The sequence below is a fragment of the Anopheles funestus genome, chromosome 2RL (genome assembly GCF_943734845.2).
Source record: "Anopheles funestus chromosome 2RL, idAnoFuneDA-416_04, whole genome shotgun sequence".
Lineage (NCBI taxonomy): Eukaryota > Metazoa > Arthropoda > Insecta > Diptera > Culicidae > Anopheles > Anopheles funestus.
In genome coordinates, this window is record NC_064598.1 from 7,125,279 (window position 1) to 7,269,457 (window position 144,179).

Sequence of the window (144,179 nt, forward strand, 5' to 3'; positions counted from 1 at the left end):
CCTTCATTCCTTCCTCCCGACCGCGTCCACCATTTTGTCTGATCCATGTCTCCTTTGCTGCTTTATCGACGGAACCATAATGATGCGTGTTATTGCGACGAGTCATCAAATTAATTTTATTGATCGAATACACCAATTCACCTGCCGGTCGCTTTTCAGGCTGGTCGGTAAAGTGCTTAGAAAAGGCCAAACCAGCAGCAGGTGATAAGAAAATGCGAACGGTTTGGGCATCGTGTGCACGGTCCGGTTTTAGCGTTTGGGCTTTTGGCAGAGAGCTCAAAATAGCTATCAGCTTCAGTTGGCTTCGATGAGGATCTTTTCCTACAAACGTCTGGAACGGAAAGCAAATCTTGATGTAAAGCAAAAAAGAAAAACAAAAAGAATGCCCGTACCGGCCGTACCCATCCATCAGTGTCAATCATTTGCCCGGGAAATTGTCGGGCCAGCGACAGTGAGATTTTCCTCAACGATTCGATCGAACGCAACAACACAACGCAGCTGAGCCACCGGTCACCAGCACGTGAACGGTTAGCCATTGCCTTATCATTGCCAATCACCACCCCGCACCATTAGCACCCCATCGGTTCGTCTTCTGCCTAGGCCAGTAGTCGCTGGTGTTGCAGAAAGAAAATTCCTTCGGGACCGGTACGCAGTAGCTGATTAATCGTAATGGATTTTGCATTGTGTACCGGTGTGTACGCAGAAACTGTTACTTTCGATGGCTAATGAAAATCTCTGTATGAATGGTACACCGGGAAGGAATAATCCGGTCGCTAATACTGATAGAGCATAATGGGGACTCATTGAGCAAAATATTCCCACCATGAGTTTGGATTATGTGTGAAGCTATTTTTACCTTCACAGTGCATGTGTGACGGTAATTAAGCTGGTCGGCTATTAATTCATAGAACGCGAAACAAAAGCTTCGAAAGATATAAAGATGTGAATCAACAGACTTTTATGAAAATTTTATTATCTCGCCAAGTATTAAAATATTTTGAGGTAAACTTCGAATTCAAAAGCTACGATATTAGTATGAGATTATTTATTTTTTAAACTAGGTAAAATAGTTGTAATATAAAAATTTGGCATCATTTAGCTTTCAGTTTAAGTTTGATTCGTAGAGACTTTCAACTCAACTTTCAGGTTTCAATATAGATTAAATATGTCCTTCCACATTGTTTGCCTTAATTTTCCTATGGACGTTATGCCGCAAAGTATGCAATCGTTGAAATATTTTGCTTAATATTAATATTTTTCAACTCAACTTTCAGGTTTCAATAGAGATAAAATATGTCCTTCCACATTGTTTGCCTTAATTTTCCTATGGACGTTACGCCGCAAAGTATGCAATCGCTAAAATATTTTGCTTAATATTAATATTTTTAATTAGGGGCGAGTATCAATTCCCATAAAGACCTGTATGATTTATTTTTAATATCATATATTTGAAACATTTTTTTTTCTTTGCTGTTACTGAAATTCATCAAAGAAATATTTGGATTTTTTTCCAAACGTGACAATTATTTGACATCCCTGACGAAGAGCGTCATCTAGTGACGAGTAGCACAAGCAAACTTCAGGAGACGCAACGCTCACGACATCGAACAGGAGGCGAACCTGATGTCACATCATCCTGCAACGAGAGCGGCACGGAAACACGATTGCCGACAGCATTTTTTTAATTCAAAATTATTTAGAAATTATGATTTTAGTTGACAAACTAAAAAAAGGATATCTTATAAAAGGATATGACAACCCTGGAAAAAAGAAATGGAAAGAGAGATAAAACATTCCATTGAAAGAATATGTTTTAAAATGTTGCAATTTTCATTCAAATCTGCAGTACTTAATAGAAGAACACAATTAAGATAAACCTGATTTATGACGTAATGAGGCACTTGTTGATTCTGATGTTTCTTATCCTTGGCAACATCCCCATCGTAACGCATACATCCCTTCCCCTTTTTGGATGCAACATCACACCAGTGTGAGTTCCAGCGTGTCCTTCTTCACAGCAGCAAGGTTTCAAGTTAGAACAACAACAAAAAAGGAACTTGTGCGAGAGCATGACTCAATCAACAAGAATTCGGAGAAGATCTTACAGGCAACAAACGGTATATGCGTACGAGTAACGTCTATTCACGCGAGACGATAATGCTTCTCCGGAGATGAACGAAATCATGAGATCAACTGCCGAGAAGAGCACGCACAATCTGCCTCTCGATGGTTCGGCTTTCACAGGACTCTTGGCAAAGTACCGCAGCTTCATCGGTGGAGTGCGTAGAAATTTGCAACACACAATCCGAACAGCACACGGGTTCACACTCTCGGCACTTGTCCGTCCAGCGTTGAGAGTTCGTTGCAGCTGGCTGCAAAACCAGTGGCAGAGGACGGCTCTGCCGAAAAAACAAAAAAAAAAGTTAGTGCTTCGATCCGCTCGGCAAATGCTCACGCTGGTCGCATCGTACGGTTCAGTACGATACAGGCCGAAAGCGAACGAGGACGTCCCCCCCGGGTGGTGAAGTATCGCGAGCTGTCAGTGCTGTAAACCGATCTGTGTGGAAAAGGTTTCGCCCGTACGGTCGAAGGGTGTTGCTCGATCTCGGGCGTTAGATGTGGTTCGTTTTTTTGTTGTTGTTGTTGGGTTAGCGGGTTGGGAATTCGACGATGTATCGATTGTTGTAGTCGATTCCGGTAATTGAGGATATCGTGCGAGTGAAAGTGGGCCCCAGTGATCATTGGGGCGTGCTTCGTCTAGTGTGACGAAAGGCGCACGGGTACGCCCCGTTTCGTGGTGGTGAATGGGAACCAACGCGAAAGGACCAGCCTGAATTATCTCGGTTCGACCACGTGGTTCCGCATCGGTACGTTGCCATTACTGTCGGGGTCTAGGCAAACGAGTGCTAACGAACCACTTGGATGGTGACCGTGTGCGTGTCTTGGGTGTTGTGTAAAGCCTTAGTGTCTCGTAAGCGTATCCTGCGAAAGCCTCCTTCAAACCCAACCCAACGACGGGGTGTTGTGTGTAACTGTGGTGCGGTGAAAGTCCATACAGACGAACAGGCATTGCTGTGTCTGTTTTCGGGGGGGATTGGGTGTTTGGTGAAGTACCGATGAAGAAAATGATTATACCGATGATGCCACTGATGGCGCAGACGATAGCACCGATGAATGCTGACGATGCAGTTTTGTGCATAATTTAAGTGAGTCCTATCGTTCTCTCTCTCGCTCGCTCTCTTCACCGGTGTAAGTGCATCTTTACACCACGTGACCCTGATCCTCACACCCGTTGCGGGCGTCTTGAGCGCCTTCCGCTTGACATCCACTTACTTCCTCGGCAGTCATCGGTGTCACCCATCACCCGACGGTCTCTACTCCTTTGCAGGCATGACTGGATAGGGGGGAACCGGGTATACGCAATCGTGATCGGTCGGTGAGTAGAAGCAAAATTTATGGCCGATTCGTGCCTCGGCTCGTTGCTGATGGATTAGTTTCATTGTGTGCTTCACCGCTAGCGTCGGATCGACACGACAACGGCGAGGTTTGCGGGTATACGCTTGATGCAGCATTCAATGAACGCAGTAGAACGGTAAAAGCTGCATTTGCTTCGTTGAACTTCAACCCCTCCTCAGGTGGTGAGTTGTGAAACATACCGCCCACCCGTTTGGCTTCACAACCACTCTTCTGGACGTGTTCTCGGTGGTGATGATGAGCTACTTTAAAGTGTGCTAAAGATTAAGTTAGCGAAGCGAAAAAAGAAAACAACATTCCGTACGTAGTAGTTTAAGTGGTTGACATCGTTTTCAGCACATTGTCAAGTGGTTCGTTCAATCGTGCAAACTTTCTACTCGTACTCGGAACCCACTTACCGCTTGTCGTACCTTCCGTCCAAATGTACATTCCCTGCCTTCCTAGCATTCAGTGGTAAACGACGAGCTTTCCCGTCACTCCATACTCCATAAACACGAAGAAGAAGAGAAAAAAAAACAACATTCCAAAAAAGGGTAAGTAATCCCATCTGGACGATACCATTTGATAATGTTTGTGTGACAAGAATATACTACTGATTACTATTTAAAAAAAAATCCCCCGTGAAAACTTCTTATGATCCTCCACGAACAAGAGGGCTCATTTCGTAATTTAATTCCTTCCCTCGTCCTCGTACTCGGTTTCGCATAAAGAAGTAAAACAAAATCATGGCGTCACTACACTACTAAGAGATGGACCCAATCCAGTACTGAGTGGTGAGTGAATAGCTCTCTCGGTCGGTTGGGTCACGTACGTTGTTGTGATTGTTTATTCTACTCCAGATGGTCGACAGAAGTGAAATTGAACTTTCGGTTGCATTATGCATAATGCTACAAAACCGTTCCTCACCCACCCAATCACCACCACAAACGGCTGATGGCCGTTGACGAGTAAAGTTTTGCGGACCGTTTTGTGTTAGTGTTGTATCAAATACAATGTTACGAAACGCTTCTTTTCCACAGCTCTCAACTTGTGTGCTGATGACCGGGAGGTGATTGTTGACTGTTAAGCAAATGGTTGTTTGGAAAAATAAAAGGGGAAAACTTTTTCTAACTTTCTTCCACATTATGGGTCATGGGACTCATGATGAAAGGAGAGGTTATTTAGAATGAAATTTTAAGCTAATTTTTTCCTTATTTTTTACTCCTTTCTTGCTCATCAAGAGTGGTATTAACAACTCATAAAATTAGAAAAAAAACCTATAAGATACATAACGTCAAATGATTAAGTTGTGGAAAAGCCGCATCATTCTTAATGGTAAACATTCGGTTAAAAATTGCCTTAAAATACTGTCGGCTGTCTGTACGAGACGAGACCCAACTCAATTTCTGGACTGATTTCTATCGAAAGGTGCCAATCAAATGGCGTAACTTAATAGAATCTTTATCTGCGTCCGTTTGGTGGAAAACCACTTGTCTATGCGGACGCTGTCGGTGGGAAAATGGTTCAAAAACGGTTCGGAATGAAACCCCTTTTCTAGCGTGATTTATCGATAACAGATGCTACGGAATTACCTCGTTTACGGTTTACGTTCGAGTGGAGGTCGAAATCGAAAGAAATAGCCGTAGGTTGTTACGGTGATTTGTTTAATTTAAAAACAAAAAAAACTCTCTTGTTTTACAAAGTTGAAATGATATTTTATAAAACTTATTTTACATTTACAATCGATAAATCGACAACCAAAGAAATATTTTAATCCACCATCCTTACGGTGAAAATATAAATAAACATAAGTGTGCCCATGCTTAGCGCAACGAATGTATTCTGCTTATTGCGGAGTAAATAGTAGAAATGGTGAGTTTATTTTGCAACACAATTTATCCACTCGCTTTACCTTTATCATACCGTGCGCATCTAGGGCACACTTTAAAAAGCAAACGCTCTGTTTACCAACTCACGGCCCACCTGAGAAACACACCAGCCAACGCTACCACCGGAAGCAAACAGTGGAGCCAACTTGAACCACTCGACCCATCTCCAACGGCAGAAGCCTCCAGGGAAACCTCCAGCACACTAAGCACTGCTTGGGGATTTTCCTTCCACTTTTTCTCTTTCCACAACTTCTGTTCTCGGCTGGTCTTCTTTTCCCTGGTTTTGCACGATACGGCACGATCTAGATCGTTCCGAGTCGCCCGGACAAACATGGCCGTGTCGAAATTCTCTTCACGTTCCAGCATTTTTTCTCCCCCGTCACTCTGTATTCCTTCCCTTCGTTCCATCCCTTTTGCTTTATCATCATCCCAGCCCATCGCAACGGTTGGCTCATCTTTTATCTTTATTATCGACATCCTGCGGAAAGACTTTCGGGGCTTGACTTCCTGCGTGTTTCGAACCACTTCGGGGCAGCTGGTGCTACTACTGCTGCTGCTGCTGCTGGTAAAGAATTTGTCCCCAATTCGTTCCATTCCCAGGGAGCACATAGCGCACGGGATGGTTCGCGGTGACCGTTTCACATTCCTACCGGTTTGTACTTCGATTTGGTGTGAAATTTTTACGCCACTCGCTTTTTCGGAGAACTGATTAGGTACAAATCACGGACGGGAGTGAAACCAAACAGCATAAAACAGAAGCCGACCGTTTCGTCTCGCTTCCATGCAAACGGTCGCAAACATATCGAAAAGATTCCAGATTATCGACATGGCGAATCAGTTCGTGGAAAGAATTTAGCAGACGAACGAGAAATGTTTCGTCCACTTTAATATGGCTTATGATTTTGTGATTTATTTGTCGGGTCAAGTCGGGATGGAGCAATGTTTGGCGCTTTGTGCGCCATTCCGGGGTTGGCTTATCGTGAACAATGGCTGTACTTTTTTTTCATTTCTCTCACGTATCGCAGACTCAAAGTCACCTAAGCCGTAGCCAACCAGTTAACCAGCTAGTCGGATTGCGCGACAACAAACCCACACAACGATCAGTTTGAAGCTGAGAAGAGAGCTATCCAAAAGCCGTCGGGAGACACTCACTTTCGCCCGGTTAACGTTCCACCGCAAGGATCATGTGGACGATGGGAAAGGTTTCCCTAATCGTCTTTCACTGGCCCACCCCACCCACGGTGGGGTCTCCACCACAGACGGATAGATTTAATCCGAAGCGGTTGGTTTTTGTTTGGTAGAAACACCATCAACCTCACATCATCCGAAGGCCCGGGTGATGTTGTTGTTTGTCCGGAAAGGGTTTTTTTTCGCTGCTTTGTTCCCACTCTGTAGTCCCATTAAACTTTTTATGTCATCCCCAAAAAACCCGAAGCCAACCTCAGGACAGCGACCGACGTTAACTCGGAGGACACTTTCCGGCTCTTTACGCTGATGGGGTCTGAAATAAAAATCAAATTACTACCGTTTCGCGTTTCGTCCACCATCTCCAGCGATGGCTGGAGTTTTCCTTCTACCCTCCTTTTTTTTGTTGCTTTCGTTGTGTTTGAATGGTGCTAAAGGTTGGGAAGCTTTGGTTAAAGTCCGGAAGGTGCGCCGGGACGGATGTGTTGCCACAGGTCCGAAACGAGCGAAACGGCCTTTCGCATGAGTAGAAAAGGGAGCTTTGGTCGTAGAAATAGAAAATTATGATCGTCCTTGGCGTATGTCCCGTGCCCATGTTTCCCCTTTCCCGCGTCCTATCGGAAGCTTCTGTACCGGGGTACGAACCACCCAAAAACCGGAGGGAGAGGACAGTTTGTTTTGTGTCCATTTTTTTGTGCATGTGGTTTGGTTGTTCCACGAATTTCCATCCCCATCGACAGCTGTCCTTCTGTACACGGCTGCAATAAAGCGGTCGATGTTGTTTTTCGATTTAAGTAAAGTGCCACCCCCATCGAAAGGGCGTCCGTGCTGGCGGGGCTGTTGAGAATATTTATATTTTAATACTTTAACTTTAACACGTCGTTAGGCGGGAGATATGAACGGGTCAGCTTGCGTTGCGATTTAGTGCTGTATCCTGCGAAGCACTTTAGCTGAAGTTCATTATCGAGTGGACGATTATGTTGCTGGTGGTGTTGAATATTAATTATTATCAAATCGTTTCAAATAGGAAAAGTTTTCTTTTTAATAGAAGAGTTTTCGGACAAACAAAATTAAAATAAGAGAATCATCAGTTACATCAATTTAGCGACCCTTTTTTAAGCTAAAGAAAAATATTTTTTATTTAAAATTTTGTCTTGAAAAAAAAAAACAGTTTTGGTCAGTTTTTGACAATTTTATGCGAATGCTAGATGCGACGAATGAAATTTATTATTTCTATATTTCGTCATTGAGTTATGTAAAGTAACAAAATGAACGTTAAATATTTTATAAAGTTCTTTTAAAAACAAATAGGAAGTTATTTAATAATATACATAAATCATTCGCTTCATTAAGCTCATTGCAATAATTTCCATCTTTTATCTGTTCCTTATTTAATGAACTACTATTTTCCTCGCCGATTATACTTCCAAGAAGGTCAACCGGTGCATGGAAACGTTGTTCCAACTTTCCGCACGTATCAACAAGCGCAACAAACCGATACTGGCTTTTAACATGCAGCAAGCGCTCGTTGCTTTTATTAGTTGCGGATCCCATGGCTTGACTGTGTACCTCCAGTGGACGACCATCCGTGAATAATTAATGAACGATTTAATGTATCGAACACGGAAGCGATAATAAATTGAACATCATAAATCTCAACCTTTCACCAACCAGCTCCACCCCAACACGCTTCACGCAGAGGTTGTATTCGCGTACCTACATCGCTTCGAGCATTTGCGTCGTTCTCCGTTTGGAAAAGGTGCAACTGACGATGCTCCATTTTGAATGCTACGAAAGTAAATGTGTGCTTTTTCTTCTCGTCTACTAAAAAATGCAACTTTTCTCACGCGGGTTTATGCGAGATTAAAGCAAGCGAACAAACACAACAAATAACCAACCACCTTGAAACCCGATCCATTACCGTTTTTGTTCACCAATGTTCCCAAAACTTGGACCAGCTGACTTCTTCACGACCGATTCGGAAAACCCTACACCGGAAGGGATGGCCAAGAAAAAGGTACAAGAAAGGCGGCCGTAAAATGATGCTTTTTCATCTGACGATGAAAGCAAATGAATACCTTTTCACACTTTTGCAACGTTCGATTTATGATGACGCAGCTCCAGTTAGATAACGCGTTGTACGAAAGGTCTACCCAAGTGTTTCGACGGGCGAACGAATTTTTTCTCCCCATTTGCCTAGGCCGTTGTAGTAAAATCTGTTTTTCCACCAACGACTTGGGAAAGGAGTGTTTTAGGGGTTGGGTCTTATTATTTTCGGTAGCAGATTCGCCGAATCCGGCCAAAGGTACCCGACGAACCCCTTTTAGCGGAAAGTTCACACCATCACAGGCCCGATTTCCAGCCGGATTCACTCTTTAAGTGAGCGCGGCAAAAAAAAAACCGGGTTCGCGGTACGGATTCGACCTTCTGGCGGGGGTTGCACTTTTCCGGGGGGTGAAATTAATCTCGCACCCCGGTCTCGCACCGTAATCATATTTCATTAACTTTTGCCTCAAAATTTGCCAAATTTTACGACCTACGAGACTCGGAGGCCGGCGAACCGTCGCCAGTCATCGTTAGCAGCGCAACCGGACCATGACAAATGTGTTCGAGGTTCAGAAGGTTTCCTTTTGTCCCATTCGTTTCATTTTTCAGTCGCACTCAATCCGGTTCGTTGGCTTTCGAAACCATGGCAAAAACCGCAAATTTATCACATTCGCACATAATGGCAGTTTTGCTCTAATTTTAACCACCACCAAATGCAACCTGGTCAACGGGTTAAACAAGAAAAAAAAAACACTTCCACCAATATGCACAGATCGTTTTGGGTGTGTGGTGTGCGAATAGAACCGTGTGACACATCGATCAAAATATTGAAAATGGTTTAGTCATTGCATTTCGGGCAAGTTGCAGCCACAAATTCATGGTGAACAGACCACAACTACCCGTCGGTTGACCGGGCGATGAAGTTATTTAATTTGGCAATAATTTATTTTACACGCTCCCGGGACCCGGAAGTTCGATGCGATTGCCGGAAATGAGACTTAATTATCATGCTAATGTGCAGCATACTACTTTTACGCGGTACGATTTGATAGGATTAGGCACGAGAACAATCGGAAGGGCGAAAGCTGATTAATGGACTGCATAAAGTGAATCAAAGACCGTTCGTTCGTTTCGGTAGGATTATTGAGCTTTCATTAATCCTTTGTGTAGATGAGAAAAGTTTAAAACAGCATTGAAGCGATTTAGGTATTATTTGATCATGGAGGAAGTTTTATAAAAGCGTTCCACTACGCTCTATTGAATACAATAAAAATGGCGGATTAATGACTATGATGATTGTGAGCCGACAAGCGATCGGTTTTGTTAAGTTTAAGTTGGTGGTGGTTGAGCTAAAGTTTGCAAAAAAGTATCTAAAGTTAACAAATTAAAGGAAACAAAATTTCTCCAGACAAGAAAGCGGAAATTATTCCAACAGCGTCTAAGTTTTAAATAAATTTATAAAAAATCCACCTTATTTAACAAACCCTAGTTTAATAATTTTTACCTTTGAATATTTTTTTTAAATTAATGTTTTTGTATGACTCTGAAAATAAGTCATGCAAGCTACTGATGTGGATCCCACTAGTACGATTCTATGAAGTTATATTTTTTTCTTTTATTTACTTTTACATGTCAATTATAGTCATGGTAAATGAATCGCTCTGATTGATAAAAATATATCGAAACAAAACCTTAACGCACAATAAACATCAATCAAAAACAAACGAGCAAAAGAAGTAAAATAAATATAACTGAATTGAAATGATGCGTAGGTATCATTTTACACAAAGAGCATTTTGATTTCTATTCATTCTATTAATGAATAAAAAACAATTAAAGTAATTGCAAAAAATGTTAACACATTCTAATCAATAACAGCCGTATAGTTCACAGTGATGGAGAAAAAAAATCAACAAACACGAAGAGAAAAGATGGGAATACTTAAATACGGTATGAAAATCATGGAGAAAATATGAAAACATATTTATTAAACATTCTTTTCCATTCAATTACACCGTTTCTTTGCACACGTAAACAGCTTCCTTGGCAACAGAGCACAACAGAAAATGAAGCTAATTTGTAGCAGCAATGCGGCGAACTCATCTCACGTCACACATTTACCATCCGTTTCCGTCTCTCCCCGCAACCAGACAGCCGTTTTTCCGGCATTCAATTTATCAGCTTTTGTTAAATGTTGTTGAAACTATTCTTTTCAGCTTCTTTACACACGCCTAACGCGCCTTTGCAACAGCACCACAGTGCCGTTAAATGAACTAAGTAATTTGGCGACACCGTTGCCGTTGTCTTCACACGCACACACACACACGGGCACAAATCGTTCGCTTGAAACGCGGGTTGGCATAACTCCAGCCATGGCTCGAGTTCAACCGCCATCGAGCAGAGCCCGAGCCCGCCGGTGAAGCGCAAAACATTGCAAATATCTTAATTTGTCTCAAACGACAGCAGCTGCAGACACCAAAGCGAGGCAAAGTTTGATGCCGGCGCTCGCGTACCCGAAAATTTGTTCCGAAAAACCACTCGCATTAACGAGACCCAACGTCAGTGCGCCCTATCGCAGGTCCCAAAACGGGTTGTGTGTCGAGCCGGTTTCATGCTGCCGGAAAGTGTCTTACATTCTTAAGCCGTATTTGGTGGGCTTGTATCTTATGGTACCGGCAGTTTTGCAAAACCGGCATTTCAATGGAATGGAATGGAAGGTTTTAGAACGGGACGCAAGGTACGGAAGGGAGTTTTCATATGCGCATGGAGACGCCTGGTGGATGGTAGAAAAAATGTCGAACAGATACTCCTGTGGCTGCAAACGCCCCTGAAACAAGGTTGCTGTGGATCGTTAACTACATGTTGAAGTTGCCGAATGTAAAGGCAACACCATTCGTTCAAAGTTCTATTTTCAGTTGACACTCGAAAGCACTTTAATAATGGGGCATTTTTGTTGAAAATAAATTCATACACACCGCATCTTACCTCAGCGCTGAGTTTAGAGCATCGGCTGGAAGTTTCGCAAACGCGTGAAACACAACAGAGCGGAAAGCCATTCGTTAAAGAGCTGGCACTGTTATTGTGGGTGAATTTTATTATTCAAATTATGACATTAAAACCACCCAAACAAAAGCGAACCGAGGTCTCCGGTTTTGGGTGCGGCTGCATGCGCGAGGGTGTGTGCAAAACCAAACTGTTATACAGTCGCGAAATGAAAGCACAAGGAACGATGGGAACCATTCCCATCGGCTAACCGTCACACATTAACATTGCTCGTGGCTCTCCATACACGGGGCAGCATAATCGTTCGTTACATAATGTCGTTAGTGCCATCGTTATTGCGTTATGACACGCCCCTGGTAGAGGGTCCGCTCAGTCCGCTATCTTGACACAGCCGAACGTGCCACGTCAGAGATTCTGTCCCCAGAAACCGAACGAACTCATTGCCGGAGCCGCAAGACGAGTGGGCAAGAAATCGTTCTATTGTGAGGGTAGGTTTTTGTTTGCATCTTAACGAGCTGTGTAGGAAGATATTTGTGGGATTGTAGGCTTATAAAATGAACACCCGAAACCATGGCCGTGGGAAGATGCGGGACGAACAATCGGGCATTAATTTCTTATTGAATTAAGGTTTACCATTCAACACAATTGAATATTTGCGCAAGCTTTCGCGGAAATTGTAGAGGTAAAGCGTTTATCAGGGAGGTAAATCGTTTACAGCAGATCAGAGTGGATAAGTTAAAGTTTCAAGAATGCTTAGAAAACCATAAGGGGTAGATTCTAAACATTGTTCCAGTAAATTGTTTTACTAAACAAAGGGTTTAAAAATTTACTTGTAATCCTTTGAGAAGGAAAATCTGAGAATTGATTTCCAAATGCATTACGCCAGAATGTATGCAATGTTCTTTAAAATTTATCTCTTTTTGGTACTTATAAAAAATGATATATAAAAATTACACAATACTGCATGCTCTCGCAGGTGTTACTCGTTAAATAGAAGTGATAAGCGTTTATCTTTAAACTTCTTCACTTTATGAACGTTTTGAAGACACTCACACTTAAAGTTAACTTCACGTCTTTCTCTGTAGGTTTCTGGTATACTTCAGTATACCTCACCATACACAGCGGGCTTGCTCTTACACGCTCAAAATGTTTAATCTCCTGCCAGCGTTGCGGTTTATGAGCTTCCGTTGACCTATTTCTTATCCCTTCTGCAATGACAATTTCCGCCTGTTTCCTTCTCCCAATAGCGCTAGGTAAATACTAAAACCTAACATCTATTGCTACGTTCCCGACCTAGCCGAAGGTAAAACTACCAACATCGTAGTTACAGCGTCCACATCGACTATACCACGACACAAGTACAATCGATGCAAGAAGATGGTAACTGTTTATCTTTGCGAATTGCAGCGAATTGTCTCTTTCGTATCGCTTAGCGAAACCAGTTCGACCACCAGTTGCCGAAATGGTTGTGTTTCTTACGCATGAAAAACGCTTGTACCGAGGGGAAAACACCCAACCACTGTAGGAAACAGAAGAAAAAAAACTCCGCAAAATATTGTCTTCTCGAGCGCGGTTGATGTTGATTTTGCTTCGATTGCTCGATCGTTCACAGGAGCTGTGCTGTGTACACTTTTTGTCGCGCACCGTACGGATGGAGTGTGCGTTGCGGTGTGCATACATTTTGGCGCTTCTGGCTTTCGCCGTATACAAGGCGCTGGTTTCGTTTTGCTTACAACCGAATTTTCAATCTCGTGCGGTGTTTTCGAACCTTTTCCCTGGGTGCGTCCCGGATTGTGCCCGAGTTTCGCGTTTCTATGGATGTTTATTTACGGAGCGACGTCCGGGGCTCGATACCCAAAACCAGGACATTCACCGGGGCATCGAGCCATTGAGCGTGGCTATTTGTTTCTAGCGTCTTCCATCCCATGCCCGGGGGGCATGCTTTTCGGCACACGGAAGCTGATAATTTGTGTGTTCCGTGGCGTTTTTCCACGAAAATGCTTCCATTACCTTCTTCTTGTGCGTTGCGTTTTATTTTATCCAACGTACAAACGGTATTTTCTTCTTTTATTTTCGCGCGAGTGTATGAGTCCGTTTACAACTTTGCTCCCCATCCTGTCCTTGGACGGAAAACAATAAACAAAAGGGAAAAGTAAAGCAACAGTGCGTTCCCCGAAAAGCTTCCAAACGTTCGTCTCTGCGATTAGATCTTTCTGTAAAGAAAAAAAAAATCCACGAAATGTAGAATCAAATTGTACCGTTCGGGTTCAAGTTCCGGCCCGCGCCGTGGTGGTGGTTGTGTTTTCGGTTGTATTCGGTGATGTGGAAATCGTATTATGTGGATGATGAAATTGAAATATGTTTGCTGTAAACCCACAAACATCCACGCAAAACCCCCACGAGTTCCTTCCACCTTCCAAGCGAAGGTTGGAAGGTACCACACAGACATACGCACACATGCTCCGACGAGGCTCGAATTCGGTTGTGGCAAAGCAATTTTCCGTCACGCGGGCTAAGATGATTTATAAACTGTGTTTGTGTGTCTGCATTTACGCACGAGGAAGAAACGGTGGCGAGTGGTGATGGTATGGTCGGTGGTGAAGCGAGGGTTGTGAACCCCAAACGGAGGAAAGGCACGGGAGCAGAAGTTGGATGTGTGAACATTAGCGCTGTGTGACAACGTTTTATCCTTTGCCTAAGAAAATATCCTTCTGAAGGGTCTTGTTTGGGCAAGGAATTTGTGGCAGTGTTAAGGGTTTTCGGTTGTATCGAGCGGTGGGAGAGGGCTTCTTGTCTTCATGCGAGTGTGTTCATGTTTGTGGCTCGTGTCTCGGAAAGCACACAGTTTGGATGAAGGATCTGTTACAACAGCACGATGGGTTGGGCATGCGAAATACCATTCCATTTTTAGTAACAATCTCTCATCCCATTCCCAGCGAGCGATGGATCGTAAGGGAGCAGGCATATTGTTTAATTGCAAAGCAGCACGCCAGTAAGCTGACACAACCAGGCTCACATACCAGCCAATTCCATTGCTGTGTCTTGATTAGTTGGTTATAAAATAAGGTACAGATTTGTTGAGTATCAACTCAAGGCCGTAAGGTGTAGAAAAGCACGCAGTGATTGCCGTATAAACGACATAAGCTTTGATTAATTAATCAAGATCATTTTTTTTGTTTGCATACCTATTTAACTAGTTATTGGACTGAAATTGAAGTGAAAACAAAAATTTCAAACTTTTCTTCAGGTTCTAGAAAACATACAAAACCACTTTTCAAACTATTTTTATTGTTCTTGGATCAAGTAAGACATGCTAGGCTGTATAAAAGAGTTACGTGAAATGCGGGACTCGTTAACTTAATTAGCCTTAAAGTATGCAATTCGTTTTACTTTACACATTTTATTACAGTAATTTAAATGAACCATTATCTAAAAAGAAAAATTATTATTATCTTGGAATTCACTTCTTGATAACATTATTTTAAAAAATCTCGTAATGTATCGAACTGTTTATTTGAGCGATACAAAGAACATCCAACAACTGACATAGTTCTTTCAAATAGAGTCATGTTCACTACACCGAAAGACAAATGACTCTTTTTGCCGGGCAGCCCTACCGACGGCAACAGATTAGAATCTATTGAAGTTTAGCTAACGCACGATAAACAATATCAGCCTATACTAACGACATCAATCTACACGTTCGGGCTAGTTCCACTGTCAGCTTTGGATCCGCTTACACGCTCTTACTGTCATCATGATGCACACAACCTGTGCTGTCAAAATAAACCAACATTTCAATCCATGCTCTCAAAAACACTAGGCGCCAATCTACCGAATGTTCTACGACCGTATCATGTCGACAAGGTACGTCCACAACCGCACAACCGTTGAATGTGATATCTTGAGTTCCGGTAGCACGCTTTTTTGATGCATTCAAACAGGGCTTGGTAGGATTTTTCGGTCGCTTTGCAGTCTCTCGTTACTGGACGTTCTCTAAGGACCAAAAGGAAACCTTGGTCACACATACGCGCACACACACAGAGGCACATGGGTAGTGATGGGTGACTATGTCTTGTGATTCTTTGATATCCTGTGTCTCGTAACGCCCAGCTCATCACTCTGTAAGTGAGCACAGAGTTCCAGTGGCTCGTTCTTTCTCCAAGGCATTTTTGTCTCCCTTACCCTGCCAGCAAATGCAACGAATGTAGCTGCAGCATATGATGGCATTTGCATTCCACCGGATCCAGTGCAGTACAAACACGATGGCACGATGCACGCTCGCCTAATGGGTCCCTCGGGAAGAGTATCCTTTTTCATGCGCTTTTCCGTCCACAATCTTCCCGTCCACACCGTTACCATCCTTATTCCATCGCACCAACATGGGACCGGGTCGTAGCAAATTCTCCTCAATTAATGTCTACCCGCGGCCGACCTTTGCCACCAGCCCGGGGCCCATCCGCTATGACCCCGTTTCTGACACCAAGATTCACCATCGGGAGAGAAAGCATTTGCATACATGCCAGAACCGTTAGCTTTCCATTTGTTATGTTCCGCACACCAACGCCATCCCACGAACGCTCGCCATCCCGAATGGGACGTGCAGCGAATGCACCGGGCGTGCTCGCCTATCGACTCCAGGGGCGAAAGCGAACGAGAGAGAAAGAAATGTCCCATTAGGGTCTCCAAATTTCGTCCCGGAACTGCAATCGTTTCATTCGAACCGGGCCCTCCCCCTGGTGGGAGGTTAGGAGTAAGACGAGAAATAGTCTATTGCTTCATTATTTACTCACGCTTGGCACGCATACGAGTTGGTGCATCCCGGGGCGTACGATACCAAAAAGTGGGCCTCCTTTATTCACCTCCCGTACTGATCACATTGTTGGGAGTCATTCTGTTTTTTTTTCGCAATCTCTCTGGATTCACTCCACGATACGCTCGTTTTCACACACTGCTCTAAGAATCATTGATGATTGCAATTTGTTTTTTCTTCCCGTTTTTTCCCATTTGGCTTCCTTTGCTTCAACTATTGTTGCACCGTTAGCATCCTGTTGGAGGGAAGTCGAAATCGACACTGCGGAAAGTGAGAGAAATAAAACCGATTGAAAGGACGGCAATGCTGGCAAGCGTGCATACATGCAGGCGCTGATCCCGGGGTGGGTGATATTGCGAAATCCATGCGTCGTTTGTCGAGCAAGTGTCGCCCACTTAAGACCACCGCCACCACCACTGTCTGACTGCAGCGCGTGCAGTCCGATGCGCACCGATGCATTAGATTGCATGTTGCGAATCGGTGAGCGAACGGGATTGCATCGTACGGAAGGCAGACGAACGTTTGTTAAGTAGATTGCAATTGAAAAGTGATATGTTCCCGGGGCACGGCAAGGCATGAAGCAAAGCGCATTGGGTGGAATTTTATCTTGCCAAGCGCTTGTTTTCGGATGCTTATCACGGGGTGACGATTATCGTGACCTGCTTTTCGTCTTCTTGCGTAACAAAGTGGGAAATATAGTTTTGCCACACCAACCATCTTTGCCGTATTAGCGACTGCGCTAAACAATCCCATCGCATTACTAACGGCCATAAGCGGATCAGTGTGTGGGTGAGTAGCAGAAGAAGAAAAAAAAAACCTTCATTCCCTTCCAAACTGACAATCTGGGATTGCTTTTCATCCCGAAAAGCGTACCAAAATTAATCGATTTATTGTCAAACACTCTCATTCAACGGTTGCTGATGGGACTTTTAGCGGAAATCTGTCATTCAGGATGGGTTCCAGTTCCTCCGTTTGTGTGGCTGTGTGTGTATGTGTGTTTTATTTTTATCACAATACATATATGTGTGTGCATGTGTGCGTATGTGTGTTGTCAATGATCGTCATGGGAAACATTTTTCAATTCCCAACGCGTGTCGTATTTCGCTTCCGGGCCAAGAAGGCCATTCGCTTGACATTTTGACCACATTTTAGGACATACACAGACAAAGTGCAAAGCTCAAGCTGTAAAAGTTTCCCATTTCGTGCTTTCTCTTCACATACACAAACCCACACACACACAGTCGTTTACGGACTACAAACGCCACCCAGCCAGAAGCAAAAACCACTAAAACGGATCAAATGCGATAATGTATTTTTTAGATTTTCTTGAGGGGGGGGTGAATGTTATGCAGCGTTACGATTCGATTCTATGATGTGGCTTAGTTCGTTTCGGCGTTTCTCCTTACGTGTTGCGTACGGTGCGTACAACCACACACTATGCCACGGAACCTTCCACCGACGGGGTATAGTTGTTTGTGTTTGTGTGTGAAAAGGTGGAAAATGTGGAAAATGAAGAAAATAAAACGGCCATCCCTTGATGCGGGAGATGTGACCTCGGGCGCACATTCTTGTGAGAATGAAATGGTGTCTTAACAGCAGCGAATGGTTTTTAACGCCATCATCATCTCATGGTCATGGTTCATCGCCTTCGGTCACATTTACAAGCGGGCGGTAGAAAATTCTGCACAGGTTCCGATTAGATCGTGGTCTAGCAATGTTCATCCCTGTGCTAAGATGGCGCATTTTGTGTTTTATTTTCATTTTTTGTAATGAAATGAAGTAATGTATTAAGGGGAAAACATATTTTTTTCAAAACGGATTTATAATTTTTAGCGCCTAAATATATGCAATATTTTGCAATTTTTACCTTTTAGTATTGATAATTTAAAAAGGAGCGAGTTGCTTTGTATAAAACAGAATTTTTAGTATTAATGAAAAATTGAGTAAATAAAAAACTGTAAATAAAATAATCATTCACATAGATCACAGCCTCTGCCTGATTTCTGGATTAGCGCGGCGAAAGAAAGGAAAAAAAAGCCAAGTTCGCACCATCGTACCACAATCTCTTAGTGAAAACGGCTGCCATCACGATGGCGCCCTGGGTGAAGAGGTCTCGCGCAAACAACCGGAATCAATTGGATTAAGTGTTTTATGGGTTAATCGATTTTAAAATAGAAACTTGTCCGAACAGCCCACAGCAGGACCGAAGTTCGTCTTCTGGCGCCCGATGTGGCAAGATGGATGCCGGAATTGCAATTTGGAGCATCTTCAGCCACCGTTTGTGCCCTATGTGTGTGTGTGTGTGTATGTGTGATAGATGTGGCATTGATTGATTTCCTCACACCCTTTTAACTCCCTCACCATCCTTTGCCTCTTACCAAGCGCAATCAACAATATATCGGACGCGTTTATGCCATTTCCCAATCCCACAGATGATGGCACTTGGACGAGAATGTTTAAACCCTATTCGTTCCCTCCTTTTCACACACACACACGCGCCTTCACTGTTGTGTATTGTGCCGTGCCTGTTCATCTGTAGGACGGCCATTTGCAAACCAGCCTCTTTCGTACGGATAATTGGATGGATTTCTCCTTTCCGGAAAATGATTCAATAAATTGTATGATGATTGAAATGATTGTCGCTGCAATTTTCATCACATCAACCGTCATGAACGAGTGGTCGCAACAACCCAAAAAAAAAATCTCACCCTTTATTATATCGACAGGGGACATGAGACAGACGACAGTGCGAGACAGAAGGCAAGAATTGAATTACAGTTCCCGTGATGTCGGGATGCACTTTCGGTCCGATTTTACCTACCTTTCGATGGGTTTTATTGGATTTTATTCACATTTCATTCTGATGTTGATGAGAATGAATGCTGCTTTTGCCAGTACCGGGCGAGTATGTACATTATTCCATGATAAATGTTCGCCTGGAGGATTATTTATGTGTGTTCGAATGTGCGGTGCACCATTATGTGCAGCTGCCATAATGATGGTTCTTAAGTCCTTTAAACAATATCGTTTGAAACGTGAATCACCTGCTGTAATTAATAATTTTTAAATTTTGAATAACAACTTACTTAAGTCTTAAGCAAAAAAGCTTCCATTAATGGCAGAACGGTATGCTAAGATAAATTATATTGCTCTCTAGAACCGTCACTAGAGGCGCCGCACATAATCGTCAGATTATTTGACGCTACCTTCATCGATTAAAAAAACCTGTTCTAAAAAGTATTCATGTCCTAAAAAAAAAAAATCTTTCTCCTCACATGCATGGCTACCGTTTCGGGCTATCATTTTCATCAGCACCGAAAGCACCCTGCAAATCTGCCAAACAACCGTTTATTTAAAAAGCAATCCGAATGAATGCAAACAGCACCACTGTTTGACGATGCTTGGTTATTTTTTCCTTCCCCTACTCAGGCACAACCGCACGAAGATGTATCACATTCCTGGCTAGCTCGGGCCCCAGTGACAATCCTTTTCCTTTGCTGGAAAATCATTCTCTCCTCTCCAATGCTAGCCCTCACACACCCTCATTGCCCGCTGTCCAAACGGAACCGAATCCGTAAGAAAAACATGATTCGTAAGCTTACCGCAGGGGGTACGGTTGGGGTGAGCCCAGCGTGGGAGAAAGAACTCCCGGGCCGGGAGGTAAGAGGGATTAAGCAACACAAGCACCCGAACCAAAGCAAATGCCTGGAAACACAACCCTTAGTTGGTTTTCATGGGCGTAAAATTCATTGGTGACGAAATGAAACGAACCATTTGAGCCCGAAGCTCTCTTCCCCTTTCGAACTCCGCCTCCCCCAAACTGGCCACCCAACAACACGCCCGTGAATGGTGTAAGGTCGAAAAAGGAATGGATCTTCTCGCCAGCTGCCCCATCCGAACCTACCCGATAAATAAAAAGGGCAAGGAAAATGTGTTCCGGTCAAACAGTCAAAGGCCAAAGTAGACCCGGCTCAAGATTGGGGTTTTGTTTGAACGATTGAATCCTGGCAAGTCCTGGTGGACATATCCTGCTTCTGGTGTTGGGTTTGGATTGGTTTGGTTTCGATGTTGGTTTTTCCTGTTGCCCCCACACAACCCCCCTCACTCGTATTGCCTTTTGTATGTGGGTGTGTGCGAGCGGTTGCCTTTCCATTGCAGCAGCGTGTCATCATCTGACCAGCAGCTTGTTCTCTTTTTACTTTACCGCAAGGATATTCAGATGCGTAACACGGATAGCATATCGACATTAATATGAGCTTACCCTTCGTGGAGCTTGGGTGATGCAGAGTAGCGTAAAAACAATTTGTCCTGCTGGTTTTGGTCTAAACCCACCCGACGGAGCGTATGTTGATGTGGTGTTATGTTCGATTATGAGGAGCTGCGAATGGAAATGAACTGATTGTAAGCAGGGGGAACAGATTAAACTGTACGTAGGAAATATTAAAAATTATACTTCATAGGAACAAGAATGAAAAACAAAGCGCAGTTGAAAACATTGATGATGAGAAGATCATAATAATAAGAAAATAAAATTATTCCAAAGTAGTTTCACGTTTTCTCTTCATTAAATGTTATCAAAAGATTGAAAAATTTCAACTTTTAATACCACTTAAGTAAACTTAACCTAACTATTTTTTTAACCCTCCATTATTAAACAAGGGAGGCCTTAATGCTCAGCATTACTGCCAAATTTTCAAAAAAAAAAAAAATGTTTGTAGGCCAAACTATTCGAAAGCTTTTATCAAAGATTTCAGGTCTCTTTTATCTAATTTTATTTTAAAACTTTTTTGGCATTCTGACCCTCGCTGCTAAGATACCGAAATAGTCTCGCAAAGAAAAGCTTGTCATAATTTCTCTTGGATGCATTTTTACACAATGCAGAATGCACAATGCCGGTTCAGCAAGGATAATCCTTTACCTTCCATTATGGAAGCTATATTTTAATTCGCATTTTCCATACACATTCGCACAACTGCTCCAAAAATCGGTGGATCGATGCCAATTCTGATCGCATCACTTTGCTCACTGCTGTGCCCTCTGTTCCTTTATGCGATTTGCATGAATACATCCATTACGACCCATTATAGTGTGCCCGGTTTTACGAACCATTCCACCAAATATGGCGCATCAATGAACACGAAATCGAAAATCGATCCTAGCCGATTGTCGTTCAGGCGGAGGCAAAATAAAAAGAAGAACCAGCTTGATGCTCCCAACCCAACGATTCCTTACATCCTTTCCCCACCATTCCAGGGGATAAGCGGCCAAGAAAATCGCTCTCAGCTCTATTGCCGTGCTGCCGCAAACATACAGAACCGAACAATGAATAACTGCGTCTAGCTTTGACATCTAATGCATAACAGCATTATTTGAATCAGTGTGCGAAAAATTTGAATAATTTATGGCATACATTAGCTTATCCGTTACACTTGCGTGTCATATCGTGGCGTTTGTGGTGTGCAGGGCGAGACGAAGCAGGTGGACGCATTCGGTAAGAAGACTAACGCCTTCTGCACAATATTTTGTACAAAAGGACGTCGAAGGATTTTGGCTCTTGGAGTCCGTATGAGCAACGTAACGAGGCCATTATTTCTCTGAAAAAGCACTTTTCTCACTGCGCCTATAACGGTCTTGCTGCACATAGAAACGTGGAAGGTATAGGGCAGTGAAAAGAAGCAACGAAAATGAAGGGAAAAACGCTTCCTAGCTCGTGAGGAATGTTTCGGGTTGGAATTTGAGTCAACCATTGCCAAACCGATCCAGCTGTCATCTGTCCTTTCTCGTTCGTTCTCTCTCTCTCTCTCTCTTTCGCTCTATCTCTTCCAGTACGGCAACTTTATATCTAGTCGTGGTCGTAGCAATGTGCTCCGTGTTCACCAAAAGGGGAACACAACAGGGAAATTGTTGCGGTGCTGCGTCACCGAATACTGCAGACTGGCAGAGGATCGATGAGACGGTGGTCTACCAAAAAAGTAGCAAAAAAAAGTGACCAGAACCTCAGATTTCAAACACGAAGTACTTTACCCCGTAGCGTACGGCGCTGTAAAGCCTTGGCCAACCTCAACATAAAGGGTGTTAGTGCGTGGCTTTGTGTGAGATTCGTGTGTTTCGGTTGACTTTTCTTCTCTTTTCTCACTATCGCAGCTAACCGGTCCATACAATCACCATCAAGCACGCCGATTTTGGGCGAAGTTCTATCGAGGGGTAGGATTTTGCAAAGAGGATTTCACCAGTAGCAAGGCCACGTACTGCTCATAAAACGCCTACTTCCATGGCAATGGCCCCTGGATGTGACAACAAACGGTCCACGCTATGTCATATGCACACCCACTCACACACACAAACACACACACATTAGACCAACCGATATCAGTTGCCTTGCACACTCGGCACTTGTACTGACACAGCAGCTACGAACGGATTACAGTAAAAACGGACGAAAATCGAGTATCTGTCCCGGGAAGCTTCTATCCGGGCACTTGGTTTCGCGGAAAAGAAAATCCTTCCATTTGGAATGCAATCACGAAATCCGTCCCCCTGCCCCGCACTGACAGTAGCCAGCGTTGAGTGTTGACGTTTTTCCCACATTTACGAGAAGGACCGTCCAATCCAATTCACCATGTTCACCGATTTTTCATTGCTTTGTCCCCGAACTACTGTCCCTGCTGGTGCTGCTGCTGTGCGTGATGTATTTATTCTCCATTTATGACAATCGATCGATGATCTCTGCAATGAGCATACGAGCCGATGTAGCCGGTGTTACGAGGGAGGCCATAACATCGAGACGGATCAACGGATCCTTTTTTTTTTGTGCGACATTTATTTTCCGTCATCAGTAGCCTCCTGTCCTCGCTCCGCCAAAATACTCCCCTTCGCCTAAGGCTCCATCCAAAATCCAATGGATCGGGCCCGGGCTGTAATCATGGAACACTAGGTGCACCTGCTTCCTGTTCTGCTGCCAGGATCCCTCCCGTTTTGTTACCTTTTCCAATTTCGTACGGCTCAGATTTCACCCGAACAAAAGGGACGCCCAAATCCATAATCATAACAATAGTCATCAGCATCAGCTTCTCGCCCATCATCGGTTCTCGCCATCTTGGCAGTGCTCGACTCTCGTCCAGTGATCGAAACTGAAGGATAAAAGTACTTTAATGGAATCGTAACGGCTCATTTCGACATCGGCCCCAAAACGGTGGGTACAGGTGGTTGGTTGTGTCCCACGCACACACACACACACACACACACCCACTCTTGTACACAGCTGAAGGCAAAGTGCCTTACTAACCGGCTAGCTAAACGCACACGCCAATGCCCTGAGTGGGGCGATGAAATTCTTACGACAGTCGTGCGTGACACGGCACGGTAATGAACGCATTCAATGGGCCACACTTGTGTCGATGCCGCTCATTTGCCGGGATTGATTTCATTTGCCTCAATTTGTAACCCACTGTTATACGTTAAGCGGTTGCTCTGAATCTATTACAGAAATTAATTTCCTCCGTTCGGAAATGAACGTGAATGATACCTTTCCCGTTTGTATAGGAACGAATTTAGTTTCGTAGAATTTTCTGACGACTGGGAAAATAACTTGTGTTTTGAAGAAATCATGAGAAGCAATCGGATAGCAGTGATAATGCTTTTACAACTTAGGATTCATTTTGGTTGTTTTTTTATTATTTTGAGACACAATGTAGCTGTTGTGAGTACATTAATATAATAACATAAAAGCTTATCAATTTTGACTCACAAAAAGCTTATTAATCGAAAATGATTATGAATAGCATACATTCAGGCGCAAAACACTGAATACAAACAATGTATAAACATCAAATGTAAGCAACATTTTTGGGTTTTTTGAGAGGATGTTTTGAGAGTTGCAAATTGAATATTTTTTTAACTAATAAAAAAACATTTTTCGAATGTCGCATGTCGAAAACCACAGTTACAACAATATGTGAACTAGGAAACGAATATGAGGTGCTTTTGTAAATAACAATATTTAAGCACCATCCGTCCGATTTATATTTAAACAATTTCTGATTTTATGCAAATTGGTAGTTTAGTTAAAAAGAGTAAATATTTCTATATGTAAACGATACGAAAATGTGTTTCTGTTGAAATACTTATGAGAATGTGTTTTCCTTTAATTTAATGATTGAAGCCTAACCACTCTTATCTGTAATCTCTTAACGAGACTGTTAAGAGTACACAACAAAAGCAAGATTAAACTCATTTTAATGATTCTAATATTAATTCTTACTTTCGCTTTGCACCTTATCGCGTGAATCAAAGCAAATCTCGAGCTGTTGCTGATGAAGGACATTTCTCGTTACAGGAAACAACCGAGGACTACTTAATCACTCAACCGAACCAAGCCTGGCAACGACAAATTACAATCGGTAAGTGTGGGAGCCGCCGTTACGCTGTGTGTGTGTACATATTATGTTTCTTTTAACCTTCCTCGTCTTCATGTTCGAAACACACTTCACGACAAGATGATTTTGCATTTGACGCATTCGCTTGTAATATGTTACACAAATTATCTCCAAAAACATGAAAGGCGTCCCACGTATGTGCCGTTCTTGAGGGAAGAGCAGCGAAAAGCGGGTCGCATTTGATTGGCACACTTCATCAACCAACCTTTCGCTGGTTCTCGAGAATGCCTGCCTATTTGGTGCTGATTCTAACGCGATGGAAAGCGCTCCTTCGCAATGCTGCTCGAATGGAAATGACAACATAATGGCACTCTAAATTGGCTCTTTCACGCATCGCAAGAAAAACGGGAACCCGAAGTGATGATGTCGGGCGCTAGGAAAAGTGTCGCTGGTGACAATTTTCATACCCGGAGACAGCCAATATCGATGGTGCGTGTGTATGGGTGGGAGAAGGGTTTGTTCCGGCTGTACTGTATTCCGCTTAGGAAGAAAGAGTAAATTGATTGATAAATGAATCTAATGGATGCTGTACGTCACCGGCGCTGGTGTCTTGTCGTCTGTCTTACAGTTTCACCGGCACGTACTTTGAATATGCAAATATGAAGGACTCTGGTTCGTGCTATAAGAAAGTAGTTCCTTTCCTGCCTTTCTATTTGTAAAGCGTAAAGCGTTCCAGAGCAAAATAGATGGAACTCGGTGTTTTCCCTCCCATAGGGAGAGTCTGATTTTTTTCGCTTCCCGCAGCATAAAAAGCTATAAATCACTCCGACAAAAAGGAACACAGGAGTCGACTTTTTTCCACCCCAAACGGTCAACCACACCAGTAACAGATAAGGAAACGGGGTAAAAGTTTCCACCTCAAAACTCTGCGCCCGGGAAAAGCCTATTCGATCGAATTGATCATACCGATATGTGGCTGCTTGGAAACTGTAACGCACCAAGCATGCAAGTAACGGGCTAAAAAAAGTATCCCATTCTTTCGCCCTCCATTTCTCTCTCTCTTTTCCCTCCACCCTTTCTGACCCATTTCGCTACTGTGCATTGTTTTTGTTTGTTTGGGTCGGGTTTGTTTTCCACGCCTGCTGGCAGTGCCATATACAAACCGAAAATTTTCTTTTATACCACTTTGCGTTTTTACTACTGTCTGCGTGCGTATGCGTGTATATGCCTGTTTCCAGTGGGAATTGATGAAGAAGCCCACAGCGAAGTGATTTATCTGGTGCCAAATGGCGCATGTTTTGTCCACTTTACCACCGATAAAACAACAAAACACATAATACAAAACAAAAAAGAACCATTTTCCAGTTTTATTTTCCTCGTTTTCTTCATACGAAAAAACGGTACAACAAAAAAACAAATATAATTTCGTCTCACTCAATCATTCGTTTATCCTGTGTTGGGCATCCAATCCATCGGAGCGAGTGAGATGATTCGGAAAGGCTATTGCCACAAGCCAATTAAGGATTGCTGACTTTACATACGGGTACCGGAGAGTCGGAAAATCCCGGTCTGTGAAAATATTTTTCCAATGCAAACCGTCCGAATGACTGGCGGCGTGTCATAGCAGTGGATTGATGTAGTGCAATTTTACTTTTCAGCGTTACTTGTTTGTACAGTGTGTTGTTATTCGAACAGCGAAGTGTTTTCGACCATTTAAAAGTGGCAATGGGAGTAAACAAATGGGCTGAAGTTTTATTTGCTACACAGGCACTGCTTTTCCAACGAATTGTTGCTTAAAGCTGTAAAGAATTTAAGCATTTATTTCGCCAAAATTTAGACAATGAAAATGGTAGAAAATATGTGTAAAATGGAACAACATATGAGTACTGAACTACTTAGTACATCATTCTAAGAAGGATTTAAATTCATATTTGGTATTCAATCGAATTATTAGTTTCACTAAAAGCTTTGCTGTATAAACTATTCTTCCGGCTTTTCTGACGGACGCATCAGACGCTGAGACGGACGTCTCAGTTTGAGCCTGCCAAGCGTCCTTTGTCCATGTGGATGGCCTTTACAAGTTCCAAGTCAAATTCAACATCAGCTTAAACACAATTGAAAATTTGCTCCCATTTTGCTGGTTCCACTTCGCAGCTTTTCATTTTGTTACACCCTTACTTTTTGTTTTCATATCACGTTGTTTAATAATGCCTTTCTTCCTAGGTTTAACATTCCTAACATTCCACCATTTCCAACTAATCCATTGCGAACCATTTATTTGAAATGCGTCACCTGTAGCAAGCTTCCCGCTTCGGTACATTCCAGACCAAACAAAATCCTCCATGCACGCCCGTTAACATGTCAATCACACAGTGTGACACAAATCGAACATCAGCTAAACACCCTCCCCAACGATACGTTACGTCGAATGGATTGGACATGCTGTTATGCTCATTAATTTCCCATGCTGGTAGCGCACGCGATCCGCTTGTCAAATGGTTTCATTCCACAGCCGCAGCAGAAACCCTATTCAATAAAATGGCGAGCAAAGAAAAAAAAAGCGAAAAGAAAACTCCCGCATTCCAAAACAAGATGTCCTATGGGACCAAATGGGGGCGAGGGGATGAATCAGCTTCGGTATTTTGGTTTTGTTTTACCAGGGCGGAAAGTGGACGAGAAGATGGTCAAAACTTTTTCAATTATCACCATTAGAACCTACCAGCGGGAGTACGACACGAGCGGTACATTGCGAGAAAAAGCCACCCTTCGCGTTGCGCGTGCCATTTGCACAAACGCACAAAACAAACGCATCCCCGAGTCAAGGGGTTGGTGTTGTATTTTTTTCGCTTTCGTTTGCGTGTCGGCAACTGCCCGGTTCAATGATGGACTTTTTCCTTCTTTCTCAAACACCACGTTTCGCTAATTGAGTGCCACGTAGCGGGAGAGATGCTGGAAAGGCAAATGGCGTTACGGTGGTTTGGCACGTGGAGAAAACAATATTTTGACAAGTTTCATTGCGGTAAAATCATGACCTCGCAAATTGGGTTGTAGGATGGTAGGCCACTGGTTTTTGTGGGATGAAAAAATGAAGAATGAACAAGAGTGAGGGCCCATTTTTTCCCCTCATATTTGCTGCAACCCAGCGCGACTTCCGTCCGATAATGGGAGAGGTGAGAAAAATCGGGTTACCCTTCGAGGGCAAAACTTTCGCCGAACTAACTTTTGACAATGATTGGTGGATTTTTCTATCAGCTTTCGCGCCTGACCGAGGCTGAGCTGTGTTAAACAAATCAGCATGATGTAGATTTATATCAGCGTGTCGAAAAGTGCGTTCTGTTTTCGAGATGGTGAATAATTTTGTAGCGAATATCCTGCAGCCGAACAAACGTAATAACATACCCACATTACAAGATGGCGTCCGGAAATGTGTCCACCAGATAGAGCACCCTTTTTGACCTTCGCTGCTGGAAGTTTTGATAAGATTGTTTTCGGTCGGAAACAGAGAAAGAACGTGCATGGAATACATTTTTACTTGGGCGGAAGCTTGCAAAAGGTTTGTTCTAGTCTTGCAAAAGGGGGAAAATTTATGATTTCCAATTTGCCACAAACCGCCCTTCTTGCTGTGCAACAAAACGCAACACAACAACAAAACAACCGTCAAGTGTACGGTGACGAAAAAAGTTGTTTCAACATTGCGACTTTGCAGAAGAAATTCTTAATTAGCTAGCGTTAGACAAAGCGAAACGAGTAGCAAAACAAAAAACATAGTCGGGAAAGAGTCTTTTGTGCGGTACGCTCAGTGTCAGCGCCGATGCGCTAGGCGAGCTTACAAAAGTTACGTACCACAACAACCGGGAGCATAAATTGAAGTAATTATGAAGGTTTTTGTATATAGCGCTTGAGAATCCAGCGTGCAACATCCAGACGGATGTCTTTATTAGCATTTTAGTACAACCCCGACCGGTTGTGATGCACGTCAGGAAGTTGAGTTTTGTGTGTTTGCATCAAAAGCAAGCGACCGGAGTTGTGCAGCTGCATTTGCATTGAAATGCACCTTGAGGGAAAAGTTTTCCAACGCTACTCAACTCCACATCTCAGGTGAAGATAATGACGGTTGAAGTTGATGATGTGTTCCACAGTGGGTGTTGAGTATACTTGAACTTTATATGAGGTAATACATGATAGCGTGAGCTTAGAGTTTTAAGCATATGAATGTCGATGGTTTCTTACAAACCGCTTCATTACTGGCTGAGAAGTAATGGTAATGTCCCATTAACAAATTTGAAAAATATTTTTAATTAACGACTTTCACTGGGTGTTTGCGGCAAAAATTTGACAGTTTTGCAAGGGAAGAGAAAATCTGCTTTGTAAATATTAAGTTTAATTGAAAAATTACAACTGTAATTCATGCCTGATTGTTTTTACTGTATAAAGGGAGCATTAGGAAGCTCTCAAAATATACATAGTTATACTCTTCCACGAGTTAAAAGTGAACCACTAAGCAATTCTTTCTAATAAATTGTGTAAGAATGAACAAAGGACCACAATTTTAAATTAATATTAGTGTGTAACTCTATTTAAAGAAAAAATATCGAGTAAAGGGAAAAAACAATTTAAATTTTTCTCAAAGACCTTGTAGCTTGGCAGCTGTATTCAATGTTCTAATATTTCGGTAACTTTTCAAGTTAATAATATTTTTCTGACAGCTAAAGAATAACTAAACGTAGACCGTCTCTCATTGCAATCTATGACTCTTATAAATATCGAAAGAATACCGGAGGATTTGCAAGTTCCTGGGCTTATATTTCATCCTTCGACTACATCCAGCGTACAAGAAATGATATTATGCTTTTCGGTATCAGGATTACACGCTACCCTCAATACCACGACTAATAATCGTAAAGAAGTCAACACTAATTCAAATACCAATTTACCCTTACAAACACAAAACATAAACTTCTTGCTCTATGTTTGCCCCGCACCGTGCTATCCTTTTGTGTAGTCCCTAATTAACTGTAGGCTTTAGTTTTTATCCGAAAGCAAAGATGCTTTTATTCGAGCGTATTTTTCTCCCTTTCCCACAAACAACAATACGCTGTACGATGCTGTCGGTAGAATATTGACTTGTTCGCTGTCCTACTGCTCGTCGTTTATTTTATTGCAATCCTGTTCTGTTACACCTCGCTCACCCTCACTGTAAAAGCTTCTCCTCGCAAAAACATGCTCCAACCATAAAGGGTTTCACCAAATTCATTGCTTTGTTTGCTGTTTGGTGCACTAATTCCATTTTCATTACACCATTACCCCGCGAACGGTACGTGCTTCGAGAGGATCACGAGAGGTCATAATTTATTGGTTATAAGTAGTTCTTTATGCGTGCGCTTGGTGAAACTTTTTCCACCCCGCAATGGATCCAACCCGGTGCCATATGATTATCGTCACCAGGCACCGGGCGTCTCCATTAGTCGCGATTCTGTAAGCCAAAGCTCGTGAAATGGATGCGGGTGCGAAAGAGCAGGCAGTATAGGGTTCGCTGGCGAAATGGTTTCATTTCCACCTGTGTGGTCAGTTTGGCTGTATGGTTAGCACGGTTCGGTCGTAATGTCGTAAGGGTCGATGAGTGTACCGTTGTCTGGTACGCTGATCAGCGCGAACAGCAAAGGCAAACTTTTGCTCACCGATGAGGGTGAAACTTTCTCGTGCTCATCGGACATGGTGTCTGATCGGAGTGGGTGCCAGATTGTGCCACGGGTCGGGTGGCAGGGTCCGGAGGGTGACGAGAAATGCTGAAAGGGAAACGATCTGTGGGAGAAGAAATTATGTTAATCCTATTGGATAAATTACGACGCTTTATTCGCTGTTATGTGATTATACGATGGGCGAAAAATCCGGCCAGAGATAACCTACCCTAGGGAGGATGCGTGAGAAAGCGAAAGAGCGAATGAAAAAAGCTGTTTGTGAGTGAATCTCCATGTCTGTGGGAGATAGCGATACACGAGTAAATGAACGTGGACATCGACACATACATGAACTATGGGGATGAATGAGAAATATTATTTCTTGTATAGAAAACATATTCTTTTTAAAATACATTTTGCTTCAAATTTGACGATTAAAGGTGGAAATTAATAAAAAAGTTATTTTACTTCCTTTTTAGATAACAAAATATTTTCCCAGCTATATAAATGTCTGTTCAATTACAAAAAAAAAACTTAAGCTTATTAATTAGAGATAAAATTGTTACATTCTTTTCACTAACTGTCCAAACTGATATTGGTAAACATTAGAACGGCCATTTTGCACGGTTTGCCGTTATCCGTTTAATTTTCTCTAAATGAAGCATTTAAAAGTGCAAATTTACGATCATTTATTTCCCACTGTGCATCAACCCCATATAAGCATCAATATACATGAACAAAAGCGTAGGCTAACGAAAAAAAAACATCCAGAAAATGCGAATAAAGAATAAAAATAAGACTAAAAACCTTCCCTGTTCTCTTCACACATACCATGGTGGCTTTTTGGTGGATATTGTTGTTTTGCACAATCTCCCCAACCTCATACAATCCCCCCGAGGCCAACTGATTCGATGAGGTTTTGTTTTGCTGTTTGTATGTTTTTATATGTTTTTTTTCTCCTGTGTCTGGCCCTGCTCAGCTTTGGCCCCGGGAATTAATCGGATTTTCTTCGGCAGCTTTGCACCGCCGATACATCTTTGTCCTGGTGGTCTTGGTCTGGAAGGGATGGTTTCGGCGTTGATTTCATTTCCTGGCCTAGCTTTTGCGGGTCATCTCTTCCGCCGATGGGCTGTTTCGGATGGGTAGTCAGATGTGGCGTTGATCTTCTTTTTTGTTTTATTTCTTCCCTTCTTCTTTTTGCTCGAGAGCATTATCCTCCGGGTGGGCATTGTTTATTACGGGCCCGCTTACGGCTGGCTGGACACACATCCACATTTCAGGGTTTGAGGATGGTATCCTTGTTTGGTATTTTTATTTTAATTTCTTCTGCTTTCCTCTAATGCGCTCGTTCGTGGTCAGACGATCGGCTGACCGGCGAATGGCTTAATCCTGGGGTTGGATTATGGGGGAAAATCCAAGGCACCAGCGTGTTCCGTTCGGTTGTAATCAAAAATAAAAGCCACCAAAAACTTGAGCCTGGAATGAAACGGAAGCGATGAAAACAGCCAAACAGCTACACAATCACAGACACACCCGTTGACGTGGTACGGAGATGGAGAAATTAGATTTTCCATTCGGGGTGAACCGGTTCCCATCTCGTAACGGGGCACCAATCTTTCGGACGCAATCGGACTTCGGTCGTAACTTGTGCGGTCCGGCGTGCCGAGCAGAACCGCAATGTTTGGTCGAAGCTTAAGATCTTAAACCGTAGCCCCTATTTTTCTGAGACGGCTTTAAGCTACACCAAAACCAACCTACAGCAGCATGACAAGAAGGCTTGGCAATACAATCGCGCACACGACTGTTAACATAGCGTCTGCTTCGTTTTTTTCTTTCACCCAACCCTCTTTCGGACACTTAAACTCGGCAACAATACACACGTTGCGTAGCGTGTTGCAAAGTTTTACCGACGGTGGAAAACTTCATTAGGAAGGGAATTAGATTGTGATCACACTCGCGCATCCAAGGATTGTGTTAATGTGCCAACGCTATGGCCGGAAACGATGTACTAGCGATTGGAAAAGATTACAGCACATCCACGGGATGGGTCCGGAGCACGAATCATGAGTTGCATTACGCTTGCCGACGAGCAAGAGAAAATGGAGTTAATTATCTGGAAGTTAGTGTCGCTGATGATGCGTCGTGATGTAAACGGAAATGTGATTATGATTTTGAACGTGCCAATGAAGGAATGGATTGTTGCGGGAAGTAATCAAAACAGTAGATTGGATATAGTTTTTCCTTGTACTTGCTTCATTAAGAAAAAGTTATCATTTGTTTTGCAATTAGCAAATGATAATGAAATAATTTCATCACAATAAACAAAAAACACAATGGATCAGTTTGCATTCTATTTCCTTTCAATTCTCTTTTCATTTAAATATTCACTTTACAATTGACGATTGGGCCCGCAATGGCCGAACTTAATTCTCATTTGAACTCTTCCAAATTCTTCATTAATTCGACCTAAAGTTCCTGAAGGCATTTAAATGTACAATGCAGAAAATATACAAGTATTATAAGCAGAATATTATAAGCAGCAAATCAAACTTAAGTGATTAGCTATCATAATCTGTTGCATATTTAGAATTCTGTCCTCGCCGCAGAAGCAAAAGTCCTGCAGTTCCTAGACATCAACTCACTTTCTTTATTTTGTTTTTATTGCTACAAATTTTATCACACCTTTATGTAAGGCGTTCAATTAACCAAACAAAAAAAACGTGTCAACATTTGAAGCGTAATAAATCTGAAACAAGCCAAGATTAAATCTGTTTTTTAAACCAGCTACACAGCTTTTTTGCCTTCTCCATCAACGTGCTAAATCATATTTATCTATCGCTTAATAAAATGCTCCCTTCCACACCGGCGCATAGAATCGCAAGACCGAAAGGACCAAGAGCATGATCTACCGCCACCATTCAGCCAGCCGGCAGTGTCATTAGTCATGTATTCATAAGTTATGTGAGCCCACTTCACTTATCCGTAGCCATCTGTCTATCGTACCGAGATCGGGTGCTTGTGTGCCTGTGCCATTCGGTGAACGAATGCAGTTTCGCACCACACTGACGATGCGCACCATCTGCTTCAACTGTATGAATGTCTCATTAGGCAATCAGAGGCATATTTTAATCTTGTCCCTACTCCCGCTGTATCCAGCCTCCCTCACCAATGAGAGATGAAGCGTCTTTTTTCCTACCTCACAACATGAAAATTTCTAGAAAAAACACAGCATTGTACGTTCTTGCCAGATTGCCTATTTCCAAGCACAGTGTGCCAAACAATTCCACGCAGATTGAAGTGTTACAACTTTTATGACTCCCTCGCCCTCTCGGTACTTTTGATTTTGTTCCACTTTTTTCCACATATTAATTTTCCCTTTCCTTTGCGTTTAAAAGTATGTTTTATACCTCATCACTTAGTGAAAGATTTGTCACCAAGACGTGACGCTGCGAACCGGTCCGAACCACTCGCATCACCTCCGTTTTGCCTTTCTGCACCGATTTTCGATCAGAGTTTTAATTGAAAAAGTTTTTTACACTTCCTGCCATTGCGCTGCAAATTCTTGCCAATCCCGGTACCACACCTATGCGTGTACGTGTGAATTGAGTACGAACGGTGTGGTACGGGGGTGGTTTTTACCCTTTCACTCCCTTTTCGGTTTTTGGGGTGGTCGGTTTTTGTACGGTTGGTTTGTCATCGGATGGTTTGGTGTTTGTGAGCTTTCCTTCTTCGGAGTGGAGTTGAAAACATTTAAAAAAAAAAACAGCAAAACCCACCAAGCGCTCCCAATCCATTTCAATCGCCTGCGGTTACGTTTCTTCACGCCCACCCGCCCTTTGCCGTAAAAGGGCTCCCGTGGTGCAGTATACCAATGCCAGGAAGCAGAAAGCACACAGCCATTTTAATCTTGCACATACACATATCTATCCGGGTTTAATGTAGCGGAATAGAAACACAAACCGCCGGTGTTTTCTGTATGTGCTCGATGCAGTAAACTTCTTCCGCTTCCATGACTGTGTGCGAAGTAAGCGGGACAAATCGGTGGTCCATTTCCTTCCGGGCTCGATCCAGTCCGGTTCGTCCAGGGGTTGTGGTTTTTGCGTTGAACATTGCTGAATGTGTGGTTGGGTAGAATTTGTACACCGGCCTCACCGGCTGTTGCCACCGTTGAAAGGTGAAGAAGTGCAACATCGAATCGGTACAAAACTTTCCCAAAAGCGGACATTGGCGATTTGGTGTGCCACCAATGAAGAGGAAAAGGTGAAGATAATTCACCTTCGTGTGGTTGTGTATGGAGCAACTGGCACACTACAGGTGTAATTTCAATTTCACTTCAAAGTGAAAAGAATGCACCGCAGTCTGATGTGAGTCTTGATGGCAATATTTCCGGGAAATGGAATGAAAACAGCCAAACCACGAAACAAACTTTTCTCCAGATAAGATACATTGGCTGTGTGTAGACTATGTGTTTTCGGCCTGCAAACAAGTTAACCTACTTCTACCGCTGACTTCCCAAAGCCGTTCTGTTGTGAGTGAAATTTAATTTCATTAATACCCGACCCGAAAGAACGAACGGTCCGATTGGACATCCTTTGTAATTACCACAAATGTGCCTGATGGAGGCACTTCGTTGAATGCCGTATCGCCAGGATCGTGAAACCGGGAAATTCGGACCATTAGAGGAAAATGATTCATACCTGATACCGATGAATGTGTTCGCTGCACATACTCGTGATGGGATTTTCGCATAGAATTTTCCCCGAAAATAAAACAAACGTCCTGCGGCTTTCTGTACAAATTGTTGAGAGAGTTTATTTGACCTCACCTCACCAATCCTTGTGACTGGTATGCGTAAGAATCGTACGACAGATTCAAACATTCAGGTCAATCAATGCCCGTTTCACGCTGCTCTATTTCGGCGGCTAGTGTTTTTATTTCTCACTTCTATTTCGCTTTCTACCCTGCTGATGGAAGTTTGGGGTTCAACCAACCGAACACAACGTACGAGAGGTTCAATCAATCACTGACAGCGACCAGCACTGGGAAACCGTTTCCTCGTACACGGGCGGCGAACAAATGGCCATCGTCAGTTCGGGGTACACACCCGTGTACCCGTGTTTAAATCCAAGTGGCCCATCAAAAGAAACCCATCAAATTCATTTGCCAACTTGCTGGGGTGGGGTTTGCTTGTGTGTGATTGAACTCTTTTACCCTGTGTTGTACCAAACTTTCGGCGCAACTTTTAGGAAAAGCAGAACGTTTTTTTCTTCTCTGATTCGCAAAAAGCACATGTAAGTCCGTTGGCTGTATCCCGAAACGTCATGTTCAGAAGTGGTGGGCAATCGGTTGAATGTTCAGGGCTCGAGCCAAGCATCATCACCATACGCGCACGATGAGAATCCGGTCCCTGTATGTGCTGCAATGGTTGAACTTTTGCTTTCACCCTTGTCGGCCCGGTGGCACTGATGAACGGGGTCAACCAGTTCAAAGGGTGGTTGCAAAGGGGGCGAATGCGAACTCTAGTTCAAATGGGTGGAAAAATGCTACCTCCTCGTTTCCTCCTCACAAATGCCATCTCCAACGCATATGATTCTTTCCAGGGCCAGTGATATGTGTTCGGAAAAATTATTAAATGTATCTTCCGCATCGCTGAACCCACAACGGTAAATGTGTAGGTAAAGGTAGAAAGCAATGTATGGAATGAAATGTAAGTTGGCAGAAGTAGTCTGGCCGATGTAGGGCAGTGTAAGGGGCATGAGTGTTTGATTTACATTTTGAGCATGCTGGAAGTGAATGATGATTGGGTTGAAACGACCGAAACCACTGTAAACGCTTGTGTGCTGTTGTGTTTTTAAGGAAATAAATCCATGTTAAGATCATGAAATTGGAAACCTTTTTTTTTTGGTTTTACTTTTCAAGTGGTCGAATGCATTGTCAGAAATACACACTAAGTGAAACTCTTTTTGAACTTTTCTGAGTCCCACTTTTCGACCTTCTTTGGTATTTTCCTACCTTCAATATATCGCTGAGCGTATTTGAAAGCTGAAAGAAGCTCCTGAATTTATGCAATTAGCTTTACAAATTTAAATTTAAATTTTAATTAACTTCAAAACTAAACGACTGTATATCATTCAACAAAAAGCATGCCTCCAGCAAGTAAGATGAAAATAAAAATTACAATATGTTATCACGCGTGCGGACTTAATTAAAGGTTTAAATCAACCTTTTAAAGCTGACTTTCCACCCCGAAACCGGAGCGCGAAAGACAATGAATCCATCTCATACAAAACGGAGCGGAATCACATCTGCCACTGTTTCTAAAACCACCGGTCGGTTATTTTGAAGTGGGTTGAAATACACCGGAAACAAGCAGGAAAGGGTTTTTGTGCAAACTTCACCCAAAAACCGGTCATGTCCATGGTCCCCTCCCCCAATTCGTTTTGCCTCTGCCAACATGCGAACGGTACGGTAAAATGAGGCTTAAGAAAACTTTTTCCCCTTAAACGAGCGCATGCAGTTAAAACGGAAACTTGAACGGTGCGGCGAAAACTTGGCATTTTTGTAGTCACCCAGGCAAAGTCGCAGTTCTGTAGCGTAATTTAACTGTGCCTCGAACCCAACGCAGTGCTCCGCTAACAACGACGAGCAACAGCAAAATATGAAAACTACTACACCGGAACCCCATGCTGCCCGCAACGAACCTCCATCGGGCGAAAAGTTGCTTCCCATCGACTTACAATTTGTTATTTCTTTAACCAAATAGACTTCACCTGCCAAACGGGAGGGAAAAGTTTCTCCTTCTTTTGCCCATTGCTCAAAACTGATGCAATGGTATTACGAAATAAAGCGAAGAACAAAAAAAAATAACCACACCGAAGGAGGAAATTGTAAGAAAAGCAAAACACAAACGGGAGGAAATTTGTTCTGTGCCGAAATTTTCATCCCAAAACACAAGAAACAAGCACACTGTTCCGGGCAGCCCTTTTTTCCTTGGTGGGAACGCTTACATGGTTCAGGGGTACTTTTTTGTGCTGTGCTTCATTTTATTGAAATGACTAAAACTTTGCCTCATTTGTTGCAGTTGAACGAAGAGGTTCTTTAAAGTTTTCGCCAAGAAGTCGGAGGCAAAACAAAACACTTGTAAATATATTTCTCCATTACCAATAACAAAAGTGCGCAATGAAAGGGAAAGAATTGCACCCGTTCATGGTTTCAGTCTTTGGTTTCGCTTTATCTTTTGCTTCATGCTTCACTGGAACGTGGCATCCTTGATTGGCTTCGGCGATGGTATGGAGTTATTCACACCGGCCATTTTCCTTTCAACCGCATTGCTGCTCATCATCACATCACACACACACACCCACACACAAATGAAGGCGAAAAACTTTGCCCCTTCAAGCGCCGGTCTTAAGAACCCATCCGGTGGAATGGTGGAAAAAATTAACAAGGAAATTATCTTCATTGCACTTTATTTAGCCGTAAATGGAAACGAATTAATAATGCTTTTAGCTCATCCGGTGCAGTGTTGGTGATGCTTTTGAAGTGAAGAACTTTAGCGCGCTGGACTGTACCGAACAGACGCACCGGGCTAATTTCATTTCGTTTTGTACCGTGAGTGCGAATAAGAAAACGGGGTGCGCTGCTTGGTAGCTTCATAAGTGCTTTGTTGCATTAGAGCTTATTCAAGAAATAAGCAAAAGTTCGTTTTGTACGATTATGATTGCTAATAGTTAGCGCCGAGTAAATGATGAGCTGAAGCATAAACGAAAAGTAACCGTTTGCCATGAATTGTTTGTTCACTATTGCATTTATGTATATATAAAGCCTTAACATATACACGCAACATATAACACGCAATATATAAAACCTTTATACGTCATTGTAGAAAAATATATGGCAACACCGTAAGCTGATACTTCAAGAATTTTAAAACACATTTCTTTCCGTAATCAATGCAATCTGCAATACAAAATGTACATATTTTTCATCCGTAATGTAAGCCCATTGCTAAGCTCTGGAACGCTGACGGCTCCTAACACCTGAAAAATGCTATAAAAATTCCTATACAAAGTTTTCAGTTAATAATATCTAATATTGAGTGTATGAAAATTATAAATACTCCAGTGATGAATTTCTCTTTACATTGTTTTTAAATTAGGATTCTATGACTCTACCTTTTCCACTTAAATATCCAGTGAGTGAACCACTCTCGAAGGAATCTAGAATCAATCTCTCGTTTTATTGGTACTCAGCACAAACGGAATTAAATTACTTCGATGCAATTGTCCAGTCCAGCAGCCAAAACTAACTCAGTTAAACTAAAAGCCTCAAACCTTTCAGAAAAAGAATCTGGAAAATGCAATTCCTCCAATGACTGATAGAATGATTGTATATTTGCGATATAACTATTAGCTTGGATAAATCGAATATTTTACATCCCATCAGCTGGACGGATTCTAGCTCATTACCTCCAACAACTTTGTAGTATCTAACTGTATTCTAGTAATCCTTGTCGTACGGCTACTGTAGGAAAATGAATGTTCCGAAATTGTTGGTAGTTTATAGTCTTCAAGTTATCTGTCTGATCTATGAAAACTAAAGTCAAATATAATTACAACTTCTGTTATATATTTTTAATTCTCTTGATTTCAAAACATCTCTTCCCCTTAAAGATCCAGAAAAAAGCTCATTCAATAATCATGGTCCAACAGTTTAAACTTTAAAGGATACTATTTTCATAAGATGTGTTTGCATTTTTTGAAGTCTCCTCACCCAACCATATGATACTGGATGCTGAATGCTGGTGCTGAAGGCAAAGCATATCATGACGAGTAATGATATCTTGCAAAGCCCATTTCTTACCATCGTAAACAGCTTTATGTTCAAATGTACCTACGGTGGCAAGTGTAAAAAACTTCTTCATTCCAGCATTCCATCAAGTCAAGGTTGAGTCGGAAATACCGGAAAAATTCCCATTCTAAGGGCACCATTCCAAACCTTCACCTGTATAACGACACCCAGGGATCAGATTTCTCATCGTCCATGGGATTTTCGGCTCCCATAATCTTTGCACGCCAGCCATGGAACGAGTAGGTTGAATGTTCGTGTCATTAAGCGCTTCGTCAAAGCTTGAGCCGGTACCCAGGATGATATCCAGGTGACGATAGCACCAGCATCCTTGATACAGCGCACCCGAAAGGACATCATCATCATCATCTGCTGCTGCTGCTACTACTGCTACAAAGATCCCTGCCGCCGAGATCTGCCCCCAAATCAGAAGGCACAAACTGGTCGAAACAGAGCGTCTTAATGAAATGCCGGCAGAGAAATCTCACCACCCTTGGTCCTTTGGTTTACCGACGCCTTCAGCGTCGTCGCGCTGGATGGGATCTAAGGCACGGGCGCGGCACAGAGGGAGGAACTTGAAAAAGAACTTTCGTACCGACTGCTCAGCAGATTTGCGGTGGCAGGATGGCTTCCGGGTCGGGGATGAACGTTGTTTTGCGGATGTTTACTTATTCGTACGACATTTGCCAAACTTCCACAGAACTCGTCCTTGTTGCCGAAACCCGTCGTCAAGGTGCGGTACCAAGGTACCTTCATATCTTATGCTAGTTATCGGACGGTCTTAAAATATACAGCCCGCTCAGAAGGCTAAGCCTTTCGCTTTTAATCTTCGTCATTTTGTCGTCCGTCTGTATGGTATGGTGTCTTGTGATGGTATCTCTTTCTTTCCTGTAGCCATTCGTCCATTGCAATGATTTTACCGTGACCGTACACTTTCCCACGGTGGTAAATTCCACCGACACAGGAGGAATGACGTTAGTTAACTAATTTTCCGGTTTTAGTTGCACGTTTCTTTTCACTTCGCAAACGTTTCTTCCTCGCTATCCTATCGCTATTCCGGTTGGACGGAAACATCGACAACAAAAAAAACGGAACCGTTTGAAGTGAATGATATAGAACCGGCAAAGAACGTCTCCAACCGAATGGTAAAAGCATGGAAAAGCCAGTGCGATCCCCCTCTGGGAGGGTTACAAAATAAAGAAAACGGAAAACTTTTTCATGTCATTTGAAACTACGGGCTGGCATTACGTACGACGCCAGGTAGAGCTTTCGGTGTCGTTGACGGAGACATCATTGTCGACAGTTTCACGCGATCCTTCCGGTGACTCCGGAAGATGCGAATCGCGTCCATCAAACAACGGGTGTGAAACAAGCCAAAGTTGATGTTTATGTCGTGGTTTAAATAATTAAGCAATGTCTGTTGATGGTATCGTAATTTGATAACTACATTCGAGGGTAAACCTAAACAGGTAGCGCGCGCTGTAAACGAGAGCGAGCTTTTACACTTGCGCACCTGCTGGCATTAGCTCGAACGCCAGGCCCATGTTCGGAGGTCTTGCAATTTATCTCCCTACCAAAAACCCACCACCCGTATCCATCGTGTAGGAAGGGAGCGTAATTTAATTTCATTCACTTTAGCATAGCGACGAAGCTTTTAACGGGGTGGGTTAGCGAAGGTGACGAAAACGAAAACAACGCCAACCAGTGCAAAGTGCTACACGACGATACGTTGTTACCCAACATCTGCACCGGTGAAGTTAATTACCATGTAAAGGCATCGCCCGGTAACTGTACTCGGTTCGTCTTCTATGGGCGTTTCACATCTTTACGGGCGCTGGTGGCAAGTTTTCTTTGGTAAACTTTCACTCAAAACGGGGATTGTATCACACATGCAGCCGCGAGTATTTAATCTTACCTGCTATTCCTCTCATAATTCAATTAATGTTCAAACAACGATATTAGCTTTACGTGCACGGAGGTTTTCTATTTGTGGCAGAGTTCAGTTCTTCTTTCAGTTCTTTCATTGCTGGGTAATACGACCAGGAAGTTTGGTTTGCGTGAAATTCAATGAGACTTTAATTGTCTGTGTAATGTATGCTGTCATTAGTAGTTAGGCAAGTATGTGGAGATTGTTTCAGATACGAAAATTGGTTATTTCCGATGCTTAATGATTGTTGTTTTCACGATATAGATACAAATTTCTTGTTCATTTGAGTGACAAACAAAATTAAAACTTTCTATAGAATCTAGAACTATGCTTATACCTAATTCTTGCTTGGTGCTGTTTGTATGATACGCCTAAATGTATGCAATGTGTCTCACTTTTAATGATCCTTCCAGGAAAATTTGTTTAAGCCCTGTCGCAACTCCAAAAAGGAACGATCGACATCACTTTTCTCTTGGAATTCATCTTTAGGTTTTTACATGCCACACCATGTAAAATTGCTTCGCTCATTTTTGTCATGTAAGCACTTAAGCACCAATCACTGTGGCGTGTACTTAATCATTCGCCTTCAATGAAAAATGAAATTTTCATAGAAAAAAAATTGTCTGATTAGTAATATTTATTACTAGTCATAAACTCCTATTCTTTTTGTCTATACAGACGATTGTGTGTTTGTTGGTTGGAATAAAGCACTCAATTTATTCAGCAGCAACCAAAACGGAACACATCGAGCTGTCAGTTGCGTGTTCACTCCGATCGAATTCAAACGATCCATAATTAAGTTTCGAAGCTTCAATTTCCGGTTGCTGCCAGAATGGTAGAGGCAGCACCACCTCAGCTTTCATCCTGCCGAACAGGATCAACTTTCCAACCAGCCATTCCAATCCAAAACCCATCAAATGATGTGCGATGTGGTTTAGCTTTGCCTTCCGGTTTGTGAGATTAGAAGCAGCCGGATATCTCGACGGGTCCCAAAATTTAACGTAAACTTTCCGAACGAATGTCGATCGAACGTGCACGCCGTGGTACGTGGTTTTTTGGTTCATGAAAAATTTAAAACCTCTTCACCGTTTGCTAAACACTCCTGGGATCACTAACGCTCACGCTATCGCACAACTATTTGCATTCGGTGGTGGGAAGGCGTTGATGGTTTGGGAAATTAGTTTACTTTTAATGTGCACCGGTTTTAGAGCTAATCAAAGTGCTATTCCCGCGAGAATGTGGTGGGTGAAAAATGGCCTGCTCCATTATGCAAAGCATCCATGTTCCCTTGATAATGTACTCAAGTGACGGCCAAAGATACATCGTACCTTACGTGTTTAGAAGTGGATAGATGACAAAAACTATGTTAACTGATCATGTGCAAAGATGCTTTTTGATGTGGCTAATAGAAACATGTACAGATTACTCATTTTTCATCAAGCATTAGCACATTAAAATTGTATGGAATTTTGCTCTGAATGTATGATCTGACATCGCGTGTAAACGTTTTAATTTTACGAATTTTTTATTATATTTTATTGAAATAAAATATTTTATTGATTTTAGTAACGATGGCTACCTTTCATGTTTTAATTACATGTGTTATTTCAATGAATAAACTTGATCATTCGCTGAACAAATCGGTTTAACGTATTGTAGAGGTTAATACCGTTACATATCAATCAATCAATCAAACATTCCAAAGCATAACTAGCAAATTTTTTTAAAACTATTTTCATAATTAATTTCATACAACTGAACTGGCCTCGTCACATGATATCTATTTACGTCACAGACATCTATTTTTGCTGGTTAAATCAATGTCAATTCATAGAAGCTTTTCAATAAATAATTTTTTTCTACTTTTTTAAAACATTTCCTTCAAACAAACTACAATTCATTGAACATAATTTAAAACCGATTGTCACAATGGCAATTATTTAAATTAAACTTCCCGATGCTGTTACAATGTGACGTAATACTGTCATTTTTCACTCCAAACAATCTATAACTGCGATGGTTATAGTTCGGCAAAAGTATGCTGCATCATCTTCAGCTGGTGATTGTGATGTGATTTCACATCATTCCACAACAAATTTCCTCTACCGTGCCACCCCACTGGTACCGCAGGGCCGACAAACTTTTCTTTTATTCCACCACCAAAGTTGAATCATTTGTTTGTCATTCTCCAGAGTTTGGGCGAAATATCTCCCCTGACTGTCATGGTGGGGAGAAATGTTCCCCCCACTGAAATGACGATGACGACAAAACCTTAAAGATGACGATAATGATCCCGGACGGTGCACCAAGGGAGGTTGGTGGCATCCCGACCACCGAACGACAAAGGTGCCAACTGTGGCCGCAGGGTCTGTTGACGCGTTCACGGGCCAACTTGTGGGTTGCTTACCACCGAAATGTAATCATAACGACCATCATTAGGAGGCCGAACAGCCGATACCGAGGCGGGAGTTGGCCAGTCTGGCGATAGGAATTGAAACCGTGAAACGAAAGCCGCCCCAGTTCGCGATGGATTGGGAGGAAATTACATCGACAGTAACTTTTAACGAGATGACTTTTTCAACAACTCTCGTTTGACGCTTTAAAGTTGTCCATTGGATTCGCGAGTGTGTGCCATTTCTGTTTTTTTGTGTGTGTTTCCATTTGCTATGTTATTGTGAACGGCCTGTCAGTCTGCGTGTCCTCTTTTTTTGTCGATACCATGTAATGCTTCCGGTTTAAGAGTAATTTTACAGAGATACGAGCTGGTGCAATGTTGGTCGACATGAGTGCGCATTCAACAATTGAAAAAAGTTTCATCATCCTGTTGATATCCAATGGCACGTTTGGTAATTAGGTTTTGTTATACTGAATATATTGGGAATGAATAATACATTTGCCGCTTACATATGGTGGAGAAATCGACAAACAAGTTATTAAACGTTAAAGTTATTCAAAATTGGACATTTCCTTACATGAAATAATGTATCATTGCAGCACAAAACACAAAGCAAACAAAACAAAACATTGATTGATTTTTTCATATTTATAATAAGTGGTCTGGTGTCATTCTGCTGACATGATCCGTCCGATCCAAATCTAGTCTTGTGCACAACAATCACTTTATTGTTCATATTCTACAGCATACACCTGACGGGTCCAATGTCTTTGAGTCCTGGAGATTTTCCACTCGAACGTGACTTAGTTCTGCGTACAGGAGTATAGTCCTGATGGGATTTAATACCCGGTCCTCACTTGTAAAGATCATCACCGCTACCACAGACACCAGACTGTTCGTCGATATGGATAACATAACTAAATCCCTACCATACTCTGTGGTGGTGAACTGCTTTTATCCTTATTTTCATTCTGCACACGGATATTACGCTTTATGCTCAATTACTAATTTAAAATCGATAAGCAAAAAAAAAACGGTGCTGGAAAAAGTAATCGGTTTGCAAAGCGAAACAAACAGCTCGCGTTATTAAAACCAATTAATATAAAATGGAAACATCGAATGCAGACAGCACAAAAAAAGCACAAAGATAAAGAAATCGCAAAACATTATTTCAAATGGATGAATCGAGGGTTAGCGCAACAACTTTTTTTGCTATAGTAGATATTTGCCACAATAACCAATAAAAATTATAAAAAAGGAACAAAAAAATTGGTTGAAACGGATTGCATAAAACCCATTCGAAATAAATGCAAACACAAAAAAGGAGCAGCTTTCGGATGAAAACTAACAGGCACATCAATGGCATTATGAAACAGTTCAACTGCTTTGCAAACAATCTGTTTTTGTATGTGTTTTTCTTCTGCTTTCACACAGCGGCATTTTAAACCAAATGCCTTACGGCCACATCACACAGGAGTCGAATGGGGCATGTTTTGTTGACATACGAATAATTTTGCATTTACGCGTTTCCTCACAGCAATATCTGAGGTTTTCATATTTCGCAATCAGAGGTGTAATATTGTTTGGTTGTAGCTAGGTTGTACGTACCCTTAAACCAATCGGACAAGCTGATCTCGTGCGGTTTCGTGGTCGCGACAAACAAAACCCAACCGCGCGTGCATAATGAGCGTGTTAAAGTGTTAAAATGCGCTCGTAAATACCCACCGGATGGGTGGTTAACGTGGCTACGTGGTGTTTTCATTTTTCCCCCTTCCCGGGAGGAAGTGCATGACAGCTCGGTGTATGAAATGTTTCACGCATCTACTAATTGTTTTGTTTTGATTGCGTGTCTAACGTCGCGAGCACTTCCGGTGCTAGGGGCTAGATGTGTTTGGTGGTAAGATTACGTTTAGCTGTGTGTCGACTATGGGAGAGATGAAGTTGAATTTAGTAAAATTTAATTTAGTCTTGGAATAGTTATTTTGCTCGTTTGTGGCTTTAGTGGTTAGCACGCCAGCGATAAAATAGGAATCTTTACGAATAAATGTTAGTGTTGACACCACGTTATAAGAAACCCAATGTTACAAGAAAAAAGCATCTAAATTCTATGTTCCTTTACTTTACAGCCTTTTAATTCTTTGTTCCTTTACTTCACGTTACTCACCAACACCGTTTAAAGGATTTAAAACACTTGGTTGTCAATAGTTTTGCCTAACTTTAGGCGTTTTCTCGTGTTGAATTCGATTTTTTATTTATGTTCGATACACAGTGCTTCCACTAGAATATATTAAAGTTATCTATCATTGTAGTTATAAAAATGTTTAAAAAAGCATAAAAATTTAACCCACTCTTCTTGCCAAATGCGTTCACTATCCAACGCAAAATCTTTCCCTCGACACGTTTGAAGCGTGCAAACGATCGTGGCAAAATTCGTGTCAAATAGAATAACAATTAATTTCCACCGTGTTGTTTTCCTGCGGCACAGGTGTTGCTTTCCACGCACGGCAATAATATTATGCTCTCACATCTGCACGCACGTATCGCGTATCACATCACAATATCGATAGGATCCAGTTTGCTGCAACCCGTACCACCAGTGGTGGTCGGATAAACCGTTCGCATCCGGTGAATGTGAATGTGAGGAAACATAAAAAAATAAATAAAAATCAAACAACCACCAAAGGCACGCCGGCAACACAACAAAAACATCTGTCATTAGATTCCGTTTGAAGCGCGTAATTGGATTCCGTGCGCTTGCTTCAGTGTACCGGGTGTGGTGCTGATTTGATTAAACCCATCATTAGCTTGCTAATGCATTGTGTCATAAACGTGATATAACGCTTACACCTCGTCGGTACGATTTATCGGAGTGTGAGCATAAGGATCGCAGCAGATTATTTCTCAACAATCACATGTTAACAGAAGGATCAACAAATTAGATGAGTTGGTTTGCTTTTATTTACAGCAAACGAAACTATCGGCCAGTAATCCTGCCAATGGTTTGCAGCTATTTACATCCGTAACAAAAACATTAACGGACAATCGCCTTTTCGTACCGACTGGCAAGGTTCTTCTGACCTTATCTAATTAAATGCATTTCTCAATTTCAATGCACAGCAGTGTAGCAGGGCTTTGGCATCGGTTCAGAAGCATGACAATGTGGAAAACCTTTTCCGGTTACATGACAATGAACTTTCCGGCCGCTGCTGACGCTGTTACTGCTGGTTACCGTTCCTCATCTAGCTCGACAGTTTGTGGTTTTCCAATTTTCGACATCGCAGATAAATCACGTAGCAATTTGAATAAAACAATCATTCCACCGCCCAATGCACCCCCCCACCAGGACAGGGCGGCCCCGTGGTTTCGTTTGTTGCCGTGTTGTTGCACGAACAACTCACCCGATCTCCCGATTGGAAGAAAATGTGTCTCCGGACGGGAGAAAATGGCGACAGTAAGTATGCTTGTTGTGTTGGCACGATGTTTTGTCTTTCTTTGCTGGTATCCGCTTGCTACAGTCAGCATCCCGCACGCTGGCATTCTTGATACCTGTGCTGATGGAGTAGCTCGTAGCACTTTACCAGCCACCAAGCCACCCACCCCGCGTCAACCCATCCAACCCCAAACCCCGTGCGCTAAGTCAAATGGAAAAACATCCCGAGCATGAAGGCAAACGGAAATGTAATCGAAATGAGAAATCACTGCCTCGACCGGGCACAATCTATTGCCAAAGCCGGAAGATGGTACACTAAAAGACTTTCCTTTTCCCTGGCAGCCCGGCTCGTCACCTTCACCGCACGCCGGCACCGACGGAAGGCATCGTTCCGTTGCATGCTTTTTGTTTGGTTCTTGGTTCTTGGAAATTGGGATGCGGAAAATTTTCGGGGTTTGCGTCGGTCGCTTCGGGTTTTGCTTGTTATTTTGTCAGAATCCTTCGGCTAGTGCGGTGAGTTGACTTCGAATTTAAACTGCTCCGTTCCCGGCCAGCATGTGGTACCGATCAATCGATCCAGATGAGGAAAAGCATGGTTGTGATTGTGTTGCTTCTGTGTGTATTTGTCTTTTTTTTTGCTGTCTCCTTTCGTTTTGCTCCTCTTAAGTCTATTCAATAAAACAAGTCACAAGAAATGAACGTCGAAACAAATAAATCACTTCAAACGAAGTTCATGTTCGATGTTGTTACAGAGCGCCACAAAAACCTCCCAAAAACATTCTGACGTCTTTTTACGTTGATGGAAGCTGGTGTGAGCTTTTGGTTAGATTGGTAGCATCGCACGCATGCGTACATGAGAGTCGTGATATGGCTGTCAAGGCTATTGGGACCGAGAGTAGACGATTTAAATGAATGCTACTGTGTTTCCTAATGGTAAAACATGCTGAATTAAAAAGGAAAACTGATCGGATTGATGGGATTTGTGATATGGCGCTGAACAAAGAATGCCTTCAGTAAGATACGATTTAATGATGCCGTGACCAGGATCAAAGCGGTGGTAAACGCTAAAAGGTTTAGGTTCGTTTGTTGATGTTAGCGAAGAATTTAAGCTGTTTGTTCATGAAAACAAATGTTTCTTTCGTAAATTACACCTTTTGTCCGCTTCAACATTAATGTTACAGAAGAGTTCACCTTATATCTTAACCATAATACTGCTTTTTATTCTGCAGCACATCATTTCGATTATATTGTATTTGATTGTTGAAGATCTATTTTTGACTTTACTTCAAATAATATTTTTTGGTATACCCATAAACTTAAACACTGTCTAATGTCTAATCACAAAGGTTTATTTTTAGGTTATAGAGACATAAAGCAATCTATTTTTGATTTCTTCAATTTAGATTTTAGAAGAAAAAATCGATGTCTCTTTAATCTTAAACTTATATCTGGTCAGTTCGCAAGTACCACAACAAAAATCCCAACATCCCTTCTTTGGCAGTCTGAGGTGAAGCGATTTGTATCCGAAGTAGAACATGAAACAAAAACATAACCCACCGTACCAAAGTATATGTTAGTAGAACGTACAATTTTCGCTAATACTGATAGGTAAACAAATTTTCAACTGAAAGGAAAAAAGAACGTCAAAAAAAGCGACTAAAACAACATGCTAAACATACTTTTAGTACAGCCTTCGGGAAACCGGAGAAAAGTGGTACAGCACGATGGTAAAAATGCAAATAAAGGTATCTCCCAGTATGAAAGTACCCGCAAAGGAAGGAAGAAACAACAGAGCAACAACATCTTGCCACGTTTTCGGTACAGCAAAAACATTTTTCATCAAACCCATTCCGGCCCCGAGGTTCATATTCGGGCTAACAACGCCCGGGACGAGTGCTTCGTTGATTGAGATTCTTTACCGAAACTTTCCTGGCAATACCGGTGCCGCCCGGTGCCGTTGGTTTGCTAACTTCCGATCACCTTCCGATCACGGCACGGTTGTATTGCCTTCCCGGTACCATCGGTAGCTGAGCTTTCGCTGCTTTTCGCAAACACTCTGGTGGCTATTTTTTGCGAAGATGATTATTTTCTTTCCTACCTCCGTGCCGTACCCCATTTACCGGGGATTACCATTTACGAAGAAGAGAAGGTTGATTTTTCCCGTGAGGTTAGAAATGTCCCGTAAAAAAAGTGGCCCCAAAACGCTGATCGAATTCTCGGCTACTGTCTCGAAAGCCTTTGCCACGTTGGCCAACGGTTCGTTCGGCCAAGCGGACGCGCCGAAAACGGAATCTTTCGGCCCGTGATCAGCTGTGAGTGTTTGTGTTGCAGGGCATTAATTTCTTCTTTGTTTCACGTTTCGAATCGAACTGTTTCGAACCTGGTACGAAATAGTACGGTAAACAATCGGATGCTACTTTTATTTTGTCCCACAAACGTATCACATTTGCTAGCTGATCGTTTATCTCGATAGAAGCACAAAACAAAACCCGAAACTTGTCTGGCTTTGGCATTGAAAAAATACATATAGATACACCCTCGCCTCTCTCTCTAAAAACACATAATAAAAGAAGGAAAATATTACGATAAAACGAGAAGCTTTCGTGGACAAATAGTTCGCAGGAAGGCGAACCAGTTGCCAGGGATGGGGATTGGGTTTTGAAAATTTCATTTTCGATGAACACAAAATCTTTCTTCCGTTCCTCAGCGTGTGGGAAACGTTTCTCCACTTTTCGGTAGAAAGCTTATCGGACAGTATACTTTCTTCCCAGCTCATCCCACCATTGAGACGCTATCAAAACGGTTAAAAGAGATGGCAAAAAAGGGACAACAAATCCTCTCGCCTTCGTGACAAATCCTTCTGGAACGGTTCATTCTCTTCAGCACCCGGAAGGTACATTTGGCCAGTGGAAAACTCCCACCGGGGGCGGGATGATTTCGATCGTTGTTCGAATTCTTTGTACGGTTGTGTTTGTGTACCGATGAAGGGACACTGCCGGTAAGCAGTCATGGCAGGGAGTTGGTTCGTTTTCGGAACGAAATGAGATGTTTACAGTTGACCGAACGACTCGTACAATTTTATTAGACTTGTGTGGAGTGGATGTTATTCCCTTTTGCTCCTGGTCCTGTTTTCCCATTCCGCGCCTGTCCATTGGATTGCTAATCGGTTTCAGTTCAAGTTCAGGGTACGATTGGCCTAGATAGGGTGGAATGTAAGCTACGATGATGATAGGAAACCGAAGAGCGACAAAGTCGAACAGAGGACAGCTCAAAATTATGTAACAATTTATTTGAATTCTCCGGAGTATTGTTGAATGTTCAAAGTTTGCATGTGTTAAGTCGGGGAACGATGATCAATTTTATTCATATTTAAAGTGTATGGAAAATTAACAATGAAAGCGCTTTACTGCTACACGTAACAACGCTTTTCGTAAGTTGATTTACTATTGGGCCGCAGATTTTTTTTTCTGAACAAATATGAAACATTTTCCATAAAAAATGCGTGATAAAAATATTGTCCTAAATTATATTGTTAGAACAAAAAATCGAAACCATTGCACATCTGCGTAAGTCTTTTAATGCAAACTCTTTGGGACGATTCATGGAGTGAATGTTAACACAATTTAGAATGTTAAGGTCAGTACATGAGCGAACATGCGAGAATTTTCACGACACCAAGAAGCTTTTCCAGTGCCTCCTCGCACTCGCTGCCAGAACCGCAATGGTGTCCTATCCGACAATCCTTCGCACTTTCCGTTACTACACAACACCGGTCGAATTACGAACGATATGCTGCATGTATCTTTTGCACACCAGCACCCTCTTCAGTCACAACGCAACCCCTGGCCAGAACACGGCAACATGCTCTATTCAAAACATGCTTTTCCACGCCCGCACGTCACACGCTTTCCAGCGTCACGCAGCAGTTGGTATCGATGTGCCAGCACGAACACGAACAATGCGATCGAACGAAATTTAATATTCCGCTCCGTTATTAAATGATTGAAATGTTAATGCTATTTGATTTGATATAAGTGATTCAATATTTGAGTTTCGTTCCCTTTTCCACGAACGACCGCTTGTCCTATGACTTTCTTCATTGGGATCGCGGTGCGCGGTGTTGTACTTGACACGCATACCAAGCACCTCGTCCAACATTGGAATGCATTTGGAGTGGGTGAAAAAGAAGAAAAAAATAGAATCGAGAAAAGTCCTTTCACTCTTCTGCTGCGTTCATTCAAACAGTTCACAAAACATCCGGCTCGGTTACCAGAAACGTTTTGCGTCCGTTTCCATTCATCCGCTCAACCATTCCGTGCCCTGTTTGGGAAAGCGAACCGGAACCGATAGTATGCAATCAAATATTTGTGCACGATAACGATCGTTTGCCGGTGTGCAGCGCAGCAGCAGGTTGTGTGCATACGGCGGAAAACATTATCGTACCAAAGATGTACGCTTATTGGAGCGCAAATCCGATTTTTTTCACCCGTCCTGCCGACAATCCTCACGGCGATGGTGCGAGTTGTCCACCATTTACTCCTATTTACTTTTTTCGAGTTTAAAAAACGAATGGGCACGAATATCACAAATCTGGCTACGATTGAATGAACTTGAGTAGAGGGAGTCGAACATTGAGTATGTGTGTAAGGATGTGGAAATGGGAAACCATCGACTGTTACCGTTTTTAATGTACTTCGAGTACGTACGTGCATTTACATTTAATGATTGGTCTGTAATGGAGTATCAGACAAAGGTAATCTGTTCAATAAAGAGCATATTGCGTAGCAGTTTAATTTTTTACACAATCGATCGTTCTCAACGTGAATGGTTTTCCCGTTGCATCTCGATAACAGCTTGTAAATACTACAGTTTCGCAATTTACTTAAGTTTTCGTCTATCTTTTACATATATTTGAAACAAAACATGTACTTTTAAACAATATTTTGTAACAACTTATAAATAAGGGATGATTCAACCTATACATTTTTTTTTATTATTTTTTATGCTTTTTTTATTTAGAGCATTATTTAAATGAAAAGAAGCTTATTTCAACCAAAATTATTAAAATTATTCGCATCAAAATTAATCAATTTATAAAATTTTGCTAAATTTCCCAAAAAAAACCAAGGCTAACCCCTTAGGAAATTTTCGGGTTTTCAGAATTGTTTTATTTTTTTCTTATTTTTTATGCTTTCTTCTATTTAAAGCATTATTTGAGTGAAGAGAAACTTATTCCAACCAATTCGTATCAAAATGAATGAATTTTTAAAATTTTGCTAAATTTCCCAAAAAAATACCAAGGCTAACACCTTAGGAAATTTTCGGGTTTTTTGATTTTTTTTATTTTTTTCTTATTTTTTTGCTTTTTTCTATTTAAAGCATTATTTGAGTGACGAGAAACTTATTCCAACCAATTCGCATCAAAATAAATCAATTTTTAAAATTTTGCTAAATTTCCCAAAAAAACCCAAGGCTAACCCCTTAGGAAATTTTCGAGTTTTCAGAATTGTTTTAGTTTTTTCTTATTTTTTATGCTTTCTTCTATTTAAAGCATTATTTGAGTGACGAGAAACTTATTCCAATAAATTCGTATCAAAATAAATCAATTTTTAAAATTTTGCAAAATTTCCCAAAAAAAAACCAAGGCTAACCCCTTAGGAAACTTGGAACCCCCTTGGGAAAACCCCTTAGCACTTGGAGAAGCGATTTTACGCTGAAAATACCAGTGTAGCGACATTTCGCAATTTTATTTATATGGAGTTTTGCACACAAAATCTGAAACGCGTTCGCAAACTTCTTCTTCTTTTGTGGCCTGCTTATTTATGTAATAGTTTGGCTAGAACAGTCTTAAAGCGACAAACAAAGTGACAATTGCATACCTTCAGGCGCTTTGAAACTACTCACGTCTCAGTGATTGCACAACCCTTCGGAAAGCCAAATCCGGTTATTGTTACACATCGTTCAACAACAGTGATAACGAATTCAAAAGCCTTAGACAAGCAATAAACAAGATCAAATGAAACGTCTTAAGTCAACAATAAGACGTTTAACAACGACATTAATGCATTGGGATGAATCCTGTGCAACTATCCATATCTGGCACCCGATAATTTCTGACTGTTCGCAAATTCTATTCTTCTCTCTCTATGTCCTCTATGTCTCTCTCTCTCTCTCTCTATTCATCTCTTCGAATATCCTTATTCCTTGGGCATCTTTACAAACACATAAATTTTACCAATAGTTTCACATCTGTTCTTCTATACGCTCTCATCTGTAACCACAATAGTCACCCTGAAAGAGGCACAGTTTGAGCAGTGTACAAATCGGCGTGTGGTTGTTAAATCAATCTTCCGCTTCTGTCTGCTTGGCCACTGCCACCGAAGGGGTTTTGGGAAGTGTAGGACAAAAGCCCTTGCCTTTGTATTGCATACCTTACGGGCACTGTCGTTGTTGCAACGTACTGTAAGGGCACGTCTCAGATGAATGTTTCGCATTCTGTGGTATTCGCTCGGAACTCGCAACGCTCCACAGTCGACGCCTGTTTACCGAGGAAGCTGTCTGGTGGATTCTCGTACGAATCGTGACTGTTTCGCATATCCTCCGGGTTCAATTGGCTCTTTGTATGGTTGATTCACCGTAAGGGCACCATCACCACCAGGGCATCATCATCATCATCATCATTATGATTATTATTATTATTCTCGCAACACAAATGCCACATCACATCTACCGGCAGAATGTTTGATACCCGATGATTCCGACTGGCCGGTATTTGTTCAGTGTAGTGTACGCTTGCATTGCAACTCAGTAAACCCCGCTCCTCGTCAAAGTCCAAAAACCGGCCACCAAACTGACGGCCGAATGGTTTTCCCCTTCGAGCAATATCTCCCACACAGCTCGTGGTCGTTTATTGGTGCCAGAGTTGTACAGAGCCAACCTCCAAAACCGGTCTGCCAGTCATGCCGTACTTATCGGGATGTTTATTGCGATGCTCACCGGTGGCACCCACTAGGTTCACTTTGTCCGGAAGCTACACGGAATCCGGAACGCTTGCCACGAACACGAGCACCAACTAGCCTGATCGCAAACCACCGTTGACGATACCGGAAACCGGCAACTTCCCGGGTGCAGTGAAGCATAAAAATGGTAACCAACACTAGCCGAGCAGCACGGATGCACTTTTCTGCGTCAATCTGCATAATCGAACGAAACGATGGTGAAGCAAACGGTAGCTTATGCACGTTACAGTCCCGCTCGGTATGCTCGGCCCGAATGTCGAGTGTGTTTGCGAAAGCAATCGAGAGGATTTCCGGAACCATCGGTCTGGAACTGTACACTCGCAACATACAAGATTTGTACAATGTTTAAATAATGTCTTAAGCAGCATCACTTCGCCGGCTGTTATTGGAGTAGTGCAACGGAACAACGCAAGGTTATCTGTAAATTAATTCATTGATTACAGCAGGGCAGGGCTTCACCAGCTAAGCTCAGACGTGTGCAGTTTTCCGAAAGCTGCTTAAGCCTGTCCGGTGCTGCTGCAGTGCAGCTTTACATCCAGCGAGTGCATAATGTAACCCAACAAAGGGGTTTGCTTCAGCAAATACCTTGGATTTAAAATGGAGCAATGAAGTTATTTTATTCCGTAAGCGGTAGGTTTAGATATTAGCTTGGAAAAAGCTTTTCGCAAATTCGAATGGAAAAATCATGAGGATCAACCTAATCCTACCAGGTACTTGAGATGGCCATCGTGTACTGTGCGTATTTCTGATCCGCTTGTCTAGAATAAGGATAAGGATTGGAAGAATTCTAATCACTACAAGCGAAAAATGGTAAAGGTTTCTGCAAACCGGAATGTAGGAAGATTTTGTTATTAGCATTGTGAGGATCAAACTATGCTCCATTATTGTGAGAAATGGAATTCTCGGTATCCATTAACATGTACTGATGTACTAGGAGAAATACTTGGAAGTGTAGATGAAAGCTGAACAATTTTAACTGCTCTGCAAAACAGATTTACTTTTTGCTTTTGCTTTACCGTTAATGCTAACACAACAGAAGCGTCTTCGTTTACCGATATCGAGCACACATGTCACGAAAGATTTCAAGTGTGCTTCAAGTTCACATCCACCAACTTCAATAGTTTTCCTTCAACACATTATCTGTTTGTCGATCGCGTTATCGGTGGATTGGGGGGGAAAACAAACTTTAAAAGCACACTCACGAAGTTTATAAAAGTTGTTCTGCTACAGCTTTTTTACACTGCCAGATCCGTCGAAACAAACTGTCAAAGATTAGCGAAAAGGACACACGTACACGAGCGCGTCGGTGTGTGGAGAGCCTTTCGTACGATTGGTGGCAAGCAAAAAACAAAACAAAAAGGATACACAAACCATCACATGCAAGCAGAACTTTACGCGCAACGAAGCGTTTCTCGGATTTGCTATAATCTGTCGTGGCGCGCTAGGAAAGCGTCAAAAAAGCGGCACCGTGAAACGGCAAACGTTCTAAGTCAAGATGATTAGGAACGGCAAACCGTTGGACTGTGAACAAAGCAAGACAAAAATAACGAACTTCAGTTGCGCATCATCGCACAAAGCGGGATCGTTTAACTTTAATCTTAAATTGCTTTCCCCGTGCTTCGATACGGGTCACATTGTACTGGCAGCTTTCGACCTTCAGCCACAAAAAGGGGTTTTTGGACAGTTTAGCTTAGAACCAAAGGGGCAAAGTACCTGGTACCGAGCGTGATACGAAGCCGGTTGTCTTTTCGGATGAACCGCAACCGCTTGTTCGGAGTGCTGAAAACGGATTGCGTTTGGGGATAGCGGACGAAACGGTGTTTGTTTCGCGTTTAGCGATGGGTAAGGTATGCACACGTCCCGTCGAAGGTATGTTAATCAAAATGAACAAGAGTGTGAGACACATAAAAGGGTAAGCTATTCTCATCACTCTCACTCCAGGTGGAAGAAATTGTCTTCAAAGTGTTCAAGTGCTCCACTAAAAGGTGTACTATAATGTTGGAATTTATAATAAGATGCTCAGTTCAAAAGATAACTCCATTTTATATTCGTTTCAAGATTAAAGTTGTAATATGGTAAAGTGAATCGAGCATAAATAATTACTATGTTATTTTACTTTTACTTTTTTTAGGTTTATATACCTTTACCTTCAATTTATATTGAAATTTTGTTCTAGTGTTTGTTATCAGTGAATGAAAATTATAACTGAATATTGAACGAAAAAGGACCATTTAAAAATCCTTCCAATACCTTCAAGTTAAAACAATAATACAAAACGTATTGTTGTAGAAGTAAGCCAATTCCTACCCCGTTTCAACAACACTTTAAACAACCCTAAAATCAAGCAACCATGTAAATGGCGTCTGTTTCTGAGAACTTTTTATTTTCTCCCTTTTCCGCTTCGCGTTTACCGGATCCCGGATTAATCCTCCCCTTGCCGAAGCTTTCATAGCGATTCGAAACGGATTGTTTTCAAGGGTTGTTTTTTTCCTCACGCTTACCACGACCCCAAACCACCGAGCATCGACCGTTTGGCGATGAAATTCAAAGCGGAAACGGTGGTGCTAAAACAGATAATACGAGGCAATTTTCCACCATTCATGACAACGGTGAGAAAGCAGTGGAAAAATTGAACGAAAGAAAAAGACTAAACAGAACGTGAAGGGCGAAGCTGAAATAAAGAAAAGCGAAGAAACCAAGCAACAACGGAACATTCTCATGCAATTCGAACGCAAACGCAATGGCACTCTGGAGGCGTAAGTGCCTTCTCTGCCTGCAGCAGCGTCCTCGAAGCATACTTGCGTGAGTGGCCTTAATCATGGCGCAGAAGGACTGCAAACGCTAGCGCATGGAAAGAAAGGGCGCTAGGCAGTGTGAGTGGAAAATAAAAATAAATATATATTACAGAACAAAGGAACCCGCCCCAGACGGATCCGTGCCGCACGATAGGATGGACGACGACGGCGACAGTGGAGATAGGAAACGAGGACGATAAATGAAACTGACACTTAACACCACTCGCGTTGACGATAATTTTCTCGAGCGGTTTCCGTTTCCGTTCGCATTCGTCCACGTCAAGCGTTCTGGCGATGCTCGTCCCCGTTGCACCCGTTGCGCCATCGGTTTTCGTTATTCGTGCAAAAAAGAAATCGCTTTTCTCTTCGGCATCCGTGTGAAATAGACACGATTTTGAATTTTACCCCGAACGACACAGTGGCCTGAGTGGGGTCCAAATTTTATGACTTCACTATTACTCTTTACTTTAAACAAATACATCTAGGTGAAATTAAAAACAAATATTTTTTATACCTTCTGGAGTGTCTGTTCGTTTTAGAAATAAGAAATCTAACTAAAGCTTGCAATTATAACAAATCTATCAGTGGGTTTCTGTTTAGTTTTAAGTATTTAATGTTTATTTTAGACCACTTTTCTACCGCCTTTAACCACCGTGCCGTGAAAGTGCGATCTTTGCAAAGGTTTTTTGTTGAAAGATTGTTTTCTCTTAGCTTCGTATTACTTTTTCTTGCATTGACTCTCTTTTGAACAGCAGTACCGGATGAAGGAATTTGGTTTCTTAAAAGCAGACAACAACAAAAAAAACTGCATGCACTATAAAAGAAAAGTTTCTTCCAAAAAGCCACTGAACCCAAGTTCAGGACACTGAAGAAATGTCTGAGTATTTGGAAAAGTAGTACAAGATAACAACAGCAGCAGCAGCAGCAGTAGCAAAAAAAAATATTCTAAAAACAAATTGGAACATCTTCCACTGACATTGCCGTTTTATTTTCCAAACCTTTTTCTCGTGCTCCGTCTGCTGTTCACAAAAATCTCATCCACACAAAGAAAAGCCGAAGCCCGATGGAGGCGCACGGTAGCAAAGGATTGTTCCGCGGACGGATAACCATAACACCGGTCCGAATGGCCGGCCTGAGTTTGGGGTTGTTGTAGAATATCAACGCAGACATATTTTCGGTCCTTTCAAAACTTTTCCTTTACAAAGCGGCCTTTTTCCCTTTCACTCGATTCATCCCGAGACCGGAGGGATATTTTTTTGTTTTGCACCATTAGGATGGTGAACCACCCGTTCCGGAGATAACCTCCGGAGGAGGGTTTTGGCGGTACTAAAAACACTTCACCTTCAAGTGATTATTTTCCATTTGACCTTTTTTCCTAACGCTTCTTCGCTACTTCAAGCTAGACAGAGAAACAAAAAGAGAGAATGAGAGGGAAAGCCCATCAGAACAAACGATGCTTAGAAGTGCTGGCTGGTGGTTCGGTAGGTGAGGTAACGATGAACGGTTATGGTATCATCTTCATTAATGTTCTCGCCTCGGTTATGACACCGGTTGACCCGATACCCGTCACCCGCTTGTCAACCATGGCACGAACGTCAATCCACCCCCGATCGACTGTGAGACCGTGAATTGAGCTAAAATTGTGAAATTTATTCTTCACCAATCATTGCGAAAATGGGACGGTTAGGGATAACGCAGGAAGCGCTAGAAGACGAACGAAAGAAAAAAAAACACCAAACCTAAAGAAAATACTGCTCCGACCATACTCGCCCACTCAGTCTAAAGCCTGAAGAATAAACACACTTCATCCCACTTTGAGGTGGATGCTCGAGTATCGTTTTGCCGTTTGTCGATTCTCGTGCTACAAAATCGAGCCGACGGCGAAAGATGCACAGCCTAAGGAAGACGTTATCGTTTGCTAAGGGGTTTTCAAATAAGTTCTGATTATTATTTAAAATATTGATATTAGAAGCGAACATCCCCGGGTGGAATGTGGTTTCGAAAGGCTCCCCTTTTTTCATCCACACGAAACTGCCTACACTTTCCCGCCCCCCGGGTGTTTTGTCTCACCCCGAAATGGTGCAAACCTAATTGGGAAATGGAGCGATTTCGAAACGGTTGGTTGGATCGGTTCGACGACTCGGCAAAGGCAAACGAGTGTTTTCTCTTTCCCCCATTCTGCCATCCCTACAGAGCCACGGGATGAACGGGTCGGGAAAAATGACTTTTAAACGGTTAAATTGCCCAAGCTTTAACGCTTTTGCTCGTTGCCAGTGTGTAGGGGCACCGGAACGGGTAGGATTTTAGGAAAAAGCTCAATTTTATGTCGTCTTTCACCCGACCTCTCTCCGCCAACCAAAGGGCGCGGGGGGCCCAACATACAAAACACTCGTGCGAAAAGTGTCTGATAACATTATCCCGGGTAATGAGAGTTGATTGCTGTTTTTCGGGAGGGGTTTTTTTGTTGTTGTCGTTTCGGTTGTTTCGACAAGCAGCTGGAACATGATTGCCAATGTTGTTTCGGTTCGTGCAGCTTCGCAGGGCGTTATGTCGTTATCGCACTCACAGCTTATGTAGGATCATTTTTTTTATTGCCGTAACGCCCCCGCACCATATCGGTGTTTTGGAGAATTGTTTTTCCAGATGTTTTGTTGCTTTCGTACAAATAGGTTAGGGAAATGATTTGGCACAATAAGTGAAAGCAGCAGAGTAATTGTTAGCCGGAACAATGGCACATAAAAGGAACGCGATTTAATTCACCACTTGACGCCCACCACATTTGTTCGAAAAGTGACTCCGATTTAACTTCCACGTGTGGGCATCGTAAATGAATATCAAGCATTTTTCCCAGTGCTATGTAAGCCGAAAATTGAAGTGCACTTTCATGCACGAGGATTGAAGTATAAAGCTATTATGATGTTATTTCTTAAGTATACTTCAAATTGTTTGAACTTTTGTCTAACATTTCTAACATCAATAAAGCTGACTAATTTGTACCACTAGTGAAGTAGCACAATGGCTCCTAACTCACACCGGAACGTGACAATCTTGCTGTTTGGTAGAATCCTCTCATCAAAAAAGCTAATCCAACAGGCTTTAGAAGCTCTTTTCTTGTAATAGTCAAATAGCCATGATGTTTTAGCTTATTTGTGCAACAAAATTTAAATTCATTTCTTTTTTTGTTTTTCTGAAAATCCTAAAAACAAATTTAAAGGCAAAATTGTATTGCTTTTGTTTTAAAACAAGTGCTTAAATTTGTCATGAATTTCTACTAAAAACAAGAGCTAATACTTAACGTTATGAGATTGATTTAAAGATTGTAAATAGATCATTGCATAAAAAGTTTTACATTTCATAAATTTACCGGCAACGAATTAAAACCTTTGTTTCCACATTCATCCCTATCATCGCCGTCGTTTATTTTTTCAAAAAGCTTTCCACCGTTAGTTTACGCCACCATCAGCTGAGAAGTATCTTTTACCCGAAATGAGAATTAAATCTAATGGAATGGATTAGCGCAGTGGGTGAGAACATAAAACCAGCGAGAAAACAGGGAACCGTCCTATCACGCATTGCAGTACCACCTAGCACATGGTACAGCTCACGTAGCTATCATTGAACATTGAAGAAAACAAAGAAAGCCAGACGAGCATTCACCAACACACGTACCAGCACACGTTCGGAGGATTTATGCGTCGTTCAAGTGGAAACAATCTTTCCGTACGCTCTGTACCCCAAAAACCTGACAAAACGCCTTCAGCCGTACAATGTGGCACATGAAAGACAAAATGTTCCCCCGAAAAAAGCAGACGAATTCAAAGAGCTTTATCGTTTGTTTTTGTGTGATTTTTTTCCTGCACAACTTCGCACACTATTTCCAGAAGCGTATCAGAGGAAATGTATGAGACTGTGTGCATTTTGAATGTAGCTTTCTAAGACAATGAGTCAAAATCTCCTCATCAGCTATCCTTGTGCTGGCATGCGTTTCCGTGCGAGAGCCATGCATCGTTAAGCTCCAAGATCGGCAAGGACAAGGTTCCAAGAAAGGAGACGCCCGTACGGTACGAAGCACCATAATGAAACCTTACCAACAGTGAAGGTTGGTGGGAGATAATGAATGGGCTCACGCTGGAATGAAGAGAATTAAAACATTACTCTTCCGGATGCAGTAATCCAAACGGGAGCTGGCTAGCGGATTGGTGCATTCGATCCATTGTCGGTAGCACTCGATTCCATCGCATAAAAAAACCCTCTTACGAGAAACCTTTGCCTTTTCTTTGCCGTTTACTTTCGAGGACGCTACACGTATAGTGTCGTTAGTGTGCTTACCTATCGGGTGCGCTAATGCCTTCTTTTCCCTGTTCCCTTTTCTCATTTCAGACATGTTAATTAACGCCAGCAAATCGGCAGAATCAATTACTTGCTAAGCTCTTGGGATCGCTCGGTACAACGTTAGGAAACGTTTTTGTGTGCTCGAGGGAGGAAAAACACCGATATCAGGTACGCTTAGGGCAAACAGTGTGGTGTTACCATTAGCGGACGGAATTTCCAATATTAGCCCAAGATGTACGATGAACAGCATATCCGTCAATGTGTTTTTGGTAGATAGTTCTTTCGCTTACCGAACGAAATATGTATATTGTTAAAGGAACACTACTAACGTCTCTTCCAAAGAGACGATTTTTCCAAAGAAGGATGTTTTTACTTTTTAAATAACTTACAAAATTATATGCGTTGGTAAATACATGTTTTGCGTCGTTATGAAAAGTAATTGTCAATTAGCCTTGCGTGACGCCTAAATGTATGCAAGTGTTACAATTATGCTTTTTATTAGAAAACAATCGAGGATCAACGTTTAAACTGAAGCCTGTTTGATAAAAATATTTCTCGTTATTATACAGAAACCAGTTTACTATTACATCGAAAAATATTTCTTATGAACACTTACTAAAATTCATCTCAAAGAAGAACACAAAAAAAAACAAAACATTTGAATGGAATCTCTTACATCATAAGATGCCCGATCTGCATTTGACGGTATCGATTACAACTCACGCTCCTTTTATGCCCGGTCCCGAACAAATCACAGCATTACCACAAAAGCAAATCGATCCCGGAAACCAGCCCACCGAGGAGGTCGGGCAATCAATTATGATTGATAAAAATGTCTTGTAAACGTCTCATCTCATTTTGTACCTCACTCTACCACGCCAAAACAAACCATACCCGGTTGGGGAAGGAAAACTGTCTCCTACGGTTCTTGCGATCCTTTTGCAGTGAATCGGTACACCAGCCAAGGGAGGGAAATATTATTGAAATTCAATAAAGCGATCAAAGCGTGACGGTGGTAAAGATGGTAAACGATAAGCTGGGAAAATTGTATATACCCATCCTGTTAGGCGACCCGGTCACGGGTGATCAGAATCGGCCTATGATGCTGCCGGAAAAAATGAACATTATAAAATGCCTTCTTGAGCCTTTATGGTACTTACGGTACCGGGTTGGACGGGGCGCGATCGAAACGAAGTGAGGAACAAACGAACCTTTAACCTCGTTGGACACTGCGCTAGCCTTTTTGCTTGGCCTTCACTCTCGAGTAAACCGCGAACGATGGTGAAGTTGCGTATTTCCAACAACAAGAAGAAAAAAAAACACTTCCTCCAACCGAAATATAATAGAATTACACGCTAGCGGAACGAAGTCATCCAACGGACGGTTCGGAAGCGATAAATTTCGCTACAAAAGTAGTCCGATATCCTTTCTCCAGGGAACGGTACCGCGGCCATCTTGGAACCGAATTGAGGTGAATCAATTGGAAAGTTTTTGATGCAAAAGCGAAACGGCACCCGTCAACAAGAACCATTCTGTCGAGCAATTTCCGGTGTCCTCTGTCAAGCGGTTCGCGCCCCAACCCACAAAGCACCCATTGCGCAACATTATAATCCACACCCGTCCCCGTCGTACGAGCAGGATCGGTTGGTGGGATGATATTTATGGAAAATGGTTATTGAGTCTTACTAACCGGTCGCGAAACAGCTCTTAAAATCTCCTTCGGGCTGCTCTTTGTTTGAAGGCATTCGGTGCCGGGGCGAATCGCAACAAAAGCCTCAGGTGAGCAGCGCAATCATAATCGCGCGAAGGGTTTGGGGCACATTTTTCGGTCGGCAATTATTGTCTATGTTTGGCCAACTTCCAGTTCCGCACCAACCGTAGGTATCGTTCCCGGTGGGGCAACATTTTTAGCACAAATTGTCCTGCGGGACTGCGCGCGACGGTATGCATGGGGCCAAACGAGCGGAGACGCCATGATGCCATAAAAGCACGCTCACACCCGTTGTCTCTTCGATGGTGAGCACGCTGAGCTGGCACCACCAGAAGTACCATAGCACCGGACGAATGGCAATAAAATGAACGACTCACGGCGGCCATTAGTTTATGCGCTTTAGTGAAGCGCACTGACATGGCGCTGCAGTAAAAAAAGGGGGGACGAAAGCGCGCGCGCGCACACGCTTACGCTACCGTGCCGTTTTGTGCCGTGCACAAAGAGCGATGCTGCGAATGGTGGTCGGGTCAAAAGGGGAGCAAATGGCTCATCCTTTGAGGGCACACAAAAGCAAACACGCTGACGGTCCAATCTAGCATTCCGAATGCTTTCTGTTCTACTGCTGGAATGGTCGAAAATGGCTATGGACAATGTGAAAACATAAACCAATGCGGGAAACGGGAATCATGATGATAGTTCAAAGAGTGGATTTATCTGCCGGAAAGATGATAAGAGCTGTAACTGCTAAAACTCATTTTCTAGTAATACATATCCCAAAAATGAAGATTAAATTTTATGGATTTTTTAAGTACGAAAGCTCTTCAACAATATGATACAATATATGAATATAAAGACCCAAAAAGTTACTTAAAACATTAATCTATCTTTGGTCAACTGTCGACGAATTATAAAAATGCGATTACGTTTTGGGATAATAGTATTTAATTTAACTACAAAAACAAAAAATAATCTCATAAATGATCCTTTCTATGAGATCAAAAGCTCAAGCGCTTTGGGCTATTCAGTAATCTTCATATGCTGATTGTTCCATAATCTCATAAGACTCAGTTCTAATTTGTAATTCGTACCAATACATACCAACAGAGAAATTCAATAATATTCTCTATTTACTTACTTACTTATTTATCAGTCGCTAAAACTTTATATTTTTTTCGAAATATTTCACACAAATCCTATTCATATAAACACTTTCTTAGGTATTAAATGAAAGTCAATTAAATTAGGCGAAAAAAATGCTTCTAAAAGTCAAAGACACGTCATCGGGTCATCAGTGAATGACAGGAGACATGAAATTGATGCACCAAAAACCATTTTCAACATCCAAAACTCCCCAACCAGTGTCAAAACGATATGGAAAAATGCATTCACGTACACATGGACGTACACACCAAATGCCCTCCCCGACGGGTTGACAGATATCCTTTTACAGCTCGGGAGTCATCAGGTCATCGTTTATTACGATCAACTTTCCCACGGGGGGGAGAAAAGTGCAAGAAATTACAAATTTTCCTTGCACGACATTCAAGGGGCACGTATTTTGGCACAGTTGAAAGCGCACGCGGCTGGGTCATAAAAAAGCATCGACCAGCAGCAGTTCCCGTGGCACCGTGGCGAGTGGATCGATGCCAAATTGCTTCGTAATTGTGTTTATGAAGTTTTGCTCGCCCATGCCCATGATGGGCAAAAAGGGAACTGTCATAAAAAAATGCAAGGTACAACGGTACCATCGCTGAAAGGAAAGTAATATGGCTTAGTGCCGAACGTAAGTAGTCACATTTATTATGGTGGCATTCGGAGTTGCATTCTGTATGCTGGCTGAATGGTAACCACCACACGTCTTGCCGCTTAATGTATACCACTCCATGCCCTACTTCAGCTCGGAGGGAAAAGTTCGATGAGCATCAACAAAATGTGCAAATATGTGCAAAATAAACTGCATAATAGCTACCACATAAAAGCCATTTTTTATTATTGCTAAATTATGTTTGTTTTGTATGTAATGTGCATACGATCATGGTACCATTACTGCGCTAATGGTCAGAAAACTCATTCATAAATTAAAATTCATTTCGATTCTAAATCATTCCCATTTTACTGTTCTCGGAAGCATTACAGAAACGTAGTTAATTATTTTCTATGAAATGATAATGCTCGTAATAATAGGAACAACAACAAAAAACAAACTCTAATGATATGCTGTGTGGATTGATTTGCAACCATAATTTAATTAGTTTTCCACCTTCCTGCGTGTGATTAATTCATTCGTTTCCCATGAGAGTTCTAGAACTAAGGTTTCCGACACCGCGCCAACGTTGCGCCACCCCCTCGCGGGAGGTTGATCCTTATCAATCAACAATTTCCTTCTCATTTCTCCGACTCTTTCTTGTACTTCCGCTCCCTTCCATTTGCCAATGCTAGCCGTGCGAAACGATTTGATAGCATGGCTTCATCGTGGCAAAACAAAAGCAAACCAAACTGAAGCGAAAAATCGTGAAACAATCGAAGAAAAACCGCATGCAGCAAATCGAACCCATGCTGTCCGGTTTGGTGAACTGACCGGCTGCTGAAAGCAGTAAAAGTCAAGACACCGGGTCAGACGACCGGAAATAAATCAATCCGAACGCAAGTAGCCACACCACTTTGCTACTTCCGGAACGTTGCCCCCCTCGAAAAACGGAAAAAACAAGCTTTCTGGCTGTGTGTTTGTGAGAAATACGGTTCTTCTTGTCCGCACTTTTTTGCTTTTGTGCGGACCAGGAGCAATTTTATGCTCAATCATCGTTTGACTGCTCATCTTGCCAGCGCTTTACTTCTGTAGAATATTCATCACTCTGAAGGCCAATCCAATCCGATGAAGTCTGAAGATGATTTTGCTGGTAACAAGAACAAGCTTTTACACCGGCAAAGGAAGCAGCTAGAAAATGGCCGTCGGAGAATAAAATACGAAAAGCTTTAGTATTATTTCTACCATTATATGGTGAGCTGGGGTATGTGAAAGGGGAAACGGGCCACAGGCTTACAAGCCTTTCTAGCCCGATGCTTTTCTACGCCATCAAACATTCTGCCAGCTCCTGGTAAAGACAGACGTAGCCTTCAATCTCCTATCCGACACAGTTCACGGACGCTTCCGACGCAACCATCAACAACAGACACCCGCGCGCTGGCAAGCAAATCCGGAAGCATACATTCAGGCGTCCGTAGCAATGATAAATAAATGCTCGCAATGATGCGCACAACTTCATCGTGCGGAGAAATCTCATCTCATCAATATGCCGTTTTGCCGCACACACACTTCACAACCTAGGTCTCGCATTCCCAAACAATGGTTGCGTTTGCAAAATTTGTGTTTCCTTTTCGGGCGTTACGTATTTCTTTCCACCCTTCGAACACTGTCCGGTTGATTTACATTCACCGGAAGCGGAAGTGGCCGGAACCGAGGGCCGGTTCGCAGCACGTAATTGGAAGAGAATAAAGTGTAAACGAGCGCCAATATTTCAGCGGACGATCAAATTTCCCAGTGGTCGGTCAAATATTGGTTTGGGGAGAATGGGGATGATGGTGGTGGTGCAAGCGTCATTTAAATTTTATTACAATTTGATCTCCTCCATTGTAATACAATTATTGCCAATCTCGTGTTCTGACCCACGGCTCGTTCCCGAATGGTGGCCTATTCGTTTGCCACATTTTCTTTTGCATGCATTCTCATGAACTTCATTCTTTGTTCCTTGTATCCTGCTCGTTGAACATTTACGTTGAAGAAAAATACACTTTCTTAGGAATTCTTGGCGTTCATCGCAGCTTTATTTAACAGCCGTTGGAAAAAATGTTTACTTTCTACGAAATTATTTCTTTCAATCAAACGTGTTTCTTTGATAAAAATTCCTGCTAAATCATTTCCATTTTCGCTCGAAGCTGCCTCAAGATGTTCGTGCTGGTAACAATCTTAAAAGAAATGTATTAAGTGTTAAATTTCGAAGTTCATTAACACAGTATTTATTTCTTTACATTAAACACTCTATGTAAAGTAAGAAAAGAAAACAAATTTGTACTAATCAAAAAGTTGATCAAAAATTATTCGAAAATTGTCTATTAAATCGCTTAAAACGAAATTATCATTGAAAATATCTACAAAAAAAAATTAAAACTCTAGAATCTTTTATGATGAAGTTCAATCCTCAACGAATTTCTCGAAGCCGCTTCCCAATGCTCTCGAATGAAACCAATAGTGCTTCCCGTTCGTTCGTTACTATCTCGGCGCCACTCTGTCTGGAACCGGAAATTACTTTCATAATAAAGCTGTTCATTGACTTTCCCTTATTTCGGGGGCCGTTCGGTGCAGTACGCTTTCACTATGCCAAACGCGCGAGTCTTTCCTAACCGACAATCCTTATCCTTCGGTTGCTCAATGAGGTTTGTTTCAAGTAGTTTTGTTGCGAGCTACTGGTGTAAGGATTTTTTCGATAAGAAAAGAAACAACTTTTGTTCGTTCATTGTTTTGTCAATTTCGGTTTCTTATCGCTTGTTGCTCAATCGATGAAAAATTGCAAAACATGATCGAAATAGCTGTTTTTCGTCTGTCGTTTTGAAGTCGAAAATCGAAGTCGAGTCGAAATATTTCTGAATGCAAGTTCATGATGAAATCGAGTTTTATTCGTGGATTCAGCAAACCTAAAAGTTTTAACGACACTTTGTGGTGGTAAATTTAATTATTATTATACGTATCAAAACACTTGATTTAATATTGCCTGTCAAGCATTGCCATAAACACATTCATTAGACATATCTGCTTTCACTCACTGATCACCAAAATTCAACGTGTGGAATCGTTCGCCAAGTGGAATTCTTTGAATTGTATTGCAAAACAAACGCTTATTAAATCGTGCCGGGAGTGTCTGCTTTGGCGCAATTTGTTTACGTAGTTAACGTTTCAATAACTGCCGAGTGGCACAGTTTGCTTTCCTCGTATTACAACCGCACTCTCGTATGGTGGGGAAATTTATTTTAATTAGCATTAGCACTTGGAAAACCACATGCCTCGGTGCAATAAGTTTTTCATTTGATTAAACACCGTTTTTTTAACATAATTTTCGTTTGTATATTAGATACAACTTTTCCGGAGCAACGAGCTAACTTCTCCTTCACGATGGTATCTGCGACATATCCAAATCTGACGCTAGTACTCTTGGTGTTGTGTATCGTCACCAGCCCGATTGAGAGTCGATACCGTGAGAAGGATGTTAAGAAGGGAAAATCTTCACCGCCTGTACTGCCACAGATGATAGTTCCCTCGCCGCTAATGAACCTCTGCTCAGGCGATCGAGAGATGAAACTGGTCTGCCACTGCTCACCAGACGATCCGCATGTGAAAGCACAGAAAGCAAACTGTTGGATCTTTAGCAAGGAACTCCCGCGTAAGGACACCAATTGGCTCGCCTTCCAGACACAGTCCACATTGGAGCAGTTAAAGATTACGGTACAGAAGATCGGTAACCTGGCGTACATCCCGTCGGACGTACTGCACACGCTCAAGTACCTAAAGCAGCTAACGATCGAGTACGGTGTGATACCGGACCTGCTGAACTACGCTTTTGGCAATCTGACCGAGCTGCGCAATGTGACGCTGCACAAGAATCAGATCCGCATCGTACATCCGTTCGCGTTTGCCAACCATCCTTTCCTGGAGGAGATCAATCTGGAACGTAATGAGATTCTCGAACTAGACAAGGAAGCGCTTGTACATCTGCCAGCACTGCGGAAGCTTAATCTGGATTTCAACAATCTCTCCATGCTGCACGACGACGTGTTCGTTTATCTGACCAGCCTGGACGAGTTGAAGCTCGAATCGAACCAGATATCTGTGTTGACGCGCGAAATTTTCAAGGGCCTTGGCAATCTAAGAATACTAAAGCTGACGGCCAACAGTTTAACCTTCATCGGTGATACAATCTTCGCGGAGCTGTGGAGTCTACAGGAGCTGGACCTAGATCACAACCAAATCGAGGTAGAGAAAAAGCGCTTTTATTGTCTAACTTCCCATTTTAATTGCATTTTTCTTTGTCTGTCTTTTTATCATTTGATACAACAGAAACTATCTGCCCGTGCTTTCGACGGGTTGAACAACCTGCGGAAGCTTAACCTAGAGAACAACCGGCTGAAGCGGCTCGAACGGGGCATCTTTACTGGCGTACCGGCCGTCCTTAATCTCAACCTAAACTCCAATCAGCTGGAAACGATTACGTACAACAACTTCCTGCCACTAATGGACAACCTAGTCAACAGTACGGCCATTCTTCATCTCAAAGGTACGCTATTAAAACGGGGCAGGAAAGTTTTATATCTTCGCTACGTCGCGTGAGTCAAGCAACGAGCAAAACACGGCACAAAACGGTAGCCGGTTTTGGAGCACACGTGCAAAATCTCAACCCAATTAGTGTCACAATAGGGTTTTTTTTTGTGGTGCGAGTTAACCCTAGCATTCGTTGGTGCCTTCGGGTTTTGATGGTGTGACCTCAAAAAGGATCCTTTTTTTGTTTTACGACCACTTGGGGCGCTTCATCAGCAGCCGGTTAACGTCTCGCTTCCGCTTTTCTGTCATGTCATGGTAGCTTCGTTTGGGAAGAGTTTCCATTCACCTGGAAGGGGAAAATAAAATAAAGTTCGTTGCTAACCTTTAAGTAATGAGTGGTTTGATATCTATGTTCTTCACCAAGCCGACCGGAAGTCCTTGCGCACTGAAAAGTATATGTGATACGTATTATACTTCCCTTTTTTATTGTTCATCGAACCCGAACAAGAGTGGAAGATATTGATCCCGAACAAGAGAAGAACATGTTGAATGAAAATTAATTTCATAAAGCTGTAAAATTGAGCTTCAAACGAAAATATTTAGATGGGTTATCTTATGTAAGAATAAAACCAATCCCGAAGAATTGCTTGAAAATGCTTCGAACAAGAAACCGTTTTCTACGTCGAAAAGCGCCTAAAGCTATGCAACTAGTGATACAAAATATTTTGTACGGAACAAATTGGTTACTAAAAGTTTGGGGGTTGAAAAATTGTCTGCTTGGTATACTTCCAATGAACTATTCAAAACAGTGTACATCAGGAACTATTGCATGGATGGAGATTCTGAGTAATTGGTTGATGGTAAACCGTTAGCTTCAGTTGCTGTAGAGAATTCTACAGCAATTATGCCGAAGTTCAAACAAACGCCTTTATTGCATACCTTGGTGAATGATGAACTTCAGTACCGTACGGTGCGTTTAATTATAATTCGAAAAACTTTTCCAACTACCTGTAGGCAGTTGCAACGGTCGGCTCGACCAGATGCCCATCGAACTCAACTCTCATCGGGCAATTATAATGAGTCCAAGCATCCCACAGTGTGCGTGAGTGTTTGTTTTTTTATTGTCCCCAGTGTACTCCGACTACTTCATAATCCCTTTGATCCGTTGAGCCGGAGAAATTTAATAATATACAGACCTTTCTGTTTGAAATTCATCTTCAGTCGTTCCATTTGCACGTGCGAGTAGTGTGTTGTAAAGAAGAAATGACAGAACTAATGAGGATAAAAAACAGTAATATATTACTCTTCCATCAACCGTCTCTTGACGTGGAGGTGGCGCTGTGAAAGAACTGTGCAGTCCCTACGTTTGTGCTTTGTAAAAGATCAAAGTAAAATGCTTCTCATACACACTTCATTTTCCATTTTGGATCGGTGGTTGACGCGCAGGCGACAAATTTTTCGGACGATGAATACTTGAACGGGACGATGAAATTAACTTTCCGTATAGATTACACGGTACATATCCCTACGCACGCAGCACCGACGCACACAGTTTAATGCATAATTTTAAATTTAATTTAAATTCATCTCATCATTCATATCATTTGCAATGTAAAGCTACCGACGGAAAGGTTTTTGGCGGTACCACCATCGGCGGTAACATGGGAAGCAATAATCAAGCAGTGGATCAAAAACGGAAGGTCCAGCCAAAAGATCACATTGCAATTGTATTTTAATTAACAGAAATAACACTTTTTGGGTGGTCCGTGGTCAACGAAGAAAACAAAAACTCACAGTACTCATCATTCGCTACTTGATTATGGATGAAGAGTTCTTTTTTTCGATTTTTTTTTTGTGGTATTTAGTTCGGTTGGCTGTTTTCCACAAGCACAAGTGGTTCTCTTTTTTAAGCGTTCAGGCTTGTTTTTTTTTCTCCCCCAATTTTCTACCCATTGTGTCATTGCGTTGAGATGGGTTTTTGGGGTAGTGCTTGGGGCATTTGGAAAAGTTTCACCTTACCGTATCATATAACCCCACACGGAGCTGAAGCATTATTTAACAGCCAAGTCTATGTTTTATGCTGTTAGATAAAAAAAAAGGGAAGACAAAAAATCACTCCAACATCAATCACAATTACCAACTTTGCCCGGTTGATGGGAGAAAACTGTCACTCGTGTACATGGAAATTCGCCCGGTTCCCTGAAAAATGCCACCCTCCAGCTCCGCCCCCGAATAAAAAAATAAAACCCCATTTTGGACACTCGGCAAGTGACCGCAGACGCACGGAAGGCCACACATTAGCAAACCGAACCACCCTGTGCCATCGGCCAAGGTGCACGGTCTGGACGGAAGGAAACTCACTACCATCAATCATCGTTTTCATTAACCATCGGTGTGTGGGAGTTTTTCTTTGCCCCCGATCACACACCATACCCCACCTGCACCTGGGTGCTTAGTTCTAGCCTGCAAACACAGGTTTTGAGTTCATTTAAATTTTCATTAGCCGTAAAAGCTAAATAAACTTTTGGACCGGCCGGTGTGGCCCGGTGAATCATCATCTCAACGTCAATGGCATGTCGCCCCCCCTCCCACACACACCCTTTCGCGTTGGCCACTTCTTGGGAGCGGTTTGACTGATGCCCGAAATTCCTCCAGGGAATGCACAGAGACAGGGAAGAAAAGAAGCAAAAAGAAAACTTTCGCTAGCAAAACTGATGAAAAGTTATGCGGCACCAAACGATGCTGACTCGTGTCAAGTGTACAGGGACTTACGCTTCCAATCAACCTTTAGAATTGACCATATCTTCGATTATTAAATAGTGCCACGCGGTTGCCATGGGTTGATTGCTTTCCTGTATCGGGTGGATTAAACTTTCCGCGATGAAATTTTGCTTTATGCTGAGCTTTTTCTTTTTCTTTTTCCACTTCACCCATTCCGTGCAGTCAACTTTCAAAATATTGATTTAATAAATGTACGGCTAAGCTCGTTCCGTACGCTCTTGACAGCTGAAATCAATCATGCTTCAATTGCAAACCACGCCGTCATCCGTGGCTATACGCTGGAAAAGAAACTTTACGTGCGATTACGGAAAGCAGTTTCTAACGGGTTTGAGCATTACCAGGCCTTGGCAGCCTCACCTGCAACCAAACCTCCAAACACCTTAAACACGCGGCTAACACAAACTTTCCCGAACGGGTTTTGCACTTTCCGCTGTTCCGGAAGACGAAAACTTCATCATCGATAATGCTGCACAATAACAAATCAGAAACTGAACCGAAACTTGCACCAAACTGCCTTACTATTGATGGATTTCCTTGTGGGACACCTTCGGTGCTGGGTTTGTGGAAGTTTGAGCGCGATTGGTTTCTTCTCGCCACAGCGAAGAAAAGTGGCACGCGAACTAACTCTCTGTTGGCTGGTTGGCAATAAATTCTGCCATTTTCACTCCCATTCATGACGGGCAGCATGAGAACATAACACCAAAAAAAAAAAACATGATGGACGGTATGCAACATGCCAGCACCTTGATTGCCGAAGGTCGGTAACACCGTTTTTACATTACTTGCTCCTTTTTTTTCGTAGTCTAGTGGCTACTTATTGCCCTCGTTGTGGCATACTTTAAACGGTTGGCTTTTACACCTTTTACCTTCCTTCGAACGATCTACCCCTCCCGTACCGGTAAATGTTCGAAAGAAAGCGAAAACCACCCTTCGAAGGGTGAAGTTTGTACAGTTCGCGCCTGGCAGCATGCCCAAAAGTTAACAGACAGTTTCGCCTTCCGTTCGCCTTGCATTTTGGCAGGTCAGAGTTTATGATCGAATTTCGCCAACGTGCCAAACTGTCAAGAATGCAGCAAGGAGTTTGGCGCATCGCCTCGTCGGCACCGCCGGTGGTCGTTGCTGGTGTTGGCTGCCATGGTGTCGATGAAGGCGGCTCTAGTAATGTAAGACGCCATCGTTCGTTTTGATTAAAATTGTGCTTTAAAATGTTTTGATGTGATTAATCTTGACAATGTTCTTTAAATATCATTCAAATGGTTAAGATTCTGTGGAATTATTGAAAGAAAACACTCATAAAACACGTCTTGTAATGGAAAATGTCTAATACAATGCCTAACAGCGTTAAAAGGAGTACAGATTGCATACATTTCAGGCGTTTAAATCGATAAAAGCTCTGTTTAAGTCAATGTCCCATTTCATTCTTCATTTCTTCACAGATAATCGATTTCTATGTGACTGCCGGCTGCTGTGGCTGTTCGATCTACGCAACAACACCAAAAACGAAGATCTCCGGTACACACTGCAGCACGTGGAATGTCTATACGACATCAAAGGAATCTACGGGACGCCATCGCTAACGCACAACCAACTGAAAGAGTTTGGCCGCAGCCAACCCCAGGACACCATCCTGTTCGACGAAGAGTACTACGACGATACGGGCCACCGCAAACCGGGTGTCGTGTTACAGAAAAAGTTCAGCTCAAGTCGATCCGTTCCCGATGGTAGCCAGGACAAGAGCCAACTGCAACCCATCACACTGATGAAACTACGTAAGGACACGATTCTACCCTGCCCGAAGGAACTGGACGAACCGACGGAACTACCACTTTCACGGGAGTCGATCGGACTCGATATGGGTTGGCGTTCGTCGGTGACGGCTACGAGCGAAGGTTCGACTTGCATCCATTCGATGGTACTGCTAGGTATGTGTTGTCTACTCTCCCTTGCCCGGTATGGGCGAAGATGTTAGTTTTGGAAGCATCACACTAACCAACCAGTAATGTCGACAAACTATCTTACTGCAGCAGGTTTAAGCAGCGGAGTGGGTCGTGCGTGTATATGACTCTCGTAGACATTTTGTTTATTCCATAAGATCTCATGTTTCATTGCTCTGCTCGAGCGTTCTATTGTTTCGTATGTTAAGAAAGCAAATGCGACGAATAGTGGCTGCACACAAAAGGGAGAACTGGTGTAAATAATGATGTTAGATCAGAGTAGCAAATCGATGATTTGCGTTAGCTAAATAAAGGTAATTTAGATCGAAAACGAATTTATACGATGCCAAGGATGTTCGGTTGATTGTGTCTCGAGGCTAACAACTGAACGGATGCTACACATGCAGGATGCATGCATGAAAACAATGCCCACATTTAAACATCGATGGCATGCATCGAAGGCCGAGAGGATGGTTAAGCGATGAAGAGGTGAACACCTTGCAAGGTGTTCCATTGCCTTGTACATAGTACCTTTCCCACCCTTCTGTTCAGGCACCATTGCAGCATTCGATACGGAAAATGGTTCCGGTTTCGGGTCCGGTATCGCTCACTTAGTAACAATGTGCACCAAAAACACTTTCACTCACGCAAGTATCGGCTAACTCTTACTGAATGTACATAGTAGCACACGGTATGATATTACGTCTTACAATACAATTTGAGCGACCAGCACAAAAACGATTCCTTTTGTCTCTCGGCACATACTGCTATGGCTTGGCGGTTGGTTCGATCATGACTCCATTGCTTTTTCAAAGCTTTTTTTTCTACAGTAAAACATAGGAATATTATTATTTTATTATTTATTTACAGGACAATTTAAATTTTAAGCTTTTAAAATAAAAAGAGAATTGAACTGTTTTTAGGCTTGTCTAAACAAAAGTTTCAACAAGGAAAGTTAATTTTTACGATATTTTAACAATTTGTTGCTATTTTTTTTTCTTTTACTTTAATAAGATTTTTAATGTGAAAAATGTAACTAAATTTAATACTTAAATATTTAATACTTAGGTTAAATTATCGTTCCTTTCTGGAAAACTGGTGGAAGGAATTCGCTGACGTTTAAAGCTTTATGAACTCCTTTTGATTATTTAATGAAACACAATTACTGTAAACAGCAACATTTCCACCACCTTTCCCGGCCAGTGGGTTTTTACGTTTGTTACGTTTCATTACCACCCAAAGACCTTCACAATGAGCCTGTTTGACACCTCATCAGGCGAACGAGTCGTCAGTTTCACGACCCCGCTTTAACGAGCCCATTACCCGCCAGCAAACATCCGAAGCTCGTTTCCCGTAGCAAAAAAAAAAGAAAATTGACGTTTGTTGCTTCATGTTTGGTAATCTTTGCCAAGAAAGGGAATTTCGAAAGAAGCTAAAAATCATGTCATCAGAATCATAATTTACATGCACCGACGGCTAAAACGGATGAAACATTAGACGACGATTTGTCGCTCGCACTGTTCTGTGGCTTCCTGATACAGCGGAAGCCTAAACATTGCAAGTGGTGAATGTATTTGTCCTTGTTGCCTTCTGTTCATAGAATCATTTCTTCTTCCCACACACGCACACACGTGTCGTGTCGGAAAATGTGTGGCACGAGTCGGCTGGTGCGCATCTATAAAATGCCTACCAAGTGCCTGCCACGAACCGAAACCTTCAAAGCAGCTTGGTGCAAATGAGTGAACCTAAACAACCGCCAAGGGTAACAAACAAACGGGGCTGATGCCAGAAATGCCAAACGGTACACGCACCGTTGACAGTGTGCGCAAGTAAAGTAGGAAGAAAAAGCACAAAACTTTTTTGTGAGAGAAAAAAAACACACACACAAAATGAACAAGAACAAGGGAATGGAGGAAAAAAAATGAAATGTTAATAAAATAACGAAGTACGTAAGCATACATTTACTGCACCGTAAAAAGTGTAAAATGGGCAAACATAAACCATGGTTTGAGCGGGGCGCAAAACGACACGAGCATCGGCGCTATCGATGCCTTTTACCGATGGGAAAAAGGGCTGCTGAAGTTTATTTTTATTTCGTTTATTTTGCAGCTTCTTTTTTGTTTTGTTGCTTGCTATATCTCGCTGCCCGCACACATACAAATTCGCACCAGGGGAAGTTGAAGGTTCCCTGTCGCCCGGTCGTTCCCGTTCCCGGTCGTAACTGTTTGCCTAACTGCAGGCGCTACCAGACGCCAGCCAGTGGAAGTGTTGCCAGCATGAGTTTTTCATTTTCTCGACACGTCTTGAAGTCAGAGTTTTTTTTTTTGCTCGCTTTACACCACATTCGGGGAGCTGAGGCAGGAGCGGGAACAGCAACAAAAAATGCCCCTGTACAATTACGCTGTTCGGTTTCGTCCTTTCGCCCGTTTCGTTTCCACCCAGGCATCTTTGAAGGGTGTGCGTATGAGGTCGACGATGGGTCGTTGGGTGAAACGGAGCACCAAATTAATATTTAATGTACGCGCAGCTCGCTACATGCGACTCGGGAAGCGAAGCATAGGAAATAAAAACCAAACCAAGTTGCGGAATGTTAAAAACCAAACCCAAAATTGAACAAGCTCGTGAAACAGCTAGACACATGCGCAGCGTTTGTCGGAATCCTCACAGGAAATGGGAAGTTGATTTTGCTCGGCATGCTTCCGGGAGCTGTTAGGTGAATCCAATACTACGAGCAGACGGGAAATGAGCACTAAAAACCGAATTGAACATCGTGTCTAAGACGTCCTTTAAGGTGGCCGCGGCCATGGTTCAACTTCGGCAATGAAGTGTTCGTATCCGTGATAACTTCACAAGAAACTCAAACCACACAGATATACTCACACTTCCACGGATGTTACTATGTGTATTTGTGTGTGTGTGTGTTTATGTCTGTGCAAGAACCATCTTCGAGGAGCAGCCAAAGCATCATTGCAGCATAAAACTAGCGCACCCAATTAGTAGTCGAATGTAATCTACGTAATTGAGTGTAATCATGTTACAAAGCTGGCTAGGCAAAAGCAAGGCAAAACTTAATGCAGCAGCAGGGTGGATGCGTTCGTATTTTTTTTTCTCTCTTGTGTGTGTCCTCCCTATTTCCCCACCTCTCTTCCTTTCCGTTTGTTTCCCGGATGGTAGTGCAAAGTTTTCGCCCCAAACCGACTTACGTGCCCGGGGAGGGATTAGAGCAGATACTTCGAAAGTTCCCGTAACGAAGATTTACGAGCTGAGCTACCGCCGGGACGTATGGGCGCACAGTAAAATTATGCACCCGCAGGCCTACAGGACTGCGAGCAGCGCGCCGACAGGGTGATGAATGTGGTTTTAAGAGGATGGTGACGAAAAACGGGCAACCACCCGACAACTCGATTAGAAACGACCGTAGATGTATCGCGTACATCTCGAGCTTCTGCACAAAGGCGAAAGGACACAGCACATGGGGAAAGAAAAAACAAAACTACACAAAACGGCGGGAAGCTGTAAAAACTTGAGCTAAGCAAGTACATGAAATATTAAAAAATATGAAAAACTCAAACCCTTATCACCAGATCCGGATAGAGTAACGATAAGCAAAACAAAACAAAAAAAAAACACACACACACAAAACCCATTATGTGAAAAAAACGTACAAGCAAGATTTTGTCATCTGTAAATACTGTATAAATGTGATTCTAGATGTGCGAACATAGATACTCTATCACTACAAATGAAAACAACTACGCCCAATGAGAAAAAAAAGAAACAGGCAATAAATCACACATGAACATGAAAACAAAGTAACAAAAACACTAGCGTAAATAAATCATGAAACAGGATGCAAAATGAAACATCACGAAATGCTTCAACAGTCTCCATACCCTCCTAAGAAAGGCCCTTACAAAACAAACACTTCAATAACGTTCTTAAAAGAAAACGTGAAGAAAAATTAAATAGAAAACTTAAAGATATAAAGGTGACAACTATTCTCTCGATACAGGAGACTAAGATTGTTCAGAAGTTTCGTTTTGAGTGTAATTGAGTTTTCATTTAGTTTTGTTTGGGAATTCACATTCCCATTTTGAAGAATGTTTGTACTCATCTACACACAACAACATAGAACATACGAAATCGAACGTGGTACACACGAGTGCGAGTGTGCATTATGAGACAGGGTGACAATGAAGGAAAAGGAGATGAGAAAAAAGATTATTTTAAGGCACACAACAACAAACAAACCATAAAGGAAAAATTGAATACAATGGAAAAGAAATGCATCCATGTAACATTTTTTATGCTTCAGTGATGTCCTTAACTCGACTAGGATTAGTAACGTATGGAAAGTAAAAATAAAAAGAACAACAAATCATAATTGACCTTGGAAAACTATCTCTGAGCTTTATTGGTGTTTTTTTGTTCTATGCAGTTGGAAAGATTAAAATGGAATTTGTTATCTCTACAATTACAAAAAGGTAAGCCTTATATCATCCACATAGAATTGCTTGTATTGCACGTATATTAAATAAGTTTTCATCGTAATCATTTTGCTAAATTAAAAGAAACAGTAAAACGCCTGGAAGCATGCAATTTGCATAGAATTAATATTTTATTAATTTTGATTCTTTTCAAAAGGTCGATTAGTCCACGGGTTTTTAATCTCAGGATGAAAAAATAGTTTCATTTACATCATGGTAGTGTATCGTGCACAACGTGAAGCATGCAAAAAGGTAATATGTATTACTTTACCGTACAGATTGCTTCCTAATTGTTTTCAATATCAAAAGACAATTACTTTATTTCGATCAACGAACGATCGATATCTTCATTTCGCTTTCCCAACGAAACTTCCCCGCTTTTACTGTCTGCAAAAGAAAGCACCCAAAATGCAAAAGATCTTATCCCACAAAAGGTGTACCAGTAAGTACGTGTCGTAACTTTGCCGGCCTGCACCGAAAACCAAAACCGGACACAAAAGGGAAGCAATCCCGGCCCCATTGGAAGCGAAGAGATTAAAATTTATAATCCTCCCCAGCCGGTAATTTACTCCTGCCGTCCCGATTACATGGGCCGTGATTCAATCCATGTTCCGGGCCCCCAGTTTGACCTTCTTTCCAGCGCTGTCTATAAGCAGCCAGCATAAGAAAAAAAAACGACAAAATGCGGTTGATCGATGGCACGTCGGGAAAGTCGGAATATTGGACTTTGGAAAACTTTTCCCCACTAAACTTTTGCATCTCGTCGCTCTGCATCGTCTTAAGCAGCATGTTAAGTAAATTAACCTCAAGCGATTGTTGGCAGCGCCCATGGTCGCACGGCACAGGATAAATGCTTTTGTGCCTGCGGGTTGGAGGTGATGAGTTGGGTACATATTACATTATCCTGAGCCGGAGCGATAAATATTGCTGTAGGGATGGGTGCATTTAAATTGTTGTTGCTGCTTCTGCTGCTGCCTTTATGGTTCATTGGTGGGATGTAAAGTATTGAAGTTGGGAGGACTTAATATTACTCACCGGACGACCGGTGGAGTTATAAAGAAGATGAGATTGAAGCACTACTTATTGAATAGGAATAATGCATCAGATTTCACATTTGTATTATTAAATAAAAAGTTAATTCCAAATAGTGGTGAGAACAATGAGAAAAGTTAGAATATAGTTTTAGGAGCCGGGGCTTCTCAATTCTTCTGAATTTCCTAATTTGTGGTACAATATTAATGCACTAGGCTAACTATTCTCGATCGGAAAAACTTTAAATGTTTCAAGAAGATATGAGCAACCCTTTTGTGGACTTGTCTCATTAAAAATACAAGAAAACAAACATGTACATCATTAAAATATGTGTAGCAGTTTTAATTTGTACCATCACACTTCATGCAAACAGTTCTACCGTCATCAAAGTTGAAAGCCGAAAAACTATTTCAAAAACCTACGCTGCATTTCATCAGGTCGAAACATGTAACATGCAACAGCAATTTGTTTTAACCACGCTGGCTTCGGAAACCATCGTTGAGCAATGTTCACTTCACACCAGAAAATGTGAAGCTTTTAATGGTTGTGATTTTGCCCGGAAAAAGTCCCGAATGAGCTGAAATAAAATTAAAATTAAATGTGCTAAAAGTGTAGCGTGTATGTGAGTGTTGCTTAAAAAGGCGAAGGAGAAAAAATACGAGGGAAAAACCCACCCACAAACTATTCACTCGAAACCGAAACTTTCGTACGACAGTAAAATCAAAACCGAAAATATGTGGCACTGGTGTGTGCCAAACAACAACAAAAAAAGTACGACACAAAACAACACACAAAAAATAATGTTCTCCCTCCGGACATAGAAAGGCACCGTTGCACCGGGTTTCGGTTCTTTTGGCTATGGGTTTGTGTATGTGTGTGTGTGAGTGTGTGCTAGTGTTCTGGATTAACATAATTTGCTAAATGGAAAAAGTTTAAAAGCCAATTTAATTTTCAACCATTTAATGTGTGTGTATGTGTGTGAATTTTAAGGATGCAAAACTAACGGTACGGGCAATGTTCTTGTTGTGTGTGTCGTTCTGCATTCGATCTCGCCAGCTTTCCCCCCCTTTCCACCATGCTCCTTGGACAGGGACGGATACCCGAAATGTTTTGCAGAAACTTTGCCACATCGAGCAAAAGACAGAAAACAAAATGAAACGAGCAAATGGAAACGAAAAAACCAAAATCGCACACGCTTCGTTTCATTTTAAACCTGTTCACGAGCAAATTCCATGCGGTACCATCGGTGACGAAGCATCTGATGATGCAGACGATAATGATGATTATGTTGAGCGACGCTAGAGCAATGATAAGAAGTGCACATACGTACATAAACAAACATTACCAACCGCACCAGCCAGCAGGATCTTAGCACATGACCATACAAATACATACAACCCGAAGAGTTGGTGCCGGAATTTCAACGTTAATTCTGCACCAAAAAATGTTGATTTTTTTCCTCTCGTTCATCTACTGGTTTTTGCTTCCTTCGGCGCATCTTTCCTTGTACCGAGGAAACCATTGAAAAGCATCAAAAATGCACCCACTGACCTACTGGGTGAATGGAAGTGTTTTGGATCGTGAAAAAGGAAAATTCGTGCCTGGTTTCAACATCAAAGTAAAATGGTACCCCCGCAAAAGCCACGTGCATCCTTGCACATGCACTCACTCCTTCCGGAACTGCAAACGACGCGAAGCATAATTCATTAACGGGGAACGATGCCTTTGCGCTGCTTCGTGGTGCGAAATCCGTTTGCCTAATTTGGGAGTGGCATTTCGTTAAAATGTTCAAACATTTCTGCAACTGACGTTGAAAGCAGCAACCCCCCACCAAACCTTACGAGGTCACAGAACACTGGACTTTTCATGTACCATTTTGTAAGTTTTTTGAAAATTGTCTTTTGTTTTTGTTTCTTGGAATGGAGATGGCGTACAAGAATTATCCCACAAACATGATCATATTTTCTGCTTTATTTCCTATCAAAAACAGTTAAATTAATGATATAATGGCCATAATGCTCTCGAATTGTAACGAACAATCATACCAACTTTCATTTGCGTCACGAGTATCAATAAATTGATACTCCCGTAATGAAACGTTCTTCCGATTCCGTTGTGGATTAATAGTCATTAATGCAGAAATGCATTATATTGTAATTTACATTCGTTTCATTCCTTTCAGAAATATCTTCATCCACACAGAAAAACAACAACAATCTCAAACCACCGCTCAGGAGCATTGGCCCATATAAATCATTGCCCAGTTTGGAGTGGGTTTTTGGGCGCAGTAATAAATAAAAATAATTTGAATTATTCACTCGCAAATACACAGCCCCCCGTCGTTCTTCTTTCGTTTACCTCAGCTTATTTTTTGGTTGTGTTTGAATATGCTGTAAATGTCAACCCCTTAATACGACCAGTAGATGACCACAACATTGACGAATTGGGCCAGAGATTCTCATCAGAGCGATGGGCTTTAGCAAATCTCCGTTGTTTTTGGGGGGGGGTAGCAGCAGAGTTGGGTGAAGGAAAATTTATTATGACAGAAAATAAATTACTGATATTAATATATGTAGTTTGTAACATTCTACTAACGCAATCATTTTTGAGACAACATGGGAAGGAAATAAATTACATTACACAGAGCAAAAGGTTTGTTGTGTGTGGTAGTTTGGTGGAAGAAAGTGTTTCAATTTGTTTCAATCAATTGATTCCATGAAAGCATAACTTTAGTACATATTACTTGGAAAGCTGTTTTTTAGGTTAAAGTTTTAAACTATAACCATTATGTCATTTTCAAGTGAACTCATCACTTTATACATGAATTTTATTGATTTTTTAAGGTTAATACAATCGAACAAAATGTCCGCAAAGGAAGTCATGCAATAATAAAAAATAAATAATCAGACCAATATAATTTATTGATGCAGTTCAAGTAAGTATGCAGAAGTATAAATAAAATAATCGGTATAAATTATTAATCAACAGTTCCCGCCATAGGTCACCATAGTACAGGGACTCTAGAAGTCAATTTCAAAGCCAGGCTCGTAATTTTCTTCGTCTTCCTCTTCGTTGACATCCTCCACGTCTATTCGGTGATAACCGTGATGCTGATAGTGCGGTTTATGATGGTGATAGTGTTCCTTCCTGTTTCGGATCATAATACGAGACCGCTTCAGGCTGTAGTTTAGCCCGCGGAACTCCTTCCAGAATATACCGGTCAGATCGTGCGAGTACTCCTTACGGTACGCACCGTTCAAGTTGCTACGAAAAGGAAGAAAAGAATAATTATTTCAATGGAACAAAACAGGCTCGTTCAGTGCACTACGCCATCGCCTACCTGTCACCGCACGCCTTATACCACCATCCGCCGTGGTTTTCTTGTGCACAATTTTGCGACGATTTGTCATTGTCGCGATCGTACGTGGAGAACTTCATGCCTTCGGATTCCTGCAGCGAGTTGCCCGCATTGCCGACGTAACCGTGCAGCTTGGCCAGCTTGTAATCGTCCTTTTCGCCCTCGATGCGGAAGTACTTGTACTTGGCGTACGCGAACTTGCCATCAAAGTCCTCCATCAGTATGAGCAGCTCGTAATCCCGACCGGACATCATCGTGAAGATATTTTCCAACCCCAACCAGTATTCGCCGTACCCGTAATATCCGAACCCAAGCTGGTAATGTTTGAACGGACGGAAGAACGTCTCCGAACCATCGAAACGGTTCTGAATCACCGTCCAAGCGTTCTGCCCAAAGTCCAAGCTGCACAGCACGTACATGCTCTTGGTGATGTTGACGTACACCTTGTATACACCCGTCTTTACGATCCGACGGTCCTGACACGAGCTGTACACGACCTCATCGAACTCCTCCAGCGGGGGCGCATCGGTGGACGACTTCACTGGACCCAGTGCCTCCACCAGGTTCTCTTTCGTGATGAGCTGTATCACACCTGCCTTACTTCGGCTGGATGGAAGGGTAGAGAGTAAAACGACAAGATCATAGATTCACTCTCAACAAAGCAGATCACCACGATGTATTCAACGCCGTATCTACCTACCTTAGCAGCAAGGAAATATCATTTGTTTGCTGCTCGAGGAAAGCGATCTGACTCTCGCTGCTGGCCACGAATCCGCCTAACGTAGTTAAGCTCAGGTCGATATTCTTCAGCATGTTCTTAATGTTTCGCAGATCGACCTGAACCTTGAGCAACTTGTCGAACGAGCTAACCACCGTCAGTACTTTCTCACGCAGTTTCTTCATCTTCTGTACGATCACGTCACAGTTGCACTGTTCATTCTCGTCCTGCAACCATCGTCCGTTTGACTCAAATGGATCACCAAACCCGTAAACCATGTTGTGATGATGATGATGATGATGTCCGCTGTGCTTCTTTTTGTGATGATGATGTGACTGATGGTGATGGTGACCGTGACTATGACTATGGCTATGACTATGACTATGACCATGGCTCGTCTTAATTGGTTCACTCTGCACGGTCACTATCAGAGCCATCGTCAGTAGCATAACCGCTCCGACCAGGAATAGCTGTAGTTGCCTCATTTTCGTTCTGTTCCTAAAACACAACTGTCGGCCGAAGCAGCTCACAACCGAACTGATACCTTGCGACTCTTTCCCAGCTAGTCGAATATGGAGAGATAGAGATGCTTTCTACTATTCAGTTTGTGTTTGTAACTGTTCGTTAAAGCCAGCAGAAACCGTTAGATCAAGCTCCTAAACAAGCAACGAAGCTTTCGCGATATGGTTTCGGCTGAATGGAAGAAAAAACGCAACACAACAAAGCACCAACAGGTTTATCCTACTGGCCGACCCAAATCGCGAATTTCGTTGCTTATTTGCTGGCACACCTGCTCATACTTTCTAGCTAGCGGTGAAATGAAATGATTTGCTGATGATAGCAAAAAAGTCCCTAAAAGATTATGTGTAAATGGTGTGAATCTTATGCCTAGACGTGGAACTCAGTTTGATTTCTTCTTCCTTAAACAAATAGGCACTGAGTGAGTAAAAAGTTGTCCTAAAACAAGCGATCATTCGCACAACAAATCGCTCCAATGACTAACCCCAAGCAGGCGGAATCGGATATACACGATCGTAAAAGAAAGAGAAAGTAAGCGAATGCAGATGATTAAACAGTGTCACCAAAAAGGAATCTTACCAAACATTTCAACAGCACTAATGTTCCGAACTGGAAGTCTACATCTACATATCAATGATTAAACTGGTTTCCGCGCATCCAAAATTAGGTTCTGTTCAACCGAAGCAAACAAAACAAAACTCAAAACATCAGCAGCAAATCCACAGCTTGCTAATTCTCTTAGATCTTTGGGATTTTCACATGCCACGAAAACCAGTTCCACCCAGCATCACAGCTGTGGGCAATTTATTATGTTTAGCCCAACCAGCGACATGGGTCGGACTGGCAAGCAGCGGAACAATTTAATCACTCCGAAATGTAGATTGCTGTCGGTAGTTTACATCAATATGCAAATTCACGGATGAGAGAAACAAAAAAAGTCAACACAGCATAAATATGGATGACACACAAAGCGTTCAGCGGTCGATGCACCGACTTTGACGTCAAACAAGGATTTATTACGCGGGCGTTTTGTTGTATTAAAAATGTCTTTGATATTGGTTCATAAAAAAGCAGCTTCTAAGTATAATGCGTATCAATGGTAATAAGAAGCAGCGAGTCTTTGTGATGCTTTCTTTGATATCAGGTAGTTCTTTTCCATCTGCTTCGCCCTTCTGCGGGAAATGGGAACATTTATTTACCTCAACTCTATCTAACAAAATCGAAACAAAACGGGCTTCCTTTGCAACTCCAACGCAATCACATTGACATCAGGCTGATGAAAAGCTTGCGATACTGCAACGGCCGTGAATAGCGTCTCCACAAGAAACAGTAGCGTACAACCAAACCACAAAACATTGCAGGGACGAAGCAAACAAATAAACCTCCTTCACCATATTGCGCCATCGAAAGCGTGTCCGTGATATTTTTTTTTCCTCTCACAGAATACATTTGTCGAATCAGATCTATCTACTTACCGCTCCGGTTGGTACCCTTTGATCAGTAGTTGTCGTTCCTTTATATCTTTTCCTTGTAAAGACCAGAAATAAAATGAAAGGAGAAAATGTCGTCATATTGCTCTCCAGGGTGCTCAATGGCGCTCCATTATAGAATGAGTTACATTCGAAAAATTGATACGTCTTTTAATTTCCGGCCGTGAAAGATGGGCAGGATGTTACTTGTTGCTGCTTTTGCTTCAGTTTGAAGAAATCTCCATTTTCGTAATGGACATTCGGCACTGAATGGATTGAATCAATCGGTTAGAGGAAAACACAATTTAGATATAACTCAACATCGTATAAGAATGTTTTGTGAAAGCATTTTTTTCTTTCATTTTTGATTAATTCCTTGCATGTGTTATTTGTATGTACTATTTGTATTTAGTTTATAATATTTTTAAGAAAACAATCTCTTCTTGTGCCGTACTGTGTTCTTCGTTTATGTCTTATACTGTAACTTTTTTTTTCTTTTTGATGATTTCTCTTTATCTATTGTTTTAGTTCTTCAGCTTTGCTCTTTTCTCACTTTGAGATGCGTACTTCTTATCCTTCTTCTTTCAAACTTCCTTCTTTGAAATTGAGATCTATGCTGAATTTTTGGCGAGGAAAAAGAATATTCGAAATATTGTGGAATTTTACTTCTTACTTCTTACTTCGGCAAAAATAAAGTTTATTTCTTGATAAATATCCACATCAAGATAAAATGTTACTGTGCTTCAAATTATATAGCTACAAATTATAAAAATTACAAATTATATAGTTTATAAAAACCAAAACTTTATTTAACATTAAATTGCTACGACGAATGGTTTCTGTCTAACTTGCAACCATAACTAGGAAAACTTCCAATGATCGGAACATTCAACATTCCACTGCTTGTTGCTTCGTTATAGCCAGAAAATGGGAACAAAACTAGAACAAGTTAGCATATTCAAAATAAAACCACACAGCGACGGAGGTAACTAATTAAACCTGAATATGCCCAAAAATTGGTACCGGCATGAAAAATATGTTCCCGCATCGAGAGTCTCGTTCATCGGGAATGGCACACACCATACATCCTTGAATGCAGCATCCGAAGAATGATAAAGTGAAGGGCTGCAACGAGTGGGAGGTTAGTCACATTCCAGAACGAAATATAGTGCCACTATCTTGCATCTGTTCAAAGCGGCTGCCGGAGAAAAGTCGTTCCAGCTGCAGTGTAGCATGGAAAAGCAGTAGGTCAAAAGTGTCCATTGCTCTGGACGACGTAATTGAATCGCTTGCATCCAGGTTGTACTCCAGCCAACTACTGCAGCAAGGGAAGGAGATGGAGGAGCGTGAGGATTCGGCAAAGGATTCGGTCATGAAGAGTGCATTCAGCAAGCAAGCGTTACCAGCTCGTACAGCCAGGGAGAGATGGAAGAGTGGAATAATTTATCGTGTCATAATAACTGTCGAAAACTGGACTCTTCCTTCATTTTTCCGAAGGCTACCATTGGATGCCTTTTTGGCTTCGTAATGCGGGGGAGTCTTACTCTGGATCTGGATCTGGGCTCCAAAATGCAAGACCTGTGCAGTAGCATGTAACGAATTTGCATGTTCAGCATTCACCGGTTGAGGTTTACGGAAATGGACAGATTTTCCAGCAGCAGTGAGGAACGTGGAGGTGAGATAGATGGCGTGGACCGGTTTTGGTATACGGCCAGTTTTTAAGTAGTGCTGCAACATGTACGACGTTGGCTCTTGGCTAAATGTACCGTCTGGGAAGTGCTGTTTCATGCTGTGGCATTGAAACAGATTCCATTTATTTTTACACGAAAAGCACGGTAATGCGAAATTCAAAAATGTATACACGAGCACGAGGGATAGCTCTGTTTAGTTGAAAGTAATAGAAATATCCCAAACAAGATACAAAATAATGATATTTCTTGCACACCAATGTTTTCAGTAATAACATTAAATTACTTAAAACAAATATTAAATTTATTCTTTATTGAAATGTAACACATTAGAAGCAACTTACACAATTTTGGAGTATCAATAAACAATAAATAAATGTGAAGAAATGGAAAGTCACTCAATGTACAAGAAGATTTACTTCAAAATATTGCAAAATATGCAACCAAACACTTCTCTGTTATTTCAAAACCTTTCACCAGTGGAGTTTATCATTTGCAAGCTCGCCTTGTAACCATATAAGCATGAAATTTCAATCCCATCTTTCAGTTCCAACGATAAAACTTCGATTCCACATATTTCAACACGGTGACCTAATGGTATGAAACATTGTACCTGATTCGTAAGTCAATCTGAAAAATGGTATAAAACACGTTGCATGCTCGCATACGAACGTGCACCTTTCACTCAATGGACCGTGTCCTTAATCGATTCTGCCAGCGAACCTTTTGTTGCAGAAAAGTTTAACCAATTGCATTACTGTGCAGCGTCACGGGTAAAGCTTGGGAAGACAAATCCCCGGCTGGAGAACAGCTCACCGGCTCGAAGGATACACACTTTGTTCGCTTCTGTATGGTTCGAAGAAGGATTGGGGGGAAGGGGGGGGGGGGGGGGGGAGGGGGAAATCGAATCACCCTCGCATACCTTTTGGCCTATTAAACCACATTGCTACAGGAAGCCAAAGATGCTTGGAAATGATTACATAAAGGGATGTAAGTCAACCAGAGCAGAATGTTTCCAGAGATTTTTTTTCTAACTTCCTGCATTCACCATCAGTGGCGACCAATTGTCCGCGGTAGATATTTACCCTTGACGAACAAAGCGCACCGTCGGACTTTGAAACCATTCCGTGGCACTGGTACGGTGCAGACAACGTAAGCAAAATTGTGCTAAAAACGATTCCAACTTCCATTGCTCAGCTGCCACTTTTGCTGGAAAGAATCTACATTCTCTATGTTGCCTCACAGTAAGATATCAATTTTTCTTCTTTTTTTCCTTTCCATTTTCCCACCCAATTCGAAGGACTTCGCTTTGAGCAAAACTTTTCCGACCGTGCTGCAATTTTTCTGGTGCGACCCCATATCTCGATCGTCTTGACGTTGTGGTCGATGACAAAAATGGAATCAACCTCACAACTCCAGCGCACCAAACCAAACCGCTGCTCGTTCGCTCAGTCGCCCAGTCGTCCATCTTGGGAAATAATTTTCTGTCCCCATCCTTATCTGCCCAGCACGATCTCTATGCAAAGCAGCGTGCGATTGCGCTTGCAGTGAAGCGATAAAGACGATGATACTGTTATTAGGGAAGCATTTCCCATGCCCGAAAACGGACACCGTGAAGAATGTAATGGGATAAAATAATGTCCAACGACGTAATCGCCCTAGTCGTTGTCAGCGCCATTTGCCCCGGCCCAGAAGCATTTTCTGGCACACAAACCAGCTGATCGTTGGTAAAACGTGGACCAGTACATGTGAGGCAGAAGTTGGCAGTAAATAATAGTCAGTTTCATTCCCTTTCTTTTTGTTATCTCTTTACTTTCGTGCATTCACATGCAACACGTTGTGTAGACAGTGTAACATGAGTAGCGTGAGGAAAAGCATCGATAAAGGGAAACATAAAATGGAAAACTATCGCACGATGGGTGTTACAGTTCGGTAGGAAATAAATGGTTTTATTGATTTAATTTCTAAAACTTGCTACTGCGGTTAGCAACTTTAGGGCGAAAACTTTCGATCGGTCGTTAAATTTACACAATTGTGTGATTCGTTGTTCAATTGCGAAGTAACTGATCGGTTGCTGATTATCGGAAACGGAAATGGTGTAGATTTGACTACAAATAGTATAACTTTAGGGGTTTTATTTTGTGAAAAACGATATTTGTTTCAAAGTTTGAACTAAACTTGAGTGTTGTACAGAATAATAATGCACCGAATGTGTTATCAACAATTCACTGTAATTCGAGTGCTGGTAGCAATTTAACATTTTACCGAACGAGCTCTGTCGTCTTGCTTTAACCGATAATCCAATAACGATACATCAACACACACTCTCTCTCTCTCTTTTTCTCTTTCTCCATCTCTCGGCTAAATGAACGATAAAGTGGGAAAACGTAATTTATCCAAAACAATAACAACTCCATCACAGCATCGTCCGAACGTTTGCACTGCACAACGTTACTTCTCTCAACAACTTTTCAAACACTGTCAAGATCCTTCCTTAGAATTCGCACCGCAGCTCGGTTATATCTCATTCGGAAGACGGTACGGCTCTCCATTTGGGGGAAATTCCAAAAGAGGGGATTTAAGGACGATTACCGAGACGAGAACGATGGCACGGGATATGCCGGTCAGCAGATGCACCGGATGAGATTATCGGGCTCAACACTTCGCAAGCGACACCGCAGCAACAGGCGCCGGAGGCATCGGGGAATGGGATGAAATCTTTCGGTCGAGTGTAATTGAATATTTGATGCATTAACGCCCAGGTTCGATTGCGATACGGGGTTTGTTTATTGATCGACACTGTTTAGTTTGAATTCGACGGTGCGCTTGGTTTCGCTGCGTTCAGTCTATTTGAACTGGTAACCGTTGAATGATGGCGTCATGGAGACTGTCATCGCGTGTGAAGTAGATAGATCGATTTTACTGAGAATTTGTTCGTTCGGATGCTGTCTGTTTTTAGGATTTTGTTATGATCGTATAAAGTTCTAAGGCTCACTACTTCTAGGAAATCACTATTTCAATATTCATTTCATCTTGGTAAGAGCTAAGATAACTTTCACCTGATAAGTTATTTAATACTCATTTGGTTAAATATGCAATGATGAACTATAGCTTTTGAAAATATTTCAAGAATAACTTATTTATTTATTTTCTTACAGTTTTATGGGGTATGGTAATATTTAAATTCAATTCCACGGATGATTAAGCGTGTATTCCATCCAATAAACCCTGATAATTATTTTTTGGTTTCTTTTTCATTTATTTTATTGCTATAAGTCCCTGAAATATATTCAATGCTACTGTATAATGTCACAACGTTCAACCAAAAAGTTTGCTACTTTGGAGCATATCTTCTCTCGGTAGATGCAACGTTCCAGAACCAGTTGAGCTCCAAAATAAACCCCGCATGACACACTAAAGCATGACGATAACAAACATGCACGCGTTACTTTTGGTATAATCCAGCAAACAAGCTTACCAGGAGTGTGTATGTAAAGAATGCTTAGTGCACGAGAACGAGCGGAATAAACATATCTGCCACAGAGGCAAATCTAAATCCAAACGTTTCCGCAACTTTACGACTCCGAGCAAGCAAACTAATAAAAGCTTGGAATGTTCGAAATTAATCTGAGCAGCATCACGCGGCTCGCTTCCTCGAAATGGGAGGATACCGGATGAGAATGAGAAAAAATGTTTTCGACAAAACTTACAACAGTGGGAAGTAAGCGAAGCTAAGCTACACGTCTAGAGTTCTTTCTAGAAACAGGCGAAAACCAATGTTTGAAAAGGAGATTTTTTGAGGTGTGTGTGTGAGTAGCTTTATATTGTATAGAATATAAATCACCTTTTTGATCATAACCATACTCTCTTATATAATACATTTCCTGCTGCAGAAATGCTCTAGAATGCTCACGTCATCACTCCATCTTTGATAGGCCTGAAACAATTTTACAGGCTGGATCGTCCGGTGTCATTCGAATGACATGACCAGACTACCGGAACCAGGCGAATCTAATTCACTGTACAATAGTGAGTTAATCGTCATTAAAGTGGCTCCTCCATTGTTCTTACACGCATAGTGGCCCAAAAATCTTGTTGAACATCTTGGTTTTTGCCTCGTTAATCTCCATCCCGAGGTTTTCTGCGGCCAGTTTGATCCTCTGGAAAACGTCCCCTGGGAGCCAATGACGTCTTCAGCGGTTTCCAAAATTTGAATTGATTTATAAAAGGTGATCCCCGAAGTTTCTCCCATCTGAGACACTAACATGCACTCAATCTTCAACATCAATAATATTGCCTTAACGCTATGGCTTTCTCCTGTTTAAAAATCTCATCGCAAGTGTATTTTAAAAGCCACACTAAAGTCAACCATTGAATTGTTACTGTATATTATAGCTTCAACATCCGGATCTCCTATCCAAAAGTTGGCTCCTTGGGCTTTTTAACTCCAACTCTCCACCGGAAGCATGATGAGGCCATTAAAACGGAAGCAGGTTGATGTACTAGCTACGGAAGCTTGCCTGAATTCATGGTTAGTGGTGTGCGAATGATCTCATTTTACGGCCAACTGCGGAAAGAGTCGGTATAACTGTAATTAAAATTAATTTTCTTTTCATTTTCGGTACTTCCCATTGCTCCAATTGTTAGTATGTATTTATGGTGCATGAATTTGCAAACTCCCATTCAGTACATTTACAAAAAGGGGTTTTGATTCCTTGTTTCTTTAATTTCTTTCTGTTTACGGTAAAAAGAAAAGCTAATGATTATGTACAAATTGTTTGACATAACAACAAAAAGCAATTATTGTGACATAAAAGCCAATCCATGGTCTTCCGAATGACGTCATATGGTAGCACTCAATTTTCTTTTCCTCCGTGTTTTCCATCCATTGTTTGAAGTCATAAAGGCCCAACATTAAAAGAAAAAACTTCATAAATATGTGTTTTTTTCACAAAACAAACACTCTGCTTATCCCTTCGGAGGACCTTCATCGAATGTTCTTCAAACCTTGTGCTGTAAATGACAAAAGTGTCCCTTTTGTGCCACAAAACACGACGCTCACGATTATCTTCGGATCGTAAAATTAATTATTGCAGCATAAATCAATCATTCATGGTATTACTAATGCCCATCATCGTGCGCCGACGGTGCCGGTTGTCCATTATCATTTTAGTGCTCGGATTCATATTTACACCCGTCTATTCGAACGGTTGCCATTCTATGCTAATGAGCTATTCGTGCCGTTAGCAACTTAAAAGAAATGGTTATGAAAGGATGGAAAAAATATGGTTCCACAAACAACAAAATTGTTGGCCTCTAACGAGACTACCGCATGCACTCCACCGATATCGCTCTATATCGGCCCACAACGATCTACGATCGGTCCGTCAATACGTTGCGCTTCGTTGGGCTAATCAATCTGGGAGGCACCACGTAAAAACCTTCGGCTTGCAGCCGGCTCTAATAAAGTTATTATGTTCCCTAATGAAAATGGGGCTAACTGAATGGAAATCTAGATAGCATCTGCTTTGGGTCGTAGTTTATGTGCTCCATTAGAGTGTGTTTGTTGAAAAGTTACTGCCTAGACACCCGTGCGGCACAGTTGGCACATTACGCGCCAGATCGCTCGGTCAAGATTGGACCGATTGTTGAGTGCTTTGATTGCATTCAGCTCCTCCACTTCAGGCCATGTGGTGATATGCTGGCCTACACGTAAGAAGGACATCGGATTTTCGATTCATAAATCATGCAATGATTACTGATGTCGATCCGGTGGGCGTGAGTGGGGGGGCATATCTATGTACTGGTCACGATGGTTTAAGATTTATGACCGAAGAATTAAATTCGAAGCAGTAATTAATTTAGGAGACGTCTCAGAACGGTGATAGTATTCGCTACAAAATGCATAATTATTTACTTTATGGTTCACTTAGCTACTAAACTGTTATTACTACAAAAGACGACCAAATTTAAATTCTAAAAACGGCCATATGTCTAAAATTTTCAACTTGTGATTATACAACAAAAATGACCCCATGAAGTATGCAAACCGCATGCCATATGCTGTTAAAAATCATTCTTAAAAATATAGATATAGCTAAATCAATAATACTATGTCATCTACTACCAAGTCATATATAATGACATTCGTTTCGAATGGTACAAAGTGCCCAATTATATAAGTAACGCAACGTATTGCATCTCAACATAAACATTAGCTACGATAATATTAAGCACAAACCTTGTTCTATTAATTGGACTTTCATAATTAATAACCCTCAGTAATGGAATACTTCACAAGTAGCACAATAAGCGTTGGGCAAAAGTATTTCATACCAAGCTGGCTCCAAATCACTAGATGAGCTTTCGATTACACAACGCTAAAGTATGCAATACGCGTTCAGTGAGATTTGTTTTACGATCCATACACTCGAAATTTCCATCCTTTATCATGTTAACATCAATATGAGCGATTATTCGACCCGAAAGGTATAGGTGAAAAGATATTTTATTTTTTAGCCCCAACACACACGTGCGAGACGTTCCTACCAGGCGGTGCTTATTATTCATCAGGTGTGCTGTTCGCGTGCACATTCGCAAGCAAAAATCTTTCCACAAATTTCATAAGCCTGTTGTGAAAAGGGTGGGCAGCAAACAAAAATAAAACTCTACAAAGAAATGCGATTAAAATATTATGTTTATTTATATTAGCATAATTCATGCAATATTAACCACAACTTTCGCGGGAAACGCATGAAAAACCAAAATAAAAAAAAGGAAAACTTCCCCACATACGAACATCAAACCACACGCGCGATATGAAAGCACTTTTGAACGAGTTTTGTGTTTATTCAATGTTTTTCTTACCCCTCCTGTTACACATGACAACAACAAAAAATGTCCACCATTTTCTATACCCTTTTACCGTGACTCAATTATGCTAGTACAAGCCACCGTAGGTAGCTTGTTAGGTATGAAAGCTGGCTCATGTGCAGGAACCGCTTTCGCTTACCAGCTTGCCGTGTTGTTCTAGCTCTGTCATGTACGATGAATGGCTGCGACGGGACACAGTGTGGTGAGAAAAATTGAAAGGCAAATAAATGAAAAACCATCCCAAACTCCACCCTTTCACCCGGTACCAGGTACTTATGGCTTAATTCCTTTTACGGAGCGAAACTTGTTATCGTGCAAGATTGTATGGGGCGCGTGTCAAATGAAAGCAATGGTCAGGTTTTGGGGGTGTTCCTATGCAGAGCTGAAGGCTCCTACAGTATTCATCACGTTCATCAGAAACCCTCGCTCATTACCAGGTGTTCATGGATGAAGGGTTTACTTTATGTTTTAGCGACCCTACCACCTATGGTCACAGCTGTTTCCGTACGTGCACCCTCATGGAACGGGCTGGGGGGAAATGTATTGTTTATATTTTCTTTCCGTTTTTGCAAACCGAGCATTAGCCATCTGGTCGGGCAGGACACAAATCATCATCGCTCTAGCTTTTCATCGAGCGGCAGGATTGAGTAAGAGTAAAAGAAGCCTTAGTAGAGATTTTTAATTACATTCCTCGTTTGTACATTTTCTTAAATGCGATTATTTAATTATGAAACTTGTTTGCTAAAGCAGGTTAATGACTTAAGTTGTTACATTCGTTGTTTTTGCTAATCCTCGTTTCTTTATTTATGTACGAAGGTGTTCAAATGAATAAATCTTCACATTAGTAATGGTACTTGTTATATTCCACATCTGGTTTACTTATTATATTCCACAACTTTTTCCTATTACAATATTTAGGTGCATAATTTTAGCCAAAAGCTTACAAAAAGCAAACAAAACAAAAATCCAAAGAAATCAGAAGATCTTATTATATCCTGCAGTCGCCAGCACTTAACGCACAGCATGCCTTCATTATGCGAAGAAAGTGCACAAATTAATTAAAACAGACAAACTCCATTAGCATCCGCCAGGAAAGTTAGGTTGTCTTCGCATCCGCAGATAGTACAGTCCGACCACATAGAACCATCTAGCTGGCGCTCAATCACACAAATTCTGACATGATGATTCCGCTGCCCGGTTGGGTAAGGAATTGTTCCGCTTATGTACAATTTAACAAAAATGTTTACCACCTGCTGCTTGCATAAAGTGGAACAAAAGCGTTGAAAGGTGCACCAACAGAACTGGCGATGCATTATGTTTAGCGAGCGCACCTATGAAGAGCATAGAACAGATGACGTCCAGCGTCTCTTTGCGGTGACCGCAGCAGAACAATAAACAAGCTTGACGTCGTGCAGCACTTTGAAAAGCTTCCATCCTTGCATCATTCTTGTACAACAATGCTGTAAGCTTCCCATTAACGTTATGGTGCTGGAATAGGATGGCAGTGGAATGAGTGAAGTATATTTTTACATGATTGTAAGAGAAAGGCATGATCTAAAACCTTATGGAAATTTACCTTGTGGGACAACAAAATGTGGTGTTGCAATTTTACTAATAGTTATGGTAAAAAAACCGTATTTTAATGTTGACAACGTGACTCTTTCGAAATTGCAGTATTTTTATTAACGCGGTAAAGAAATCGAAGGTTTTCTATGCAGTTTTTGTGAAGGAAAACTCATGTAAGAACTTTTTTGCGCCTTAATTTCTGTAAACCACGCAACAAAATTGTTCATCAATGCTCGTTTCATCAGGGTTCCTTACCTTTTTTCAATTAAATATTCTTACTATCTGCATAAACGTTTAAAATCTTACAGAATCTTTTCGGAAAGATACAATTTCCTTCACTAATAGTCATGACCGCATTATGTTATCACTCCACCTGCCCGCAGTGTAGCTTACGTCAACGGTGACCTGCACTTCACTTTAAGTATTTTCTTCTCAATGCATCTGTCCCACAAACCTTGCATCGGTAGAAATGGAGTCTACTCATACGTATGACAGAAGAAGAAAAAAAACAGAGCGAGAACGGCATGGAACAAATCCCTCAAAAATGGCGGACAAACGGTAACGTCAACACGCTCGCGATGATGAAATATTTATGATGATTGATGGCGTCGTATTTTGTCATGCTTCGGTAGTCTCAAGCCACGCACCATTGTTCCTGCCCATCGTCGTGTTTGTTTGATTTATTCAGTTATTTATTTATTTAGTCACGGTGGCCACGCAATCATGTTTACGCGGTGTATGTGGCTAAAGATGTGCGTTCGTGAAGGTCCAGTTGTGATAAGTGTTTCTTAACCGTCTGCGTGCAAACATTACTCATATGGCTTCGTATTCCTGTATCCTCATATTTTCATTGTGTATGATGGGAAGAAAATGTTACAATTCCATCCTGATAAAGCTTTATTTGTCTTCTTTCTGTCAGCAGATCAACGATGTGGAAAGCACATCAGCTTACAACCACCAGCGCGTGGAACGGAAACTTTACAACATTCAACAACTACAACAATAGTTACATTTGTATGCACATTCAAAATGAGCGTCCATTGCTTCAACCATGATAATATGAAGCAATTAATATTAAATGAAAACTTACCATACACATTCGCAAGCATTAGTGAAACGATGTGTCGCAAAATAAAATTCGATATGCAAATGTGCTTTCATGATTTGCTTGCAACCAAAACTTTTTTCCCGATAAACTACATCCATCATGTCTCGTGCCGTAAAACAAAAAAGTAATGAAATCCCTCCCATCAAAATAATTCCAGCTTATGAGCGGACTAAGGCCCCAAAAAAAACCTATTCTTTTTCAAACTTATTTTTTGCCCCTTGTAAACGCATTCATCCGAACTAGTTTAAATGCAGTTGCAATTCAAATGTTTCCGTTACTACCAAAGCGTACCAACAAGCATCTGCCAGTTCGGTTGGAAGCGTGCATTTTTTGCTGCTCCATCGTCAAACCTGAGGCCCTGGTCGGGAACGATACCGTGTGTTCATGTATGTTTCGATGTTGCTTGGTTTTTTTTCCTCCTCGCTTTTTTACGCTGCCTAACGTAACCAACGTATCCTAACGTTCATTTCCATTTAAGCAAACCCAGCCGGAGCTACAGAGGGCCTTCTCCTGCACGGCCTTGCCGTTCGTTCACATACCGATCGTAAATTAGAATGTATAAATTTTCTATTCCTCGTGTAAAACATTTTCCCGTGTGCACTGTTCAATGCAACGGGCTACAGTGTGCCGGGCGGCTTGTAAGTGGTTGTGAGCTTAATCAGCTGTACATGGGACCTCGGTGTCATGTCAAAAAAGAACCGTTTTTCGTTGAGTTGATGAAGCTTAGATTGAAACTCCATTTTATGGCGCGCACAATTGACTAGATACTTTTACCGTAAAATATTTTGATTAAAGTGCATTTGTAAACGATGTAATAAAGAAATAGTTTCAAACATTTTAAAACTATAAGTTAATGGACTTTTGCCGACGGTTGGAAAATTCAAAATTACATCAAAGCACTTTGCAATATATTGCGCAGCGTTGTTGTTTCATTGCTAGATTCATAAAAATATTTTCAGTTTTTAAACACTTCAGCAAATTAATTATGCATTCTGCACCCTTCAATAGCCCATTGTGTGTTCAACTCACACGTGCAACTTCATGCAATATGTTGGTTTTTCGCCGGTTTCAGTGAACGTAACCTTTTAACCAGTATCCGTTGTTCATGTTTCGATGTGTGTTTCTCATAAAAATGAAATATGGAACGATAGTTTGCGAAAACCGAACAACGTTACCATACCGCTGTAAAGTTGTTCGAAACTGTTGGCCAAAAACCGAACCAGACGGGAACATGCTTTATTGCTGGAGTAACATTCCACTTACTGAAACTCTGGATGGAATTTGGGATGGTGGAAGAATATTTGAAAAATTTGACAACTAGACCTAATTTGGATGAGAAACCGTCGATACACTCGCTTGCATACCCACAGTTCGCCCACGTGAAATGGTGAGCGCGAAGCTTTCAATTATTAGCGGTGGAATGTTAAAATACATTTCATACAAAAGAATGTCAATTTATTGTTGAACGGAATTTAATTACTGACGTGTGAAAGCATCTAAATTGGTTGTGATTTCAACGTGGTTATAAACTAGTTAATAACAAATAACTTACAGAAAAAGTGTAAACATATTAATTGCTATTAAAGTAGCATTCCATCAAGTGCTAATAAAGTAAGTGGTATTGTTTTTTATAATATACACCCCAGAAGAAGATTCAATCGAACGAAAAAGCCAGAATTATTCTACATAAACCACGGTTTTTTATGTGACGTCTAGTGTATAAAACTCATGGTCATGATAAAGCGAAATAAGCATTGCTAACATTCGCCACAAGTTATGCAATTTGCATCACAAAAACAGCTCTCAGGAATTGAGTTTGATTTTAATGAGTAATTTAGCAAATTCCTCAAACATTCCGTAATATTTCGTTTCACTTTTCTTTCGTGCTTAATGGGGCTGCCTTACTTATATTACAATCTATCAACTACTAATATAAAAAATCATTTTTTAATGGTATAATGCTATCAACATTATTTGCTTTAATTTCAATCCCATTCTAACCGACAGATCTAACTGACTGTACAATGTGAGATAAATCCTATCCACCTGACATATATGCAGATTGAGTTTGTAACTGCATCATTGATCAACGTCGAATCATTCTCCCGTTTACTGAGATGACTAACAGTCACTACCATCAGCCGGCATCGCATTCAACTCATTCGTCCGACCAAATCCACTTCCGGGCGCTTCTAATTAGATTGATTTGCATAAAACCTATGCCGCGTCATCTGAACCGTAACCGTAGGACGGATAGCGAAGCAACACCTGACACTATGACGTCTTAGTTGTCGGCAACTGCAGAAACTGCACCGAATGCGGTTGTCTCCAGCATCCACCAGCCCGTTAAAGCCCTCAAATAGCACCAATGCAGCGTACGGCTAAAGTACACATTTCAATTGGCATTCTGGTCGTCACGAAATGCCGGTGGAGTATCTTCGCCGTAAAATAGGATGAGTATAAAGCACTTTATCGCCGTCGCCTCAGGCGCTCAGCGACAGTGCGCATTGACTACCGGCGATGGGCGTATGTGTTGCCGACTTTCTGAACCGATTTGAGATTTAACTTCTCCCAACACAAGGCCGAAACAACGCAACGAGGCATTTCCAAAAAATGGCGAAGGGAGAATGTTTCAAAAACCGAGCGGAGAAAAAAGAACCGTGTGTATGTGTGTAGTGAGTAACAACCAACCGGCCCCATCAGCTTTCTGCCCTTTGACAACTAGGTTTAGCTTTTAAGGATGAGCTAGAAAAGTTTCCACTTCATGGAGAGAACACGCATAGACTAACGACAGTGTACACAACAACACAGAAAAAAACACGTCACGAAACTCTGGCACGATGAGTCGTACTTCGTCCCGTTATGGGTGACACTTGCATCCCAGGGCCGGAGGCGGCAGTTGTATGTTTACTTCAATTCATATCAAATTTATGGCTCACGAACCTTAACACTGTCGCAGTCCCAGCATCACTTCTCTAAGCCCCTGATGCTTGAGGTAGAAAGCGGATCTGCTCTCTCTCTCTCTCTCTCTCTCTCTCCCTTTCCTTGTAAACCTGTCATCCTGAACTCGTATGCATCACGACACTATGGAACAGGAATGCCATAGGTACCCTCTGTAACCTCGTCTAGTCTCGAAAGAGCTTTAGTACCGGAACTGGTTTCACACAGACACACAAAAAATTATCTCAAAAACATACACCATTTGTGGAACGCGTAAAAATCCTTTACGGCATCGCCGGTAAGCTTGAGCAGAAACGAAACCCGGCAGCACCACTATCAGGGCAGCAGAAACATTTGGAGGAGAAAATCCCACCATTTCTCTTCTCGTAGAAAGCAACAACAAAAAAGTGCCCACGGCAGGCTTATTCTAAAGTCTCGTCGACAGTTAGCCCCTGTGCGCGGGTACTGCAGCTGAAAAGGATTATAAAAACTCAAATATTTAGCTCCCTATCGACACTTGTGCAATGCTCACGTGCTGCCCGTTAGTCCTATTGAGCGGTCTAGTGAGGTGTTGGAGCTTAGGCACCGTCACGATGCGTCACCGCCAGTGACACTAATTGTGACGTGACGAAAAAAGTTTCGCTTGGCCAATACGCTGAACAAGGTGGGAATGGTAAAGGACACGATGTTGTACGCTGTTCGTGCTTGAATAAGATAAATTATATGATTGGTAGTTTCAACACTTTTGATGATTGATACACCAGTCTAAGGTGTTTGTGAATAATAGAGTTGAATGCTTTTCGAAATTTCAATTCAGAAACAGTTTAATATGGAGATTGACATTCAAAATTTAAAACAAATTCCTTCAGTGAGTAAATTCTTAAAAATATACATTTATATTTCCCCCGAACTACTTTAGTATGCCCATTGACCGTTGTTCTTTGTGGAACCTTCTTGAAACATAATCCCTAGCGCACATGCGTCAGCAACGGAAGTGTCCTATTACGACGAACGTTACCGTTTTTATTTTTTTTTAACTTCTCCAACGATAAATCCAAAACCCAACCCTATTCAATGGTTACCGGCCGTCTGGAAAGCTCTCGAATGCGTGAGTTCACTCGTGATGGGTACGATGAGTGAGATTTATTTCCCACGAAAACGCACTGCAAAATTTCAACACTTCACCAACCGGCAGTGGACAAACCCATCCATCCGATCGCATCCATCACAAAGCCATGCGCAATGCCGTATTGTCGTATCGTATAAAGGTTTCTTTTTTTTTGTTTTGGTTTGTTGCTGTTGCTGTTGGAAGTTTTCTTGTTTGTTCTTCGCACACCAAAAATCAGAAGCCTAACGATCCTTCTGACCACTCCAAAACCGGTCAAACATGCCAACACTGTGCTACGTGATTCGTCCCGTTTGACGATGATGGGCATATGCAAATCTGGTTCTCTACTGTCAGGGTTGTGGTTCTTACAGTTTGACGGTATAGACCTTCGACAGCTTTATAAACGTTCATGATTGATCTAATTTTATTGCCTCAATTTTTTTTAGGCAACATTTCAAAAATACAGTGTTCAATCAAAAAATTAAATAAAGCATTTGTGGCGCTAGAAAGAATCTATATTCTCCATGAATGCATGTTCAAAATTGTTGTATTTTTAATTAGATTTCCAATAATTTGACGTACAAAAATATCATACAAATTTCAGTTTGTATTTGCAAGACTATTAGTTAAAATGTAAGTTAATTTTTTTCTTCATTTCTTATCTCGGCGCAATATGAGAATCGCATTGCCAGAGAAACGTAACAGAATATAGACTAGAGTTTTTAGCATCCCTAGTTCAGCCCACGGCAAATGGACAATTTATGTGCGATTCATTCGGTTGCTCCATTTTCCTTGTCATGTTTTTTGTTTCACGGCAAAAGATTTTAATAGCCATTATTCTTCATTTTCTCTGAGTGAACTGCTCAATGGAGGCGCACGGTCGCCCACAATAGATGATCTTTTTGCCTCGACGAACTGTTTCGTTTGCTTTTTTTCCATGCTATTTCTTGCTTTCCATCATCTTGCACATCTGTGGGGAAAAGCAGAAAGGTAAAAAAAATCAATTTTACCACTGCTCGAGGACATTCAGCTACTGTGCGGCAGCTTCGTCAGTTACTTCGGGTTGCCTTTTCTTTCGGCAGGTACTCGATGATTGTTAGGTGAGGAGATAAAAAGATAAACTGAACAAAACAAAACAATAAAAAAAACAATACCATACAATACTCGTATTGTAAAAATACATAGCAAACAACAAAAAAACGCATACACCATGTATAGCGCGTGTTTGCTAGAAGCAACAAACTAACACCTCGACTGCACTCCAAAGAAAGTCCCAACCTTTTCCCGGGGTACATAGCAGGAAGGCCGGAGCCCTTTAAACGCCACTGCACAAATTCACTAACCAACACATGGCCATTCATCATCACAGTTTCCTCCTGTTTTGCCTCCAATCATTACCTCTCCCCACGAAGGGAAATTCAACAAATACAAAAAAAAAATCTACCAGGATACACATCACCACCAAAGGGAAGGTGAAACAAAAAAAAAAACATTCTACTCCCTACACCCTTTCACTCACACCGCCCATTTCGCACCTTGCTCCTCTCCTATGCATCCTTTCGGGTTTCCAACCCGTGGAAAGCTACAAGTCTCCCACCAACCGTACTGATCCACGATAGTGAAGTGAAAAAGTGAAAAGCTGCAGCTGTGGCTTTAGGTGAAATATGGAAAATATTTTCAAACCACCCTATACTCCCACCCACCCAACCGCCCACCCAAACCACCCACACACACACATACATTCTCGCTGGACAAATAACGTTCACCCCAGGACGTGAAGGATCCCCGTTGGGAGATTGGGGGATGAAACTCCAAAATATTTCACTACAAAACTTTCAATCCCATACAGATGCGCCCACAAAAGCGCATAAACAAACGAGCGTGCATGTGCCAGGGTGGTATGTGCAGCACAGTTTACACTTACAGCAAGAATGCTAAACATGAGCAGCGAATAATATACACTCAAAGTTTAATAGGCACATTCTAGTCTCGAATGATTGTCTCGCAACATTATGCGTATCTAAACGCTGGCAAAAATGCTATCAAATGAGGCTGCATTTTAAACTGTCTTATTTCAACTTTTATTGCACACACTGTATGACAACAGGGAATTTTTGCAATTTTCAATTCCTCGGTATTTTGATACAAACAACTTGAACGTTGGGTAGAAAAAAAGGTAAACCTTCATTTTATTACCCGCACACACCAACAACCCTACGGCACGTTTACATTCTAGAAACCTTTCAACGCACCGTGCTTGCCTACATTCAGGCGCTTCAAAGCACAGGTTGGTGCACACGGCTGGGGTGCGAGTGTGAGAAGTTTTAGTTCAAGTGAAGCAACCGCAGTGCAACCAACGACTATTCGTTTAAAATAGCATACGATCAGAAGAGGCAACGCATGTGAGTGTGCCTGCTGTGCGCACAGATGAGTAGGGAGGCGAAGCCCTAGGTTGCAAACCAGGCAAAGCCAACCCTTGGCAACAGCACCCGCTCTACGGATCCATCGGCCATATAGCCTCCAAGGGTCGGCTATGGAATTTGCCGTCTATCTTCCACACAACCCTTGACAGGCGCATACCCGTTAGCGTATTTGCCAGTTACCGGGAAATACTCCGGCCCGGCATCCACAAACCCGACCTGGCGATGGGATACGTTTTGAGCGCCATTCGACGCTGACGACCGACCGAAAACCACCAACCAGTCAACCGAAGGACGATGGATAGTCACGGTAAGTGACATTTGTGACAGTGCTGACAAGTGTGACCATTATGACAGCACCGCCACATCATGATGAATGGTGGCCCGGGTGCACACAGGCGCCCGTGATGTGGTGGCAGTGAGAGTGTGGAATTTTAATCCCACACTAACAGGTGGAGCATCGCGTCAGATTCCCTCCGACCCTTCGGATCCATAACGTTCCCGCATCAATAGTGCGAGAGCAGCTTTTGCACATTTTTGTCAAATTAAACCTTGACAAATATTTGTACAGTGCCACATGGACGGGTGTGTTGCATGGTAGGTGAAGTGAGCAGCTGGCATTGCAGCAAGTGTGACTTTTTCTACATCATCATCGTCATACAATCACCTTGAAAAATGCGAATAGTTCGTGGAACGAGTTTGTTGTGAAAAAAGTACTACCTGCATGCCACTGTCGGGTTATGTATAAACAAATTGCAAACTAACTCAACTCCATTTTGTGAAAAAATCGTTTCAAAATAATACTCAAAACTGTTAAAGTTTTTAATAAAATCTAAAACCTTATTTTCAATACTTGCTATTGCTCTTATACGAAAACGCCGCAAAGTATGCAATTTGAATGACACATTAATATTTTTTAATGTCCTCCGTATGTTCAAGACTATTGCAGCAGCCAACAGGAAGTATTCAAATGTATTTCTACTGTTATGCACTTTAATTTACTTTATTGATTCAAGTACCTACTTCTCTGCAAAAATATTGTTTTGCTGCGAACTGTTAATCAAGCAATCTACACCTCACTCATCGCTTTCTCTTGTACTATCTTGTACAAAAGCATCTACAATGTTTTATTAAACTCACAATAACATAGCAGCAAGGTGGGGGGGGGGGGAGGGTGAAAAAAAACATGAACAAATCACAAACCGTTCACCAAAAACCTTACGGCCTCCGTTTTAGTTCAGATCGCTTTCACAAAGGACTCGCTTCATGCTCAATTACCGCCGGCTTGATGGCGGTGAAAATCATGGGGATTAATGGATTAATTCAATAATCTGGCGCCTAGAAGGCGAGGAAAGTTCACAAGAAAACCCTTTCGGCAGCTGTGGCTTCTGCGCTACGCCGAACTGTACGTCTCCGGCCCGGGGTCGAATTGTTTGCTAATTGATTTGTCATCTTGCCTAACGAAAACCACACCTTGCACCGTACCGTGTCTGTGGCCACTAAACACCTTGTGGAAGGCTGTGTAGGCCTCAGGCACTCGGCCATACCTTGCACAAGGCGGGCCGTTTGTGGCGAGGTTTGTGGGAAGGGGCCGTTGTTGCTGCTTGCTGTCGCAGTCGCTTGCTGCACACCAAAGACTAGCCCGGGCTGAAGAAGATCAAAGACACCCTTTTCGGGTTTTGGGGAAAAGGAAAACAAACGCTAGGCAAAGTTATCTAAACTTGATTTCAACCCATTTCGGGTTCAAAGTTTGCGCTACCTTAAACGTGCGCCATGGAACAGAAATGGGAAGGATTTGAGGTTGCTAGGCGCTGCTGGCTGCCGCTACGGTATGTGCGAGCAGGAGTAAAAGTTCTCCTGATACAAAAGCAGACCCGCAAAGGATGAAGCGTTTTGATTCCAGCCAGTTTCACTTTGATATTTTAATAAATGTTGTCGTGCTGCCTAGAGCCAGCGATCGCCTTCCCTTAACAGCGTTGTTTTCACAGTTTTTGCAAAAAAAAAACAGATTTGCACAAAATGGCTACAATTTACTGGAAAATTTGCGGAAAAACCACATGCCGTGTGATTGAATTCAACTTCCTTTCCCAAACTTATTTTAAATTGGAATAAATTGAACGAATATCAAACCATATTTCAATCCATTTAACTCAAAGCGACCAAAATCACTTTCGTTAAATTTTTATCCCTCTTCGGTAAATATAATTATCTTAACTTTCACACAATAAACACACCAAAATAAACTTTCACTGCAACGGAATGTGCCAGATGCAAAAGTCTTAATTTGAAATTTAATAAATCAACAAGCCCAAAATGCATCGCGTTGCATGCGGAGATGGTTTTTTTGCGAGGGGCCAAATCTTGCAATTTAATCTTTTTTTTACCACCCCAACAATACCACAAAGACACCGGCAGCGGTACAAAGAAACACGACGATGAATGACAAAAAGATGATACGAAAGAAGTAAAATTAAATTATCTTCCACTCCCGTTAATGCCAGCTCTAAGCGAAGATAAATAAAAGTGCGATAGGATGCGGTTTCCATCACGGAGATCTTCGTTCCGTGCAGGTTTGGGCTTCCCTAGCAAAGTTTTGTTTCTAGCCAAGATGGTAAGGGGAGGAGAGAGAGATAGAGAGAGAGAGAAGAAAAAAACAACAGCGAAACAGCCCAAGCCTAACGAACCGGCTTCGTTCGGGGTGACAGGCGTGCGGGAAAAGTTTTCCATTTTAAATTTCGCCTCCACTTGAGCTCTCATTTTCCTTGCGATTGGATACGTGTTTCATTATTCGGTTCCATCTTACCATTTTCTGTGCGATTTTTTGTTGCCTTTTTTGTTTCCACTTCTTCCCAACAAGTGAACAAAAGTGCGGGAATGAGCAATGGCAGTATTGGAGGGCACCGATGGAGACGCCTGGTACGTGTTGCTAATAAATTGCAATACACTTCGGATTAGACCTTCATTGTTAAAGTTTTCCTCCGGTAACATGGCCAAACGGCACAACCGACTACAGCGGTAGGACTCCAATCGGTACGGGTGGAACTGTGCGGGTCAGCACGGGAAGCCGTTTTGTGGTTGCAGTTCGTCTGACCACCGACCACCGACCGGGAAGTCAAAGGTAAACCGTGCGCAGGCAAAATTTAAGTTCAACTTTTGAGTTATGCACCAACCAATTCATGAAGCTGGTCATATTTTTACCCGAGAAGCGTGTCCCGGCGTTGGTTCAGCAACTCACGCACCGATTCACTCGCACTTCTTCATTTTTGTTTCCCCATTTCCACACGCGATTGAAACCGAAACCGAGGCCACTTTTCCACTGTACCGCTCGCGTTGCTCGGGCACAAGTTTTGTCGTAGTGTATAAATCTCTCTAATAGGCCATAAATTGCCCAATGCAAGCCAAACACCAGCGCCAGAGACCAATTTCGTCTTGTATCCTTGCCGGTACACAATATTTTTGGGAGGACGGCTCGCGTGAGATCGGAACACGCGAGCTAGTGGTCCCCGGGCGGATGCTCCGGCCAACCTTTCACCAGTGTGTGGCTGGCTGGAGAGCAGTTTATTTATTTCGACCCCCTCCCTCCTTAGGCCCACGCTCCTGTGCAACTGGGACGCCGGGGCCAATTTCGCATTTCGGTGGAAAAGTTGATAATGTTAACTTAATTTTTTCGGTCTGCTTTTGGGAGCAGGGCACTGCCAGGATAGCGTATCGGTCCGAACTGGCTTCGGGAAAGATTAATGGACCAGCTAAATATTGTCCCAAGCGATTAATCGTGTATTTTATTACACATGTGCATGTTTATGTGTGTGTGTGTGCGTCTGTGTTCGCTTTTATTGTGGTGATGGGTACTGAGATTGCGGTTTTGCATTAAATATGTAAATGGCCGATTGGAATGATTTGGTTGTTTTTTATTTAAGGACCATTAAAGCCAATTAAAATTGGCTATCACAGAGCATCACACAAACAATGGTTCAGAATGATGGTGATGATGAATGAAGTTAAAAAAACAGCTTTCATCTCTAATTAGTTTTAAGGTAAAAAGAAACTAAGTGAAAAGAAAATTGTTTCTGCTACCTTAAAGTTGAATAATCCTATCAATTGGCTAGGCTGTTCTACCTGAGTAAAAAAAAAAACAGTTGATTAATTAAAATTTCATACAATTATTTTTAGATTTTTAAAATCAATTTTTTACTTTTTGTATATCAGTATTGTTTTCCTCCTGTTGTTTACTACTAAAAATATAAAAGAGAAAAATTGTACTTCTCCTTATAACTGTGCACTTCACCTATGGATAACTATCGTCTCGGTGGTTGTAAACTCCCCAAGTCGTTCGTAGTAAAAGCCATCATGTTATGAGCATCAGTTGATGCGAAACGCGGGAAAATCCTCTTTCCATTGCCCCATACGTATTCCGGGTAGCGCATCTTCGAGTGGGTATGTGATTTATTACTGCTGATAACATTCCAAGCATATTTCAGTCACACGGTAACTTGGCTGCGATTGGAATTTTCTGATAAGTGTTGAAAAGGCGAACCAACAAAACGAGTGTGTGTGAGAGCGAGATTGACTGTATGTTTTGGTCGGTGGGCCAATGTCGCAGCCAACCTGTATATACACTGGCGACAACATCCTGTGCGCCCGTCGAACCGATGTCTCGGTTTCCACGAAAAACAGACACCATTGGTTAAGAAACAAGCCCTTGTTGATGCTGGTCGCTGCCGGTACACTATTCAACATGCCGACCCAACATCAAAGCGCTACGCAACCTGCACGTTAGCGACGTTCGCTACCTTTTAGTGCGACGGTTCCACCATGTTGGCCGCTAGTAGTGGCGTGCTGGTAGCAGCTCTAGGCGTCTACGCAGACCGAACAACTTCGACCGCCCGTAGTAGCCGCACCGTTTGTGCACTGTGTTCTAGCCTAGCAACCGTCGAATCATTTGTGATGGTGGCCAATGCGATAAGATGAAACGATGCCCCGTTCCCCAGTGCGGTACGGTTTTCCGTCACTTGACACATACCGGTGGGTCAGGCCGGGCCACAGAATCGGTGCGTTACCCTGGCAAAAGGGAAACCTCCCTCTGCTCGAAAACTCTACACCTTCACCTCGGACCTGCGTTGACGCTATCGCGTTCACCGTAAGATCATATTAAAATTAATTTTTCTCAACCCCGACCCCAAATGCACACTAAATAGCCCATGGCTCCGGCGACCCGGGTTCCAATCGGCTGCTTCCCATCACCCTCCCCGCACCCGTTTACCCGCGACAAACGACCCACGTGGGACACGACCAAAAATGCCGACCCCATCCCTACAGCAACCGAGGTACGCTCTAATGTCAAATGGTTCCCTTATCTGCTCGAACGTAAAGTTTGGGAAGATTTATACGATGAAATTATTTCTACGAGCGGGCGCTTTGCTTTGTATCACGGGCCACGAGCGGGCACCATTGTGCGAGGCAGGCAAATGAACTAATGTCCATTTCCGAAACGGAAAGCGATGGCCCTTTTTTGTTAGAATCAGTTTTTCTTTCGGGGGAAGAAGGATCGAGGTGGACGAGAGAAGGGGAAGAGTGTTTCATTCGAAATTTCGATGGCGTGTTACTGTTACTGTTGGCCTTGAATGCTTTCCATTTCGTGTTCGGGCTTGGTAAGCCGTGGAACAATTAAGAGTGACGAAACAATTACAGCTATCGCGTGATTGTTGCGAATGCAAAAGATGGATACTGATATTTCAACGAGCGACCGGTACCATCTTTTTCGACCCCCCGTCCCGGAGGGCACGTACAGGCGATGAATAAAATACTAATTATTTATGAGAAATGCTTTCGGTTTCGGCGAAGCGAATGGTTCTGTATTTTAAATATTCTCTTTTTGCACCGACCGTGATGAGATTCCTGATTGAGCGTTGACAATATTGATTCAAATAATTAATCGGAGATTTGTCAAACTGTACGGATGAGGTATTCATCAAATAATCATCATAAAACGCTCGCCAAATCGCTTTTCTTTTTTTTGTTTTTGTTAGAAGATTAAATAAGCTCACAATTGGTTTGAAATTGTTCTAGCGACATTCATGGATAAGCGCTTTGGATTAAGCCTGAAGGTATGGAATTCTTTTTTAAATTATCTGTCCCTTCTACAGACACTTAGATCTCGTCGGTTCTGAGCTCCTGTTAAAGTCTATTACATTTGGAGATAAGATTCCGTCATCTTATTTATATGTTTGCAACAACTTGACAAACCCTGAATTATTCCATTATTCACTAGTAGACCTGGACCTGTATTCCGGATTCAAAACATAAGATCATTTCCCGGATTTCGATTATGACAAATCCATACCCTTGAGGGATACCAACTAGGACTCTTTATCCATAACTTCCAGGATTTAAGCATGTATCCGGATTGAGCCGATGCAGGATCCAATCCCAATGACCAAGACTAGTGACAACAACAGGAAACACAACGCTACACCAAGAGTTCGTCCCAAGTTTCATATAAAACTTCTTTCTTATGAAACCATTTCCAGTGTAAATAGGAAAACAAGGCAAAAATAATTTTCCTTCTTATTACCTCCACCATTATATAACAAAGAATACCTCAATAAAGTAAACTTTGACCACCTGGTGCTGTGCAAACCTGCAATTATTGTTGTAAGAATTGTAAATGTAAATAAAAAGGGCATTTTAGTGGCTCGAGAAAAAGGCACCTTTTAAACCATCGTCACGCCATGCTACTCGAAACCTCGATGGCTCATAACGATTTGAAACAGCATGCTGAATAACTTTACAAGCAGTACCAGCACCATTTCCTATCGATCACCCGAGCCTTACTCATTGTAAAACGAGTCTCCCATCCGTTCATAGTAGAACAAAAAAAAAGAAATGGAGAGAAATGAACGATCTTGCTAGCACCGCATGGTGCGATACGTTTTATGAACTTGCTGCAAGAAGCACATTGAACGAGAGCTCTCGTTGCTACTGCCTTATTAAACGCTTTCGGAAATCTCACTTTTCACCCATCCGCAGCGCATCGGGCTTTTGCCCCCGGTCACGCATCTGGTGCCATGCGGTGCTTTCGCGAAAAAGCTCAAACAAACCGTTGAATCATCTCGGTCGCACACTTTCCCCTGCCGCATTTTCGCCAACTTCACTAGGAGGTTTCTCGCGCAAATCTTGTTGTAAAATACAAACATACCACCATCGGTTAACGCGTATCCCCACGCATACCCTTCACATGACGGAAAACCCCAAATCAGTAGCCAACCAGACGGCTTCTGATGGAACATTCAAAACTGGAGAATTTATTATTCTTTCTCGCTATGTTGTTATGGCAGGAGGATCGTGGTTTAACGGTTTTTTGTTCCTTGGTTTTTACTCCATCTCTTTTCACATTAAAACCACGGCAGGTTGAATTCTTTTCACTCCCTCTCTCTCTTCTATTGCAGCATGTTGGCTTCACCTGCACTGCTTTGACCGCTTCCCTCACTTCGCTTCCACCCATGCATCTTCCTGTGTAATTTTTCGAAAAAAGTACAAGAAAAAAATTGTTCACTCCGAAACACCGAAACCAGTGCTTTTTAACGCACACGAAACGCGGCCCAAGATGAATGGTATTTTTCTTTCATACTTTGCCCTTGCTCACGCTTTCTAGCGAAAGCACCACTTTCCCCCCATTTCACCCAACACCAACCGCGCGCGCGGGGAGTGAAAATACGTAAAACTTACCGAAGGGCGCCTTATTCTTGATTTACCGGGAACAAGAAAAAATCCATGTTAACAAGACTCCGCCAGCAAGTAAGATGGATGCGTTGTTTGTTTCCTCTTTTTTGTTGCTTGCAGCTTCCCAGTACTCTCTCCGTTGTTTTGCTGTTGTGTGTTTCAACCATTCTCAAACATTCCACCCTCTGACCAACCGCGACGCTCTGACAACGTTAAAGTGCTCCAATGAACTTAGTAGCGGCATTAGCAACCGTACAAGAGAAAAAAAAGAAACATCCAAAGATCAGCCCCATACTGTAAATTTGGTAAAATAACCATGGCAATGGGAGAATACCAACGACCGGTGAAAGAAACGTAAGAGGCCCAAAAGACAAAGCGAAAAAGCTGAAGAAAGCAAAAACCGTCAATTCCCGAGCTTGGCTCGGTAGCTTTAAAAATTCACAACCCAAAAGTCAATAAATTCTAATCAAATAACACACCATCGAGAGCACTTTTGCACTTCTTTCACACTTCACGATCGTCCGGAGCATCGATAAGAAATTATCGCCCCGCAAGCACGGCTATCGTGTTGCGATGGTGAACGAAAAATCCTGAACCGTGCCTAATTTAGCTGCGAAAGCAGTGCCGCGTTCGAGATGCTACGATGTGTAATGGCATTTGATTTCGCCCAAGCAAAAACCAGAAATAAGCAACGAAAAAAAGCACAAATCGCTTCTGGCAAAGCTATTCTTCAAGCGATGAGAGTGTGTCTTTGATAGACAATCTTTTTAATGCGTAATTCGAGCACTGTACATGTGTTTGCTTTTCAGCTTTTGTTTTACGTTTGTCGTTTTAAGGATAGAATTATTTATAAACATTGCCGGTAAGTTTATAAGCGAATCATTAATTGGATTGATACTGAACGATTCCTTTCAAGTAGTAATGTTTATAAAACATTGCTTTTATTCATTATTTTCCTTCCTTTTTTGTTAAACGATAAAACATGTGTTCAGTGACTTATGTGACTTATGTGTAATAATAATGTAATAATTTATTTCAACGCACCACCACAAGGAACGCTTACCAACAAATACCTATTTTATTTTATTGATCTGTTCATAAACACAAATTATTCGGCCCCATCGATTTCAGCAATCGCAGATTAAGTAATCAATACCCCACCTAATCAATATTTGTATTATCTCTAGTGTAATAATTAGCCAATTAGTATCGAAAATATCTTCTTTTTTTAAGATTACCTTAGCCGGCAAACAATACTGTGGGATTTAATTCACTTCTCTGATTTCTCGTTCAGTTCACTGGAAAGTTCAAACTCGAGATTTACATTAGCTTATTCGATTTTCGTCCTTTTCCTCAACCATCTCTGCCTTATAACCATTCAAGATTACATTTGGTGTAAAGTTTTAAACAAATGTTCAGTCTCACAAATAAACAGCTCAACAATTGCTAAATTCAATTGAACGCGAATCATCAACCTTCCATGCAGCCAAGAAGTTTTACAAAACTAACTTTCAGCATCATTTATTGAATGACCCACCAAATCTCTCCTTCTCATTGAACCACACTTCATGTGAAACATCAAAACCCTTGGCCACACTATCCCTCGGCAGCGAACCCACAACGGCGGGCGGTGAAAATTTACCCATCCTGAAACGTAACGAATGAATTACTCATCAAATTTGCAACGTGCCACTATCGTTTTCTCACACCTCGTTCAATAATGAAATCATCGACGAAAGCGTCTCACCGAACGAAGCGGAATATCCCTAAACTATATAAAATTCCATATTGCTTCGAAGAGCTGCCATTGTTTTTTTGTTGTTTTGTTTTGTTTCGCTTTCCCAATGTTTTGGGCTGCGCAACGTAGAAAGTTTTTCATCTCAACCCAATCCGAACGAAAACCCATTTGATGCGCGCCTTGTTTCGATGTGCTGTCCAATTGATTCTTAACTGGGAATGGATTTCATTTCATATTTGGTTTGTTGCAGATACTAGGGTTGGGTGTATCAAAAGTAAAGACGGTTATTTCGTTATTTTGTTTTACGTTTATATTTACTTACATTATTTATATACTATTCTTCTATGTTAAAATATTTCTTATTCTGATTTTACAAATTTTTTAGTTTACTCTTTTGTTAACTAAAACTACTTTTCAATTAAATTACCTTTAAAGCCCTTCCCATCACAACGTTCGACACTATCACAGCGGCATACGACTGAGACATCCCTTTTTCCCACAAACACACTGACACAATCGCCTAATCTATACAGCCCCTAACGCAAAAGAGCAGCTCCAGCAAATGAAGGCATGAATGATTGAATCAATCGGAATGAAAAATTCAACTCCACTGAGGTGTGCATGGCATCGCAGCACAACCATTCGGTTTTGCTGTCTTGAGAAAAACGTTCCCTCCATTACGATTGGCCGTCTGTTACGGGAGCCCCGATAGAAGGGGGTGAAGTTTTGCAAATAACAACAAAAAACAAGAAGCAACCCATCGAGGGAAATACGTTGAAAATATCTCACCAACAAAAAGATCCCCAGATGCAAGCTGATAAAACTCACGGCCTATGTCTGTGTGGCTTGCTTTACTGTTGAATCCATCCTCGTTGGAGTGAATGCAGTGCCGTGTGTGGGCAGTCTTTCTTTTTTTTTGCTAAGTTCCGAGCACGGTTCCACCACAATACGGTAAACTTTTACCGTCCGATAGTGCTACGCCGATAGCAGCATACAAATGGCACTTTTGTAAGCGTTCGAGCCGAGGACATTCTTTGCCGGCTTCGGTTCGATGTAAGCAGAAATAGAGAAAGCAAAGAACAAAAAACGCCTTTCCACTTGTCCTTCCGATTGTGTCCGCGTTCAAGCAACAAAAAAAAGAGGGGTGAAACAGAAGATAAAAAGAGGCTCAGCGACTCAAATTTTCCAACTATCGACATTGTGAGGGAAGACATTCTTCCATTTCGCTTTTCACGAACCAAAAAAGGTGGTTTGAGATTTCTTCCTTCCGAGAGAAGATATAGATCACGGCGCAGAGCACTAAACGTAGTGATGAGTGCATCACTGCAAAGCTAGTGCACTCTTACGGACCGTTTCATAGACGCTTGGGCTAGACGCAATATGAATAGTTTAAATAATTTGCAATTTATGCCACCATCCGTCATTTGCAGGATACGTGGTAAAAAAGGGGCACGTTGGAACGCTTCTTATTGTTTGAGATGTGTATGTGATGTAAATATTAATTCTGATAGTGCAATCTTCCATTTGTCCAGCGACCTTTTTTTTGTAACACGTTATGGTTAAAAATTACTATATTAGTATATCGTGTTATTTTACTTTAGATTAAATTTAAAACGAAATTTCATTAACAATGAATTTTCAGTAATCAAAAGTGACATTTTTAAAACAAGTAAGCAAGTATCATCTGGAAATGACAATTATATTACACAATCCCTAATTCTCTGCCTTATTCCACCAACAAATACATCCATCGCTACACTTTTTATTCGCAAAGAGTGGTAAATTAATCAACATGCTACACCACTTCCCAGACAAAATGGAAGTTTTTTGAGGTACGAAACTTTTCCTGGAAATTTGTCTTTTCACTTCACTTTTTTCATACCGAATGGTGTGAATGGTGGAAAGTTTGCAGTAAAACGTAAATTTGCATATACCTGATTATAATCTACAAGAAATGTTTATTTTTTCTTGTCACTGTTACGTGACTGTTTCTTTGTTTTTTGCAAACACCAAGCGTGTGATGATTTCGTTTTCATCTGCTGTAAAAAAAAAATAATTCGAAATATTATTCTGATACTGAACACTTGATTATCTTTCATCGGAAAAACAGTTTTTTATTCAAAAATTTCACACAATAGAATACTCAAAACGCCATTGCGTTTCGATTTCAATCTGTTTTGCATGTTTCCAAACAAAAGGCACATTTCATAGAGAAAATCTTTGACCGATACATTATGCTTTGTGTAAATATTCTGCCCACATATTACTAATTAAGCATGTCTGAAATGATGTCAGTAGCATTTCAAACGCATCTTTTTTAACAGCATTGCATACATTCAGCCGTTTCAAAACCTACTTGCGATGGTACATTGGAAGAAGAATCAGGAGCGTAAAAACAAAATACATTCCCTTGAAAAGAAATAAAAAAAATCCTTTAAAAGAATTCGAAAAAAACCATAACATTGCTTTAAGACTCAATAAATGTCGTTATTTCACTAATAACTTTATAGGCAAACGACGTAACACACCATTTTGACATGGTTTATGTCTTCACATTAGCATCTATAAAATTATGATTTTATCTACTCGTACTTTCATCTTCCTTCCAGCCTCCTTCAGTACCTCCAGTACCACGATCCTCCACCAATCCAACCCTAGATGTAAGCAAACAAAGCTTGTGAATGAGCTGTTTGATCACTGATACCGCTGCCGCTCATAATGAAGAGACCATTTCTTCCAACGACCTGACGACATCCCCACTATCGGAGCTTTCCAAAATGAAGTTAAAACCATTCCCCCGTATTCGCCGGTTGACCGTACTCGTCCTTCGGCAGTTCGTTCCGTGCACTGCATTATATTACATTTAATTAGCTTCAATTAAATTTTACTATCTCCGGTCCGAGGAGTCAGCTATCGGGGTCTTGCGATGTTTTTGTCCGGAAGCATCGTATTCTTATGCCGTCACAGCTCATTGGAACATTTTCTTTGTGCGCAGCATATTCGATGGCTTTCCACACTTTTCCAAAGGTTAGACCCGGTGTGAGTATGTGGATGAGGGTGGATGTTTGAAGGCGTGTGTGTGTGTGTAACTCCACCCTGTCTGCACAGATCTTCGATGGGTGAACAGTAGGAGTAGGGGAGTCATCTTACAACCGACTGATGCAAGTCACTGCGCATGGATAGGGCGTAAGATGTGCATTAGTTGGGTAAATCCAAATGCATCAGAGACTGTACGGCACAACTTGTGTTCAATTCCAGCTGGATGATTATACAGCTAATTTCCAACTTCTTGTCTCGCTTTTGGAGCGGCGTAAAGTTTCACTTACAACCATATCGCACCACATCCACACTCGAGCTAGTGTTGGCCCCGAGGCTAATTCCAATATGTTCCATTTGAAATGAAAAGCTCACTCGCCTCCACGTACCAAGAGTAGGGGCAAATTACTTTAATTGAGTGTTTGTCGAAATGGTTGGAAAAGTAATTTTGTTCGAGAGAAATGCTCATCCACAAGGACTAGCAAACAGTGCAAACAGAGCATGTGTCGAGTAGAGTTCGAGTAGGGTGATTATTTCAGATTTCTGAAGGGATTGTGTGTCATGTAGCATATCTTGTGATTAAAAACAATGATCGTTACCAGCATAAATCAGATATGCCTATTTTTACTGTCTATTACATCTATTACAGAGCGAATTATCTTCCTAGTAATTAAATCCATACCTTCAATCGTCTACGTTGAGAATCGTTGAACTTCTCACAGGTCACACAAGTAAATCAATTAATGATTTACTCTCACTTGTTCAGCATCGCAATATTGAGCTGTAATTCATCTGATTAGCCCTGAAGTCATTAGCAGTTGTTACTGCCAATCGGAATCTCTTCCATCGTTCCGTACTGCGTCATAGGGCTCTCTTCCTAATTGCTTCAGAAGCATTTGCTCTAGCATACATGCATTTTTTATGCTCTTCACATCCCATCAGACTCATATCCCGGTGCGTACGCACGACAAGATGTTAGAAATTCATAACCGAGAAACCGGTTCCCTTTCCGCTGTACGATGGATCTGGCCGGTGCCGATCGTTTCTCGGTTCCCCCCAGAGCGCCTAGCGCCAAGTATAAACAGCCCATAAATTATCCATGTTGGGTAAATCGAGCCAGGAGTGCTTTTGCCACAAGCACCCGGCGAAGACCCCCGGTGAAAGTTGTCGAGCGAAACGGAGTAGAAAAATAGAGTGGCAGTCGTTACCGACGAGGTACAGAAACTGCTGTCTCAGGACACCGGGTGCTTGGCCTGTGTCCTATCATTTCCTTTCCCGCATTAAACCATTATCAATATGTGAATATGGTAAAAACCTTTCTCCACATTCACGTACGGTGGATCCGGATGCGGAACAAACACTAACAGCATTGATGCGTTGCATCATGGTTGTACCGTATGGAAAAAGGGAGAGAGAAAATTGAAGCTTCCTCGAAGCATGTCCGGAACTTGAACCTCCCCGAAACCTGGTGTGCCTTCACCGGAAGAAATGGCGTAAATAAATTTCAATTAAATTCAATTTACGTTATGAAAATATTGAGCCATTCTTCATCCTTCGCCCTGCAGGCACCGAGTCAACTGTGTCGTGGTGTTGGTTTCAGATTGACCCAAGCCATCCTATGATATGGTATCGTTCGCTCGTTCAAGAAGACGCCACATCACGCCTCTCCAGACGTTTTCCCTTACTTTGTACCTCAGACACATTATTTTATTTCTTCTCGGTTGGGCATGATATAGTGAATTGAAGGCAACTGGTGAGGACAGAAATGTTAAAAATCGTTTTGTCTAGCCACAGGAAAGCGACATTTTGCTTCCGTGTGTCGCCTTTACACACATTTATATGGTGCGTTTGTAGTGAAGAGGCATATATATTTCAATAATGCAAAATTTAAAAAATTTACTGTGCTTTAGCTGTAACACTGTATGGGTGGAGTTATAAAACTAATGTACCATAATGATCAAATTTAATTTGTAAGATTAAAATAGCGATATAACATATCGTGAACCTCACCAACATGATATGATATGAAAATGTTTTTAGTTAGATGGTATTTCCCATACGCAAGACTTTCAACTAAGCTGTTAATAACCCAAGTCACACAGAACCAGACAATTATAGCATACCTGGCTTGACAACGCCTAAAGGTAGGCAATTGCCATTTAAATCAGGTATCTATAGAAATTCAATGTTAAAATTAATAAAATAAGCTTGATAAGCTTCAAACAGGTGGACTTACTGATGATATAATCGTATAAGCGCAGATCTCCACCCATCAAACACATCACTGACTATCCGGTTAAGTAGTGAAGATAAGTCTAATAAGCCAGGATTCGTGGCAATAGTCTTCAGTTGAACAGTCAGTCTGTTTTTATAACCAAACAACTATTCGAACTCCATCAGCACTGAAAGCAAAGTCACTTGAAGTTGGTAATTCGCAAAACAAAACTATGAAACAAATCAGTAGTGCAGATAAATATTAGTTTTATTAATGCTTTCATTTACATATAAAAAAAAGTTTATAACAGGTAATTAAACTGCATCCATTCAATGTCAGTACATGCTCAGAATTGAATGAAAATTGTACTACCGAACACATGACGATGATGGTATAATGAAATATTAGTTTCGCATAATGGTTTGTTTGAATATTCAATGCATACTCTCTATGAATGGATGAACTTTCACCCGGCTTCTGTCTACCGTCTGGGCGTGTAGACAGCTAATCGAGCGTGAATGTGTTGATTATTGGTTCACTACCGGGAGCATAAATATCAATCATCTAAGTGTCTACTGCTATTATCAGCCAAATCCTCTAACCTGGTCGGCATTTACTTATATTCGCTGCATGATTACATTTATCTTACCTGGTGTGTTGAGATATTTTTAATATACAGTACAATCGAGCTTTTTTCTTTCTCGGTACACTCACCCCTCTGCGTTACCCTTGCGAACAGGTGTCCAATGCCATAGCGCAATGTGGTACGAGCTAATCGTGGCTCTCCATTGAGGCTCCATTCAATGCTACTTGCGTGGACACAGAACGTCACCTTCACCTTCCCGTACCGTTCCCGAGTCGTCCACATTCAGCTGAATAATGATGCCACCGTGTAAGCAGATTACTGCCACTAAGACGATTGTGCGCTACTTTCTTATTATGTACCGACTGGGCTCGCCGGTATTGGGCGACCTGCCGTCTTGTCTTGTTCCTCTCCCTTACAGCCTGCGAAGATTTAAGCCACGGAACAAGATTTATGTACCGAAACAGTTTGCTTGCTCGCTTCAGCCACGGTAATGTAGCAGTTACCTTGTATGAGGAAGGCAAAAGATGGACCGGTACAAGATGATGGAGTCGAACGTAAGAAGGTCGCCTGCATGCTGGGGCTCGTTTTTGGCGCTGGTTGGTTTGTGTGTATCTGTTGATTCGCGTTATGATAAATTACCCGCCGAGCCAGCTTTGGTGCTGATGGAAATTTATAATTCACCACTGTTCGCCGGGTCTGATTGTCATGCTAGCAAACGGACACTTTGCCGATTGTTTTCTTCTTTTTTTTTCATTCATGGTTGCGGATGGCAAAGAAGATTTTGTCGTAAAGTTTATGTTTTCTTTCAGAGCTTCTTTTAATCACTCACTTTCAATTAGTGATGACGATTGTCCAGTAGGGGATTTAAGATTTTATCCAGCAATTTTCTAAGAAATTCGTTATTAATTGTTTTCCTTCTATTAACATTCTTTAAATACTTGCTGAGTTATGCTTCAAATAATTGATGATTATTGAGATTTTAATTATCATATCTTTGTTTAGAAGTTTATAGAAAATTGTTTCGGAGAATTGTGAGAAAATGATCTATTTACTCCATATTTGTCAATCATTAAACTTCAAACACTTTGGTAACATGTTTTAAAAGTATATTTCGGAAAAACTTTTCTTCCGGCGACGGTTCGACGTTATCAGAAATGGAACCAATTCTTACTGTCGGTTTCTTGGAAAATATACGGAATTGCCCAATACGCGCAAAAGCTTCCGTAAAAATTGCTACGTCGGAACAAAAAAAAAACCGATACCCTCCAACGGACCGGATCCTCGTATTTTCCCCATACAATGCTTATCACACCCAAAAACCGTACTGAAACGAGTGCCATTTTCATCATTTGTCATGTCATCATTGTGCATGGACCACATGGACCGATCGTCAACGGGACCGCATACATGGATCAGTAAAAAAAAAGAAACAAAAAAAACTCACACACCCACTCAGCGCATCTCGCCCAAAAGTGTCCCGTAAATGTTGCCCCATAGCCCATCATTCGCTGTCATCGTTATCCTTCCTTTTTCAAAGGTCCTTCGCAATGATGGCCAGCGGTAGGACGCTAGCCGGTTGCCCTTCGCATTTATGACCCTTTTTTCGCAAGTGATGGGTTCCGTCTTGAGGCGGTTCACAGTATGAAATGCAGGGAAAAGAAAACACACCTAAACTTGGGTGTTACACAAGTTTCCCGGGGTCCGGGAAAGTGGGTGAAGAATACATCCGGAAAAATTTAACCACCCTTACGGAGGTTCTTTGTTTCTTTGTACATCATTAGCAAACAATTGTTCCGTTCAGCGATGGATCCAGTTTCCATCCAGTGTGTGCGTGTTGGTTTCAGGAAACGAACGGGAAATCAACAACAAAAAAGTGCAACAATAGGACCAAACAAAGCCCAAAGGCCAAGTGAGTCGTCTTATCCCAAGAGGCTGAACAGCAAGACTCTGTGGGACACTGTTCTTTCCACCTGTACCAATACGGTTTGGTGACCAATTTTGTGACCCTCCCCCCTTTCCAGACCAGGAACCGGTCAAGGTCTGTACAGTTTGGGAGCCAGACCTAGCCGGAGGACAATTTATGCTCGTTTTCCTTGTCTAACAAAGCATAAAACGATCAGCAAACGAGTCGGGCAAACAAAAACAATGAAAAAGAAAACCGAAAAGGGATGGACAATCTTATTTGATGTTTGGTTGAGGCTTTTCTTTAACAATAAATGATTTTTTTTTGCATTTCCTGGCTTCCAATAAAAAGGTGGATTCCTATGTGCTTTATCAATAACTTTTTTTGTGTGTATCATTCTTATTAAAAAAGGTTTAGCTGCGATGAGCCTATTAGTAACATGTTCCTTCAATTTAGAAGGGCATATATGTTACATTCGAACAAATATCATCCCTGCAGGAAGGATAACGAAAGCAATGTCTATCTTTATATCCCAATAAAATATGTTTTGCTACCTTTAAAAGCTTAATGCAATGTATGTCAAATATTTGTCAAAAGATTTTACGGTTTTTTTTTTCTACGTTACTCTTTGATTTACTTACGAACAGGACACATAACAGTTCAACACAGAAAGCAAAATGCAACTTTCATCACCGTTGACCGTAAACAGCTTCGCTTCACTAAGCTCTCGTTCAATGTTCGATGCAGCCGTCCCATCTAAAACAACATCATGACCCGAAGCGATGAAGCAGAAACAATTTATGGCTCAGAATGGAGTGCAATTTCTGGCAGAAAGCTTTCACAAAAGCAGCTTTCATGTTTCACTTCGATTTTCTTACACTGACCTGTCCAACGGACGTGCTGCTGCTCCATCAGCTGCTCCATGCTGCTGGCTCTTTTGTCCACCACTGGCAAAGCTTTCGTTATGATCGGAAGCCATAATGAAGCAGATTGCTCGAACTGTTTTAGCGGTGTTTCTATGCCGAACAAATGTATCTAAATAAAATTGAATTTTTCACCCAACAAAACACATAATCTTGTGCTTTAATGTACGTATTGATTTGTCGTGTCCGAACATCAACATTTATTTAACCAATTATAATTGAAATTAGATAATTTTCAAACCCTTCAGACAGAGTGCAACCGTAGTAGAAATCTTTTCAACTATTATTATTTTTCATAATGGAGACACGTTAAAGGAACTGAAGCAGCGCATAGAAAGTTAAAATAATAAAGCCGTTTCTTTTGTTTCGCTTGACAACAGTTAAATCTATCTTCTTATCAGCAATCTCTGCTACGACTGACGGTAAAAGGAAAAGTGTTCTATTTTAAACGCCACGGCAGCCTAAACGTATTTCCTGTTGCTTTTATCCCATCGCTGAAACCCATCACTGTTCGGGACATTTCTTTCCTTCGTAGCAGTCACAAGCTTTCTGTGAAACAAAAAAAAACTAAATAAATCGTTCATCTAAGAAAGCTTCTTCAATCTCGTGCCCTAATGGTAATAGCGTACACGACACTAAAAGGAAACGAAAAGAAGAAAAAACGCTGGCAGAGAAGAATGACAGGGAGTAAAAAAAGCTATTTTAAAGTTTAATGAGTCGAATTAATTAATCATTGATATTATTTTTAAATTAGCTGATTTTTCTTCCACCTTGCTTGGCACAGAGCGAAAGCCGACATCGGGTGCAACCGGAGGCGACATTGATAACCGCTCTGTCTGCTTCGGCGATGTGCTGGATGAAGAATGTCAACCTTTACCTTGAGATATCTTTCCACGTCCGCCAACTAATTGACTGCTTCTTCCAGCGCAACGCCAGCCAATGCCTGGGCATTGAAGAAGCATCCCAAGATGGAAGATGGTAATGAAACTATTAGATTGAAATGTGATGCAAAAGCTACCTTAAACGAACACTCCCCAAAGGCACACGAAGAATCGCGAGAATGGAGATACAACTAGGAAAAGCAAAAAACTAATACATTCACTTCTACAGCAGCGAAGAAGGAATGTTCTTGATTTTAAAAGCGCTTGGTTTTTTAAATAGTTTTTCAACTTCTTTCCCGTGCTTCATTCTCTTTGGTGGCGTTCCTTCGTTCGCCATTATGTGACTCACCCAATGGCAGTGGTTCGTAGTTTTAGCTTCCTTGCTTTATGCTTGTGCTAGAGATAGAGCGATAAAAAAAACACGAAGGAGCCTAGCTTATCTCACCACGCTCGACGTACGTCACCTGCATAATTAACCGACGGAAATTGTGCGCTAAAAGCGGGAAATTAAAACTGATAATTGAGACGGAACACTGTTAGCCAGATATATTCGGAATTAGCATAGTATTGCTTTCCATCCCGATTGCTGCAGTGCAGCTGTGGATAGTGGAAGAAGCTCTTCAAGATGGTAATATTCCATGGTAAGAAAGTTGGCGAATCTACTTGGGCTGCTAAATTGATTAGACCACCGTAACCGCTTTCGAGCAATTATGTTGCTTTGATTTTAAGTTCCTTCAGTGCACAAAAGAAGCCTTTTGCATCGAAATTTAAGGTGCGTTAAGTATTTGTTTGAGGCTAGTTTTTGGATCATATTAAGCCGGCGAAACTTTAATACTCCGCAGCGATTTATAAACAGCGTAACAAAACAAAACTGCAAGTCCAACTGCTATCGGCACCAGAACAAGATACGTTGTCAGCGAACTGTCCTGCAACGGAACTTCCATCTCTTGCACATCGGGAGATATCTTACAGTTTGCCAAATAATCACACGTCTCGTTCACTTGACACTTTTCCGCACTTTCTGGATAGAACCACCACTCATCGCGAAACCCCGGAATCTTCATCGCCAGCTTCCGTGTGTCCTGCATTATGTCGGTACGCATTTCTTCCGTTGCATTGATGTCAGCCAGTATCCAGGCACCGATAACGACGGGCATGTTTTCATCACGCTGCCGGCAACCATACACAAAGATATACTCGTTCTGTCGGTAGGCAAAAATATCCAACGAAAGCCACCGGTCCAATGTTTGACACTCCTTCGAGGCAGGGTTCGTGAGCAGCTCCATCTGCCAGCGATTCTCCTCTAGCGTAATACTAAACCCGGGACACACTAGATGACGTTTGCGTTTAGCCGTCATATACAGATCGCCAAGAATGGATGTATCTTTACGGCAGTAAAAGTCAAAGTAAATGCAGTTCAACGATTGGTAAGGATTGTGGAACAGCGTCATACTGCTAGCCCCTCCGGGGATGTGAGCCAGCGGGACTAACCGCCACATATGTTTCCACAAATCACAGTCGTAATCCGCTGTGTCACCCATGGATATTTCGGGACAGGTCTTCCAGGGTACGATAAGTCCATAGCTGACCCGGTAAAGAAGTAGTAGCGTGACTGGATACAATGCGCTTTTAGTCATGACGTAGTTGTTGCTTCGATTGCTTGCAGCTGAAAACTGTTAACCGACGAATTGCGTGAAACGATAAAAATATATTCTTATTACCTCACCGTCTTATGACAAATTCTAACAGTTGCTCCCATTCCCCGTAGCTAATCGTCGTCCTTTACAGCATAGGGCACCATGTGAACTCCCGAACGGTTGCTTAACATGCATTAAACAACAGCATTAACAACGTAAACCCCATCGATGCAAGCACGCTAATCGTTACATATTTAATAATAGCGAGCACTTTCAGCTGCTGCATAATTCATACATCACCAGCATCCTGTGGGTGTCTAGCTGCTACCCATTAGCCGCAACTGAATGCTTGTAGCAGCTTGTTTCTTCTTCGATAGATTCTCAAGCAAGAACAACACTATGCAGTTTTGTCGGTTGTATTGAATGGAGTTTCGTAAAGATTTTTTTCCGTTTTCTTTTTTTCATGTAAAATATTAATTTGATTCCCAATACCCCAACAATTACAACCTAACAGATGAAAACAAAATTGTCCTATTCATTTATTGAATAATCAATACGCCTAGATTTATGCAATTTTTAAAACAAGATCATCGCATTACGGCATTTGTTTTCATAAAGTTCAAACCTATTAGAAATATAAGGACGAAATTTAAGAAATGAACACTCTCAACGGAATCAAAATAATATTTATTTCAAATAATATCTATCAAAATATTAATGCACAATCAAATCGCAAACACAAAAACACAAGCGAATACTGACGGTTCTTCAAACTTTCAAGCTCTACGGTTCATAACCGGAGAGATATACTGTCGAAGCCGTTTTATGTCTTCTTCCATCGTTATCCAACGAATGGATTGAACTGAATTGTGACCAGAGGAAGAAAAAACAAGTACTACTCACACAAAAACATAAAGCGCCTTCACAGCGCTGCTTCTAACTTGCACGGTGCTGACATATCCTATTCTGTTCCAAGCCCCAGCAAAGAAAAACAGCGACCGAAAGCGCGAAAGTAGATATAGAAAAGTTTATTTCGAACCAAACGTTACCCCTCGGTCGCTCCGTTGTATCCCACCGGTTCGTTGCTAGACAACGGAGTCCCGTGGAAAGTTCAGCTTATTTTTCTTCCCCACTTTCAACAGTTGGAAGCCATTGCTTTTAACTTTTCATCGCTGGATATATCGTCAGCGGGCGTCCCACCGCCATGATCATCCACCGCATCACACACCTCATCGCAAAGCAAGTACAACTTCCAGCCTTATCCGTGCTTCGATCCTGTGCACCGGAAATCCCTGGACAGCTTCTTAAGTGTGTAGCGGAGATGAACAGGGAAAACAAACGGTTTGAAGAGAAAACAGAAGAGAGCAAAAACCAAAACTTTCCCGAGTCGTTCCTGCCAACGGTTACGCGAGGCTGCGAGAATGATCCACCCGTTTCGGTTGACCCCGGTTTCAACGCTTGCAACAACCCTTCGTGACCATTTTAATCGCTTTAGAGCAAACAACAAACCGATAAAATGTTTCGACGCACGCCAAAAATTGTTTTCCATGTCAGGGTGAAGTGTTTGCGCGCTCCATTTCCAACTGGAGCAAATTAATGGGCGCTGAGAACTCTCCGTATCAGTTATGGTCTCATCAGCTGTAAAGATTATAAATCACCTTTTCTTTTTGTTTTAATTATCAATTGCTTGTATAATTTTAATTCAAGAATAAATGTGTCAAAAGTTGATTTACGAGGTCTTCTTCACTTACGATCGGCTCGGGAAGTTCAAACACGTAGTATCAAGAAAACTTAACGATCAGATTAACAAACATACACACCATTCAAAGAGACTTATCGTAAAACGAAACATTGGTTCTTACACTTTCGTATTGGATAAAAACAACTTGGTGGAGTTGGTTTGCTTCAAAAAATCCTCAAATGCCTTATGGTTTGGACAGTGGTCCGTCGTTTTCGACCTTTCTAGTGAAATTGCCAACGTCATCAGTCCATCTCAAATAAAACCCACCGGTTCTTACCAAGAGAAGAATATAATGAGCGAATAGTCGATCAGGTGCTGGAGAATTCATTTTCCTAATGATAGGTAGATCGTCATTAGGACTGGTAGACTTCATTTGCCCAACTGTTCCCAATCCCAGAGTTCCTTCGCATATGTGGCGCTGTACAAACATCCTGCTGTGCAGTTGCAGAAGGCCACCAAAAGATGTTCATCAAAATTGTCCAGCACACCAAAGAATTCCCCTACCAGCATCTATCATATACAAAAGATCTCATCCTCCCACTGATCAGATTTCAGATCAGATGAGATCCCATTTTATCTCCACACTTTTAATCAAATATTTCACCCTGAAAAGCCTAATCTGAACAGTTTTATTCTCACGTTTCTTAATATGTATAATTCTTTAATACAGGATTGTATTGCTTTTGTGGGCATAAATACATTATTATACAAATAATGTTTCGCGGTACATAATTTACCACACTGTAGAAAGAAATAAAAACATAAGATCTTTGCATGTTTCAACAGTTCAAAATTGGTTTCACAAAACGAGGACATGTGAAAACAGAAAATCAACAACCTTGAGAAAACAATTCTTTCTGACTGCCTTATGTTAAACTTACACACTCTTCCAATCTTTACACCTTCGCACAACTACCCTTTTCGAGTTAATATGCATATTCATACCGTACTCTACTTTAAGATGCATGTACTTGTATGCATAAATTGTAGCCTGGTTGCAAATGTAAACCACACACAACTTGTACCAATCGATACGCACGCTCATCGGAGAACAACCGTTCGCTTTATTCAAGCCCCCGTACCAAATTGCATCAAAGCCAAACCGGCGGTAACGGGTACGCCAAAAATGCGCCATATCCTGCTGGGCACTCTCAGCGCTCCGGCCCAGGATGATCGTAATCGAATGGGAATGTTTGCATTTTCCCTGCTTCGGTTCTACAACCGGTAACGCACCGAGGAGCCATCTTTTACGCCAGTCATTTCCATTCACCATCAATTTCTATGTAAATTCGCCCTCCCGGTGACCAATTTACCTGTCAACATATGCGTTTCGGCTATAAAATAAGCAATAAACATAAAAATCGATTTCATTTATAAGACCACCGGGCTCCGGACATCTATGGTGCGTACCATTTTTCCGTCCACCCAATCTCGGCACTGCGGGGCTTTGTGGGCCCCGATTTTCGATTCGGCATCGGGACGAAATTTTCTCTCCAAATCGGCAAGGACACGCGTTGGAGGACATTTTTCTTCATCCTTCCCCATCGCTTCATCACCAGAACCGTGTTGGCACACCTAGTCCACCGGCGAAAACGCAAAGAAAAACGGCTTTCAGAGTGTAACAAATGATAAAAACAAAAAGATACCATTCACACCAGCAGCAACCGTTCCAATCACTAACGCCAGTGGCACCCGACGCCAGCAGATCACAAGCTCCACACTCGGAGCAAGAATCAACCGACCAGAAGATGACGAAAAAAAAGCGTAAAAAGATAAACACCAAAAGCACTTGGCGATACATTCCAGCGTGGCGCGGCGCTACTTTTCGCCATCGCGGGAGGGAAACTTTGTGCCGCGCACACTTCAAACGTGGTCTGCGCTTCGTGCAGTGCTTGCTTTTGATTTATAGTGTCATTCCATTTACCGTGGCATAAAAATTGGTAAAACTGCCGTTCCCGCTGTCGGTTTATTCTAAGGCAAATCTCGCGGTGCTACCCCAAAATTGGGGTTAAAGGGTGGTTGTTCAAGCTTCACGGATTGTGCGTGTGTTGTGGGTGAGGCAAAAAGTTGCTAGCATTTCGAAAGACATTTATAGCGAGAGAAAATTCAAAAAATCTTTGCAATTTAAAATAACTTAAATAAGTAGAATTAAAACTTAATGAAAAATAAAAATGAATATCAATCAATGTGTATTTAAAATTGACTAAAAGATTCGTAATAAGAAACATTCAAGGAAAGTTTAAATTAAATTCAACTAAAGTACTTCCACTATCTAGAACCCTTTATGATTATTTGTAAAAATAACCCTTTTACTCTAAAAATGGAACGAAAACATGAATTCATTCCAAAGAACAACGAAAACATAGACTAGTTCCAACTCTTTAATCATAAGCAAATGCAATAAATCAGTGAACGTAGTAAAACATCTGCAAACGTCTCTTTTCATTCCACCCAACGGTCGTAATAATTCTTCCTGAGCTACCGCCATCATCAACTTCGACCGTCCGTAGGCGGTACCGGTAGATGTGGATGCAAAAGAAGGCAGGCAGCAACGCGCCATCCGGGCGGTAGACCATTTTTATGTAGATTATTTATCAAATTTTACGATAACAACAGCCAGCGCATGCCACTTATTTGCTCGACCGTTTTTCTTTCACACCGGGAGTGCGTCAGTCAGAGTCAGAGTCATGATTGAAATATGGCTTTGGAATTGTTTTTGCATTTTTCATACCACCCCCGTCGTACGTTGGTGCGCTTGTGCAGCGTTCACAAAAGGTTGGGAGATTGTTGTGTCTTTTGATCCTTACCATAGGCGAAATCGCATCTACCTACCAGTATCTCTGTAACGCACCATAACGTTACTTTGAAAATGAGGCAACCTTAACCGTTCGTTTCGTAGAACCATCGGTACGATCGGTATGATGTGACGGTACGCAAGGATTAAAAGACCTTCCCCTTGACAGGCGGATCGTACGAGCTGCACGTATCTCGCCTCTGTTTCACACTTCACCTTACTACTACGGCACCGTACAGGCAACCGGCAAATGCTTCCAATTGGGTCTCTGGCTTTACCAAGATTCCTGAACAGGGTGACAAAAGTGCTTGAGCTTTGTGAGGCAAAAACCCCTGCTTCAGCTTGGCCGTGCACAAAATTTGACATTCGTTCCGCCTCACACAACATCGTACCGGTCAACATTCTTTTCCTTTCAACACACACACACACACAAAAGTGCTCGCCTCCGGAGTGGTCATGCAGGTGGTGGTATCCTTCGAAATGGGCATAGTGCAATTGTCCAGTCTGTGGCTCCATGGTTCCAAAGTTTCTTCTGGTCACTGTACGGCTTATGCATGACGGAGCATACCCCATGTGCAAAGCACTTTGTATCGCAAACGTTAGAATTCATGGATGTTGCCATGATTTCAGGGAGCATTTTTGCTTCCCTTTTTTTTTTTTGTTTCGCCCAAATGTGAACCATTACCATTGTGCTGACACGCTTTCGGTCACGAACAATTCGGGCTGCTTTTCTTGTGAAGGTGCATTAAACACATTGTAGCGTGTGGAAAACTTTCAGCTAGAAGTGTCAGGAGAATGTTAAGAATCTAGAAAACTTTTCAAACCATATCCTGGACATAGTTGATCTTGGACATAAGTAGGGTAGAACCATTTTACTACTAGTTACTTAAAACGTCTTCTTACATGTATTCATGCTCATGAGGACAGGGATTTAAAGTCATTTTGTAAAATGTCTTCTAAATTGGTCATCAACATTTGAGAATTCATTCATTAAAATTTCTTATCTAAATCTTAGGTGTATAAGCTTACGTATTAAAAAGCTCAAATATCTTAATACTTCTACGGACAATTATGTTTAGTTAAACAACGCTTACTTGACTAACAAATCATATTTATTTTGTTGCAAATTTGTCATTCTAAAAATCAAATTAAAGAGCAAGTTTTAAACGCTTGCAGTGTAACAAAAATTCCTTCAGAATCATGTAAATGTTCGTGTTCGCCAAAATCGTGTAAATCACTGCAAGAAACTTCATAAAAGTGTTTCCATTGTTCATTGCCTTTTGTACTTCATGCTTTACCCAACTCAGCATGACACAATTTGTTTAGTAATTTGACAAGATCATCAACCAACGGGCGAGCAATCATTGGCATAAAATACTAATCCTTATACAGCGGTACATATGTATGTAATACACGCACACACAGAGCTATACGACTACCAACTTTTCACGCCAACAACTCCGCAACCTTTCGCACGACTCTTTCCCATCAACCAATCTCATCTCCACCCGGCCATTAACCCTTAGTGGCTTTGTTTGCTTTACAACTTGCCATGCACCGAGCAAGGATCTCACACCAGCAACTTATTCCCGTTGATGACCACCGGCGCTGATAGTTCATTAGGTATAACTCAGGCTTCATTACGACCACCGCTCCGGAGCTGGTGTGGCTTGTATTCAACTAGTCACTAACTTCTGAAAGTCACATTAATTAGAACCGAAATTACGACCGGGTCCGTACACAGCGCGGGCGCGTGCATACAGCAAACCGCCCGGCCCGCGAGGTTCCCGAGCCATGTCCTGCAGGATCTTGCGGTTTCAGTCTCGGGGGGTTGGGTCGGTCGATGGCAAAAAAAGCAATAAAACAATTCCTTTCCACTGTTTTGCATGCTTATCCTTCTACTCATTTTCTCACCTTCCTCCCCACACCGCTTTCAGTAGAATCGAAAGCAATACAAAGCGAAGAACCCGGCGTCCAGCGAAACGTTTAAAAACTCACCCTAATGGGTTCCCGGTGACCGAGCGGGAAAGCCAGGTCGTAAATATAAAAGGGCACGCAGTACCATAAAATACATATTAAAAATGTTCCCAAGCGAACGACTATTCTAATAGTTTCGGCGAACGACTAACGCGCCCCCGGTTTCACCAAATCACGACTAGTCCGGAAGTTTCGTCAGCGTCCTACGCTTCAGCACCACAACAACAAAGCTAACACACACACATTTGCTTCATTTTTTTCACCCCCGCTTTTGGGTTCGTCTTTTGTGATCATCGGACCTTGGCACTGGATAGACTGTCCTGTCGCAGGAGCACCAGATTATGAGCCCCCCAAAGTTGTGCCTGGAGGCCGACCATTCCATTAAAAGTTATGTGCTTGGGAGGATCGTTAGGATATGGTCTCGGGGTCGGTGCCTGCCCCAAAAACGCTAGATTGTTGGGGCCGCATGCTTACGAAGCGCAAAACGGAAGTCATTTTCCACGTGCTTCCATCGGTCGGCGTGACCATACACGATCAAATCTCGAGACTCGCACAGTCGGTTGGTTAGAATGGGATTACGAGCTTTGATGGTAGCTCTCACCACCCACCCTCTCCTACCCACTAACTTCCCACCTACCAAAAAAAAAACTCCCATTCTCTGCGGTTCGTTTATTGCCATCTTGTCCCATTGTGAACGCTGTTCTTTGTGCGAAGGGGTGGAAAATTTTAAATTTGCTTCTCCACAATCACAGCATCGCCTCGGTAAGGGATCGACCGAGAATCTGTCCCAAAAACTTCCCATACGTTTCTTTTGTAGCAGCAAACACAAACTGTGGGCTTCAAATTATAAAACCCCAAAAACCATTTTACACTGCATTCGAGTCTCACTTCTTTACCATACCCGTCGTAACATTCAACGGGACCGTTCCCAAAACAACATATCCATTTCTGGCGCTAAAATCTCATACACAAATTGGACCGTCGGGATGAAACTAAAAAAAAGCGGACAGACGTCCCTTTTGAAATGTTGTATTTATATAAAAAAAACCCATACCAAAGCAGTAGCAACTCTGGAATAAGCTCCATCTGATGCTTTCTGCACAAACAAACAGCAACAAAAACGCTCCATGCCACCTTCATACGTGCCCACTTGAGACCGTGAGAAATTCACAGTGCGATGGGAAATTCACGCCCCTTAAATGGATATAAATTACACACAGAGGGCACACTCAACCGGTAGGAGCAGTAGCGAATGATCTGCCACACCGGAAAGGAGATGTACGATAGCTCGTGATAGAAGATGAAAAAAAAAGTACGCTTATATGGGATACCATACAAAAAAATCTTCTCCCAACAACGGTAGCAAACAACAACAAAAAAAACAGGGGTATGAAATAGAAGAAGAAGAAAAAAAGAACATTCCCGGAAACATCCGACTCATTTCCGGGTCCCGAGCTAATGAAACTTTTTGCCAACGGATGCCCTTTTATGAGCATGTGTGAAGCTTTTTTTCCCTGCAAGCTTTTCCTTCCGATCGTCAGTCAGGCTTCTCTGTCATAAAAAGAGATGATTTTCCCGCGAACCTAGACAGGTGGTTGGTACGGTTTAGGATCATCAAACGGGAACATCCAGTACAGCTTCAGGTGAGTCATCATATTTTACACCGGAACTGACCCACGATTTTCATATACCTATTATGATTGCTTTCTATGCGTACGATACGTTTTTTGTTAAAAAAATGTTTATCATACAGGTAACATTTAAAAAATCTTATCCATGGGGAAGCTTTTACAACACCAGAGGGGTTTTTTTGCAATTAAATAAAATTTCTAAACAAAATATAGTAAGCAAAGTAATACAAACAACAACCTTTTCCTCGACTTTAAAAGGTACCAAAAAAAGGAGCGGCAAACATAATGACGCTGTTGTTGAACTAATATTTCATTCGCCCATCAGTATCTCCACTTCATTGAAAGCGTTAGTGGTCAAGCGGAGAAAATGGTAGACCTGCATGTAGCAAAATGAATACCGCCAACAACGAAACCCCATTCCGCTACAGTTTTATTGTGAGAATTCGCTGAACTGCAAAACGTTCCTGCAACCGAAACCGGGACCAACAGTAATGATTCCAAATGAAACACGGCTTCGGCCCTGGTGGTGAAGTTTGCTACAACCGTTCACCAACAAAACATGACCGCCACTATCAGTTACGCTAACAAGGGTGGTTACATTCAGTTCCCGGATAGGGTAATTGTTTTGCTATCAACTTTTCAAGAGCTTTATAGGTATCCGTTGGGTGTGTCGATGCATCGGCAAGGCATAGCGGACTGTTTTGCGGGCAATCGAAACAAGTGGGATTAGTTTCCTGCTGTGGTGCATTTATTAAACTGTTCATTTATATATTTCTCGCTTCAAAACAATAATTGATATATGGAAATAGTTTTGTTACTTTTCATCTTCCTAATTTCTCGAAGTGTTTTTATGCCCCTACGCCTGAATGTATGCAATAAATGATTATTTCCATTTCATAACTTCCGAAGCATTTCTAATCATACAGTATTGATTTGTTAAAAGTGGTTGAAACGAATTCATTGCAACTAAACCATATTAATTTCTAAAAATATGTGAAAAGCATTTAAACAAGTACAAAGGTCCATTTTCAAAGCGTATAATTTTGTACGCACTTGCGGTTTTTTCTCTCTCTGCCATTACAATTTATCACCAAACAATTTGCGATCCCTGTTCGGCAATATTCCAAACCTACCATTTGCGAACAAAACCACACTTTTCCAGTATTTCCGCAAATTCATTACTCATTAACACTTGATGAAGCGTTTACCGCACCGCGTTCGTACTTTAGCCAGAAAATGATTTATGCTCTCTAGCATTGCCCATGCAAAACCTAAAATTTTCGCATCGCATTTTCTCGCCTTTTTCCGACCGAACGCTAATCGTAGCGTTGATATCAAACACGTACGCACCATAGAGCATGCCATGCATTAAATGATTCCCACTAACGAACGAGCGAAAGCAAGCAAGCAAACAAACAAAAAATCACCAATGAAAGCAATACCGAGATTTGTTGCGATTTACGCTCGGCACAGAAGCACGGTGTAGAATTAATTAAATCAATAATTGTGCGCCGCAACGAAATGGTAACCGCACAGCGACAAGGTTTCTGGATTATATATAGAGTTTCTGTACCGGACAGTAATGTAGTGAGTAATGAGGTGCGTTACAGGCAGTCACTGGTCACTTTTGCTGCATGAGAAACTACGGGAGAATTGAATTGTCTAAATTTAATGTACCTGTAAGCTTCATTAAAATCTTGCTTGCTATGGAATAGTAACATTATAGTGATTTATCTCTGTAAACATCCTTAAAGAACATTTTGTGGTCTGTATATTGTATTTTAAAATCTAATTCACTTTCGGAAATAGCAAATAAGCATAGTTATGCTAGCAAAGCTTCCGTAGGGCGTCCACATTGCTTTAAATGATATGTAAGGCATGTTATAACTGATATATAATATTAATGCCTTGATTAGATATACTCTTATAGTCAATCAGAACATAAATAAAGAGATTATTTATATTTTTTAAATGCGCTTTCATAATTATTGCACTCATAAATTTCCAAAAATCTAACTAGTTTGAAAAAAAAATTTTCACAAACAACAAAATAATTGGAACAATTCTACGAAAGGTGCAACGAACAAATTGTTCGAAACACATTCCATGTAGTTTCACACATGGCGCGCAGCGAACACTTTAACTTTAAACGCAACAAAACTGATAGAAGCAAAAAATATGCAAAAAAAAGTTTTCACTCAATTCACAATCGTTTTCCAACCACCGTATACATGTAAAATCAAATCCCTCGCAGAAATGAACAATTGTAATTGCATAAATTTTCAACCAAACACTGCTGCGGGTAAGTTTTTCGTTCTATAGTTTTTTTTGGGGTGTTACAACCTGCAACCTGCTGCACTAGTTTTCCCATTGTAAAGTGAGATTGCAGTTTCCTTACTTCGCTGTATTCGGCACCGAACGAATTCGAAATAGGAGAAAGAAAAGGAATGAATTGAACTTTCCAAACGCAACACCAATCCATCCCATCGCACCTGTGCGGTAGATATGTATGTTGTTGTCGTTATTTATACTTCGCCGATTGGAGTTGCGCAAAAAAAACGCAATCCAAGGCAGAAACGCTCCCAGCGGTGAGGAAAATGCCGGAAAGGATCGAAATCGTTGTCTCCCGGAAAGAATGTGGTGGCCATTTTTATTGCTTAACAACGGCCCAACGACACCCAACGGTACAGCCATGTTGTCTCTCTGTACCATCCACCAATCAACCCGTACCCGCCACGATGAACCGGAGTTGTTATTTATTTTCGCTACCATACCGAACTTCTCCGCTGGATGGTTGGCAGCATCCAGCCCATACGTTGCATCAGTTCATTGTTGCCACCGAGATGGATTTTTTGCTTACCCCTCTCTCTCTCTCTCTCGCTCTTTTACTTCGTGTTACTGTTACAGGTATTTTTTTGTGCCCCCATGAATGCAGGATCACCCTGACTAAGGGCCCGAAGGGTTGTGCACATAACCTCAAACGATGCCACATTGGGTTGCCAGGTGAGTTGCCATTATGAATAGGAAATAAAATGCTTCCACAAATGTTCATGTGCCACCATATTGGGGTGTGCTTTTTTGCGCTTTTTCGCTCGTTTTCCTTCCGTCTGGCCTCACCTGATAGACTACGCTCGTTAGCTGTTTTATTCGTTTTTCTTTCCTACGCTTTTGTCGTCTACCAACATACCCGAGTTAGACAGATTGCTCATCCGTCGTCGCTTGTAAACCCCATATATGAATGCTATAGAACCACAATTTGTAGGGGTAGAGATGCACTAAACCCGACCGGGAGTTTGCATCGGTCCCGGGTTCCATTACACCAAAATGGAAAAGCTCTTGCTCCCGAGCGAGTTATAATTACAGTGCGCAGATGATGGGTCTAATAAAGCATTTTATTCATGTGTGAGTTTTCACTCCTTCGTTTTGTTCTCCCGTGATGGAATATAAAGTGCTAGCATGATAGCTGCATTTGCTCTCCAAATTGCTACATCAAACATTCTATATTTAAATAAAAGTGTTTCCATTCACCAGCGTTGCAGGATTTTTTTTACTAATGTGTACTTTTCACTTTGATGTTTTTTGAAGCAAACCATTTTTGTTTTAATCTATCCAGGTTTAGTGACCTAAAAGTCAAAAACATAAAGCGTTTGACTTAATTCTTTCAATATTATTGACAGATGGGAAAGATGAGAAACATAGAGCTTTCGTGTACAAATTCATAATCACCTAAATGTATGCAATTTGCGTAACAAAATGTGTTAATAGTTAAAAACACAAAGCACGTTCTCATAATTTTATTTGCACATCTACCGAAATCCTTACAAGAGAGCAATTTTCTCATTTCAATCATCATTTCATAAAAGCTCGATATAACCGATATCATAAAACTTTTATAACATTTTTAAGTACGGCTTTTTAAAACAGCTTATATTTTAAACGATTTTTCGAAATACTGGAAACCCCACACAAGACAAACTACAAATTAGCAAGTTCATTATCAAACACCGGGATTTTTGGCGATTTGCTACTACCAAATGTTCCCCAAAATCAGCTTTTCCAAAAGAAACTTGAACACTCAATTATGTGTTCGGCACATTATTTTTTTGTGCTGTTCTGAAGTGATCGTGCTTTGGTTAATATGATCAAATTTAAAAATTTAACCAAATTCTCATTTTTGCTTTCCTGTTGATGGAACTAATTTTATTTCCCATGCTTCGTACGTAAACCATCAACTAACGCGACTGGTCAGTACCATTTGTAGAAAACGGTCTTCAGAGAAATGGTGAGTGAAGTAAGAAAGCAAAAAAAAAACTTCGACTCATTTTCGTAATTGCTTTTCACACTGTCCAGCACCGGAAACGAATGAACACGATGGAAACATGGTCATTTTAAAAAAGAGGGCCTCCATCAAAAAACATAAAACCTTTGGAAACGCATCTTCACAGACACACACACAGGGCGAACTAAAAAGAGAAACATCATGCACACGCTTCGTACCACATTAGATCCATTAGAGGTGGCCATGGTAGCTATGGGTGCTATGGGAAATTTAGTCTTTTCCCAGAGTTTGTATCACAAAAAAAATCCAAACGCCACCCAGGACGCAGAGCTGAGCTGTAACGAAGGAAAGCAAACCACCCGACCAAAACCGACGACAAGCAACGAGGGAGAAAAAAATCTGTCCCGTTGTCTGTTGACCGGACAGACCAAGGCCTTGGTCGTCGGAACTACAGAAAAAGAAAACAAATACCATCGCTGCCCAGAAACACACTACACACTACACCCAGCCTGCCAAATCATGGCTGATTAATTTTGTAGCCAAGTTTGCGCAAGCACGAGTCCTACTACGGGACGGATTTGCTCGGGCGTGACCTCCTTTTCCTTTTTTTGCACACCACCGCCGTCTTGTCGCGTGCAGAACTTTAAATTAAATTCCCCAAAGCAACTGCCATGCCCGGTGTCCCGGTGGAAAACGCCATGGCAAAAGTTTCGACCGTGGTCCGCGCCTTGACGCCCAGTTTCGGTGCTTTCTAATTAATTCACTTAAGTTATTAATTTCTTCACGAAGCTTAAAGAGGTGGGCCCAATGCCGGTCTCATTACGGAAGGCCCGCCTAGTGACAATGTTTTTCGGTTTGCTTTTTACCCGCCCGTTCCTTATATTGTGTGTCACGCATCTTGGAAAAGTGCCGGGATGCGCGGAACCTTGCAAAACGACGAAGAATCAGGTGCTCCACAATGAAGACGAGCGTTGAAAAACTTGTCCTGACCTGACCACGATGAGAGGATAAACTAATTCACCAGCAAAAAAGCTTCATTTGCTGGAACGACACTCATAACGGGTGCGTGAAAAGTTTTACGACCTTTTAAAATAATAGCATCTGAGAGGGAAAAAAATATATATATATATAAAATCAAAAATGAATGCAGCTTTTCTCCTGAGAGAAGAATTAATTACAAATATTTGAGTTTTAATTTAACGTTTTGAAATGGGAAACATTTGTTTATTAATACAATATTTCCTTTCTTTAACAAATACATTAGGTTCAAAAGTACATACAATTTCATCTTTCATTTATCATATTCTATGAAACAAATATTGATAAGAAATATTTATTGAATTAACTATTGATTTCTTTTTATTCAACTTTTTTAATCTTTTATTCATTCTTGTGAAACATTATTTAACGAAAGTAGAACATCCAAACACAATTTAAAACATTTTTCCATTTTATCTGCCATCCTTTTTTATCTTATTCAGTATCTATTCAAATCGAACAAGATAGAAAGCATATCTGAAAGAAAATTTTACCACATAATCAAATTTTTGAACTAAAATCGGTAAAATATCGATCGCCAATTCCATTCCACCCGGCTCTGCTCTGCTAAATCCTCATGCTGTGGCCTCTGGAAAAAAACAAACCATTGTACCGGCACCGTAAAATGCCGGTTAAACATCCGGCTCAATGGTATTTGCACAATGTTTGCAAACAAAATAAAACAACGAGAAATAAATTCACATCCACCTCGTCCAGCCAAGTACGCAGTGGAAACCGGACGATGCTGGAAAATGATAATAATATCGTTGGCACACGATTCATTGGCGGTCCGTGCGGTGCTGGATGGATGATTTTCCCACAGGAAATATATCCATATTACGAGACACAACCATCCCGATGATATTTTTCGCTCTCTATCTCGTTTTATCAATATATATTCCAAACCCGGCCAACCAGCGCACCGGGAGCATGGCATCCGAATCGATACGTTAGCACGATATGTTTGCGCTATTTTATTGTGGCATCAATCGGCAGTCGATTTGCATTCGACTGAGGATCTGTTTGAGCACAATCACCTACACGTACACGAGCGAAATCTAGCATTTCTGTTTGTGAACTAGTTTCCTGCAGCACAGGCAAAACGGGAACTAAAAATGGAGGAGGAAAAAAAAAAGGATACCACATACACATGCATGCGGGAAAAAGTTTGTATTGAAATGTAGCAAATGTTTGGTTTGGCAGGTCAGCGAATGTTTTGTTAGCATAATATTTACAATCAATACGTAGTTCTGTTTGCACCAAGTTATGGTATTGGCTATTGTTTTTTTTTTGTTCTTTGTTGATATAACATTTTAGCCGAAACTAATAATCGATGTCAACACAAATAAATTTAAAAAAACGTCCCCCTTTTTATCCCAAAACGAAGGGCCACAATTTTACACAACAAGCACTTCTTCATCAAATTGCAAATTCATCGAATCGACTCTATTTGGCAAACATCTGGCTCTGTTTGCAATGGCAAATTTACCATGTCACAGGTGCATTTGACGCATATCCAACCATTTGAAATGGTCGATGCCTTTAGGAAATATTGGTTCATTTCGAAACATCAAAGTTTCCCATTTTCCGCTGAATCTTCTACGGGTTAAATCACACACATACGCACGGTGATTTCGGCTAGTTCGTGCTATTGCACGGTGATCGGTTGAATTCGTTACGGCTGTATTTCCTTTCAACGCCCCCCAGGTTCGGTTCGGAATTAAACGATCGGTCATGGTCATTAGAGATAAATGTCATTGGCAAATAGTGCGAAACGCTCTGCAAGCGATTGGCAATCCTCGAGGAATATTCCGAAGGAACGATAGTTTCTACGATCGTTTGTTCCCGCATTGCACTTTTTATAATTAGATTTATCACATTTTTAACAGATCATTTTTTTCTATTTTCACAACTTACAAACAGATTGAATGTGATATTTGAGTAATTTCTAATGTTGCATACACAGCTGCAGAACCATCCCTGTTTCTGCCTACAACAGAATGTTTGTGTACGTCTCGACGCAAATACGTTCCATGCACCATCGAAGGTCAATGCTGTTTGCCTTCGAACTTGTGCATCGTCGTCTCATCGTTTCGCACAAACATTCCGTCCAGCCGGCGTCATCGGCATTCGGTTCCAAGCAGATCCTTTCAGTCGTCTGCAGTACGTTCTCAGCGTTGGAGGTATTAAAAAAAAACTCCTCTCCGTTGGCAAACGAACGGCAACAAAGACGATTAGCTCCCAATACCTCAACCGAGCCGGTTTCCTGGCTGTACTAGGCGCCAGAGACGGAATCTCTTGTGACATGAAGCAGACCAAGGATCTTCACAACTGCATCATCATCATCATCATCATCTTGACGCTGGAATCGTTAAGGCAAGGGAAACCACTTCATAGTGGTGTATTGATTGATATCATGGATGAAGGAATATAGTTTGCTATCATGTGGATGCGGTTAAATAGATGGTTAAGAAAATAAAAATCTGATAGCCATAACATTTTATATGGCTTCGGGTATAAATTATGTGATCAATTCCACTGAATTGATCTATTTGTCTTGTAGATTTTTTTTTACATTATCAAAATTCTAGTATATTCGAATTACCAGATCAAACAAATGAAGCAAATTAATTCCATTTGAACCTACGATATATTTAAAATTTTCTTATTTGAACAACTATTTTTTGTTTGCTACAATATCGTATTTTATGTCGAAACAAAATATATTAAGCCTCGATAAAACTCTAATGCCGAAAATACACTCTTTTGCCAGCTACTAAAACTTGTCATCCGACTGTGCGTATCGCTCATTAACATGGATGCATCATCAAGCACACATTCGATCAAACCGTACACCACCATTTCGCCTATGTCGTGAATGTATTCGCTTTATTAACCTCCTCACGAATGATGAGTTGACTACGAAATTTGTGTACACAGCGCTAACACTGAAGCAGTTTAACTCGTAGCTGCCGAACGTTCGCAATCCTGTTCAAGAAGCGAAAAGCGATTAGCACGCGGGAAAGGACCTCCGATTGATGATGTATGACGTGTAAGACCACTTCCGACACAACGACCCTCCGGTACACGCCCGGATTTGGCGCGAAGGTTAAAGTGCGATGTCCGTGGTAATGGAAGCTGACGCAGGATCATGACGCAGCGGACGTGATTCGGAAACGGGGCTCACTTCCTTCCACCCAACAAAAAAAAACAGAACACGCCACATGCGAAATGATGGTGCAGAATTAAGATTGCGCTCGTTGAAGGGCTCGCGTTTATTCGGGCTTGTCGTTAAAATTTCGCCATTTCGATTGCACCAAAAACCCGGAACGACGATCCGGATCCGGAGATGAACTAGATGATTGAGCATGTATTTGGCGCGTCGTCGTCGTCGTCGTCGTCGTTGTCATCCGGCACCAAACAATGACTACCAGTGAGAGGAGCAAAAAAAAACACACAGAATTATCCTTTCCTCTTCTACCGTGCCGTCTATCAAGCTGCCCGCCACAAAGTGCGAATGTCCGGAAAGGAAAATGGAGCTTCTTTTTTTTTGGTGCTCACGTTTCGATGTGCCGGTGCCTCAGATTGCGACACAGACAATCTGTCACCGAATGGATGAATTTGGTTGGCGTTTTTTTGGTTTTGGTTTTTGGTAGAATAATTTTTTTTTCTTCTTTCGGACGTTTCACTACGGACTGAAAGTGGATGGAGGTTAGTGTCTAGAGATTGGAACAAACGGAGCCACACAGAAGAGGTTCAAAGTATGAAGAATGAATACATGATCGATTTTCCAGCGAAATGATGAGCAGTGTGAACAACGCTAATAGATAACGGAATCCTTACAGCAAGAGGGATAGCAAACAATAAACGGACAAGCGTTAATTTGTGTAAAGTCAAAATGAAAATTTTTTAAATAGTAACATACAAGCTATTGGGCATCCTTCTAAACATTTTATAATCAAACTTTAGTACTTTTTCCCACTTGTAAGCACATCACTTTATCTACTTTCACATTTTTTCTAGTTAAATTAAACAATATTTTTAACCAAAACGCTTAAATATATAAAATAAATTATTACAAATTTATTTCAATTAAAGAAACTGACTTTTAAAACATTCTTTATGTTCTATTATTAGAATTCTATTATAAAAGTAAAATTTTCTACTATTGTACGACTCATACAATTAACAATTGTTTAAAGTGTTGATAGTTTACTTGCTATATCTTTTTATTATAAACTTTTAATTCAATTTTCATAACATTCATTCCCCTGAATGTCACATTCGATTAGTGTCCTTGAAGCTCATCTGCAACATTGTTATTGTTGCCTCAAATCTCCACTATTTTCGGCTTTTCCTCCCAACGTCCGCACGCGTGGAACGATTAAAAAACCTTTTCCCCGCTGCTTGCGTAGCAGACAACTAACAGCTGTCAAAAATTTAATAACGCTAAGTGATTTTTCCTCACTACGACCGCCGGTGCGGCATTTCCGGGGACGAGCGAGGAACTGGCAGCGGCAGTCGCGTAAAAATGATTTTTGCCACAATGCATACCCCAATGAAACGATGTTTCACTGCACCACGTTGTACACGGGCGAAGGAATGCAACCGATGCAGCCATCGGTGCATTTGGTGCATCCGGGCATTCTGCCAAAACGACAACCGCGATAAGCAAACGCAATTGAAACGGACGAATTCACCACACGGAAGCAACCGGCTAAGCTCAATTCAATGGGATTTGTCATGGGTGAGGATGGGAGGGTAGATGCAAGGTGGTGACAAGGGATCGCGAATCACGCACTGCACACAACCCCAACACCATTGCACGGGTCAACTTTCCACACCCCATCCGTTCAACCCATCGATGAGGTAACGCCAACAGTCGGCGACTGAACCACTTGTGACATGAATATTAAACATGCCACTACGCTTGCAACCTGCGTCTGCCTTGCTGCTTTACTCACTGCCGTCGTCTCTTGCACACACACACAACAGCAGCCTCGCATTATCAACTATGCGTACAATTCTGGCCGAAGTCAAGCCAGTGCGTTTTCGATTATAATTCGATTAAAGGTTGAGGATTTGGTACGAGTTCACTTAGTTGTTTGACCATTTATAGGTCGATTTTGTGGGTGCTGAAGAAGAGAGCAAATGGATATTCACACAAAGTGTGGAACTCTAAAGACGACAAGCAAATCAGCGGTTTACATGACTTCTGGCACGTCGAACGGAACTTTGAACTTTTGGTGCGGAATATGTAAAGACCGAATGGGAATAATGTAAAGAACCTATCTAATGAAGATGGCAGAGCATTTAATGCTTGCTGTGGCCGATTAAACCATGTTTATCGTCGATACGAACTATCGTTTTAAATTACAAACTATTCAAAGTTCATTCCGAACAACAGTCAATCAAGCGATCTCGAGCAAAATTACAGATCAAAGAAAAAAAAATAAATTGTCATGTGAGAGGAGAGTGTACAGGATCTTCAAAGTAATTTCAGTTCTTATGTTACTTTTCGTAGTTAGTTTTTGTTTCTAATTTTGAGGATTCTAAGGATATTCACTTGGACGAATTATAGCCATTTCCAATATTGTGTGTAAAATTAAACACTAATTAAACAAATTTTATCTTCGAAACGCTGTAGTTTGAGTATAATTTAAGCATTGCTCTATTAACATTGCTGCCACTATTGTACAACAGAACACCAAAGGCGCACAAATTTGAAACTCAATTTAGCTCCTGGCCTAACACTTGCATTGATGGTGCTAATGAAAATAGACGACAAAAAATGCATACAATTACGTTCATTTCTAACCTCCAATCAAACAACGCATATGCCAAACGCTAATCGATGACATTGCCCACGCCAAAAACTAAAAATCCCTCTTGCCACTGCTCGACATCCATCAGGCACAGTTGACAGATCGAAACACATCGGAGTTCCCCTCGCCAACCTCGAAAGACGCGTTTTATGGATGTCCAATTTTATGAGTTCATTTGCTTCCGCACACACCGTGTTCCAACGATCACGGTCACCGGTGCCAACGATGCCAAGGGGTGGTTGCCGAATAATCGATTTGTGCTGCGAAGGTTAGAAACGGACTGGCCGAAAACTAAATGCGGCTAGCGGTGACCCTGCGGATGAGGACGTACACGTCCCGCTGCCCGATAACTAAATGGGTCAGTGTCGATGCCGATGTGCTCCGGCCAATGTCCTTCCGGTGGTGGTGAGTGATGTAGAGGCTTCCCTTCCTTCATGCCTGCACGTGCCAGTGCGCGGGTAAAGTGCGCGTACCAAAGCTACCACAGCTGACGCTCGCACACGGTAATTGCTTTTCGGTTGACACCGTGACACTTTCGCACCTTCCCTGCTCGTATGGGGGGTGGGGATGGTTTTGATGATGCACTCGGGCCAGCGTGCGAATCGGTTTAGCGCGTACCACAAAACCCGGCCATCATATAAAAGCCGTCCGCAGAGCGCTTAATCGATATCAGTTTCGGTTATCTCATCAATCAATTAATTTCCGCTCCCTCAAGCGTGCTCAAACCCTTTTCGTCAAAAGGAAACAACGTCCCACAACAACATGATTCGTACCGCTATCCTGTTCGCACTGGTAGCTGTGGTGGCCGCTGAACCACCGTTGCGTTTCCGACCCCGCGCAGCCTTTGGAGTGCAGCGACCCAACTCTCGTTTTGCCCGGCTTGAGGAAGCACCTCCGGCACAGCAGGAACCAACAGGATACAACTATCCTAAGCCGATGTCTTCTGGCTATCACTATCCCAAGCCGGATCAAGCATTCCCGCTGCCTGGAGAGGAGATACCGCCCGCCGTTACCACCGAACCAGCACCAGGTGCCGCAACAACGACGGTA

The 144,179-nt window shown here is 41.7% G+C and overlaps 2 protein-coding genes across 3 annotated transcripts; one reads left to right on the plus strand and one right to left on the minus strand.

Moving 5' to 3' along the window:
• The first annotated feature begins 1,767 nt into the window (after positions 1-1,767).
• Positions 1,768-78,321, plus strand: LOC125766413 (connectin-like). 2 transcript variants are annotated; one of them, XM_049432369.1, is made up of 7 exons: positions 1,768-2,621; positions 3,919-4,007; positions 24,725-24,788; positions 61,236-61,355; positions 68,022-68,920; positions 69,005-69,221; positions 73,423-78,321. In XM_049432369.1, the coding sequence occupies exons 5-7, from the start codon at positions 68,063-68,065 to the stop codon at positions 73,953-73,955; spliced, it is 1,608 nt and encodes a 535-aa protein (XP_049288326.1). In that variant the 5' UTR covers positions 1,768-2,621; positions 3,919-4,007; positions 24,725-24,788; positions 61,236-61,355; positions 68,022-68,062; the 3' UTR covers positions 73,956-78,321. The 2 variants fall into 2 exon arrangements, with proteins under 2 accessions (XP_049288326.1, XP_049288325.1); XM_049432368.1 differs by lacking the exon at positions 61,236-61,355 and having other exon boundaries at positions 1,768-4,007.
• Positions 78,322-80,896: 2,575 nt separating this feature from the next.
• On the minus strand, positions 80,897-85,802 carry LOC125766418 (fibrinogen-like protein 1). The gene is made up of 3 exons (XM_049432377.1): positions 83,498-85,802; positions 82,780-83,403; positions 80,897-82,703 (listed from the first exon to the last, which is right to left on the minus strand). The coding sequence occupies exons 1-3, from the start codon at positions 83,998-84,000 to the stop codon at positions 82,460-82,462; spliced, it is 1,371 nt and encodes a 456-aa protein (XP_049288334.1). The 5' UTR covers positions 84,001-85,802; the 3' UTR covers positions 80,897-82,459.
• Positions 85,803-144,179: the final 58,377 nt, after the last annotated feature.

What these genes read in the sequence shown, in the direction of transcription:
- LOC125766413 (XM_049432368.1), top strand. Translation starts at nt 68,063, where the DNA reads ATGGTATCTGCGACATATCCAAATCTGACGCTAGTACTCTTGGTGTTG. An exon ending in TAGATCACAACCAAATCGAG is followed by an intron (nt 68,921 to 69,004) that starts GTAGAGAAAAAG and finishes TTGATACAACAG; the next exon opens with AAACTATCTGCCCGTGCTTT. An exon ending in GGCCATTCTTCATCTCAAAG is followed by an intron (nt 69,222 to 73,422) that starts GTACGCTATTAA and finishes ATTTCTTCACAG; the next exon opens with ATAATCGATTTCTATGTGAC.
- LOC125766418 (XM_049432377.1), bottom strand. Translation starts at nt 84,000, where the DNA reads ATGAGGCAACTACAGCTATTCCTGGTCGGAGCGGTTATGCTACTGACG. An exon ending in GATATTTCCTTGCTGCTAAG is followed by an intron (nt 83,404 to 83,497) that starts GTAGGTAGATAC and finishes CCTTCCATCCAG; the next exon opens with CCGAAGTAAGGCAGGTGTGA. An exon ending in TATAAGGCGTGCGGTGACAG is followed by an intron (nt 82,704 to 82,779) that starts GTAGGCGATGGC and finishes TCCTTTTCGTAG; the next exon opens with CAACTTGAACGGTGCGTACC.